Source organism: Drosophila sulfurigaster, chromosome 3 (genome assembly GCF_023558435.1).
Source record: "Drosophila sulfurigaster albostrigata strain 15112-1811.04 chromosome 3, ASM2355843v2, whole genome shotgun sequence".
In the NCBI taxonomy this organism is placed as follows: Eukaryota; Metazoa; Arthropoda; class Insecta; order Diptera; family Drosophilidae; genus Drosophila; species Drosophila sulfurigaster.
The window spans coordinates 54,915,833-55,060,011 of record NC_084883.1 but is presented as its reverse complement, the minus strand read 5'-3'; the positions used below and the strand labels follow the sequence as shown (position 1 = coordinate 55,060,011).

Here is a 144,179-nt window from a genome sequence, read left to right as displayed (position 1 = left end):
AATGTCGTCGACGATTGTCAATTGAACGCAACCAGTTGCATAAACATGGCAAAGAAATTGTCATGATCAAAATGTGATATTAAACGTGGCGATCCAAAGTAGGGGAACCCGTTGTTGCCCCCCCGCCCCGCCCCTGCTCCGTGCCACACCGCATTTGTATTTGTGTATTTGATTTTATTTGCCTAGAAGTTATCGTTGACTGTCGGTCGGTTTGCTTTGGGGAATTGTCTCTCTCTCTCTCTCGTCTGTCAGTCTGTCCTTCAGTCTCTCTTTGGTCGCTGTTGCTGGCTGTCGCATAAATAGCAATTTTCTGGCATTTCATTTGACATTTAATTGAGATCGTAAAACTTTGTAAAGCTCTTTGTTGGACATTAACTGTCCCATGGCCTAATGTAAGATATTTTGCTCCTTATCAATGCACTCGACGGCGACAACGACAACAGCCACGGCAATGGCAACAGCAACAGCAACTATAACAAATTTGTTTGCCTCGTTGTCGAGACCGGTCTTTCAGCCCCTAGCTGAGGGACGCCCTTGTTCATCAGTTGGCCATATTGAAAAGACTGACTGTAAGTGGCTCACAGTAGCAACCACGCATCTGCGTGGACATGCACGACAACAACAGCAGCAGCAGAAAGAAACGACAGCAGCAATCTGTTAATGTTGCTGATGTTGATGTGGTGTTCAGTGTTCACTGTTCACTGTTCCAGCAGTTGCCTCGGCCCACACATCCGTCCAAGAGAGCGCCACAAGGCATAAACGTTTTGTTGTTTTTAATAGAGCCAAGCGATTACAGGCAGCAGCAGCAGCAACAGCAACAGCAGCAACAATTGCCTTTTGCCTATGCCTGGAACGCGACGAGCGCGCGTAATCAATAAATCTAAAAATAATTCTACCAATACATGTCAAAGCCGTAATAGGGAAACCATAAATTCTTTGTTGTGTCCAGCTAAAAATGTCCAAGGCACGACGGTAGCTGCTGCCTGTTGCATGTTGTTGTTGTTGTTGCTTGTGTTGCTTGTGTTGCTGTTGCCGCTGCTCGACTGAAACTATTAACAATTGTTGTTGCTGGCAACATGCTACGTATTGGCAATAAGTAACGCTGATTTGGCAGTTAAATGCCGCCGTTGTTTCTGCTGTTGCTGTTGCTGCTGCTGCTGTCGTTGTGGGCAGCCGGATATGCAACGGCAACATGTTGCTGGCAGCCAAAACTGTTAAATGTGACACTAATATCCGGCTGGGTCAGCCATTAGAAACAGCTAACTGCAAAGAGGCCACTCATAATGAGCAACTGTTGCTGCGGGTGCAACAACAGCTGCTAACAACAGCAGCAACATGAAAGCTTGTCTACTTGGCTGCTGTGACCGGATAATTAAAATCTATAGAAAAATCTGTTGTTGCCGCACTGCGTAAGCTAGTGCAACATGTGGCATACTACGACTAAGACTTTAGATAGCCTTAAGCTCAGCTGCCACTGCTGCTGCTGCTGCTGTGTGGTTGCTGTTGCTGCAACAATATCTGGTCAGTTATCTACACGGACATGCCACATGTTGCCCGTAAGCAGCAATCATTTGTCCCTTTGTTTGTCCTTAACAACTGCTCCACATAGTTGCCGCCGTTGCTGCTGCTGTCGCTGCTGCATGGCAGTTGCAATTGCAACACAATGACATTATTGGCAACTCCTACAGCAACGACTTCAACTTGGTCTTGGACTTCGAATGTTCGGCTGGTCAGTATGCTACATGCAAAGCGCCACACGGCGCTTGTTTTTCATGCCACGGCTGCCACTCCAGCAAACAACAGGCAACAACAACAACGCAGCATCAACAACAACAACAGCGTGCAGCGTGCAACGAGCAACATGCACATCCGAGTCTAGAGCTTGCTTTTGCTGCTTCGTTGTTGATCTTGATACTGTGTCATGATTTATTTTTAATAGTTTGCGCTTAATATGCGCCAGCATCCGCCAGCAACCAGCAACGGCAACGGCAACAGAGAAGGAGACTGAGAGAGGGAGCTCGAGATATAGACGGCGTCTACCTATGGAAGTCGTCGTCTAGTTGTAAACAGCGGCAGCAACATGCTTTTTTTTGTGTTGTTGTGTTACTGTTGTCTTCATCTGTGAGGGAGCAGAGCAGCAAAGAAGGCAACAACCAGGCAGCGAGGCAGCCAAGCCAGCCAGCCGTGTGCAAAGTAATTGTTGGTAACACCTGCTTCTTCGCGTCGGCGTTGGTGGCTAGGCTGAGGCTGAGGCTGAAGCTGCAAATGCAACTGCAACTGCCACAGTCGGAGGCAGATTCGTAGTCGCAGCCGGCAGCAACCTTGGCACAGACAGGATGCATGTTTAATGCGCCGACTATATTTTGTTTTTGCTCGATTCTCCACACAGCGTGGTAGTTACATTGATTCGTTGTCAGCATTGCATTGTTTTTTCGTATTTCTTCTTTTTTTTATGAAAGGTTGCATTTGCCCCAACTGCAACTGCAACTGCAACTAGCTCTAGCTTTAGTTGTGGCTGTTGTTGTGTGTAATTCGTTGCAATCATTTTGAAACGTCAAAGCTGCAAACGTGTTGCTGCCAGTCTGCAATCAGCGTCATCAATAGCTTTAAGAGATCTGAAAACTCACAGACAGAGAAGCTATGCCATTATTTTGCCATTATATTGACATCAATTTCTGTTGCTGCTGCTGCTGTTGCTGCTGTTGCTCTTGCTATTGCTGTTGCAGCTAGTGCATTTCGTTAATTGTTTCATAGACGTTAAGTTATGTTTAGTAGCTAAAGAACTGACGCTGTTACTCTAACTGCAACTGCTGCTGCTGCTGCTTCGGCTGCTATGGCTGCTGCGGGTAATTTCAATAATAAAACTACAAAACGAAAAGCAGACAACCAACAACAATCACAACTGCAACACACAGAGCACAGCAACGACAATTGCCTTGCATGGAGTGAAAGGCTTCAATCAAAGCGACCAACACAATCAGAAACAGAGACAGAGACGTAGACGGAGCGATTGCTGTTGCCGTTGCTGTTGCTGCTGTCTCTGATATTGCTGTTGTTGTTGGTGTTGCTGCTTTGCTGGTGCTATTGCTTTGGCGCTGCTGCTGCTGCTGAAAGCGGACGAAGCTGTGCCGTTTTTTTATACATTTATTTTTCTGCTGCTTTTTTCGGCAGACAATGGCAATCAGCAATAGCAACTAGAACGGCCAGCAACAACAGCAACAGCAACAGCCACAGCAAACGGGGCAATTGCACATAATAATGCCCAAGCGAGCAACAACAACAACAACAGAAACAGCAACAACAAAGTCGCGTCATGTCATAGTCACGTCAACTGCGTTGTTGTTGCCTGGCCAAAGCCAAAATCAAAATCCAAAAGCTGAGGCCGCATTTTGAGGCTGTGCATGAATCACTCGCACAGCGCGAGCCCAAAAACAAAATCACACACAACAGAAAAGAAAAAAAAGCGAGGGAAAAAATAAAATAAAATAAATATAAAACCAAAATAATCACACGATACTCGCGTACGGGAGTGTGCACAACAAAACAACAACAACATCAACATCAACAACAACAACAACAACCCAAAAGAGGGCGAACCAAGCTTTGATGACTGACTGACTGGCGGACTCTCAATGTTGAGGGGCGGCAACTTGCGGCGGGGGGCGGCTGCAGTCGACTTTTGGTTTTGCGCGGTTTTTGCTTTCGATTCTTTTTTTAATTTATTTTTATTTTTTTTTTTTGGCGCGCGCCGAGTGCAAAAGTCAGGCGCATGTCACGCGTATTTAAATCAATTCTTGGTTCCTTCTTTTCCCCTCTCTCGAACCCCGCTTGCAATGTCAAAGCTACGCCAAGAACATGTTAAAATTGTAGGAGTATGTTCACACACACACACACACATACGTACAAGTTACGGCATAAGATTAGAATGGAAAAATACATTTTTATTAAGAATGGATATTCAATCATAAATATTCAATAATGTGAGCGCTTTTTAACTAGAATGGAATATGAATGGAAGTATGAATTTTATTAAAACAAAACACTCTCAAAACAAATTTGAATTTATTTTGTAAACAAAAGAGATGTTTAATTTTAAAGCGGATGGGTAAGAATTAATGTGAATTAATCTAATAATAAAATATACATACATAATAATATTTTCTGACAAACACTCAACCACTTAAATAAAATACGTTAATTTGTACAGATTGTGGATAGATATATGTATATTATATAAAAGCTCTCTTATTACTTGAAGTTGAAGGGTCTCTTCTGTTAGAGTAATATTTTGTTAACTTAAATCCAAATAAATGAAAATACAATAATAAAATATCAAATATATTTTGAGGTATAGACCAGTGCAAGCATTTTGCAGCCTGTCAAAAATATCTTAAAATTATTTATGCAGTCTATAGGAAATAAATGTACTTGTATAATAAATATTATACATCAACTTCTGCCTCCATGCCATATTTGTAGGAATTCAAGTGTGTAGGTGCTTGTCAATTTGTGAGGAAAAAGCAACAAAGTTGCAAAATGAATATATTGCTGATGTTATTGTTGTTGTTGTGGTTGTTGTATTTATTGTGGCTATCCGAGAGTCTTAATTTCGTTGTACCTTTGATTTTTATTTTTTTTTTTACGCTTGCCCCGTGGGTGTTTTTCTTGCATTAATCAACTTTATGCGATTTTAAATGTTTGCTGCTTTTTCATCGATATCAACAGCGAAAGGAACAGCCAGCAGCCAAAAGCAACAGCAACAGCAACAACGGTGTTGGGCTTTTTGTTCGAAAGTGTTTGCTGTTGTTGTTGTTATTGCTGGCAAAATTAAAACAGCAATTAAATGGCCAAAAGCCAAACCCAGTCAACGCCTCCAACCTCAACCCCAGCGGCAGCAGCAGCAGCAGCAGCAACCTCGACGACGACGTCGACGTTCGACGTCGAAGTCAACGTCGAGCTGTGCATGGCAAATGAGTTGCAACTGAAATTCAATTAGCTAACAAAATTCCATTTCGGACCGCAACATGGACACAGCCGCAGCAGCCACAACAGCAGCAACAGCAACAGAAGCAGTAGCAGCAGCAGCAGCAATAACAACATTGGCTAAAAACTTATAAACACTTTGGTCTAAAGCAGCAACCGCCAGCAACCCCTTCAGGCCAACAACAGCAACATCAGCAGCAGCAGCATCAACGCAGTTCGGTCAACAGAATTTTGGGTTTTGAAAATTGAATTAGATGCAGCAGACCGTGTGGCAGACAGACAAACAGACCGACAGACAGACGAGGAGATGCCATTCAGGCATTCAGGCATTTCATCAACCTTGTCAAAGTTGCTCCCACACACAAATAAACCCAAGTCCGCCCACTGTCCACCTGCTCTGCTCTGCGATCTGACGTCAATATTAACTGCATTATTGAGCATTGCGGCCTGCCACAAACATGTAATTGAATTGCACCCTTCCGTTCTCTGTTTTTACCCCTTCGCACCGCACCGCTCTCGCCTCGTGTCCAATTGTCCGTTAGTCAGTCATCGCCTCTGTTATCCACATTGTTGTTGTTGCCATTTGGGGTTAACCCTTGGAGAGAGGCTGAGTTGCTGTGGCTGCCTGCTTGATTTCTGCTGTTGCTGTTGCGTTTTTCGACTGCTTTCCTCTCACTCTCTCTCTCTCTCTCTCTCTCTCATCAATCCACGCGGTGGCAGCGGCAACGCAAAATTTAATTGCTCATCTCAAAATTGTGCGGTTATAACGCTAAATTTAGAATTATTTTTGTGGAAACTGCACAAGTCAGCACAAATTTGAGGTTCATATTTTGACGTGCGAATTGCGGTTGACCAACCTAAAGTGTAATCAGTTTTCCCAACATGGTCAGAGAAAACTCTCAGGGAGCCATTTAATGAACCTGAAATAATATAATAGAGATATCTTTATAAGTTTGCAATTGTTACAATGAAATTGAATATTATTTTGCTTCTAATTATAGTTTAACATTGAAAAATAAGCAGGAGGACTTTGCAGCCAAGTCTTTTTTTATAATTTAGTGTTAATTTTAACTAAATCTATTTTTTTTTAATAAATAAATAGCATTGAAAAATATTAAAATAAATATCTACAATCAGAACTGTATGAAAAAATAAATTCAATAAGAATAAATTCCATTAAAAACTCTTTAAAAAGTATAGCAAAATATTCTGTTTAAAGTTTTAATTAAAGTTATCTCTAAATTCAATATTGAAATCATTTGTTACAAATGAGCTAATAAAGATTCTAATATTGCTATGACAATTAAAATAAATTGAATTTTCAATTATCCTATTGTTAAGAATGATCTGATAAGAATTTGTATTAAAATTATCTTTAAATTTAATTATAAAATCATTGGGTAATTTTTTTTTTATAAAAACTCCAATATTTTCCTTCTTTTAATTAAAAATTATTATCAATAATTAGTCAGAAATTATAGAATATCAGAAATGTAGAATGTTTATTCATCTTTTTGAAATTAGAAAAAAAAAAATTGATTAATGCCAGTGATATTTAAAATAGTCAGTTAAACTATTTCAATTAATAACATTTGTTTATCCAACTATATTAAATGAAATTTACGAGTTTTGTGAACTGGTTCGAAAACTGTCTTTTGCAGCACTGTGTATGCTTTCGGCCATAAATATTCTATTCACGAGTGCACCACTCTGAGTGTGTGTGTGTGTGTGTGTGTGAGTACTCTGTTGCTGCCACAAAATATCATATCGCATATGACGCAAAATTAAGCCAATTGCATTTGATGCATTTACCGAAAACAAATTTCATTGTTGATTTATTGTTGACTTGTTTGTTTATTTGGTTATGTTTTGTTTCGTTTCATTTCGTTTGGTTTTGTTGTTGTTGTTGTTGTTGTTGCATTGCGTTGAGTTTGTGTGTTTGGCTTTTTGTGTGTTTGGTTTTATGGCCCCTAAGTGGGAGCTGCTTACCATGTGCTTTCCATTTTAGCCAATGAAAATGTTTGCGCTATTCAATTATTGCCATTGCCATTGTTGTTGCTGTACTCATTGTCATTGTGGTTGTTGTTGTGTTGTTGTTGTTGTTGCCTCAATTACAAAATGCGCTTATCAGAGAGTGTGAGACTATGGAACGAAGCAGGCGACTCCCTGCTGTCGTTTTGCTATATTCTGCTTGTTATTGCTATAATTCCTCATTGTTAGTTGTGCTTAATGATTGGAATTGTGACAACAATGAAATCATTTCAGTTTCGCCATTAAGTCATCAATTTAAATAAATAGAAATTAAAACGAATAAATATTGTATATTATGTCCTCTTTCTGTCGCTCTCTCGCTCTGTGGACAATTCACAAATGTGTCACGAACAATGCGAACCGCAACACACTTGCTATTGATAAGCACGTGTTGCGAGTTCAAATTCTCGGGTCAACGAGGAAGCGAATGACAGCTCACAAACCAACCAATCGACCACACCCCAAATCAACACAGTTCTATTGTTTAAAATGACAGCTGCAAGTCGACAGAGATCATTGCAAATGATTGCACAGATAAGAGTTGTAACTAATACGTAATATTAATGCCCATTGTCATTAAAGTCAATCCTTATAAGCAGAAATCTCAATTGTTATAAAGCCCCACTAATTACAAAATGTCTAAAAGAAGAAATACTAATCTATGTTAACGCTATGCTTCTTGAGAATTTGATTGCAATCGGATATTGTGAAAGGTTTTTCAGAAATACTTATTTATGGCAAATTACTTCTACTGCAAACGAGTCTTAGTATCTGAGAATGTGGTATATTGTGCATTGTATGGTATATTTTGAATGTGTAGTATGTCAATATACCAAATATGTACATCCCTTGGTATATTTTGAGTATTTTTCGACATATTCATTTGGTATATTTTCAATATACCGAATGCATCCATTGGTATATTTTAGTATTTTGCGAGTTATTTTAGAAATACTTATTTGTGTCAAATTACTTCTACTGCAAACGAGTCTTAGTATCTGAGAATCTGGTATATTGTGCATTGTATGGTATATTTTGAATGTGTAGTATGTCAATATACCAAATAGATCCATTGGTATATTCTGAGTATTTTCCTGTATACTATTTTGGTATATTTTGAATATACCGAATGCATCCCTCGGTATATTTTTGTATTTTGAGGTATATTATTATTTCTATTATTTAAAATGGGTAGCGGGTAAATCACAGTTTATACAATATAGAATAATAATGCTTCTAAAAATTTACATATCTATGATAAAACATATATATATTTACACTTCCATAAACACTTCTTACATCCCTCATTTCAGGTACATAAACTATTAACTTTATTTTGAAATGTTCATTCCTTTCTTGTCATAGATCACTTGGTGCACTAGCGTAAAGACGCACAAATTCCGGCTGACAGTTCTATGAAAGTGCATAAATAGTAAGAAGATAAAGTATACATTAATATTATATTAATATCTTTATTATATTCTTTATATACATTACGCATTGGCAGCTTTGCCAGCACTCCAATCATACCCTTTCCCAAATTCTCCCAACGTTTTGGCTCCCTCGTCCAGCTTCTCAGTTCGGTCGAACAATAGTTGGTCATCATTTCGTAACGTACGCGAAATATCCACATTTTTCAATTTATCGATAATAATACTGTAGAAATTATATCTACTAGATGTATTTATGTTTTTTTTGTTGGTCGTTTATATATTGTTTTGTATGAAAAACGAAGAGTATTAATTTTACAAATATGTTTAATATTTGAAAAAAAGTGTAAGACCAGAACTGGAATATAATACTGAATAAAGAATGTGTTCTAAATTCAAAATAATTTAACGAAATTCAATGCTAAGCCAGCTCAGTCAGGCATAAAGTTAGATTGAAGCAAACTAAATGACTTAATTTTAATCAAATAATCAATTTGCAAACTTTGTTTGTGCAAAGTCTGACGCTTGATGACACGTTGATGTCCACTGTCCCCAATGCTGATGATGATGATGACAGTGCCTGCCTGGCAGATGTGTCCAGGAAAATAAAACAGTCAGTGGAGAAAAAAAAGAAATTACTGAACAAATGTTACTCAAGTAAAATGTTTGCTTTTGCATTCATTCTAAGTGCAGAGCAACAGTCACAATTACCAGAGTGAGTGTGTGAGTGTGCAAGTGTGAGTGTGAGTGCGAGTATACTCACAGTCATGGGCAACTGTACCCAACTGATAGCGTAGGCTCATCGATAACAGCAATCGCCCATTGGACCATTGGGGGCCATTGGACTGCGACAGTAACTGCAAGAGAGAGAAGAGGAGAGGGAAGAGCAGGGGAGAGGGAGTGGAGTGGAGAGTGGGGCATGGGCTGTGGCACAAGCCGTTGTCGCTCCACTGATAACATTTGGCAAACGCAAATGCAAACGCGTATTAAAAATGCCCAAAGAGACATCATCGAATGGCGATGTCGATGTGGATGTCGATGTCGATGGCCGGGTGCAATGCCCCTCGGCCGTTGACTGACCAGCAGCTGAAGCAGCAACAGCAACAGCAACGACAACAGCAGCAGCAACAGCATTGACTGTGGCAATAGTCGTTGCCTCTTCGTTCTCGGCCATTCATTTGGCCCGGCAAACATTTGCATTGGCCATTCTCGGTCAATATAGACAGATTTCCATGCAAATTTAATACGCAAACATTCGGAGCGGCCCTAGCCAAATTGAAAATCTCATCTGTGCAAAGTGGCCGATGTCAGCGATAGATAGAAAGAGAGAGAGCAAAGAGTGAGAGAGAGAGTGAGAGAGAGTCACCTGCTGGCGGCTTGCGCATTTTGAGCAGCTGGCTAACGGTTAAGGCAATCAATTATTGGCCCGTGAGCGCGATTCGTGGACCTCTCACACTCCACCTCAACTCAACTCAACTCCACTGCACGCTCAGCTCGACACATTCGATTCGAGCAACGATATCCGCATGTGCATCTCAGTGGCGGATGTGCTAAGCGCGCGCTGCCAATTTAAAATACAAACAACATGGACCAGAGAGAGACGCGTCAACTTCTCGACTGACTGCATCCGTTTCCGCCAAAGACTCTCCCTCTCTCCCACTCGCTTTTGTGTCTCCTTATATCGATTGTGGGCGGCAGCTCAACTCTCGACACGGTGGCAGCAAGGGGCAAGCCAAGTGATTGGCATTGCCCTTGGGCTAATGTAACATTAAACAAATCCAAGGCCTAAGGCAACCCATTCGCTGCTTATTGCAAATTTACCGAGGGGTTAGAGGGGTACCCAGAAGAGGGAGTGGGGGGGAAGGGAAAGCACTCTTAACAGAGCTGTTGAAACAGCAACTGAAATGAGCTCGTAATTGCCAGACAAATGGGAGTCCATGATAAACAAATGGCTTTTGCCATGCAAACAGATTGAAATAATATTAGTTTTACTTAGCAATTGAATGCCAAGCAAATGACAGTGGCTGTAATTTGCAATTACTGCAGGAGATTAATCAGGAAATGGCCAAACAAAAACAAATTGCAATTGAAATATAACATTTTATCTTCATTTCTTGAATAAGTTTCGTAATTGCTCTAGTTATAAAACGATTCAGCCTTAAGCTATTTAATAAAATATTAAGAGCAATCCAACTATCTTCTTGTTAATTTTTTTAATTTATACTTTTACGACTTTAAGCACAGCTTATTAATTTTTTATTTGCATTATTGACACACTCTAAAAACTTAAAGAAAATTATAATATCTTCATAAATTGAAAGATATACAACATTTTATATACATTGCAATTGATTCAGTAATACTGCAAAAGTTATATAATAATCTACTGAGTTTTAATCAATTTTTGATGAAGGAAAAATTATCGTCTAGATGAACACATCAAATTTGTTAATTAACAATTTATACTTTCAGCATTTCAGCACAGAAAAGAAAACTTTCATTCCAACCCAAGTCAAAGAGAAATCTTAAAATTTCAATATATATATAACACTCGCTTTTTATCTATTAACTGCTACAGGACAAATTTAATGAACTTTAATTCAATTTCGAAGAGGACAAATTCAGCTTTAAGAGTACCTCTTAAAATTTGTTATTTTCAATTACCACTTTCAATAGTGCCTACTAAACACTTTATGAAAAGAAAAGTCCCCATCCATTCCATGTCAAGCAATAAGATCTAAATACTTAAATAGATATAAAACATATAACAAATGTTATTCATCTTTTAAAAGCAATTTGCAATTGTTCCAATAATAAATTTTTCAAAGAGCTTTTATTCATTTTCGAAAAAGGAAAAGTCTCCTTCTTTTGTATAATTCATCCAATTTGTTAATTTATAAATACCGCATTCAGCATTTCAGTACAGAAAAAAAACTTTCATTCCATCCCAAATCAAGGCATATTTTAAGGCAAATACTTAAATAGAAACAAAACGTATAATATATGTTCTTCATCCTTTGAAGACTCTGAAATTGCTCCAATAAAAAGTTAAATAAACTACCATGTCTCCTTCATTTGAATAACTCATCAACTTTGTTAATTTATAATTGCTGCTTTCAGCACAGTTCATTGAATTGTTATTTGCATAATTTGGGGAAATAAAAACTCAATGAAAAGAAAACTTTCATTCGATTGCAAGTCGAGCAATAAGATCTTGTTATTATGGCTTTTATGCAACTGACATTTTGAGTAGCCTTTTTTTTATCCACCGTTGAAAGCCAATTACATTAAGCCAAATGACAACAGCCCTGGGCCAGGTTTCAACGCTATTAGCCAACTGTTTGAACATTTGTCCCGAATGCACATTCCTCATTCCCAAAAAAAATACAACAACCAAAAAAAAAAAACAGAAAACATAAAAATCAATTAACGCATTTCAATTCCGATACCTTAACTCGTTGCCCCTCTCCTTATGTCTCCCGATGCCAACGCTGAGTTGCTGCCTACTCAAGCGCTATGCATTTAAATATGGTTCGTGTGAACAGCAAAACGGTTACAGGACAGCCCCTACTTGACACCAGACGCGGACGCGGACGCAGACGTGGATGCAGACGCGGACCGCACTCGACAGCAGCAATGGCAACGAGCAATGAGGACGAGGACAACGGCAACTTCCGGACTTCCTCTCCGCATGTCTTTAGTGTGTTTGGCGTACTCTGAAAATTAAATGCAATGACAAATGCACTCCGTCAAATTGAAAAGGGATTTCTCTTATTAATTATGACGCCGCCGCAGCGAGGACACCAGGAATATATATACAATAAAAAAAAGGGTTGATGACGATGACAACATGTCGTATGAGGGACCAGGACAACGACAACGACAACGTCAGCGACTGCGACTGGGAATACGAGCTGCCAACTGTCGATTTTTTCAAACCGAGAGGCATCTGTGTGTTAATTTCTATATGTGTGTGTGTGTGTAATGCACATTTAAATAATAACTCTGCGGTTGGCCGCAGCATGGCCGCCTTTTGTTTTTTCTGCCTTTTATGCACTTTTTTCCATTTTATATATTTCGTTTTTTTTTTTGTACAATAAATGTCATCAGCTGTAAGCGCCTGCGCAAATTGCTTGGCCAGACTTAATCCTTTATGGGCATCGGGCATCCTCTTGAATTCAATTATTTCAAACGAATTGCCAGAGAGTGGAGAGCGGAGAGCGGAAAGCGAGCGCACTTTAGCATACGAGTACAATTCAAATTGAATGAATTTAATTCACATTGACATTCATCGCCCAAGGGCCGCAGCTGGGCAAATGGGGCAACGCCTTCAAATCATTCAACATCGAGTCCATAATTCAGCATTGCTAGGGAGGAAGAGCCAAAGATTGATTGTTCCGCAATAATTCAGAGTTTTCGCTTTTCTTTTGAGCAATGCATTCGAATGCCACTTGAAAACATTGCCACATAATTTTCAGTTGCCAGCTCGCCACTCAGTCAACCTGTCATGTTGCATGTAATTAAGCGATTAAAAGTATATTCGAATTTATTTCTTCGTTTTTCCAAAAACATTGTTCAACTGTCCGCTGTTGTCCAGAGTGAAAGATGAAAGTCTTTTTAAGGCCCCAGTGACAGCATAATTAAGCCCGATGTTGCTGTCGCCTGCTACATTTTCTATTTAAAGCGATGAAAATGCTTTTAACAAATTTCTTCACCAAATTATGCAGATGAGTAAAAGTTGTCGATTGGTCGCAACCGAAAACGAAACCGAAACCGAAACCAAAACCGAAACTAAACAGATGCATCTTCCGAAAGCAACTCTTTCCTACTCTCGAGGTGAGATCTGAAATGTACATGATCCATCATTCTAATTAGTTGCTTTTGTTCCCCTCTCTCTTTCTCTCCGCATTGAATGTGATAAGCGACGCCTTTCAGTGCGTTTAATTTATTACACTCGCACTCACACTCACAGTACTCAACTCAGTATAACAGAAATATATTATATAAAAGTATATCCGCAGCATCCGCAAAAGTAGGTTACGAGTATATACCATATGTACATATATTTATTTGATAAGCCAAATAGTTATGCATATAATATATATTCAAGGTCTCAGAATCTGAAGAAATTCAAATAAATTTTGAGCGCAAATTGACAAAATGAACGCCCATAAAAATTATATACATAGATACAAATTGAAATGACGGAAAACGTGTGAATATAAAAACGAATAGCTGACCATTAAAACTAAAATATATTTCGGTGAAATGCCAATGGCACATTTAATTTAAGTATCAAAGCCATAAATGCAATGCAAGAGTCATCGAATATTGAACTTTTCTGAGTCATTGCCATTGAGGTGTCTCTGGGAATTAAAGATAAATTGGGTGGACGCTTTTAATTAATAACATAAAGTCCATGATACTTTCATTTATGAATTTCAAATAATAAGTAGTCAATAAAAATATACTAATGGTTTATTTTTAATAAATTTGCAAGTGCTTTAGAGATTGTGAGTGATAAAAATTCGATTTTTTGTGTACTAAATTTTATAATAGGAATATAAAAAAATATATTTATGCTTCTTTTAGTAAATGAAAATCAAACCATTTTAATTACTAGCATATTTTATATATTAATATTATATTAATATACATATGCAAGTAAGTTATATTGGATATTATTTTTTCAACTTATTAACAAAAAATTAATTAAAAATATATAATAAAAATAATGAAATTCTTAAGTATTTACTACCGAAGCTTCGCTGCTTATTTATAACAAGTAGGAAAGCTCCAGTCGTGTGCTTGACTGTCAAATACCAGCAACCTAAAATATACTATATAATATACTATATTAATATACCGCAAAAATACTAAATAGTTGGAGTGTTGATATAGTATATTTGGTATATTGATATAGTACTACAATCAAAGTATAACATAGAGTACAAAAGATACCAGATTGTCAGCGAGTATAAAATTCCTAAAAATCTTTAGTAACATTCATTTTTTCATTAACAAATTTTGTCATTAAATTACTTGCATATTATGAGCTCAATTAGCATTGCTTATCATGAAGATGTACTGTTTGTTATAAATGAAATTTTATAAAAAAAAGAACGAGTCTCATTATTAATTTTAAATTGAATCATAAGTCTTTGTTAACACGAAACTGTCTCTTCGTGAAATTCTGTGAATAATAGCTAAATTATCAGTGACCATTAATGCGCTGCTCCCCTTTGCGACTTCCTCTGCTGCAACTTCTCCCCTCTTTGACTACTTTGCAACATTTGCCTAATCCCCTCTTTTGTCCCCACTCTACAAATTGGCATTGTTATTGTTGCCTTTCTGTTGTTCTATAGGCCGACAGCTTTGTTGTTGGCCCGATGTCGTGATCAAACAGCCAGCGAGCGAGTCATTTACGAGCCATGAGTGTACTCATAGTCATTCACTCAGTCGAGCAACGGTACGAGCGACACAATGTTTGGGTGTCAAATTGATAATCGCGTGAGTTGTTATCACAACAACGTCCACACACACATACAGACTGAGGCACACACAGAGACAATCAGGTGTTGTGCATGTTGTATAAAATGCATTAGCTTGGCCGTCGCCACATTTTAATGCAATTTACAAGTCGAAGGGGTTAGTAACTCGTTCCTCGTTCGTTGGCTTTTGTTGTAACCCAAATATTGCATTATTGTAAAATATATACATATGCATACGTATGTATAGTAAAGAAAATGTACCGTTTGTTCGCATAATTTGCTATCGCTGCCCGTAAATCGCACTGGACATGGCCAAAAGCCCATTGAAGCGCGAGTTGAGTACAAAAAAAAATAAAGTAAAAGACAAACTTCAATGCAACTCACTTTTGGGTAGAATGTAAAGTGTGTGTGTGTTCAGAGTGCTGCCTGTACTGTGGTCACTGCTGCCAAGGGGTTGGCCCAACGGTTGACTAAGGGCTAAGAGCGAAGGGCTAAGGGCGCTAAGCGCGTTTGTTTGCTCACATGTCCGGATGAAAGGTGCAGATAAAACGCAATTACATGCGATTATCACGAAATATGTAGCGAAAATTATGAAATGTATAATTTACAGTTACAAAGACCTCTCTCTTTCTCTCTGTCTGTCTGTTGTCCTCTCTTTTTGCATGTCTGTCCGTCAGTTTGTCAGTTTGTCAGTGTTGCAGTCGCCTGCCTATGCACTTTTCAAATATTGACGACTTGCAGCTTAGGGTGTGTGCCAAACCATAAAAATGTTGTTAAACACAAGGCAGGCACACACATACATTTACACACACTAATACACACGCAAAGTGGCTGTGCGTTGTGTGCATAAAAAGTAAACAAAATTGATTTGAAAATTGCGCGAACAGTGAACTTAAACCGCAAGAGCGAACAATGCACACATTATGATGACGACAGCAGCAGCAGCAGCAGAGGAAACAACAGCAGCAAACACTGCACTACACCATGCAACACTACACAACACACAACACACAACACAGAAAACACAACAACAACTCTGCAAACACAAAAATACAAATACAAACATTAAAATACAAGCACTAAAAATATGAAACATGCGCGAAAATATGACTTTGTTTGGCAAATTTCTTCACTTCACCTCTCACTCTCTCTCTCTTTCTATTACCATTACCATCTGCCGTCTCTTTCTTTAGTTTCTATTCCAATTCCACCCATTTCTGTATCCGTGTCGTTTGCTTTTTATGACGCTCAACATGTTTATTTTGGCTTAAATGTTTTGGGTGTTGTTAAAAACGGAAAAGTAATGTGCAAATAGCATTCTTCCATGACCCTTCTCCCTTCCCCTCTTCCATATCCATGTCCGTGTCCATGTTCGTGCCCTCAGCACAGCAATCTATCAAGTGTTAATAAGCGGGCTTCAACTCCACGCAGCCGTAGTTCTTTTTGTCCAACAACAACCAGACTAGTTGCTGGTAATATGCACTTGCTAATGCCGCCAATTGCAGCCAGACATATCGACAACAAGTTCAAGGAAATCCGATTGGAAACTGAGCACTCTTATTATTGGAACCTAATCTAGATTCGTCGTTGTATTCGATCTTGATTTAAGAATAAACCTTCTTGGCTCAATTTTGACACACAAACAATCTTGATTTAAGATTTAATTATTGATTTGAACGTTTTTTCTTTCTGTGTGTTAAACTATCATTAAATAGTTTATATTATTTCTACTAAATTATCATTAAATATTTTATAAGAACATTAACAACAAATATATAATTCTTTTTAATAATTAATTTTATTTAGTTTAGTATATAATACATTTAATATATAAATAAGGCAAAGAAAACTTAACTGCTAGCTTAAAAACAGATTTAAAAGTAAACAGAACTTGATCGCCTATTTAAGTAAAATTAGTTATTGCTAAATTCATAATAATATTTATAAAATATCTAATAATAAAACAGGCTAAAATGTTTTGCATTTAAATAATTCTAAATAGATAATTCGAAATAATTCAGTGTTCAGTGTCATTCTAGTTATTTATCGCGGCTCATAGAATGGTTACTCATTGTAAAGTTTGTGTAAATAATGTCACAATACAATTTGTTTAATCTAGTTGCAGTTATCTATAAATGTTTTCCTAGAAATGTAAATTATTTGAACAATGTGTACATAAAATAATAGCCAAGTTAATTTTGCAGCAAATGAGTGAAGATAACTGCAAATTCATTCCCAGAAAAATTGAAGTATTACAACAATGATTAAGATAACAACTCATATGGTATTCCTGGAAGTAGAGTCTATAAATCAAATGGCTATTGAACAGCTTTAATACAAACATTCTTTTACAATTAGGAAACATATTGACTACAATTAAATCTCCAACTCTTTCGCTGCTATAAATTTATGATACTACACGTAGCCGATATGAATTTATGATTCTATCAATAACATTTCCCCAGCTGTTCCTTTGCCTCAATGTCGTTGACTTTTATAGCCGCGAAAAGTATTATACAATCGGAAAGAAGGAAACTTCTCCATTGATAAGCGAGCTCTTACCACTTGTTGGCCTACACACACACACTTACACTCTGTCCCTTGACTCTTGGCTATCGGCATCTGCCGTAGGCTTCGAATGGTTCATTAATCTGCCTCGCCTGACCGCAATTAAATGCTATTTGCAACAATGTTGCAGTTCTATTTCCAGAGTGAACCCCCCTCCTCTGTCCCTTCCCCTTACCTCACACATTGTTGAGTTCGAGTTTTATTTACAGCTCTGTCTCTCTGTGCTCAGTTTATTGATATTTGATAACATTGTCATGAAAAGTGGTTGAGTCGCTGTCATTGAACCACACACACTTGGCAAGGGCTATTTGCATTCTATATCGAGTATTCGATTCTGTGTTCTGTGTTCCGTATTCGATTCGCGCTTGTTCCCGCTAATCAGCTTAGGGCCTTCTCCAAGTGTGTGTGCTCTCTCAGCCGGCTGCTAAATGGATTTGGCCATTTTAATTAGCAAGAAAATGCGGCAAATGCAAACTCATGTCCCCACACTGTCATCTCTGACTCTGACTCTGCCCTAAAGGCAATTGCCTCGACAGCGTTAACAGCTACCAATAATAATAGAGACTATAGAGACACCATCGATATTGCAGCAGCTACGTTGACAGCGTTTTGCAATTTTTGGCAACAACTTTTAACGGATTTCACGAATAGGTTTTTCTGTTTGCTTTTGCATTCCGAGTTGTGCCAACCAGAGTCGTCGTCGTCTCGTATAAATCAACTTTTTGTCATGCAAATTCGCTAAATAAAATACGGCAAAAGAGAATTTCGAAACATTTATGAACGCCACAGCAATGACCCGAGTCTCATAAATCAAATTGATTATTATTTAAGTAAAGCCAAATAAAATGAAAAATTTAGTTACGCTTTGACTCCATCTTGTCCTCCCCCCTCTCTCGCACTCTCTCTCTTTCTCTTTCTTTCTTTTTGGCTGTGCTTATCAGCTAGCGGCAGCGGCAGCTGTAGAAGCTTTTTAATTTCTTTATGAATTCCATTTGGCAAAATACAATATTATAAATATCATAAATACATGTGAACAGATACCAAACAGCTGCAGCTGAAGTGGAAAACACATTCTTCTGTATGAGAAATTATCACGAGCTTTTGACCACACGACATGTTCAATAAAGAGCATCATAAAAAATTACTCGAGCTTATTAAAATGCGGCGATTTCCAAGAGTTATTAGACACTAGAGAGATGCCATGGCCAATGCCCCAATGACGGCGCGCATGGGGAAAACAATTTTCCGGAAAGATATTGCCGACACAAGTTTCCGAGAAAAACAATGTCGGAATTGGAATTGGAATCTTGCGTCTATTTCCGCATGTTGTAGATGAGTTATGAGATTTCTGTTGTTAAGACGAAACAGCAAAGCAAAAAGACTCACATCAATAGTTACTTTTTTTTTTTTATTTGTATTAATCATTTTTGCATGTTTTTGAATTTGAATATATGAACTTGACCTTCATCATTTCAGCATCTCATTTGTCGCCAGTTTGTAAAAATGGTCTATTAAATATACATTATAAAGCTATAGACGCTGTGTACTCATTGTGCTGCGAGGTTCGCGACAAGAGTTTGCCAAACTTGCTAGAGAAGCCAAGGCGAATGCCTTGAACACGCCACCAAAAAAATAATAAAAATAATGAAGAAAGCATGAGACGAGTGTGCTTGACTGTGAGATACCCGCTACCCATTTTAAATAAAAGCCACAATGCGGTATTATTTCCGAAATATACTAAATTTTTATACAGAAAAGTTAAATACCGAATACTATGTTTGGTATATAGATATAATATTAAATTCAAAATATACTAGGGGAAATAAAGTATACTATCCCTAAAATATACCGAATTTATGTACTGAAAAAATACCGAATACTAAAAAACTGAAAAAACATAACTGAAAAAACATGACGAAACCCATATTTGGTATACTAAAGTATATTTTGTAATGTAATAGTATATCTATTTATTGAATATTAGGTATTTTTCAGTATAATGATTTGGTTATTTTGTGGACAATAGGGAATCAAGTATGCCAGATTGTCAAGACCCGATTAAAATAATTCTTACTATTCGATGTTTTCATTTTAGGGGGCCTGCAAAAGTTACATGTTCTCTCGTAAAATGAATAAACAAAGTTAAAATACCCTCCTACCATATGGGTAACGGGTATAAAAAAAGACTCTGGCAAAATGACTAATTTTTTTATGATTGATGTCTACATTTTTTCGCCTTTCTGCTGCTTGCTTAGTTGTGTGTTGATTAAGTGTGGTTAGTCCACAATCAGCAAACACACACAAATACAAGCGAATATTAATTTGTGAGTTGGTCAGTTTAAAGAAAGCGAATTAAGGCAAACTTATAGAGGCTATATAGAGTCCTATACTCTGACTGACATGACTCTCTCTCACACACTTCCATAAATCATGAACGAATGAATCTTAAACACTTGTCAGTCAGCTGGCAGCGTCATAATTTATAATCAGTTTGCTTTTCAAGCTGATTCTCTTTTTTTACAAAACAACAATAACAATTCAGCTTGTCAGCTTGTCCGTTGCATACACATATGTGTGTGAATAATTCTTTTATTTCATTTTTTTCAAATTTCTTGTTCTTTATTTTATTTTATATAATTCTAACATATTTTTTCCGCAGTTTTTATAGACGTTTAAATGAATAATGTTTTCGTTTGTTTCGCTGTCGTTTTTTATAATATAAATTTTTGGATTTTTTGGTTTGCTGTGTTTAATTTTTGCTTTATTTCTTGCTTGCTTAATTTTGTTGAAGTGTTCATTTTGTTGTCATGTTGTTTCCATGCGCCGTGCTGAGGTGATTTAGTGCGTTCTGATGCCAAATCTTCCGCCTGCTATAACACCAACAAAAATGAGTAACAAAAAAAAAAGTAGAAATAGAAAAGAAGAAAAGCAAAAGATAAGAAACAACTAAAGAAGACCTGCTAATTGAGATTGTACGATGTGTGTTCTTGGGACGCCCTCAAGCAAGGTCTTCAAATAAATAAATATTTAAATGCTAAAACTAACCTAAACCGATAATATATAACTGGACAATAACCTTTTCGAGTTTTCAATCGGCTGCTTTAACTAGTCACCTTTTCAAAAATTCTCAATCTCGCTCGCTGCTATATCTTTAATCTCTTGAAATTTATGGCTGAAATCTTTTCACATTCAAAATCAAGATTCAATAGCAGCTTCCTTCCACCATGGGCTGTGTGTGTGTGTTTTTTTTTGTTGGTGTGTTGTTCCCATGCCAGGCAACAGCAAACGGATCACCAAATTAGCCAACTCATTTTGTTTAGCACAACGCCAGCCATAAATAAAATTAATTAACAAACACAGTCAAAAAAAAAAAAAGAATACAAAAAAGAAAACAACGAATCATGCTTGCAGTTTTTTCTTTCGTTTTAAATTTATTTTATTTAACTATCAATTTTTAAATGTCTTCATAGTAAAATGTTATCTGATTGAACAATTAATTAGTATGGCTTTTGTGTGTATATATATTTATATGACTCTGATCAGTTTGCATTTGCAGCTCAAACATTTAACATTTAACAAAAGAAAGATATTTACTTATTTTATTGTGGCCAAAAGAAATCTGCATAGATTGCGATCAAAATTAATTAAACATTAACAGACATCGTTGAAGCTGGACGGTCGGCACTTCATCATATCAAACATTGGGGTATCAATTCCCATGGATAGCACTTGGAAAACTCTCTGAGTTTCTCAGTGCCTCGACGAATCGACGACACGTGCAGAAAGAAGAAAAAACTGGAACCATTAAGAACCGAAACACACTTAATAAACACAACAAAAAGAATAAGCCAACGATTCGATTTGGTTAAACAAAACAAACCTCGCTAGAGAGAGAGAGAGAGAGTGAGAGAGGGAGAGAAATCTAAGTGGTTCAGCAAGTTGACAATTTTATATGAAATTCAATAAAATCAAATTAAATACGCGACAAAAATGCTAATTACATTGCGGTCCCCAACATTCGTGCGCCTATCTGCCACATAAATTGTCGAAGAGCTTGAAAAACTAACTAGCAATATGTGTAAAAAAAGGCAAAGTAAAGAAAAAACAAGTAAGAAAGCTACAGTCGAGGGTGCTCGACTCTGAGATACCCATTATCATTAAAATCATATTCTTAAAATATAACAAATTAAATTGATGACAAAATTTAGAAATATGCCTAATGCCATATTTTGTGTATTAATTAATAATTAAAAATATACCAGATATACTAAATATACAAAACTATACCAAGTGTCATATGTGGTATAGCACTTCATTCACTATATAGCACTTCATTCTAAATATACCACAGACTACAAAATATACCGGTTACACTGAAATATACCGAGAGCCATATTTGGTATATCACTTGCTATATCGTACTACATTCAAAATATATCATGGAGGACAAAATACCTTATCTACTAAATTAATATACCAAAAATACTGAAATATACCGAAGACCATATTTGGTCTTTCATTACTGTATACAAATACAAATACAAAATACTTCATAGTGCAAAATATACTGGATATACCAAAATATAATACCAAAATATACCGAAGTCCATATTTGGTATATCACTTGCTATATCGTACTACATTCAAAATGTATCATGGAGTAAAAATACCATATATACTAAATTAATATAACAAAAATACTGAAATATGCCGAAGACCATATTTGGTATTCGATTACTGTGTCGTACTACATATAAAATAGTCCATAGACTACAAAATATACTGGATATACCAAATTATAATACAAAATATACCTATATTTGGTATATCGAGTACTATATAGTATTACATTTACATTTTCCATAGAGTACAAAATATACCAGATAAACTAAATTATTATACCAGAATATACCGAAAATCATATTTTGTTTAATGAATAAAGTAAAAAACATACCAGATTGTCATACAAAATACATTTTCTGCAGCTCAAAACTATGATACCTTTGTATTCTAAGGAGAGCGGGTATAAATATAAAATAAAATAAAAAATTAAAATAAACGACAAACTTGGTAGTAGGCGCAAAAAGCAACTTGATGAAAATACTATACAGGAAAAAAAGCACAAAATTGTAGTTAGGTGTGGCATTTCAAATGGTTCGACGCCTCTGAATGTTGTTGTTGCCCGCAGAGAGTAAGAGAGACAGAGACAGAGCGAGAGAGAGAGAGAGAGAGAGAGACTTCAAGTTAAGGAAAGAGTTGGATTATGAACGACTGAAATATGCAAATTTATCTACAAGTCTCTCACATATGAACTTATAAATACATATGAATATACTTATGTCCATGTCTGTGTGCACACTTCACATACTCCGAGTGTGTGTATAAATTTATACAGCTTCGTGTTGTTGCTGTTACTGTTGCTGTTGCTGTTCTTGTGTATATTTTTCACTCGTATTTTTTCTAAATTGCTTGAAAGACGCATTTGCATAAAAAGGGTTGAGTAACTGAAGATTAACTGGCAGCAACAAACGGAAAGAGAAGCAGCCACAATCGGGTGGGGCCACCAAATAACGCCTCAAGTATTCCATAAATTCAACTAATAAATAAATAATTCTTTATTATAGTTTGTGTATTTATCAACAATGACAAGAACTGCTCACATTATTTGCAGCTTAATAACAACAAAAATATTGTTGTTTGATTTACCGTCAAGGCGAAGAAAGATAGTCTCTTGGGATGATTCTGTAATGCCCATAAATATTTAATATTTACTTTAATATGCAGATAGGCAATCTCAATATTTATGGTGTAATTACACGCGTATCCACAAGATACAGAGAGAGAGAGAGAGAGTGCGCCACACAAGATACACACACACACACAGAAAGATGGCCATAAATTGTCATGCTAATGAAATAGTTGTAAAGTGCAAAAGTGCGTCTATTGATAAGCGCAGAAAACGATGCAAGAACAACACACACATACACAGATACAAAACTCAGCTAACAGGTAGCAAGGAGGACAGACACCTGTTGCTAGGAAGCTTCCTGGTTGCTAAGTTCATTGGCATTTGCCAGATGAATTGAGCGTTAATATATACTACAAGTATATATACATATACATATACATATACATATATAGCGAGTGGCAGTTGCATGTGTTGCACGTCCTGTGAATGTTGCTGTCATCTGTTGCCAGACAAAAGGACGTTTGCATTCCTTCTCCCAAAAGGTTGATGACACCGAAAGCCGCCGCGTTTTGCTTCTACGCTTTTTACAGTTGCTTGAACTAGTTCCCTTTTATTTTTCGTAGCTTTTGTTTTAAGGCCAGTCGCTGTTCGATGTTCGATGTTAGAGCCCAGAGCGGCACGTGGCCAAAAAGGGGCGCAAACTTTTCGTTAGCTGATTGCATAAGACTGGCAGCTGGCCAGCTAGCAAAAATACAGAAAAAAGGTTAGCTGTAGTTTTTCGTGCTGGCTATGGCGATGTTTGTTGGTGTTGCTGCTGTTGTTGTTGTTGTTGTCCGCCTTGGCAAATCATAAAAATATTTATGTAAATTAATCATTTAACCCAAATGGGCCGACAACTATTCGAAGCCTGCTTGGAAATGCGCAACACGCGCTCTGCCAGAAAAAAAATTTACTTTAGCGACAACAACAACATTGAAAAAATCTCTTCGGCCTGCCCGCAGTACAACAAAACAAATTATGGCGCACGGATTAGCATAAATTGTGAGCCGGGCCTATGCCCAGAAACCAAGAAACCAAGACACCAAGACACCCAAAGAGACCCAAAGCTAAAGCTGAGGCTAAAACCAAGCTTGGCGTTTGGCGTTTGGCTTGTGGTTTTATTTTCTGACCTGCCAAATGGTCGTCACTTTTTCGATGGCAATCGATCGATCGATCGATCGTCGGTTCGATCGCAAGGCGATGTCGATGGCTTATTTGGAACTCGCGGCCTGATAAGCTCTCTATGCTCTGTGCTCAGAGCCAAAGCCAAACTGGGCACTGAATACCGAATTCCAACTCATATTTATGTCAAAATCCATCAAAGCTTATGTCGCCGACCGTTAGACATACGAGTATACTACATATATGTACGAGTATGTAGATACTCGTTAGCTCGAGTCCCTCAGAGATACTCTTTGTAATATAGTTCTCGTATCTAGCTTGAAATCGGCTTACAAACAATGCGCGGCTTTCGCAGCTTTTGGCCCAAAATCCGACAGTGAAATAGTATGAAATGCTTTTGTACAATCACATGTGGAGGAGAGCCCCAAAAGATACAAATGTATCTGTATCTATTTGGCTGTCTTGTTGCCAGCTACAATGTTGCCAGCTTTCAGTATTAATTCATTTTAATGAATTACAAATGAGTTAAATGATTTGTTTGGTCCACACGTAGGCGAAATACATTCTACCAATTTTGTTGCGAATTATATTTGCTACAATCTAAACGCTGTGCGAGAGGGTGGCAAGAGGGAACGGAGGGAGGGAGAGGGAAGTTGGAGGTTCTGTTTAGCCATTTATTTTGCTGACTCAACTTCCGACGTGACAACCGGCAAGTTGGCCCCCAGGGTCTCCGTTCGCATTCGCATTCGCATTCTCATTCGTTTCGTATTCATTTAATAAGTGAGTGTATTCGTAAGTAACTTGTTACTGCGCCTGGCAAAAACTTAATCGATGGAAAATTGATTCTTGTAGTATATAATTGCCGTTGTGTCTGACGTCAGCGTTAATTACATAAAAACGATCACAGCGAAAAAACGAAAAACGAATAGCGAAATACAAATCTCTGGCTATGGCACGACTTCAACTTGAATTCAAAAAACTGAATCACTCAATTGCACGTGGCTGATTTATAACGCAACTATGAGTCTAATTTATATACTTGGTAGTTCCACAAAATATATTCACAATCTCAGTTTCGAGTCTAAATCTGAGTCTCAATCTGAGTAACTCTTTGGTGTTTGTGTTTTTGTCGGCTTTGGCTTTGGCTTTGTAAAAACCTTTTCTTGTCTGCTCTTTTTTTTATTATTGTTTTGCCCAATAGCCTTGACCGTCGACATTGTTTGTCTCTCAGTCGCTGGAGTCGATTCGAAACTAACCCAACTAACCCAACTGGAGCCCCATTGGTACCAGTAATTAGCATATTTTGTGCTGATATGGGTCAGCATTTGTGCTGAAAACTGGGCTGGGCTCAACTGAACTCAACTCAACTCAACTCAACTAGGGAAGGAGACTGGGAAACGGGTATTGAAGTCAACTGCAAACTAAACTTGGCCCACAGACATTATACAAATGAAATGGAAAAACTTGCCATGTGGGTATGTGGGATGCTCTTTATTAGATTGTGTTTACACACTTTATATTTTTGAGGCCATGACAAATGACTTTTGGAGGCAGTGAAATGGAAACTTACAAGTTGCATGTGTAAACTATTTTGAAAAAAACTAGACAACTTTTTTACAATAATATATAAAGAAATTTCACAAGTCAACATGTTTTACATAAGATGAAAAAGAGAAGATTCATTTAAATAACAACCACGCAAGAGTTTTTATATAGTATTGATAGGTATGGAATTTTAGAAAATTATATTTCTTTACAATTTAAGTCAAAAGATTATTCATTTATAAAATTTTGCATTTTATTTTATCATGCTCTTCAGTTTAATTTAAAGAACAGCCATACATAGACATAATGAAGGTGTTTTATAAAGGTGTAGAATTTTGCATGCTTATATTTCTAAATAATTTAAATGTAAGTTAAAAGTCAATTCATTTATGGAATTTTGCATTTTATTTTATTATGCTTTTCAGTTTAATTTAAAGAGCAGCAAGACAATTATCATGATGTAGTTTTTTAAAACAGTATTTGAAGGTATAGAATTTTAAAAGATAATATTTCTAAATAACTTAAATGTAAGTTAAAAGTACATTTAATTATGGAATTTTGCATTTTATTTTATCACGCTCTTCAGTTTAATTTAAAGAACAACCATACATAGACATAATGAAGGTGTTTTATAAAGCATTTTTTAAAGGTGTAGAATTTTGCATGCTTATATTTCTGAATAATTTAAATGTAATTTAAAAGAATATCCATTAATGGAATTTTGCATTTTATTTTATCATGCACTTTAGTTTAATTTAAAGAACATCCATACATAGACCTAATGAAGGTGTTTTATACAGCTTTTTTTTAAGGTGTAGAATTTTGCATGCTTATATTTCGAAATAATTTGAATGTAAGTTAAAAGAATATTCATTAATGGAATTTTGCATTTTAGTTTATCCCACCCCTTGCTTGTTTTAAACAACATTTACAGGGTATTTGGAATTGCCGCCTGTCAGCAAGTTGCGTCTACAAACTGAGTTATAAGTACGTCTACTTATTTGCCTTAGGTTTGTTTGCTTTATAGAAGTTTTGCCGACGGCCATCGCCTCCATCTCCATCTCCATCGACATCGACTACGACATCGACATCAACATGGGCATCGTCATCCACTGTCACTGTCGCTGTCGCTGTCCACTTACGAGAAGTGGAAGTGGAAGTGGACTTAGTCAGCATTTTGGTCGTGTCAACGATTAACATTTAACGACTTTGCAAGCTACGAGTTTTAGCTTAACTTTTGTTTAAGTTTGAGTTTAAGTTCCCATTCTCATTCACATTCGCATTCGCATTCCCATTTTCCATATCCATTTCCATTGCTCGTTGTTCGTTGCTCATTCCTCAAATGTGACTGCCAGCGCCCCATTGGACATTGTAGGGTTAACATTTTGGCATCAGAACACACCCAGCAAATATATGAATGTGTGTGTGTGTGTGTGTGTTAGTACCAGCTATCTATCCAGTAGTTGTCATTTAGTTTACTATTTACTGTCACGCTCTCAAGTGCGCTTCAAGCTGACGATGTCGACGTCGATGTCGATGGGCATAAATAGCTGGGCTGGGCTGGGCCAACATGTGGATGTGGATGTCGATGTCGATGTGGACTGGGCTGGGCTGGGCCAGGGACTCAGATCAATTGCTCTGTTGCTGTTACTATGCAATTAGTTATATGAAACACACATAGAGAGAGAGAGAGTAATAGACAGAGAGAGAGAGAGGAAAGCAAAGTCAGTCGCCTCTTCTATTCATTTCAATGCTGGAAAAGTAATTGCTCCAAACTCGCATTTCAGCCAAAATCATTTGAATTCCCTTTTGGCACTCGCTGCTCATCAAATTTGTATAATATATTAAGTGTGCAAACTTTGGATTTATCGCAATAAATACACATTTTCGTTCATTTATTCGTTTATACAGATTTTTCTATTAATAAACACAGCTTGATAAATGTTTTGTAAGCATTTAAATTATATTAGCTTTGACCACAAATATATAATATATAGTATGTATATTTTCTGTTTCAAATGTTCGTATTTATCACAAAAGGTTTATTTATTCATTTAATTTTATTTTCTACATAATGAACTAGTCCATTTGCTCGATTTGATTAATGTTTCTCGTTCTACTAAAATATATATATTTTTGTTGACAGTAAAATACTAAAATAAAAGAATGGTATTTATATTATTTTAATTTTCTTTGCTTTTAATAAACACAATATGATAAATGTTTGCTTGCTGTTCAATTTGATAGTTAAAATGTATTTTGTAGTGTGTTTTTCAAAATGAAATTTTGTATTTATAATAAAATATATTTGTTTCATAATCTTCTTTTTATATAATAAACTTGTCCATTTACTTAATGTGTTGAATGTTTGGATTGATCATAAATTTGACAGTAAAAATGTAATTTGTTTCAGTGTTTCTTAAATATAAATATGGTATTTATTTTATACTAAAAGAATTTAATATGTTTAGCTATTTATATGATATTATAAATGCTTGCTTGCTGTTAAATTTGATAGATTGCGCAGTGTTCTAATAAGGAAATATAAAAATTGAATTTAATTTTAATAATTTTCTTTTTTCTTGTCCATTTTCTTAATGTGATAAATGTTTGGTTTCATCTTAAATTTGATAGTAAAAACGTTATTTAGTGTTTTTGAAATATACAAATTAAAATCAAATGTTGAAAATAAATTAAATGTTATATTAAAATAATTTGTTATTTTGTATATTTTTTTAAAATTTTTTTTTCATTTACAATTTAATTATATTCATTTTCATTTCATTTTGTTAATAAAACTCTGATAGAAATATTATAATTTAATTGTGGTATTTATGAAATTGCTTAATAATATTTCAAATTATATTTTTTGCTGTTGTGTAGTTATTTATTAACGTACTGCTTGTTAATAGCTAATATATTTAATGAATATTCTACTGACTCTAGGCAATTTAATATAATTGTTCACATGACTAAATAATTTAAATGCTTATTTAGTTATTATTTACGTTGATAATTCTAATTGTTTTATTTAAAAATAGACTCAACAAATTATTTACATTTTATTGTTGTCCGCCTGTTGAACAAAGTTTGTTAATTAATTTGAACAAAACTTTTCCATTTTAACGAAATAATTATTGATAGTCTGTTGCTCTTAGTTATTCCATTAAACTGTTAGAGACTTTCGTTTTTTCGGTCAAAACTTTTGGCGAACAGCTTAATTTCGGTCTCTTTTGTATCCACAGTTTGTGGCCAAAAAGCAGCTGCCTGCAATTTGTTTGTGTGTGTGTGTGTGTCTTTCCCTGTTGACCAAGTTAAGACAGTTTGTTGTTGTTGTGGTTGTTGTTGGCATTGTTTGTCAAACGTCAAGCGGCTGTAAAGTTGACTAACTTAACAGCTCCAGCCCCCAGTCGAAGTTCAGCAACAGTTCCGGCTGCCTCTCCATCCTTTCCCCCTTCTCCCCCTCTCCCCTCTCCACCCTACTCTTGTATAAAGACAAGTAAGAAAGCTAGTACTCGACTGTGAGATACCCGCTATCTATTTTGAATAAAATCAATATATTATTCTCAAAATATACTGCAAAAATACTAAAAATATATACCAAATGGTATATATAAACATAACAAATGCTGTCGAAAAAAAATTATAGCTCTATCTCTAATAGTCTCTGAGATCTAGGTGTTCATACGGACGGACGGACAGACAGACGGACGGACATGTCTAGATCGTCTCGGCTGTTGACGCTGATCAAGAATATATATACTTTAAAGGCGCGGAGATGCCTTCTTCTACCTGTTACATACATTTCCTGCCGGCACAAAGTTATAATACCCTTCTACCCTAAGGGTAGCGGGTATAAAAATATGTGACCGAAAAATTGCCTCTCTCTCTGTCTCTGGTTGAGGCTGGCGACAAAAACGCCGCGTCAAAAGCAAACATTTTGCGCGGCACAGTTTTGATTTATGAGCTGAAATTAAATTAACTGCTGCAGCAACAACAACAACTCCAGCAGCAACAGCAACAGCCCAGCAACGACAACCGCAAGAATTTAAAGCGTTGAAATGGACAACAAAATGCAATGCCCCAAGTCCAAGTTGGTTGTCGTTGTCCAGTTTCCCACTGACAGCATTCGAAATAAAAATAAATACGAAAAACGAAAAGAAACCAACAGAAATTGTTATTATTTTTGCTCAGTTTTGTCGCTGTTGTTGTCGTTGTTGTTGTTGTTATTGTTGTTGCTGTTGCAGTTGCTGACGAGGCTGCGAAAATTGCAAGCGGCAACATTTTCAGAGTCACAAGGAAACCAATTGCAATTGCAATTGCCATTCGCTGTTGCTGCTGTCGTTGTTGTTGTTGTTGTTGTTGTTGCTGTTGTTGTTGATGTTGTTGCTGTCGCATTCCCTTTTCCTTTTCCTTGCTCATTGCCTCATGCGATAAAGCGAAAATATACATAGTTAATACTTTTTTTCTTGCCTCTTTTTTTTTTTGGTTTTCGTTTGATAAAGGTGTAAGGCGAGTGGCTGCGATAGTGTGTGGAGTGTGTGTGTGTGTGTGTGTGCGTGTGCAGTATCTGTGTATATATATTTTATTCCTCTTATCGGGGCATAGCGTACAAATAAAGTTGTATGCATTTTGCTTGTGCTTGCTGCTATCAGTTCAACAGCAACCACCACAGCAACAACAACAACAACAACAGCTGTTGCTGTTGCTGCTGCTGTGGCGACTGCTTCAGCTCGAGGCGTATCTATAAAATGCATATCTTTTGCTTATGTTTCTGGTTCGCTTTTTTCCTTTTTTTTTTATTTCGACTGGTCGCACATGTGCCTCACAGACGATGACGACGACGACGACGACAGCCAAAAGCTGAAGCTGAAAAGCTGCAAAAAATGTGCGTGTGCAATTGCTGGGGACTGTCTGGATGATGATGATGATGATGACGAACGAACAATGATGATGATGTTGCTGCTGTGCCCTGTGGTTGCCTCCAGTTTTGCAGTTTTATTGCTGGGCCATTAACTCGAACTGCGCTTTTCGATGGTTGTTGCTTTTGGCTTTGGCTTTGGCGCGTTGTTGCACTTTTTGAAAGTTGAGTCGAATCTCGGAACACAGCCACAGCAATTTTTGCTGCATTTTTCTCTTGTACTCTCGTATGCTACAATTTATTTTTCTTCTCATTTTGTCAAGCTGCCTTTCTGCCTGCCTGTCGTCTGACAACGTTTTGCCGAAAGGTTTTTGACATTGCAACAACATTCGAAGGTCTTTGCAACAACGCTGAGATTGCACTCAACTGCTGGGGAATTGGGGAATTGTTTTAAATTATCGAAATATCTCAAATACTTTCGATCTAAAACTCATTGTGGGAAACTCTTTATTACAGCTAATGTATCTGGCGACTAGGGAAATGTTTTGCCAGCCTCGTAGCCTCGTAACACACAATTTACATTAAGTTCTATCTCCATCTCACTCTCTGCATCTAGTTTGGAATGTGACCGACGAGTGTAATTACACAATTTTCTTGTTAATCAACATTTTCCATTAACTGCTTGTTGTTGTTGTCGTTGCTTAATGTACTCAAACTGTTAGCCAAGAAATTGTTGTCTATTAATCTAAATGTGAATGTGAATATGAATATGAATATCCATTTGGGTGAATTTATTTCTAAAATATTTCCATTCTAATTAACAAACATTTTTCGAAATTTCCTCTCTAATTTTTAGTCTTTAGTCTATTTTCTACAGTTCTTAAGTATCTTTAGTATTTTTTCTTTGCTATCTCTTTTATATGTCATATGTAATGTTATGAAAACTATATTTTCTTTATTCTGTCTTAAAAATCACTTTTGTAATGCATGAATATAAATATGAATGTCATTTAGAGTGAATTTTAATAAATTTGTAAAATGCTTTATTAACAGATTGTGCTAATTTTATAGAAACAACATTTTTTCTATTTTTTCTTTAACTTTTCTATTTTCCTTTATCATTTCTGCAAATTCCAAAAATTTCATAGTTCTCTTCTCTAATATAATACAATATATGTACATGAATATGAATATCCATTGGAGTCAATTTTAATTATTTTATTAAAATACTTCACAGTTTATTCAAATTTTATAGTAACGATCATTTGAATAATTTCCTCTTTTCTACTTTTCTGATATTCTTTCTTGAATCTATTTACCATTTCATAGGGTTTCTCTCTTTAAACACACATCCCTAATACATAAATATGAATATGAATATCTATTGGAGTGAATTTTATAAAATACTTTACAGTTTATTCAATTTTTATAGTAACGAACATTTTAATAATTTCCTCTTTTCTACTTTTCTGATATTCTTTCTCGAATCTATTTACCATTTCTTAGGGTTTCTCTCTTTAAACTCACATCTCTAATGCTGATATCGATGGATGTGTCATCGCTGAGCATGTCCTTAGCTTTTCAAAAACACTCAACGGTTGCTGTTGCAATCTGCAATTCGTGTTGCATGTGGCATGTTGAGGACATTTCAGGCTTTTTTTGTTGTGTGTTATTTCGTTTCTCTTATGCTTTATGGTCATTTAGCACTTGTTTTGTAAGCTTCAAACGACACGTAACAGTTTTCAGATTTTAGTTTTCAGATTTGCTTTTTTTTTTAGCACGTTTCACTGCATGCAAAAGTCGCTAGCGTTTTTTGTGCGGTTTAAATCGCGTTCTTTTTTCTTTAGCTTCTTGTTGTGGTTTTTGCTTACGTTTTTCTTGCTGTTGTTGTTGTTGTTGTATGTATTACTTTGTAGTTTGTTTTTGTTGTTTTTTGGTCTTCCAAGAGCACGGTATGAAGTTCCTACGAGTATTTAAATTGAACGTAGGAACTCTATACCTCGCTGATGGCAAAAACCAGGTAGCATTTTTTTCAGATTCTTCTTTTTCCATCTCTCCTCTCATCTCTTCTCTTCTCTTCACTTGGATTCAGAAGATTCCAACATATTTTTTTTGCTTCTCTTTTTGCTTTGCAACTTTCTTGTGTTTTTTCTTGAAAAGTTCTTTGCACTTTGTATTTTTTCGGAATTCTTTTTCTGTTTTCAGTTTGTAAGTTTTTAAAATAAATTGTTAAATTACTAAATTAGTTGACGTCAAAAGCGTTTTACAAGATTAATTGTTATTGCCAAAAAAGGCTCAAGTTTTTATTGGTGTTTTTTTACGACTTGATGCAAAATTGTTAATCGATTGATTTTGAATTTTGATAGCGTATTTTTTATGGCAAGTTTATGGCAATTTATTTTTAGGTTCGATTGAAATATTGTGGCTTTTTCTTTTATTTATGATTTTTGTTTCGTTTTCGTTTTTTATTCGTTTGACTTTAGTTTTGTGTCGTTTCATTTTAATTAATTCGATATTTTTCTTATTGCAACACATTGTTAATTTAAAAGAAAATCTTTTTAAACACAAAGAGATTTTATTTTATCAGTTTTCAACGGGTTTCAAATTGAATTTAGCTTGTTTAATTTTTATTTTATTTTTGCCAACTTGTATTTTTTTTATTGTACGAAATATTATGGAGAAAACGAAACGCGCAACGAAAATTTCGCATCGCGACGGCAGCAAAAAACACGGAGCAATTTGTTAACGTTTAGTGGCAGCTCCAAAAGTGAACTGAGACAAACGCAACAGAGTCGCGCAGAAAATAACTCGAAAGCGGGCGGCGTCGACTGCGGCTGCGCGGCGGCGTCGCTGTCGCGGGATCGTCGAATGTCCGTGTGTGTGTGTGCGAGAGGGTATGTGTGTTGCTGTTGCTGTCGCTGCTGCTGCAGCCGAGACGTTCGCTTATCTGCTGCTGCTGCGACTGCTGCTCTTGCTATCAATCGATAATCGTCAGATTAGAAAACGTTGACGTTCACTTGGGCACGTAAGCAGCAGCAGCAGCAGCGACCGTCGCAGTCGCCGTCGCAGTCATCAGCAGCAGCAGCGCTACAAGTGCAACTCGCATACACACACACACGAACACACGAATACGAATTCGAAACGAGCGATCAAGAATTTCCAGTTCAACAGCAGCAGTAACAGCAACAGCAACAACAACCACGACCAGGCAGGAGCAAGCATGCGTTTTACCGTTAACACAACTGAACGCGTTCGCCGTCAACCAGCGACTGACGCGCTACAAAGCGACAAAAAAGCCGAAGCCGAACTCGCTTGTCGGCTTGTCGCTGCCGCTGCTGGTTGGCTGCTGCCACTGCGCTGCCTCTGCCGCTGCTGTCGCTATCGCTGTCAATGCTCTGCTGCTGCTGCTGCTAATGTTTTGGTGGTGGTTTGTTGCCCTCTGTGTTGTGTTGTGTTTTGCTGTGTTGAATTGCTGCTGCAGCGACGGCAGCAGCAACATGCCGATGCAGCAGCGACTTCGTGTAGCTTTGTCGCGCACGCAAATCGAATATGACGCAAGCGAAGGCAAACGGTGAAAGCTGTTTTTTGCTTGTCGCTTTGAAGTTGTTGCTGCTGCAATCGTTTGTTGCTGTTGTTTTGCGTGGGCGCCGCACGCGTTGCCAACTCAATTAATATTTAAAGGAAAGAAAAAAAAACAGCTTTTAATTAATGAAAATTAAATAGTGACCAAAAATACAAAAAGCGCACACACTTCAAGGCCAACAGCAGCAGGAACAATAACAATAACAACAAAAACAACTCACACGCTTTTGCAAAAGGGAGTTCGATGATCTGTTTACGATTGTTTTGCGCCTTGTTGTTGCTGTTGTTGTTGTTGGTCGTTGCCATCACGAACTTACTCATAGGCCTATACGAGACGCTGTTGGCTGCGCAGCCAACGTTGCGTATGTACAGTAGCACGCCTCAAGTGTATTTTCACACACACTCACGCGCAAGCACACACTCTCGCATATGTTTGTGTGCTTTTGTAGTCAGCGATATTTATCTAGATACGCGCGCGCGTATGTCAGTCTTACACACACACACACCAACACACAAGAGCACGCACTTACTCACTCGCAAGAGAAAAGCGACAGCAACAACAACAACAACAGCAATACAAGCACGCACACGACTTTTGAAGTGGGAAAGAGCAGAAGAAACAACGTCCATTTATGATTAGAATTTGGCTGCGCGAGTCTAACAAATTTTTGGCGCCTTTTTTTCAACGTCTGATTAACACCTCAAAGCCGTTGCTTTTTTTTGCCTATTCATTAGCGAATTCGGCACGTGTTCGCTGCAGTTATATTGATGAGTGTGTGTGTCTCTCTTCCATCACATATCATATCATATTATATCGTGCAATATTTTTTACGACCCTCTTCTATATGAATTGTACATTCGTAATAAAAAGAATATAAAACATAATGGCATTATCAAAATAAATAAAAAATAGTTTTAGTACTTAAAAGCTTTTTGTGCCTCGTTTCTACCATCAACAAAACTTAATTTTCTGATTGTCTCAAGCGAATTTGATTGACTTCAGTTGCTGTAAGTGTATTTGCACTTCGGCACGTGAAAGATATCTTTTTTTCCGCTTCTTACAGAGATAAAAAAAATCGTTTGTTGTGGATGACATCAGAGACATTGCACAATTTTTTTTGTAGATTATTTGAAAATAATCGTTGGCCACATTCAAAATTTATTTCAAATTGAAGTGCAATCAAATTCAGTTGTTGTCATTTATTTATTTCTTTTATTTTTTGCCATTCTATATTTGAATTACTTTTGCTGCGCCAATTTCAGTTTCTTTGTTTGCTGACTGACTGACTGACTCTCTGTGTGTGTGCGTGCGTGTGTGTGTGTGTGATGACTCTTTGCGTGTGTGCGAAAGTTTGCGTAGCTCTCAACTCAACTTTTTGGCTCTTAAAAAAAGCATAATGAAATAAATGTTAACAATAACACAAAAACAAAAAAAAAAAAAAGAAACACTCACACAGACAACAACAACAACCTGTTTCCAAGCGAAACACCATCTATGTATACGACACACACACACACACACTCAGGCGTAAGCGTATGCAGATGTGTGTGTGTGTATTTGGGTTTGATTTTCGCTTGGTTGAGTCGCTTTGTTGTTTTTGTAATTGTTGTTTGATTTCTGTGCGTTTTTGAAGGTCAACTTTTATTTTATGTATTTCTGTTTTGTTTTTGCTTTTTTTCAATTTTTTTTTTGTATTTTCGTTTTTTGTCTGGGAGTTTAATGAGCCGTTTGCGTGGATAGGTGGGCTGATTGTGTGAGAATTGGGCTCTTTGATGACTTGGCTTGTTAATGCTTATGCAACGGGAACTGTTGGCAGTCGAATGAAAGCGAAAAATAAACAAAAACTTAACTGAAAATGTCATTAGCAACAACATTAGCAGTCAACTTGGTTTTAGCGAAACACAAAGCACATTAAAGTTGCAAAGATCGCATAATTGTTCGTATGTTGCATGTATTGAAAGCACATTCAAAAGATCTCGAAAGCTTTCAACTTACAAAAAGTACTTTATAGTTGTGAGTCAAGCACATTAAACACGACAAGCACATTCTTAAGTTCTTAAAAAGTTTGTTAGCCTCAAAAAGCTCATTAAAGAGATTTGAGGATTTAAAGAAAGCACATTAAAGTTGCAAAGATCGCATAATTGTTCGTATGTTAAATGTATTGAAAGCACATTTAAAAGATCTCGAAAGCTTTCAACTTACAATAAGTACTTTATAGTTGCGAGTCAAGCACATTAAACACGACAAGCACATTTCTATGTTCTTAAAAAGCTTGTCAGCCTCAAAAAGCTCATTAAAGAGTTTAACCAATTACATTCAATTGAGTTCCAAGCAATATTTGAGAGAAATAGATTGTCAAAAAGCAATTTATAGTTGAGAGTTAAGCACATTAAAATATTCTAGAAGAGCTTTTAGTGGCCTCAGCTTATTAAAGAGACTAACCTCTTAGATTCAAAAGATTTCCAGGCCACATCTCAGATATTTGTGGATTAAAAGAAAGTTTTTATAGTTGACAGCCAAGCTCATTAAAATTGCGATGTCAATTGCAATGATAAATTGAAAACACTTTTTTATGTTCTCGAAAAGCACATATAAAGGATTAAAAGTATATTGTGGCTTACCAACAGCCTAAAGCTCTTCGTATTAAGAGTTTGCTCAATAAAAAAGCACATTAAAATTTGTAAAATTTCGAAAGCACATTAAAATTGCCAGCAAGTCTTGCTCGATCTTGCTAGGTTTATTTGTCAGGCATTTTGCCCCTAGATAAAGACAAATGACAGCGATTAGCGTCAATTTCGTCAATTTCACAAGACAACTTGTAGAATCAGTGAATAGGGGAAAGAAAGAACCAGTGCGGGTTGAGGAAATTAACGCCATAAGCGGGCCAATGTGTCAGACGAAATGACGCAACTGTCGTGGCAGCATTTAATTGAAATTATACGATTTTATGGCTAACTAAAGTCTCTTCTTCTCGACCCCACTCGACTTTGCCATATAGCGAGCATTTTCTTTGTGCTCTTGGCTCTGTGCTTTGACTTTGGCCGAAAAGATGAACATAAATTTCAAATTTATGGCTGACACTTCAGCGCACACCTTGACGGGGCCCAATAGATTTATGATTATGCTTATACAAACGCATCGCATACATTTCATACATCAACAGTTCCTTTCATAATCTATGGACAGGTTTCTATTTATTATTATTAATAAATATTATTTTTCTGCTTGTTTCTTTTCCATTTTACACATTTAATATGCCTGTGTTGTTGTCAAATGTTGTCGAAACTCCCAAATAAAAAAACATCAAGCGAGAAATATATAAATTATAATTTGTTTTATATGCTAAAGCATAGGGCGTTATTATGTCTAAGTGTGTGTATGTATGTGTGTATCTAGTCTGTTGTTTCCCCCATATATATAAATCTTAAGCGACGCGACGCGTAGGTGCAGCCAAAAGCAGAGGCAAAAGCCAAAAAAAAAAAAAAAAAAAAATGAGAAACCAAAGCCACAACGGCCACACATTTTCATTGCTCGTAGCACGCCCCGTTTCTTAAGGTCTGCATACCCAGTAAACTTTTACAGAGAGGGTATATCGACAGGAAAGTAATGCCTCATCTCGAGATGCGGCAGGTGCACGTTATTCAGCATATATTTAATCTCCCAGCAAGATTTTATATCCCATTGGAATTTCATTCTTGGCAATCTAATCAACGCTGAAATCTCTAAATTGAATTGAAATCATTTATCGCTAATCTCTTAATCGATTCTACGTTTATCGCTCAATTTTCCTTTAATCTTTAGTGCTGAATCATAAGTTCCTGGCGTTGAATATCAATTTTGTTACTTGGGTTTATCAATGTCCTTACTTCAATTGTAGATTAAGTAACGAAATATAAAAAAGTACATATCTTGGCTAAAATGATGTATTTAATCTCTTCAAAAGATTACTTTTAACATATAATCGCAATTATTGATAATCTTCTAATCTTCAATTGTAGATAAAGTAACAAAATTTAAAAAAGGAAATATTTTGCCAATAATGATGTATTTAATCTCTTGAAAAGATTATAATTTCTCGTATAATCGTAATTATTTCTAATCTTCTAAACAATTCTCTGTTCATCGTTCAATTTTCCTTTAATCTTTAGTTCTGAACTTTGCGTATACAATTTTATACTTGATTTTATAAATTTCCTGACTTCTATCGTAGATAAAGTAACAAAATTTAATAAAGTACATGTATTGCCTATAATGAAAAGATTACAATTTCTCATATAATCGCAATTATTTTAAATCTACAAATTCAATGCTTCTTGGTAAAATTTCTTATAATCTCAAATCATCACAACTAAACTATGAAAGCATACTTTTCCCATTCTGATATTTTCTTTTTAAATATGTTTTTCCACTAATTAAAACATTTATGTTTATATAATTGTAATCTTATTGTCTGTGCAATAGTTCTTGAAATTTGAACAACTTTATTGCTCTATCTCAAAGTTGAATTTCTTTACAGCGTATCTGTGCGTTGGGCAGACTCTTCCCCACTTTGCTGACTATGTTTCTATTTCTTTAATTTATTTATTTACTAATTAAAATATTCAAAGTGTAATCTCATTGTCTGTGCAATAGTTGTTGAAATTTGAACAAATTTATTGCTCTATCTCAAAGTTTAATTTCTTTACAGCATATCTGTGCGTTGAGCAGACTCTTCCCCACTTTGCTGACTTTGTTTCTCCACTCATTTTCGAAAATTCGTTTTAGAAATATGTGTGTGCGTTTTTCGGTGTGTGTTGGCTATTATGTTTTCAGTTTGAATATAATTCTTGTTGATCACTCATGAATTTCAATGGAACTTACGACATAAATCAGCTGTTGAGGAATCCTACGCACCAGCTAATGACTTGCAGATAACTCTGAGTTTCTCTGTGGCTCTGTGGCTCGCTTATCAGTTATCAGTGGGGGGGGAAAAATACATAATACATAACGCATACAACATCGGTTTAGTATCAGTCGTTGCCGTCTGTGGTCTGACATCATTTAAATTTCGCAACGGTTGCTTATTGCTTTCCAATTGCTCATCGAGACGACGTGTCGAAGCCCCGAAGTGAGTGAATGTGTGAGTGTGAATACGAGTGAATGTGCGAATGCGAATGCGAGTACTCGTCTGGTGGGCTGATAAGATTGACGCGCTCTCTGAACCGCGTCTCTGTCGACAACTCTAAAAATAAACACATCCAACGATAAACCATAACCGTCTATATATAACTGTTCAGTTTGCCACAACTTTTACACCCATTTACAGCAAGTGTGTGTGTGTGTGTGAGTGTGCGAGTGTGTGTGTGTGTGCCAGTTGCCAAGTTCTTTGCCAAGTTTTTGGCACAGTTTTGAAAAAAGAGAGCGCGGGGTCTGCGGGTGCAAGAGCGAGACATCAACACTCGACATGTGAGTGTTCGAGTGTGTGTGTGTGTGTGTGTGTGTGTGTGCTAACACAAATATGGCAGTCCTGCGTCCTTAGCTCTGGGCCAAGAAACCACCACGAGCAGAAAAGTCACAAAAGTTATGAACTACCCAGAAAAGAACTCGCATTCGCACTCACATTCGAGTCCTGTGGGGGTGGCTAAAACACACACATCACACACACGCACACACACACATCATACACATCACACATGCTACACACACTTACACGCATGCTTAAGTGGCACATTGACTTCCTCTCTGTATGTTGTATTCTTTTTTTTTGCCTCCTCTGTCTGACAGTTGGCTCCGAGTTTTTCCCAACTTCCCCATTGCCTCGTGTTGTACTTGTTCTTATTCCTGTTTTCTCCTATTGATTATTGTTTTCCATTTGCTTGTCATTTTCCACGCAAAGAGTGCGAGCAGTGCAGCCTGCCTTGACCTTTATCGTTATCCTTTTCTAGCTGCGTTCAAATTATGGATTTTCACAGCAAAATGTTTTTCCTTCACCTATTCGATAGCTGCGTTTTCCTTGTTGCCGCGTTGCGTGACTATTTAATATTCAGTTAACGTTGTTGTTGCTGCTGCCCGTTAAGGGAAATGTCTCATAAAAATGATTTATGCCTAATTGCGTGTCTTGAAAAACTCCGTTGGCAAACTATTGCTGCATTGCTGCTGCCCCAATGACACCAGCTGCAAGCATAACCAGGAGCAACTTGCAACCTCAACTTGAAGCTGACTTGATCTCAGAGCAATACAAAATTTAATCCTGATTGTGGTGGGCACAAAACTATAAGTTTAATTCCAAATATTTATAGAATGAAATTAAATCACAAGATAGTTTTCTACGGCTTTGTCAATTTCTTATTGTAAAAGTTAAGTTCAATATTATGTTTGCCTGATATTAAATATATATAAAATATATAGTATATCATAATGAGGAGGAACTTTTAAATTAAAGTGGAAGCTAACTTTATCATAAAGCACTACACCATTAATCCTGAATATGAAGGGCAGACTAATTCGTGTCTTACTCTAAATATTTATGGAACAAAATAAAATCCTTGAAACATCTTAGACAACTCTGAAATTTTTTGCTAAATAACCTAAATTTACTTGTGATTTTGATATATAATTAATATATATGTATCCTGTTGAAAGCTTTCCCTAACAAGTCTTGTCTTTAATTGACTAAAAATATCCACTAATAAAATCGAATTACGAATGGCGAATACTAATCTAATATCCCTTTTTTTTAGCTTTCTTTTATATACTAAGATTTCTTTCTTTGCCAAACCTTTGCCAAACCTTTGCAGCAAACTCTTAAATACAACAAATATTAACTACAAAAATAATACATTTGGAAATCTACATCAAAATTGATCATTAACTTCACAAGATTTAATACCCACAAAAGCTTCTTCTAGCCTTTTTGAAATCAAGAGCATTTTTTGTTATAGAGTTTTTGCAGTTTGCTGAAAGGTTTCCAGCTAAATTGCACTCTTCGCTCATAAGCCGCATTTGGGGCGCATTAAGACAAAAGGCCAAAACACACCTTGAGCCAACTTTCCCATTGAGATAAATAAAAGTGTGCACACTTCAGAGCCAAAAGCATAATTTTATAACGCTGCCAAGTGCAATATTAACAAATTTTGGCTGGCAAAACAAAACAGAAAAAGCAAAAAAAAAAACTGCTAAGCAAACACTTGGCAGCAAAGCTTCCACTTCCACTCCCAGGCGATCAATTGATCGGGAAACATGAGTATGTCAATCAGATATTCTATATATACTATAGACGAGCTCATATCTCACATTGTGAGCACTTGGAAATCAACATATCGACAACAATGCGAAAACATTTTAAATAAATTCAGCTGCGTTTTTTTATACGATTTGCTTTCGTATTGTTTGTTTTGCAATTGAAAGTCAATTGAGCAATGTTTGAGAAGAGGAGGGGAGAGAAGAGGAGAGGAGAAGGAACGAGGTTGCATTGAAGTTCTTGGCGAGTTTTCGGGCTTGAGTTTGAGTTTGACTCCGAGTTTGTAATGTAAATGCAAATTCACGCAGCGCTCGCGGCCAAAATGCCTTTTGAACTCCCGGAGAAAGGTAAAGAATGAGAGAGTTTTTTTTTTTGGTTGTTGTTGTGTGTGGAAGGGGCAGCTGTTGTTGCTACTGCTGTGGCTGCTGCTGCTGTCATGCGTTTTAGCAATTTGCAAATTTACAAGTTCTACATACGAGGCGCATGTTTAATATCAAATTATGAAACGGGGCAGCTGCTGTTGCATCGTCTGTTGCATGCCCCCCGCTGCCAAAGCGTTTTACTCGTGGTCTCTTTTCCTTTCCAGTGATTGCGAATGCATTTTCAAGTGCCACACGGCAACATTTGTATGCAAATTGCTGGGGCGAGTTGCACGAGTGTGTGCAACATGTTGCCGAGAAGTTCCTCTCGTTGTTGTTGTTGTTGTTGTTGACTCTTTGCTTCGGTCGCCTGCAAATAAAGAACGCATTGAGTTTTTATTAGTTTTTGATGATGCTCATAAAACGACGCGACGGCAGCGATGATAAAAATCTGTTTGCTTAAGTAAAGTGAGGCATTTAGAGAGAAGACCAAGTCTCGCCAGTCGCCAATTGAATCGAATGTACTGTGGCGAGAAGGGATCAGAGGGGGGGAAATCACTTTGATTGTAAAATGTAACTAACCGTTGCTAAATGTCATAAAACGAGGCAAGTGTTGAGTTCTTTTTGAGTGCTTGACTTTTACAGCCATCGCCAGTGATTGTTGTCAGTCTGTTCTCTCTGTCTTTCTGTCTATATCTCTGGATATATCCCTCGATCTGTGCGTGGGTTGTCAAAGAGTTAGACGCACGCTAATTTGGTGTAAACAAGTGCAAAGTAATCAAATTTGATGCCTACATTATGCATTAGACATGAAACGCAAAGAATCTTGCATGCACATAAAAAAGGTGTTGAAAGTGTGAAACTTATTATTCGAATCATGATCATGATGATGAAGTAATGTCAAAGCACACCAGATATTGACTACATTCAAAATATACCAAAGAATGCGAAATATACTGGATATTGAGCCAAAACAGTCTAGAATTACTTTTATATATATATATATACAAAATTAATATACCGAAATATACTGAAAACATATTAACAGCGGTATATGGTATATTGACACATTTTGTATATTGACTATAATCAAAATATACCATAGAGTTAAAAATATACCAAAATATACTAACAGTATTGACTATATTCAAAATATACCAAAATATACTAACAGCTGTATATGGTATATTGCCACATTTTGTGCCATATATTGACTATATTCAAAATATACCATAGAGTTAAAAATATACCAAAGTATACTAACAGTTGTATATGGTATATTGACACATTTTGTATATTGACTATATTCAAAATATACCATAGAGTTAAAAATATACCAATTGTCTGTCAAAGCAACTAAGACCCGTAGTAAATAGGCGTTTTTGCCTATACAAAAGTATTCCTAAATACATTTTCTATCTGATCGCAACCAAAATTTCAGCTACTGACCCTGATGAAGAACATATATACTTTCTAGGACTCTTAGAGCTTCCTTTGTTCCCTCTGTCGGTAAGTACTATAGTATTTTATACTACATACTAAAAATACTATATAAAATGCACACTCTTCAAATCACATCTAAAGGTTTTAACTTCTTCCCCAGCTGCATTAAAAATCAGTTATTAATACGCACTGTTGTTCATAATGATGATGACTGTCCTGTTGGTGTTGCATGTCACACATCATGTCAATTACACAGAAAAAAGATATAGAGGTATAGAGACAGAGAGAGGGAATGCAGGCTTATGCCGGCTTAGAGACAATTACGTTAATAGTGGCAGCTCTCTGGCATGTGCTCGTCATAAGAACTATAATATTAAATGGACTTTTAGCTAAATTAACAAAACATACTCAACTCAAGAGAGAGCGACGAAGAGGCAGAGGGAGAGGGAGAAGAGATAGCGGGAGGGAATGCGGCTAATCGCGGGGCGATGACGACCTCAGTCGGACGCGCCCCTTTGCATTGTCGAATGTGTATCTGTATCTCTGAGTACGTGTATCTCTATCTCACTCGCACTCTGCTGCCCGTCGACTAATGACACAACATTTCATTAAAAATAATTTCACTAAACATTTGACGTATTACGTTCAATTGGCATTTCTAATGACAAACTCACACACACAAACACACAGAGCCAGAGAAATAAAAACACATAATGGGACTAATCGTCAAATATGTTTGTATTTAGTTTTGTTCTCGCGCTTGTTACACATTTGTTGTTGTTGCTGTTGTTGTTGCTGTTGTTGTCGATGTCATTGCTGTTGTTTTTTCTTTTGTTATACATTTTTCTTGAGGTTTCTCGTTTGCTTGTGTGTTGGCTTTGGTCCGAGGCCTTATCAGTTTGTATCGCTGTTAAAACGTTTTTAATTTCCTATCGCTGACCAACGATCATTTAATTATAGTGCTTGAAATGTATTTAGTTAGCTGCTACTCCACACAGGCGTAGATTGTAGAGAGGAGAGCGATTGACTCACCATTCGTGAGAGAAGACAAGAAACGTGACTCAATTCGAATTCAAAACTTTATCAGGTGATTACGTGGCCCCCTTTTGGAAGCGACGCCTCTGAGTGGCGATTGGATTGCATTGGTGCAACAAAACTGTGTTGACAGTGTGATCCAAAATTGATTTGATCGCCAACTGATTGTGTGAGCTCATGTTTTGCCACTGATTAAAATGGGTCGTTGCAGTTGCAGCTGCAGCACGAAAATTATTGGGCACCATTAGCCCATTAGCTACAACAACGAAGCGAAGACTTTATGAAATGTCATCTTGATGCAAAGATACAGATACAAACACACACAGAGAGAAGAGAGGGAGAGACGAGTGTAGATACTGAAATTATACTATTTGCTGTCAATCAATGTCAGTGCAAAAGCCGAGCCATAAACAATATCGGATTTCTGGCCACAGAATACTAATTAAATTACGCAAAAAAGGCAAAAGGCAGCAGCAGCAACAACGGCGGCAACAACGGCAACGGCAGCAGCCAACGGCTAAATGTGAAATGAAAAGCAAATGCGAGATTTCCAATGTGCAGATAAGCGCACACAGAAAGGAAACGCTCTGCGAGTGTATCTGTCAGATACAGATACAACTGCACTTGTTATTGTTGTTGTTGTTGCTCATGTTGCTAATAATAATAATAATGATGTTGCTGCTGTTGCTGTTGCTGCTGCTGCTGCAGTTGCTAATTTTAAATGGCAACAACAAGTTTTTGGGCTGAAGTTTCACTTGTTGTTGCTGCTGCTTGTAATATATTTTAATTTATGCTCCGTTGGCAATACTTTTGGCCAGCAACGCCACATTTCAGGCACGCTGTAAAATTGCGCGTAAATAAACATTAATTTTAATTTAATGAATTAAACACACACACACACACACGCTGACCAGAGTGGACATACGTGTATACGTGAAGTATAAGTATAAAGACATCAGCAGCAGTGGAATTTTTGCCCCTCTTCAACAACAACATCAACATTCGATGCTGAGTCATTTCGTGTGGCTCGTCGCCTTGGCACAATAAATATGTAAGAGTTTCGTTTGTTTTTTACTTGGTCGATTATGCGCATAGTGCAAGTGTTTGCCATACATTGCTGAGCCACAGAGATAGAGAGAGAAACACGAGTATCTCATAGATACATATGTATCTATTTGTGCCTGCCTGCCTGCGTGTGGGATTTGTCATTCATAGAATCATGCGAGCAAGCAAACGCATTGAGGAATGCACAAAGCGATTGGCAAGTCAATCGAGTGATACAATTCCGCATAATAAATACAATATATAGATTGAGTAATAAACTCATAAACTAAGCTGAGTTTTTGTAGAGGAAAAAGTTGCTTATAAATGCCAAACAATTCCCAATAGATTGAAGAGTGACTAAGAAATATATTGCAACTAAGTTGTTGTTAATTACAATTCAAATCGAAGACTTAGCACAATCGATTTATGCCTAGAATGTGTATCTTAAAAATACATTTCCATTCAAATTCAAACCGAACTTACTTGAATTACTATATCTGTTAAATAAAATATACAAAAATATCAAGTAATAGAATCATAAAGAAAAGGGTGTTTTTTTATAGGATAAAGTTGGTTTTAAATTATAAAAAATTCTCAATTGATTGAAGAGTGACTAAAAGAGATATTAGAACTAAGTTTTTGTTGATTCAAATTTAGATGGAAGACTTAGTAATATACCTTCTTAATACAACTCTTGATAAACTAGTGAGGCTTGGAGAGTTTCATACTTAAAGATATATTCAAAATTGAAATTCAAAAAGAAGTTCCTTAAATTGAATTATCTGCTACTCATAAACTAATGAATGTTAGATATATTATATTGTAGATGCTTCCCATTCAATTGCAGGGAAGCTAAACAACATACATTTGATAATTAAAATGCAAATTGAAGACACATGATAATTAGTATCTGCTAAATACAAAATGTAGTTCTTTATTCAAAACAATTCCCAAAGAATTGAAATGCAAATTGAAGACGCAGCACAATTGTTTATTATATAGAAGTTACTTGAGTTTAAGTATATGTTTTAAAACAATACATAGATCAAGTAGTTAGTTAGTTCGTTAGTTATCATATATTCAAAATGATTCCCATCGTATAGCTAGACTTTTAAACTTTTGTTAAAATTAAAGAGCAAATTGAAGACGCATCATAATTAGTACCTGATAGATACAAATTATAGTTCTTTATTTAAAACAATGCAAATGCAAATTGAAGACGCATCATAATTAGTATCTGTTAAATGTAAAGCATAGTTCTTTATTCAAAACAATTCACAAAGAATTCAAATGCAAATTGAAGACGCCACAAAATTGATTGTTAGCTTGAAGTTACTTGAATTAAAGTATCTGTTGAGTGTGTAGATCAAACACAAGCCAGAGGCTATGATTACAATAATTGTTATAATCGAATGCGAATGGCAATTTGAAGAAAAAAGAACTCCATTTGGTTGGCCAACTAAATATAGACTTTGCGTTAGATACTCGATGCCGATGACTGTGCTTAAATAATAGCTCAATCTAGATAATATCTGAGACTGAGACTGACTTTGGGGTTGTGCAAACAAGCTTGAAAGTACAGTCATCGTGCAACAGGCTGTTTTATTAGCCATGGCCATAATATGCACCCCAGCAGCAGCAGCAACCGAGCTGACAGCAACCTCAGCTAGTTGCAAGTGAAACATAATTAAATATGCAACCAAAAACTATGTACAATTAAATTAGCCAGCTTCGGAGTTGTGTAGATGGAGTTGCAACTAGATAGAGTTGCAGTTGCAGTTCACATTGTTGGCTTGCGGCTTTATCTTTATCAGCCATGCATCGCCAGTTGCCAGTTGCCAGTTGCCAGTTGGCTGTTGGCAGTCGGTTGCTCGCAGCTATTTCCTGTCAGATTTTGCATAAATAATTTTTGATAATCAGAGCTGTGCTGCGACGGGCCCATAAATTTAATTAGCAGCATATGCTGCATTTAATTAGCAGTAAGCTCATGACTCTCAGTGCGTCTAACTGTTGCTGTTGCTGTTGCTGTTGCAGTCGATGTTGCAAGCAGCTACTGTTGCCGCTAGTTTAATTGAAATTCACACGATGCGAATGTTGGCGCTCATTTCGTAGGCCAACTGCGTGATTCGCTGTTTGTATTTTTCATTATTTTGTTGATGCATTATTATTATAATTCCTTTCTATTTTTTTCTATTTTTCTCTGTTTTTTGCATCGCATTGCATTTCTAATGGGGAGCGAAAGAGAGGGAGAGCGAGAGAGAGAGAGCGCTTGGCTGCCTCCGCATATGTGGCATGCATAATTAGCAGCCAGCCTAGAGTTCGAGTCTCAGTCGAGTGGCGAGATATAAAGAATTTTCATTTTCATTTTTTATTCATATTACCAACAATAAATTTGTAATCAAAACACAGATACTCTGTGTGTCTATGTCTGTGTGTGTGTTTGTGTGTGCCCCACTTGCTGCCTCTTCTTCTTTAGTGTTTTTCTCTGTTGTTTTTTTTTTATTTTAATGAGCCATTAAGCTTTAGATTTCTGTGTTTAGATACGCCCGAAGTTTTGTCTATCTGAGCAACTGAGAAGGAAAATGCTTGCCCATGATACTCTCTCAATGCATTTCCACGAATACGAAACGAAACGCAACGCAACGCAACGAATTAAGTTATTAGACACGCTTGAGCTGGAAAAGTGTATGGCAGCCTCTCATAGAATCAATTTGTGAGACTTGTTAGATGATCTTGCAACATGTTGCACATTCCCAACTCCCCCACTAACGACAACAACAACAAGAACGGAGCAGGTGAGAAGCCTGTCAGCTGAGTGACAGTTGAAAACTTCATTAAAATTGTGCCCACAATTAGTGTGGCGATGATAACAGAAAAAGAAAAAAGAAACGAACAAATTCAATGTTGATTTGCAACTGTCAAAGTTTGTTTATTTATATTTACCAACTTTGCGCTCTCTCACATGTTGGTTTACGCTAATTTTAGTTGTGGAAAGAGAACAGCATTGCATGTGGAAATTTGTTCAAACAATGATACAAATATTAATAAAAAATAATCAACAGTGCAAATATTGTGCGATGTACGAACGAACGAACGAACGAACGAATCGTATTACAAAAGCAGTTAGGCAAATAAACAAACAGCAGATAATAGAGCGAGAGCGAGGCAGACGGACTGACGACAACTGACGCTCAATTCTGGAGTCATGCGAACTAACTGACAACGAGCAGACAGAGAGACAGTTGGATAGATAGATAGATGGATGGATGGATGGACTGACAGAACAACCATCGAGGCGAAGGGAAAGCTGAAGCCGAAGCCGAAGCCGCAGTCGAAGCCAAAACATACGCCAGACAAACAAATAATAATAAAATAATAATTGTTTGTCAACATTCGTTTAGCATGTGCGTCGCATACATACATACATACATACGAGTATCTATGTATCTGTGAGATACATTCGCAGTCAAGTGCTTTTTTTTCTGTCGCTAAAAGGGGTGTTTGAAACGTTCTGTGGCTGCCACAAATTGACAATTGTCTACATTTTGGCATGAAATGTAACAGTTACAAGTACACACAAATATATAATATATATTTAGATACATTTGTATCTATACTATAGCGAGAGCACATTTAAACTGCGTTTTGCGGTTGCCCCACGGCTGAGGTGAATGCCACACGGCAACGCGCAAAGAGAAGAAGAACAACAAAAACGTATTTCAACTGGCATTCAGCACGTCATTTGCTTATTCAATTTCATGACACGATGTCGCACACACACACTAACACACACACACTCTCACTCTGTCATATTCATAGCGATATTCTCGCGTGCGTCACATAGGACAGGCATTTCTCAAGCCAAGCGCTGCGATAATTGATGATAAATGTTGTATAATTTGACAAAAAACCAGCTGAAGAACAAACGAACCTCAACTCAAAGACAAATAGTACACACAGAACGCGAGAGAAAAGAAAAAAAAACAAGTAAGAAAGCTACAGTCGAGTGTACTCGACTGTGAGATACCCGCTACCCATTTTGAATAAAAGAAATATAATATGCGGTATTTTCTCAAAATATACCGAATATACTGCAAAAATACTAAAAATATACCAAATGGTATATTTGGTATATAGACATAGTACCGCATTCAAAATATACCATAGACGGCACAATATACCAGATTGTCAGCCAAAGCAACTAAGACCCCTAGTAAGTAGGCGTTTTTGCCCATACAAAAATATTTCTTTTATAACTTCGACAATTTTTATCTGATCGCAACCAAATTTTCAGAAATCATAACTACTATAGTAGTTATTATATATACCAAAATTCGGAACTCTAGCTTTAAAATTACGCTTGTTATTCGATTTTTTTGTTTTGCGGGGGCGGAAGTGGGCGTGGCAAAAATTTGAAACAAACTTGATCTGCGTGCAAACATAACAAATGTTGTCGAAAAAAAATTATAGCTCTATCTCTTATAGTCTCTGAGATCTAGGTGTTCATACGGACGGACGGACAGACACACAGACACACAGACGGACAGACGGACAGACGGACATGGCTATATCGTCTCGGCTGTTGACGCTGATCAAGAATATATATACTTTATAGGGTCGGAGATGCCTCCTTCTACCTGTTACATACATTTCCTGCCGGCACAAAGTTATAATACCCTTCTACCCTATGGGTAGCGGGTATAAAAAACAGAAAATATATAAAATGTGGCACCCGCAATTATCGCTAGAAAGCATTTCCAAATAATTACAACACATTTCCACAAAATGTAGAAAAAAGAAATGGAACTGCAACTGCCACACGTCACATGAATAGTTGATAGTCGACGATAGTCGTGGTGTATTACTCTTAAAAATATATTTAGTGGGGCGTGTCTGCGTAATTATGTAGCCAGTAATGGGCATATGAATACCCTATGATTGCAAAGAGTCCAAAGAAACGGGGATAATAAGCTGACAGTTTGCCCAATTCATTAATTATTCAACACAGAATAAGAATGGGGCATAAAGAGAGCATGAATTCGCATGGGCATTGAAATTGCGTATACGTCATGTGTAATCAACAAACAACAGAATTCTTGGCCAAATTCTATTTAAATGCACAACTAATAAAATAACAACACACACACAGTGTGTCGATGAGTAATTGCCTCATAAAAATTATGTGGAAATTAATTTTCACTGTTTTCCCTGCAGCAGTAGCAGAGAAGAAGAAGAAGAAGACTAAAGCAGCGTTGGCTATTTATAAATATGGAAAACAACAAATAAAAGCAAACGAGCAACAAAATATTGAAATATGAATGCAGTTGGGGCCCGCTTTTGGGGCACTTGTCGTTGCTTCCACCTGCCAACAAATTCGAAAATACACGCGCTGCGTCGTCGCTTGACACTTTTGCCACAGCAGCAGCAACAGCATGCCACAAAAAAACAGAAATAAATAAATAAAGAATCTTCTACCTTCCTCTTTACACATGTTGGCTTTCTTTCTTGTTCATTTCACTTGACATCTATTTTTGGCTTGGATGCGCCTTCAAAGCCCGCGTCTTACATATTAAAATTAGTATGCAATATTTTTGTTCCCAACCCAAAATACAACAAAAACAAACACAAATTCATGTTGCGCTTTTTTTTTGTGTTGTTTTTTTTTACTCTCATGTTTATTTCTGAAGCGTTGAAAATAAACCGTAAATAATCGCGTTGGACGGGGCCGGGCGGCTTTACAATCAATTCACTTGCACACTCACATCGATGTGTGTATGTGTGTGTGTATATATAAATATATACATATATATATATATGTCGATCTGTGGTTATATTTATAACGAGTTGAATGCTTGCACTCGTCGCAACAAATTTCAAAATTATTGGTAATAAAAATCCACCTTCTCTCTCTCTTTCTGTTTCTCTTTCTCCGCTCGCATTATGCATCATAAAATCTTGATATTTAATATATAGTACGAGCATGGTTTGCCACTGCTGTTGATGGGAGATTTTTAAATATTTAAAAATGAATTATATAAATATGCATAAGTTTAAGTTTAAGTGGGCAACACACAGCTGACATTTAGCTGCCTGTTCTTTATTATTTTTATTATTATTACTCTGACTTTGTTTTTTCATTCCCATTCCCATTCCCATGATGCGTACGGAAACGCACAGCGAGAGGTCGTCGCCATATGGAAAGACCACACACACAAAGTTGACCAAAGATGGCTTTTATATTCATGTAATTAGGCTTTCATTAAGCTACTCAAGTGTTGCGGCTATTAAATCAAGAAGAGAAGAGGTTAGAGATTACAACAAATTTTGGTAGATAAAGAAACGGATTGTTTATATGCAGTTCTTAAATTTTCTCGCTCGTAAAAACTCAAAATTAGTAATCTCTGGCATTTACTTTTCTCTCTCTCTTTCACTTTATCTGTTTTTTTATTATTAATTTAAAATAATATGGCAGAACGTCAGAATACATTTTGCTATGATATCTTGTTCGCTGCTGTTGTTCTTTTTGATGACAAATTGTCACGAGTGCATTGATGCAAAAAACTTAAATGAAGCGACATGCTGTTGAAATGTCTGCAACGCCTTAATTCAAAATGCCGCCCCCTCCCTCATCCCTTTGTCAGCCCTTTTGTGTGTTAGCCTTTGCACAGTTCGTTGCATGTATCTAGAAGATACAAAACGTACTCATACATTGCGTGCACTTGCAGATACTTGAGCGTCAACGTCCATTGTCAATTTTGTTGTGTTTGGGCTCGTCTTTTGCCAGTTGCCAGTTGTCCGTAGTTGTCCGTAGTTGTTGTTGTTCTTTCGGTCTTTCGTGTTCGTTGGCTCATCAGAGTGAACAACAATGCGAATGCGAATGCGAGAGACTTGAAAACTAATATGCCGGGCCATGAAAGGAGCAAGAGCAGCAAACCAAATGACTAAGCCCGCACTTTTCTGCCCCAAAAACAATGTTTGCTTTGCTTACTTGGCTACCTCTTTAAATTGTTGCCGTTGTTGTCGTTGTTTTCGTTGCTGCTGCTGTTCGAGTTGCTCTCGGATTACATGCCAAAAAAAAAAACACAAAAAAGAGGGAAAGAAAATAAGCAGGAGGCACAACATATGAGCCTCGTAGTTGCAATTGAAAACTGAGCTTGACATTCTTGTTGCTGTTGCTGTTGTTGTTGTTGTTGCTGGGTTGGTTTATGGATTGCCCAAAAAATTGAACTTCGACTGGTTTGAGCAGGCTTTAGCTGGTTACCGTTAGAAGTCGGCATATATCCCAAAAACTTAGAGTACACTCGCATTCTCTCTTTCTCTCTCTCTCTGACTCTCTAAGTCTGCGAGTCTCTTTTTCGGTTTTGGCATTTTTAAGTCTTCCTGGAAACGTAAGCAATATGTCGCTGCGGGTGCGGGATTCGTTAGGTTCTAAATTTCAGTTTTGGGAGTGAGAGAGCAAAGTTCCAATTAAACGAGCAACAACAACCAAGAAGAGGGGAAAATGAGTGAACGAAACGAAACGAAATGAAATGAAAGCAAACGAGGCGAGTGCATGGCAGCAATAATTCAATTAGCACTGTTTCGTTTCATAAAAGTATTAGTTGATTTTTTTTAATTAATGTGCAGTTATCATGCAATCCGATTAACAGTCGACTCCACTTCGACTTCGACTTCGACTTTGGCTCAAGTCGAGTTGCTGTTGCTGTTGATGTTGCTGTTGTACTCGTAATTGCAACGTGTTTGTTATTTGTAGTCCAAGCGAGCAACGAGCAACGAGCAACGCTCGCTGTTTTTTTTGTTGTTGTTATCTGCCAAGAATGCTAATTATAAGATTAGTGCAGAGTACAAACTATGCGCCGCGAAGTCGCAAGTCGCAAGTTGCGAGTATCTCAACATTCATCTCAGTCTCGGTCTCAGCTTGGCTGATAGCGCTCACGCAACGGGACAAAGGCGGCAACAACTGTTGACAACAATGTCGAGTGCGAGTTGGCAGGCCAAACACACAGAAACAGAAACAGATACAGATACATTTGCTTGCTTGCAGATACATTTACATCTACAGATACATCTTGCCATATTTATTTGGTTTTCGATTTCGCATTTCGAGTTTAGATCGCGTTTTGCGATTGTGATTTTGATTTCGATTGCCGATTCGAATCGCAATCGCATTCGCTTTTTATACTTGAAAATGCGAATGCAAACTGTGGAAATGCAATGTTTATTTAACAAATATTATGTGTGCCGAGCAATGTGTTAGATAATATGTACGTATGTTTGGTAACACGCTTAATATGTATCGCGTAACCGCTGTTGGTTGCCACAACCAGCCAACAAATGATTTATAGCATATATCTAATACTATACATTTTATAGAGTTTTTCCAACTCTCTGTGACTCAATAGAACTTGCCGACAACGCTTGAAATATGAAAGCTTTTACCTTGTAATTGCATTCCAAAATTATAGTTAATTTCTTGAATTACATGTCAAACTGATTCAACCTGTTTTCAAAGAATTTTCGAGTTTACTTTATTTTTAAAAGCTGTTCAAAAAAAATGTGGCGAAAATGCTCTTAAAACCCTTTTAGATATATTCTGCCTTAGAAAATATATTTTGAGTTCTCTTCTTTCTTTCTTTTCATGATCAACAGCCGAGACGATATGGCCATGTCCGTAAACCTTTACTTGCTACGAATCTTAGTTGCATTGCCTGAAAATCTGGTTTATTTTGCAGTCTATGGCATATTTTGCGTGACAATGTGGTATATTTTTCACTCTATGGTATATTTTGCGGCCCAATGTCGTATATTTTTCACTCTATGGTATATTTTGCGTGCCAATGTGGTATATTTTTCACTCAATGGTATATTTTTCACGTTGTACTATCTCACAGATAGCATTCGGCATATTTATACCCGCTACCCATAGGGTAGAAGGGTATTATAACTTTGTGCCGGCAGGAAATGTATGTAACAGGCAGAAGGAGGCATCTCCGACCCTATAAAGTATATATATTCTTGATCAGCGTCAACAGCCGAGACGATCTAGCCATGTCCGTCTGTCCGTCTGTGTGTCTGTCCGTCTGTCCGTCTGTGTGTCCGTCCGTCTGTCCGTATGAACACCTAGATCTCAGAGACTATAAGAGATAGAGCTATAATTTTTTTTCGACAGTATTTGCTATGTTTGCACGCAGATCAAGTTTGTTTCAAATTTTTGCCACGCCCACTTCCGCCCCCGCAAACCAAAAAAATCGAAAAACAAGCGTAAATTTAAAGCTAGAGCTGTGAATTTTGGTATATAGTATAATTACTATAGTAGTTATGATTCCTGAAAATTTGGTTGCGATCAGATAAAAATTGTGGAAGTTATTAAAGAAATACTTTTGTATGGGCAAAAACGCCCACTTACTAGGGCTCTTAGTTGCTTTGGCCGACAATCTGGTACATTGTGCCGTCTATGGTATATTTTGAATGGTGTGCTGTATCGGTATACCAAACATACCATTTGGTATATTTTTAGTATTTTTTAGTATTTTCGGTATATTTTGAAAATAATACCACAATATTTTGCCCTTATTAAAAATGGGTAGCGGGTATCTCACAGTCGAGCACACTCGACTGTAACTTTCTTACTTGTTTTATTATTTTTGCGGTATATTAATTTGGTATATTTGGTATATTTTCTTACTTGTTTCATTTCAGATTGGTCTATTTCACATTTAATTTTATTTCAGTTCTTTCTCACTTGAATTATAGTTATTTTTGCAAGTTTTTTTTATATTTAGGTATATTACAATAAACCTCTTAAAATCCTTTTATATGTTTCACTTAAAAAAATTATTGATTGAGTGTATATTATATAAATGCATAATGCATAAATTCATTATACCACATTTCATATATGCTTTAGTTTATATTTTGTTTTCATAAAATTTTTGATTTTATTTTTGTATGTCGCTAATACAACTGCTGCTAGTAATTTTAATCACCTTTCTACACAAAAATCTCTTAAAACCCTTTTAGATATTTTCTGCTTGTTTTGTTTCCTGTTGAATCCGAAAATATTGTGCTTTAATTTTGTATTTCTTTTTATCAAATTTGCTGCAAACACTCTTTTGTCTTTGCACTTTCTCGCTTTAAATTATATTTTTTTTGCTGTTTTGTTTTTCTTTATTATTTTTCCCAGAGACTGCAATTCAAGTTGAAATATTTGTATGAATTTGTTTTGTTTTTATACCCGCTACCCATAGGGTAGAAGGGTATTATAACTTTGTGCCGGCAGGAAATGTATGTAACAGGTAGAAGGAGGCATCTCCGACCCTATAAAGTATATATATTCTTGATCAGCGTCAACAGCCGAGACGATCTAGCCATGTCCGTCTGTCCGTCTGTGTGTCTGTCCGTCTGTCCGTCTGTGTGTCCGTCTGTCTGTCCGTATGAACACCTAGATCTCAGAGACTATAAGAGATAGAGCAATAATTTTTTTTCGACACCATGTGTTATGTTTGCACGCAGATCAAGTTTGTTTCAAATTTTTGCCACGCCCACTTCCGCCCCCGCAAATCAAAAAAATCGAATAACAAGCGTAATTTTAAAGCTAGAGTTGCGAATTTTGGTATATACAATAATTACAACAGTAGTTATAATTCCTGAGAAATTCGTTGCGATCAGATAAAAATTGTTTAAGTTATTAAAGAAATAGTTTTATATGGGCAAAAACGCCTTCTATGTGTGTGTTGTATGTATGCGTATACGTATATACATGTTCGCCTCTATATTTGTATCTGTATGCATAGAGCAATGCGATAGCTCTGTTGGTAGAGTGCAAGCCCAATGTGATGTGGTACTCGAGGTACTCGGGGAACTCGGGTTCGAGCCCGCTCGGAGTACAAACTTTTTTTTTTATCGTATTTTCAACAATTATATATAATAATTATAAATAATAATTATAAATAATAATTATAAATAAATAATTATAAATAATAATTATAAATAAATAATTATAAACAATAATTATAAAGAAATACTTTTGTATGGGCAAAAACGCCTGCTATGTATGTATTCTATGTATGCGTATACGTATATACATGTTTGCCTATATTAATGTCGGTATGCATAGAGGATTTACAAGCAATGCGATAGCTCAGGTGGTAGAGTGCAAGCCGGGCATGTTGTGGTTCTCGGGTTCGAACTCGAACCCGCTCAGGGTACAAACTTTTTTTTTTTTATTTTTAAAGAAATACTTTTGTATGGGCAAAAACGCCTGCTATGCTTTCGTTTGTATGTATGTATGCGTTTATATATCTACATGCTCGACTATATTGGTGCTGGTAGTGTACAAGCCCAACATTTGGTGGTGCGCCGGTTCGAGTCCCGGTCGGGACTCATAATTTTTTTTTTTAATGCTATATACAATAATTCAGATCAAGTTGGTTTACCACGCCCACTTCCACCCCTGTTAAAGTTATTATGGCGACAAACGGCTGCTGCAGCATGCCTCATTTGGTTGACCAACTAGACCAACTAAATATTCTTAACAGTTCTTGATTGTGATCGGAAAATAATCTTATTAGATATTCGAGAAGCAATTTTAATAAATGGTAATAATTATTAGCCGCTTTAATGCAACAATAACGCGTATTTACACACATAGTTACATGTGTGTGTATTTATGTATGCATGTGAATGCACGCGTACGTATACATGTACATATACATATATTTGCATTTGTCCGTTATGTTCAAAAATGTAACGGTTTTTTAGCGGTAAAAGTCAAAACGAAAAGAACGCAATTTTCAGTGCAAATGTTTGATTTGAACGGTATTTCGATTTTGGGCATTGCGAGGGGATATTCAGATAAGTGAACATAATGACATTTCAACTTTGTGCTGGTGCAGAGTATTAGCTTTTTATTCTGTGTCGCCAATGTCTACGCAATAATGCTGCTGAAAGTATCGATAGATCGTGCACCGATATATCGATTTTTGTAGGTATATTTTACGATGGTCTTATCGATATCGATTTTACGCGATATATCGATGCTTGATAATAAATCAGTCGCATAATTTTACAATATTGCAATATTGTATGTGTATTTAGTATTATATTTGTGTTAAATTACACAGATTGTATTGGAGTGTCAAACCAAGAATATATATCGGATATGGAAATAAATAATTATCTCTTTGTTTGAAAATATAGTAACTAGAAACGTTTTATTCCATTTTTTTAAATTTATTACAATTTATTACAAAACTCAATGATGCACCCAGCATTGATTTTTTGGGCGACATTTTCTAATAATCTTATTGACACCGATGCTAAGGAATGCATCGATGTTTTATTTTGCAAATACCGATATACATAAAAATCGATATTTTTAGGGAAATAATCGTTCATTGTGTATCGTGTATCGATGCTATCTCTTTTGCATCGTGCCCTCCCTAGGAGAAACACCGTATGTAAAAATTCATAATTAATAATTTGTAAAATTTTTCAATTTTCTTCTAATTTGATTTAATTAATATATATAATTAGCATATAAAAATTACTAATAGTTATTAATTATAATATTTAAGTGCAGATATTTTGTAGAAATGCCACGCGTTAGTAGACAGTCTGCATCACAAAGAGCACGCTCTAGGCAGTTAAGAAATAGAAGAAATAGGGAAAATAACGATTATGTTGTAGAAGAGAGGGAAAATAATGCAAGTTCGCAGAGGATTCGTAGAGCTGATCAGGAATATAGGGAAAGCGAACAGATTATGAATAGTCAGCGACGTTTAGTAAGGAGACGATCAGCACGAATTAGGCAGAATGAGCAAACGACAGATACAGACCATAGAAGATTGAGACGCACAGACGCCGACTATCGACAAATCGAACAATCGGACGATACAGAAAATAGAAGACAACGACGGACGAATGCAGTGTATCGGCAGACAGAACAGCAGGCTAATACTTTAAGAAGATCGACACGTAGGCAAAACGTAGAGTACAGAACAGCAGAACGGATTCAGAACTCTGAATCTATGAGAGAGCGACGGGCGGACGTAGCATTTAGAGAGCCTGAACAGCAGGCTGATACTGTACGTAGATCGACACGTAGACGTAACGTACAGTACAGGACAGTAGAGCAGATTCACAACTCTGAATTTAGGAGGGAACGACGGGCAGACGTAACTTTTAGAGAGCCTGAGCAGCAGGCTGACACTTTACGAAGATCGAGACGTAGGCAGAACGTACAATACAGGACAGTAGAACGGATTCAGAACTCTGAATCTAGAAGAGAGCGACGGGTGGACGTAACTTTTAGAGAGCCTGAACAACAGGCTGACACTTTAAGAAGATCGAGACGTAGGCAGAACGTAGAGTACAGGACAGTAGAACGGATTCAGAACTCTGAATCTATGAGAGAGCGACGGGCGGACGTAGCATTTAGAGAGTCTGAACAGCAGGCTGACACTTTAAGAAGACATATACGTAGACGGGATACAATGTACAGGACCAACGAACAAAGACGAAACTCGGCATTAAGGGCAGCGAGACGGACAGATCTTGAATGGCGTCTATTAGAGAGGGAACTAGATAGGGTTAATAGGTCACAGGCTAGAAATAATCTTACTAGGAGGATTATTGAACAGGTGCGCAACACCGGTGCGCGTCGAAGTGCCCGGTTATTAGCGCGACAAGCAGCATTTGACGCCTCAAGACGACTTAGCCAAAGAGTTAGCCAATATAGGGAAAATATTGAAAATAGATTAGCAGAAAACCGTCGAAATGCTGCCCATAATAGAGAGGAACGTGCGAATAGTCTTCAGGAAGAGAATTCACCCAGACCCACTAGAATAGAAGCTCTGATTGAGAATTTTAATAGAGTTGTCAAGTTGGGCCCCAACAAAATTTGCCTTTCTTGTAAAGGTCTCTGGTTTCCTCATCAAGTAAGTAGGATACCTAGAACCATAATTGAAGACAATTATGAGTTTTCTGCGGAGATTTTCGATGTTGAGCGTCAGTTTCCTTCATCTGACGGTTGCTTAACTTTTTGCAAAACATGTTGCCGCAAAATTAGATCTGGTGTTAAACCAAAAACTTCCATTTCAAATGGACTAGATTTCCCCCAATTACCTGATTGCCTTAAAGGCCTCACTCCATTAGAGGAACGCCTCATTTCTCCTCGTCTTCCATTTATGATTATAAAGTCTTTAGGTCATGAGCGTCAGAGTGCAATTAAAGGAGCTGTAGTTAATGTTCCAATACCCATAAGTAACATCGTAACATCCCTCCCACGGGCTTTTCATGAAGCCGAGGTCGTACAGCTCCACCTCAAGCGTAGAATGGAATATAGCCATGATTTCATGGCCGAAACCATAAGACCCTTAAGAATAGCTGACGCAATTAGGTATTTAGCGAATACAGAACTTTACAGAAAACATAGTGTAGTTTTAAATGAACAGTGGTTGTCTACTTATACAACTGAAACTGTTCCCTTCATAGCATCTCAAGCAGACGCAGAATTTGTGGAGGACTTGAGCGAAGAATTGAAAATCCAGCACATCAGGATGATGCTGAGATAGAGGAGCTCAATCCTGGGGGTCAAGAAACACTGCTTGAGAATAATCAGATAGACACCGCTGCCATGCAGAGAATCACCCTGGCTCCAGGCGAAGGCCAACGACCCCTAGATATGATTCTCGATGCTGACTCGGAAGAGTTGGCATTTCCTACAATTTATGCTGGCATAAAAAGAACTTGTCCCCTTAGCTTTTCCGCAATTATAAAATCTGAGCTTCGAAATGTAGATAGGAGAGGTTGTCGTATTGACAAATTATTATTCAATTATAAGAAGTTAGAGCTGATCCAAATTCGTAGTAATATTACAATTTGCTTAAGAAAACAAAGCGCCTCACGTGCCATTACAGCCTCTAACGCTCTCAACGATGAGCATATAGATAGTATTATTCGCCACGATGAAGGCTATAGGGTCCTGAAGGGTGTTCGCACGTCTCCTGCTCACTGGGAAGCAGAAAAGAAAAAGGTAATGGCGATGATTCGACAATTCGGTCTACCAACCTTTTCATCACTCTGTCAGCTGCTGAGACACGGTGGGCGGAATTATTAGTTTTATTGAAGGGAATATAGATAGGCAGCAAGTTACAGAAGAAGAAGCTTCGAATTTTAGTTTTAGTGAAAAGGCTCGTTTGATTAGGTCAGATCCTGTAACTTGTGCAAGGTATTTTGATTATAGATATCGTCAGGTTTTAACAATTATGAAGAGGGAGGGGGGCGTTTTCGAAAATCATCCCGTTGTCAAGTATTATTGGCGTGTTGAATTCCAACAGCGAGGTTCGCCTCATATTCATGGCATGTTTTGGCTGAAAGATGCTCCCTCTGTGGACTTTGAAAATGAATTGTCTATAGCCTCAGTCATTTCATTTATTGACCAATTCATTACCACAGATGTAACTGATACTGAGTTAGCTCAGTATATTGAATATCAGAAGCACAATCACGGGCATTCTTGTATGCGTGAAGTGAGGGGTAACTCTATTTGTCGCTTCGGTATTCCATATTTTCCCATGCCACAAACAGAAATTCTTCAGCCATTGGCTGAAGACTCTGAAAACATTTCTCTTCATCAAGAAAATTTGAAAAAAGTTCAATCTCTATTAAATTTCCCATTTGATTCTGACTCAATAAGTCAATTAAGCATATTTGAGAATTTCCTATCTCATCAACAATTAAACCTCAGCTACGAGGACTATAAATATGCATTGAGATCTGGTTTGAAAAAGCCCCAAATATTTCTGAAGAGAACATTTGCAGCCATTAAAGTTAACGCTTACAATAAACATATTCTCTCAATGCAAAGGGCCAATATGGATATTCAGTTCATATTGGATCTCTATGCCTGTTGCAGTTATATAATTAATTATATCAACAAATCCCAAAGAGGAATCTCCAAATTAATGCGTGAAGCAGTGAACGAGATTCACAGAGGCAACTTCAGCATTAAACAAAAGCTGCAACATATTGGCCACAAATTTATCTCCGGCACTGAGATTTCTGCTCAGGAAGCCGCCTACTGTTGTCTAGGAATGCGTTTGTCTGAGACTAGCAACGCAGAAGTTTATATAAATACGTCACGACCAGAGCACAGAGTTCGAATGCTCAAATCTAGACAACAGCTCCAAAATATGAATGAAGATTCCACCGATATTTATGTTTTGGGAATGCTGGATCATTATATTCAGCGGCCAGATAGTCTCGAAGGCCTGTGTTGAGCCGATTTTGCTGCAAATTATAATTTTGCGAAATCCTGTCGGTCAGCGCGTCAAGATGCAGATGACGGTGGTGATGGAGAAAACGAGGTCCTAGGAAATTCAATTCAGGCTCTTCGTGATGGTAGTGGCTTCATTAGGGAACGGACCAAACCAGCAATTATTAGGTTTAGGAAGTTTAATCTGAATGCTGACAGAGAGAACTATTTTAGGGAACTTTTAATGTTATTTTTTCCGTGGAGGGATGAAGAGGTAGATTTGCTTAGTATTAATTGTGAAAGCGTGTATGCAGCAAACTTAGAATCTATTGGATTTAGGTATAGGAAATATAATGTTTTAGAGGATTTAGAAGACGTGCTTAGAAGGGCCATAGAAGCTGAGGGAAATTTTGAAGAACGGGATCAGTCAGATAGTTTAGATAATCATTTTAGGGCTTTGGCGATCCCTGAAATAAATTCTCAAGTAAATGTTTTGGACTTAAATGCCGTTAATGTTTCAGAAGATTCGGACAATGTCATCCGACTTATTAAGCTCCCGCCAATTATGTCACGTGATGACTTAGCAAGCATAGTTAAATCTTTGAATCTTAAGCAAAAAACTTATTTCACGCATGTAATGCATAATGCTAAAGAAAACAAAATATTTTATGAGTTTGTAGGAGGCGGAGCAGGTGTTGGCAAGAGTAGATTAATTTCAGCTATTTTCCATTCCCTTTCGCAACTATATAATAGTAGGCCAGGTTGTGACCCCACCTCTGCTAAAATACTTTTGTGTGCTCCCACGGGTAAAGCAGCTTTTGGAATTGGAGGTTCAACCCTGCATTCCATGTTCTCACTTCCAGTGAATCAGTCCGGGTCCTCCTTTAAAGATTTAGGTGCAGATTTACTGAATACACTTCGCTCAAGGTTTATAGATCTTAAGCTTTTAATTATTGATGAAATCTCAATGGTCGGTGCCAAAATGTTATCTCACTTAGATGCTCGTCTTAAGCAAATTTTTGCTAACAGGGAAACCTCATTTGGAGGAATTTCAGTAATTGTTTTGGCGATCTCAGACAACTACGTCCCGTAGGAGATCGATGGATTTTCCAATCCACTACATCGTCGCATGATCCATACAGTGCTATATTTGGGTCTGCTTTGTGGGATATTTTTAAGTTTTTTGAGCTCACAGAGATTATGCGACAACGAGACGATCAAGCATTTGCGCTAGCGCTTAATAACATGGCATCCGGTCAAATGACAATAAATGACATTAATTTACTTAGAGCTAGAGTTTCGGTCTTAGACCAATTTCCTAATGATGCCATTCATTTGTTTTGCGTAATGAGGATACAAATATTTTTAACACTGCTAAGTTAAACTCGATACCTACGGAGCAGTTCATTTCCACTGCTCTTGACTCAATTAAAGCTGCACATCTTAACTCAGAAGCTAAGTCCAGATGCTTGGAATCCGTAAAGGATTTCAAAACATCTCAAACTCAAGGGCTTTGCACAACCCTTATTTTGAAAACCACTGCTAAATACATGATGACGGTCAATATAGATACTGCAGATGGTCTTGTTAATGGAGCTTCAGGTATTCTTATGGAAATAGGTTTTAACACATCCAACTCCCCGCATGTTCTTTGGATTAAATTCTTAGATGAAAGTGTTGGAACTAATGCTCGATCTAGGTGCACTCATCGTGCTGAACCCTCTTGGACCCTGTTCAGAAAACTGTGAAAAGTTTTCAATACCATTCAAATGAGCAAGTTTCTATTGACCGCAAACAATTTCCAGTTGTACCTGCAGAAGGTATAACTATTCATAAAAGTCAGGGTGCTACATATACCAACGTGGTGGTCCACACAACTCCTGGTATGCAAAGGGAAGCTTTGTATGTAGCTTGTAGTAGAGCCACAAGTGCGGCTGGCCTCTTTATTGTTGGGCAATTTGTGCCCCCGAAAGCTGACCGTAAGTCAGTGGTAGAGCAAGAGCTTGCCAGTTTAAGATCCACAAAATTGTTAAATTCCCATTTCAGCTGTCTCTTTGACAATTCTAAAATCAATGCTGTATTCCATAATACACAAAGTTTACATTGCCACATTACTGATATTTGCTCCGATCAGTTAATGCTCCAGTCTCAATTTCTATTCTTCGTTGAGGCTTCAACATATTCCAATGAATCGTATGATATTCCTGGCTACCGTTGTGCTATTCGTCTTGATTGCCAGTCGACTTCTAGTGGATCTCGTCCAAAGAGAGGCATTCTTATATTCGCTAAAAACCAAGTTTTTGAGAATGTTAGTCTCTGCTCAAGCGGACGATTTTATTCTGACCCCAATAATTTAGCTTCCGCAGTGTTCGAGTATGCAGTGTTTAAATATAAGTCTTTAGGATTCCTCATTATATATAGAAGTCCAACATATCCTCCGGATAAGTTCGAAACTGAGTTTGAAAATTTATTTCAGGGATTTCCATTTTTGGATAGCAGTAGTGTAGTGCTAGGAGATTTTAATTTTTGTTTACGGGAGCTATCTAGTAATTGTAGAAGGGTTTTCGATTTTTTGGCAGCTAATAGTTTTAGATTTTTGTTAGATTTGAACACGTCCACAACCAATTATGATACACATATTGATTGGGCGTGCTCAAATATTAGGGATAACAGAGCCACAGCACGCACATATGAGACAATTTATAGCTATCATAGTGGTGTTTTAGTTAGCATTGATGATCAGGTTTAGATTTTTTTGTATTCCTAAAAGTATTTGCACTTAATTTAATTTAATTTAATTTAATTTAATTTAATTTAAATATTTTAATTTTAGTCCTTGAAATCAAAATTTTTTGTTCATTATTATTATAAATTTAATTTATATTAATTATGATTTTATATATACAACAATTTTTTGGGGAATAATGGTGTTGTTTATACACAGCACAAGTCGACTCGTAGGTCTGCCGAAATTAGATTTCGAAAAAGACCCCATTATATTTAATGGCCTCCTCGTGGTGTTCCCTGGGTCTTGCTTTAATAAATTAAAAGTATTTTATTGAAGCAGGAGCTGATTCGAGCGGCGACATATTTCAAAAACCAATTTTGTATTCAATAACATTAATATTGTATCATAAAATTAGTATACTTATAATACGCAAGAATAAAATAGACTTTAATTTACAGTATCAATTTTGGGCCCATTTTCCAGATTTCTTTTTTTTACTATGGGTAGCGGGTATCTCACAGTCGAGCTCACTCGACTGTAGCTTTCTTACTTGTTTTTATTTTGCTGTTGCCACCACAACTGCAACAGCAACAGCAACAGCAACAACAATGGGGAGCTCAGCACATCAGCAGCAACATCAGCAGCATCATCATCAGCCGCCAAAAGCCGCAGCAGCAGCCGCAACAACAACTTGTAGTACGTCACCCATTGCAGCAGCTGCGAGTGTGTGTGTGTCTGCCCCTTCCGCCACGCCTCTATATGGCATCATATATGAGTATATACTTTTCAGCTTATGCTGCTCCCTCTCGTTCCCCTTTCGCTCCTCTCTTAGTAGCTGTCTCGTTTCGTTTTGTATGTTTCTCTCTCTCAATCCCTCTCTCTCTCTCTTCCTCTCTCTTTCTAGCTTGGTATCTGTCGTGTGCATCTCTTGAACTATCAATTTAAATGTCAGTTTAAATTGTAGAATTTTTCATTTCGTGGACTTCGTGCATGAAAACTATAAAATCGTTTTATTGTTTTATGTTTCGTTGCTGTTGTTTTTTCTCCTTTTCTTCTGCTTTTTTGTTTTCGTTTTGGTTTTGCTTTTTGTTTTGGTTTCATTTTTGAAAAGTTTGCTTAGAGAGTTAAAGAAGGCTATAAGAATGTTGTGTATTCGTATAGAGATGTTCTCCGATATGCGAGTGTGGAGAGACAGAGAGAGAGAGAGAGAGAGAGACAGAGGCGGGAGGCCACAAACTTTGGGGGCACTTTGGGCCATGGCCATGACTGACTCTATGCCTGACTCTTGGCCAAGTCTGTAGCTGTAGCTGTGGCTGACTTGTTTTAGATATTTCTGTATGGTTGTTCTCTCGCTTCTACATATATATGGGGCTGGGGCCTGGCTTGCTTTCAACATTTGACAGCAGCTGTCAAAAAAACTTGAAAGAGTTTCGCCGAGACGTCGACCAGGTCCAAGACTCGACTCGAAGCCCCCAAAGAGTACTCTCCCCCCTCTTAGAACTGCCCACTCTTCACTCCCTCTTCACTAAACTAAAAGTTGGCAATGTTTGTTCTCTTTGTTATTGCCACTTTGGGGCGTTTTGCCCTTTTTTTTCTGTGTTGTGTTGTGTTCTGTTGTGTTGTAGTTTTGCTTACCTTCGAAAGAGGAGTTTCTGCCAGTTTTGTGTGCTGAAAACGAAAGATTCTCATTAGAAATTATTACACATGAAGTCTGTAAAGCAAAAAAAAACTTATACTATACATCAAATAATCTGATCATGTTTCGATTGCGAGTCTTACAACAAGTAACATACATATCTGTGTATCTCTATGGCTCTGTCTATCTATCATGACTTCAAGTAATCTGCCAGCAACAACGAAAAAAATCAACTATGAAATGTTAGACAAATCGATTTCATTTGCCAACAAGACGTGGGCTATTAATTTGTCTGTTGTGTTAGAGTTTCGGAACCACTTTAACAGCGTCCCGAAAGTGAAGTCTCAATACGAGTATCAAACTTAAAGTCATACAAGTTGTCAGTGCAATTGAGAATGTTTCAATATCTCGACATTTTTTCCGCATTGTGAAATAATTATCAACGATTTATGGCTTCTCGCATTTTGGGGCTTAAGTTGCGTCCGGTTTTGTTGGTCTTATGCAGCTCCACAAAACTTGACTTGATTCAATCTCAAAGTCAACTCATCTCTCGATTCGTTTCGATTCGTATTGCTTTTTAAATGCATTTTTAATAATTTCTATATATCTTTTGTATGGCAATTAAATGCCTGACACTAATTGCTGCCACCGTGCAGACAACAACAACAACACACACAACACTTTTGGCGACCGTCAACAAGTTATCGAATTTGGCATTGATTGGAATTGCTTTTGACTGGCGGACCTAAAACACAAACACACACACATACAGAGAGAGGGACAATGAATTTAATTAACTTGTTGTTGTGTGCAATTAAAACGTCATTAAGTTATTATCGACTGGCATTATGAGAGGTTTGTTGTGATCGCTTATTGTTGTTTGCCAAAATGCAATGCGCCCTTGACATAACCCGATATTGTTTTTCTTTTTTTTTGTTGTTTTCCTTTTTCGCACACGTTCGAGGGGTAAAAGGCAAAGGCAAAGTCAAAGAGTCAGAAAAGCAACCCCGGGTATAAAACACACACACACGACACAAACGTCGCGCCTTTGTCTGTTGTCTCTGTTGTTGCCATTTCAAATTGCCAATTATCGATGAATTTGCAAAAATGCAAACAGACAACGACAACGACAACGAGATACAACAAAAAAGGGGGCGCGGCTGTTGGCAGCTTAAGCTGTTCACTCATCGAGTGAATCGAGTTGCCCAGGTCCTGCCCAGAACTTCTCTCTCTCTCTCTCTCTCTCTCGCACCACTCTGTCTCTTTTTGGGATGGGCACACAGGAGAAGGGTTAGGCACAAACCTCGTCCTTGTCATCGTCCTGCGTTTTGTGTGCTGACTGCTAGAATTATGCAAATCAAATGGCACATATCGATGTCAGTTGCAATATTATTGCTGCAATTCAGCATTTTGCAGCAATTCGAAGCAATTGCAGTTGGCAGGAGCTGCTAACAGGACTTGGGCGTTGCCTGGCTCCAGGATAATCCCTTCAAAGGCCACACACACGAAACTAAATTGATTCCCTCAACTCAACTCAACTGAACTGAACTGCACAGTAGGCGAAACCTTAGAAATTGCGCAATTTCACTTATTTTAAAGGCTTTTAGTAAATAATCTCAATTCAACTTTGCGAGTTACAATTCAACTTTCAACTGAATTCATAATTTAAGCATTTCAATTGTAAATTCTAGCTGACTAAGAACAAATGATAAAGCAGTTATTATTAAATAAAACTGCTGCATTTATGTAGTTGCTTTAGTTAGAAATGACTTTTTCAATTATTTTAATTGAATTGAATTAACTATTATCTAATAGTTAATTCGAATTATGCTTACTAAGTAGCTTAATTGATTCCGTTAACTTATAGTAAGCTTCTGGTAAACTCTTTCGCATTCTGACAAATTATATATTAAGTTTAGCAACTTGAAAGATATCATAACAAAATTAAATGATTCGATTAAAGTTTAATAGTTAAATCGACATATATTCATCAATTGAGTATCTGAATGATACTCATACAGTTACTATGGCTTCTGATTAACTTCTGGGGAATTCTTGTTTATTCTCACACAGTATTTGTTAGTCAGAAATGTATATATTTAAAAGACATCCACATAAATGAAATGAATCCATGATAGTTTAATAGTTTTATTGAATTATATTTATCTATTAAATGAATCATTCTCAATTAGTTATTATGACTTCTGGCAAAGTTCGTGTCATCTCATGAACATTCTTCCTGGAGATATTATGACTTGTGTTAAACTTTTAGCACACTCCTTTGCATTCTGACAAAATACTTATTAGTCAGAAATGCAACTAAAATATATCTACAAAACTGAAATGACTTCATAATAATCTAATAGTTAATTACAAAGATATATTTATCAATTGAGTAGCTTAATGACTCTCCTAGATTTTTTGTGACCGTTACATTCATTGGAAATTATTAATTGAAATCCGAGCTAAAAGGCAGCTGCGAGTTGTGTTTTGCTTCTAGAGTCTTGAGTCTTGAGTCTTGAGTCTTTGCGCCCTTTCGATATGGCCACACCCTTTTTATTTTTGAGACGCGACTCGCCTTCATTTGGGCTTCTCAAGCATATATTTACATATGACTGCGCCTGTCAGAAACTTTTAAGAAAACACCGAAAAACGAATGGACAAAAAATATAAGCGATATATAAAAAAAGGTTTTGCTTTTTAATAGAGAAACCTAAGCAAACACGTGAGAGGGATAGAGATGGCAAGTAGAAAAAAAGAGTTGTTGGATGACTGCGATTTCCTTTAGAAATCGATGCACAGAAAATGGGAAAAAGAAATGAAAATAAATGTTCGAAATTAATTCAGCAGTAAATACAATTTACAAGCAGGCAGGCAACTTTTACTGCTCCTGCCGCGACGTCTATTTAAAATTCAAATTACAAATCCTTTTTCCCTTCCTTTCATTTCTTTTTTTTTTCGTTGGTCTGCTTTTAATTTTCGAACCCCTTCTAAGCCTCGTTGACTTCATGCGCTCGATCTGAACCCCGACACGATGAAGACGATGACGATGATGATGATGATGATGATGATGATGCTGTGGATGATGTTGATGTCATTGTCCTGTAGAGCGACTGGCGTATCTGATAGATACAACACAAAAAAAGAAGAAGAGAGTTTTGTGCGTGAGAAAATTGTCAGCATATTGATTCGATGATTATCAACAGTTATGCGCATATTTAATTGCTGAGCTGCTGCTCTCAAACATTTATTTCCATTTGCATTAAGTTGAAGTGCAAATATGCTAACGGCCGCAGAATGCTGACAAATATTTGCACAGCACCCGAAAACTGATTGACAATCGGAATAGGAATCGGAGATGGAAACATTCGAGACTATTTTAGCTGCAACTTTGTTACTCTCGCTTCACTTACAGCTGCCTCATTTACATGCCACAACAGCAGCAGCAACGACAACGGCAGCTGACCCTTGTCCTCTAAGGGGATGGGGTCGGGGTCGGGGTCAATGCTGCTGATTAGCCCAAAATAGAGGCGTAATTAGGCGACAGAGAAAGAGAGAAAAAGGTCGACAACAGGCGGTGCGGTGCGGTGCGTCGCACAAAAGGATCAAATGGTTTTTATAGCCGCGTTCTCCGCTATCTAATTTTACCTTGCCGCCTTTTATATGCCGTTTTCCTCTATTCTCGACGACCCGCTGTGCATTTGGCAGCGTTCGGAGTCTTGTTTTGCATGTGGAGGGCATTTGTTGACGCCATCGTTGAACGTTGAATGTTGTGCGTTGTGCGTTGTACGTTGTACGTTGATGAATGCCACGCCACGTATGCTAACTACAACGCACTTGCTCCCAAAAGTCAAAAGCTAGAAACACAGAAACAGAAACAGAAACCGAAAACCGAGAAAACCAAAAGCAAAGCAAACAAAAACCCTAGCTAAAATTCCACCAGCCAAAAGTTGGTGTTGCATGTGGCATGTTGGCTCTTTGGCTGCGGCATTAATCAGTTGACGGACCTGGCATGGGACTCTCCTTGTTGTCTGGCGGCTGCCAAACTATGCGCCATGCCACATGAGCAGAGCTCTATGCCAGCCAGCCAGTCAGCCAGCCATCTATCTCTCTGTCGTTGCTGCCTTATTATTCCACTGTAATTAATAAAGATTAAGCGTTGTGACACAGCCAGCAACAGCAACAGCAGCAGACGAGTGCAAGCCGCAAGGCAACCAAAAACCAAAAAAGGGGAGCACAGAACACATTCGAGTCTAAGCAGTAACAGACAAGGAGCAGTCAAGTTTTTCGCCTTTTGCTGCTTCTGCTGCAGTTCGGGTTAAATGTTTGAAACATTTTTAGTTGCCCTGTAATTTTAGTTGTTGTTGTTCTTGTCTTTGTCTTTGGCTGAGGCAGATGATTATGCACTTGACAGTTTCAATATTTAAAGCGTAACAAGCAGCACGAAACAAGAGAAAAGCCAAAAGATTAATGAAGCAATGTTCCTAGAACACAACACAACAGAACAGACAACAAAAGATGCACACTAACACCTTCTATATCTATCTATATATGTAAATCTTGTATATATTTTTATCTTGGCGCATTTTCAAGTTTACAATTTTGTTGAAAACTTTATCTGGCAACTGCATGATTAATAAGTGCTGCAAAGATACAAAAAGTATCTTCTTCTCTTAAGTCTAATTTATACTCACGTTAAACAGCAAATTTGTAACTTAAATTCTTCGCAGATCTATAAAATTTCATATGTATATTGAATATATAACATAGTTTTGCGTATAGTTTTTATTTTCAAAAGACTGTGATAATGTTTTCTTGCAACAGCTTGACAAAAAGGAACTTTCCTTCTAACTAAAGCATTCTTTAATCTTCAAATCTTTAACTTCGTACATCTATAAAATTTGATACGCATATATATTAGAGTATATACTTTTGTGAATACATTTTTATCTATTTTCTTGACAAAAGGTATCTTTTTGTTCGTCTAAGTTGAACTTTCTTTTAACTGCAGCTGTAAATCATTTCAAGGGGCAAATCTTTAACTTAATATCTATGCTCAGCTCTATAAAACGACGTTATATAGCTGGCATAAATCGTGCATATGCCTAATTCCTGTTATAATAACATAAGCGATCGTATTGCAACGTTTTGCATAAAACTCGATACTCAAAAGCACAGAGCACAACTCAGAGACAACTCACGCGCCCATAACATATGATCGTAAACATAAACAAAGATTAATGCATTCATATATCACTCAATATGAGACGAAATGAACCATTAAAAAAGGAAAAAAAAACACAAGAACGAAGACGCAAACTCTGCGAGAACTTTAACGAGTGCGATCTAAAAACAAATATAAAATTTTGCCTTAATAACTGCGAGAAAGAAACTTGTGAAAAATTCAAATTGGGTCACAAAGTGCAGCAAACTGCGAGTGTGTGTGTGTGTGTATCTATGAGATGAAATTGAGGCGTCGTCTTCTGCTTTGTCGCCTTGGGGTCGCCGCTGCGTCCCTCGCTCGAATGTTGGTGTACTTATAGTTAATTGCACTGGTAATTAATAATGTTATTTATTAGACACAACACACATAGAGAATGGAGAGGGAGACGTCGAGATACAAATGCTTTTATAGAACCACGATGACCTCACCCAAATGTGCGCGACTCGTGCCCATCTTTGAGATACATTCTGTTGTTGTTGCTGTGCTCTGTTATGTGTGTCATTAAGTAAATTAAGTAAATAAACATATGCCAGCCAGCCAGGCAGCCAGTCAGCCACTGAGCTGAAGCTATGACCATAATTAATTGCCAGTCAGCCGGTGGCACAACAGTCGAGTTACCCCCAGCAAAGCTGCCACTGCAACCAGACGGCAGCTGCCCCGCTCCTCTCCTCTCCACACACCACTCTCCTCTCTGCACTGCTCTGTGTTCGTCGCCTTCTCATCTGCAGGCAAAGCGCGTTAGTTTTTGCGCCCTTTAAGCAGGCGCAAAATGGCCCAGAACTGAAGCCACAAAGCGAGTTCCTTTGCTGTTGGCTTGGCCATGCGCATTTCAACGCCTTCATTTGCATGCGTTTTATGGCTTAATAGCAACACGGACGCAAAACCAGCCGAAAGGGAGCAACACGAAATAAGAGAAAGGCCGCTGCTTATCTGGCCAACATTTTTGGCCAATAGATTTCTGATAAGCAGCCAAAAACAACGAGGAGAAGAAGCAGGCTAAGCATTTGCATTTCATTGACGCCCCAGCAAAAGATAAAAAGCCAAAAAGGGTCTCAAACTTGTTGTTGTTATTGTATTTTATTTTTTCTTTTTTTTGGTTAGCCCTTGAGCCGACAAAATGTAGAAAGTTTTTTTTTTTCTTCTTTGTTCGTTGTTTTTCTTCTTCAGCTTCTTTTTTTTCTTTTGGTTTTTGGCAGCTTCCATGTAATTGTGTGAAGAGCTCAAGTTGATGTTGACGTTGTTGCGGCTGCCTCCTTTGGGCCACGTTTGGGCACTTAACTTACGCATATTGCGGCACCTCATCACAGATCTGGCCACTGGCAATGAACGTGAATATTTCAACTGGCAACTGACAATGGGCAACTCACAACTGGCAACTGGAACTGACCGGTCCGGCAAATTGAGACACAACTCGACAGAAGCGCGGCAACCAAAAGCGTTTAATTTACTTTTATTGTACTAGCACGATTTATTGAAATTGTTTATCGATTGTGTTGTTGCTGCTGCTGTTGTCGCTTTTGTCGGGCTCTGAAGTGCGAGTCATACACTTGATAAAATATGGATACCCTCGAATACGTGTATAGAAAAGTTGAATGTGCCGATAATGGTGATATGCATGATAAAAATATAGAATACACTAAATGCGTTTATTAGTTCTATATGAAGTCTAAAAAGTAAAAAGGCTACAGCCAAGTGTGCTCGACTTTGAAATACTCGCTTCACATTTTAAGTAAAAGCAAAACAGTAAATATACCAAATACCATACAATAAAAATACTAAAATATACCGAAGTCCATATTTGGTATATCGTTGAAGCGCTACACATTCTTAAAATATACCGAATAATATACCGCAGAAATACTAAAATATACCAAATATTGTACAATAAAATACTAAAATATACCAAAGACCATGAAGTACTACACATTTTGAATTCTTAAAATATACCGAATAATATACCGCATAAATACTAAAATATACCGAATGTCATTCTTAGTATATCGAAATATGCAATAAAGCTCAAAATATACTAGATTGTCATCTAAAACAACTTCCTTCTGCCTGTTAGATACATTTCCTGCTGTCATATAGTCATATTAATGAGTATCTTTTAGTCTCAACCGTCTATGCACGTCAACTTTATGACTGTGTTGTCTACAGTCGAGGCTTTCAATTTTGTCATTTCGCCGGAAAGTGCGCGTATTTCGATTTTGAAATGGCATAAGACAGCTCTCAAGTTGAGTCTTCGACAAAAAACAAAAGATACAAAAAACATCACCGAGAATGAATGGAGGAGATCTTGGGCGATGAGTATGGGATGGGATATGTCGATAATAATACTTATTTATGATTATATATTGTGGCAATTTATTGGCATATTTATAGTTCGAATCGCTGTAAAAATTAATGTATTTTGAATACGATTTTTATGTGCTCGTTATATATTTTCGGGGGAATATTGTTTTGTGTGTGCTTGTGATTTGTTAACCTGATTTCGAGTGAACCTGATTTTTGATTTCAAATATTTAGATTTAAGATTTCCGTTGTGATATCCTCATTGAGAGTGTGTGCGTTAAGCTGCAAAGTGTGCGCTTCTGTGTGTATGTGTGTGTGTTGCATTCGAATTATATTAATCGATTCCATTATCATTCTGAATATGCTAACCTTTAGTTTGTGATTTTTATGGCTGCGGTGGCATTTGAGCAACTCACTTCCAATTATGCAAATGCATGCCAATTGATGATACGTTTTCTCGATTTCAAGCATTATATATGTTAGTAGTATATACTATATATGGCGCCCCCTCTCTGGCACTTGCCAAGTGTCTGGCAAGTGTTGCGGTGCATTGCCATTTAGTCAAACACGTCAGCGCATTTGTCAGCCAAATGTCGACGCTCGGTGCTCGGCGCTCGTGCCGCATGAAAACTGCATTCGTATCAATAACAGAAATATTACCAATAGATACAAAATGTATCTGCAAGATCTCGATACTCAAAAGATACTATTGCATTCTCTCTTGGTAATCTGAACTATTTAGCCAAACATATTTGCATATTTATAACTATCGATTCAGTCTCTCTGTCCGGTTTATGTTAATTGCATCGAGCTATGAAATTAATACTTTTTATCGCTTGCTCAATCGCCGCGAACTTGTAGCTCACATGTTAGCTGTAAATTAAGTTGACAACTTGGCGCTGCCGCTGACACGACGGTCCAAAGCCAGTTGGCCTAAAGCCGTTAGCCGCTAGCCGTTAGCCGATAGTCGTTAAAGCCGTTGAGCCATTCGTTTAGCTGCTCAGCTACACAATTGAAATTAGATTGTTGCACTGATAAATCAGTTAGTCAACTCAACTCGGCTCAACTCAAATCGAGCGATAGCCATTAGCATAACAGTCTGATCTATCTCTCTCTCTGTCTCTTTGTTTAACTTGACCCCAACGAAATGAAAAGTTTGTGAAGTAAAAACATAAAACTCTTAAAAGCTCAAGTACTTGGCCATATCGACAGTGGCTTCTGTCTGTCTTTTGACAGCCAGTCAAAACTGTGTGTGTGTGTGTGAGTGTGTGTGTTGTCTGCCTGTCGCTTGGGTCTTGGGTACACTTTGCTACGCAAATAGTAGCCGCTATTTAAACGGGCCAAAAGCAACTGCCATTAGCCATCAGGCATCAGCCATCAGCCATCAGCCATCAGCCATGGGCCATGTTTGCCTACGCTTCACTAGCCTCTTGCCACTGGTTCGACTCCGATTGCTGTCTTCACTATTATTTAGCAAATATTTAGAATATTTAAGCAGCAATCGTTGGCCCTTCCCTTGGCCAACTTGCCAACTGGCAACTGGCAACTGGCAACTGCCAACTTTACCAACTGCTAACTACCAACTTTAAGCAAGTTGGCCACTTGACTCCACTTGGCTACCGCGCACGCGGTTGTGCAAACAAATCATGTGAATGCGGAGAATCGAACTGAAGAACTACACATCGCACTTCTCCCATTCTCTGCGACTCTTTAAATTATTGTTTAAATATTTAAGAGTGCGCGCTTTTGTTCAAATTGACTGCCAACTGCAGGTGTGCAGGCCTCTTGGCCATAAAACTTTCTATAAATATGCCGGACAAGCCTGTAAGCCACCTGCTGTTGCCATTTCGCAGCTACTCCACTGCAACAGCCATGGCCTTTAACCTCACATTGAGAGACTCTGAGACTGAGACTCTGAGACTGCAAGTTTTTTGGTATCTGCATCTGCATATTGGCCAGACGACGTTGTTAACAAGCTTGTTAATAAATTACCAACAAAATGGCCATAAAAAGTGCCAGGCATAAATCAATTCCGCCTCCTTCTTCAACTCGCTCTGCCACCTACGTCTCCATCCTGTCTCTCTCTCTCTCTTTTTCTCTCTTATTTGACTCAGCTGGCAACAGTCTTCAGTCTTCAGTCTGGGCTATGCATAAATAAATAAATAATAGCAAGTGTGGACACAAAACAGACAACGGACAAACACAGATGAAACTTATAATGTGCCATCATCATTGAAATTGATAGAGCAAAAAACGAAAATTATGCTATGGCAACAAATATCGAAACTAAATAAATTCAAATTAATCAAATCGTTGAAGTGACCGAAGCAGCGGGAAAATACTTCATTAAAATGCGCGACATGCATAAATCAATTCAATTAGTTGGCATTATGGTAGTCTTTATCTGCGTCGTTATCTTTATACTCTTTTTTTTCTCTCGATTGCTGTTGTTTTTGCCTTCTTCTTTCAATTTGGCAAGGTTTAAAGTTGAACAGAAGCAAAACTTGCCACAGCTTAACAACAGTGGCGCACAACAGCGCAATCATCAATCAAATGATAACAGTCTTAAAGGTCAATCAATGTGAGCTAAGGTCAAATGCTTAAAAATAAACCATCGAATATAATTGTAGTTGCGCTAATCGTTGCAAATTCAACACCAGCCATAATTGTAGTATCTGCATTGATTGATTGCAAATCTCTCAAAAATAACCATATAATTGTGGGATTACTTTTAAATAATTTTGTTTTATGAATGTAATTGGATTTTATTTGGCAGCGCTAAAGATATTTATGGGAAATTAAATGAAGTCATAAATTGCGAATCGGTGAATGAAACTCTATATGTTCAAGAGAGATATCTTGTATTTTTAAAAGAATTGTTAATATTGAAAAGAGTCCTCAACAAATAAAAATCTTTAGTTTGAATTTGAAAATGTGAAATACTTTTTGAATAAAAGCAAAATAGTGCAGTATTGATTTAAAAATACACTAAATTAATATACAGCAAAAGTACTAGAAATTATATGAAATAAATATACCGCAAAATACTGAAAATATATCGAGGACTCTTTGAGGTATATAGATACATTACTAAAATACCATAGTGTATGCCACTGTACTGTGAAAATATACCATAATTAGTCTTTTGGTATATTTTTAGTATGTTTGCTGATTTTATTTGAGTACTTTTGATACAACTATTTTGAAATGCTGATTTACGCCTCACTGTGTAAATAATACTGAAATTAATATACCGTAAAATACTGAAAATATATCGAAGACTATTTGAGGTATATTGATACATTACTAATATACCATAGTGTATGCCACTGTATTGTGAAAATATACCATAAATAGTCTTTCGGTATATTTTTAGTATGTTTGCGGTTCTTATTTGAGTACTTTTTATTGAAATGCTGATTTATGCCTCATTGTGTAAATAATACTGGGCATATTGTATTATATATGGTTTTGTGTTTTATTTAACAACATCAAAAGAGTCACAGTTTGTGGAAAGTGGAGTGCAGTTCAGTGTCCGTTGATGTTTGTTGTTGATGTGGAATATTGTTTGCTTTGGGTTGGGTTTGGGTTGAGTTGAGTTGAGTTGAGTTGAGTTTGGCTGCTGCATACGAAATGCAAATGCCATTTGCAGAATTTAACAAGCCGCAAGGCAGGCACATCGTTATATTGCTCACTCGGCTCAATTTTATGGCCCTGCTCATTTCGTGTCATAAAAAAACATTTTCAACACATTTTTTTCTTTAACGACAAGTGACTATAAAAGTGCTCGGAAAGAGCAACAACATTGAAGGCAACAATAATGAAAACTTACCCAGCATTTGCAGCTTGTGGCCCAAAGGCGTTGGCGTTGTTTTTTTTTCGTGTATGCGCTGGCGACTGCAATAAACGAGAAGAAAGAGAGAGAGAGAGAGGTGAAGTGAGTAAATGAGATAGAGAAAGGCGCACAATGTACAAATTATAATAATGATACATGTGAGCAGAGTATGTGTGTGAGTATATGTCAAAGCCATTTGTATAGTATTTTAGTTTGCTGTTTTAAATTAGCCAAAATTACGTTAAATTTATAAAGTCGAAAGCAAACACATACACACATAAATGAATAGAGTAAAAAACAGACGCCATGTCATGTCAGATCATTAAGAAAATATGGTCAAAAATGTTTCAATTAAAAAACCAAACTAGACGAAGGCATTAAAAACACAAACACACACACATACTCGCCAACAAACACACACAAACACTCACATTTATTCGTGAATGAAAACTGATTGTAGGCGGACAAGTTTGCCATAAATTGTGTAGGCTACTTTACTGTCAAGTCATTAACAGCAACAACAACATCAACAATATCAACGGCAAGTGAATCATTAACAACAAAAGGCAAAGCCAAGAAAAAAAAGCGAAAAAGATTTTGTTTTTCTTTGCCTAGTGTTTGCATAGTTAAAGTGTTTAAATATAAAATTGCCAGCGTTGCCTTCTAATTCTAATCATTTCCATTTTCTAAAACATTTTTGTGGATAAGAATTAGATTATCTATGTTATCTTGAATTTAATAACACTTTTTACTAAAACCTTTCTGAATGTCAAATTACATTTTGAATATTGTTTTACTATGTGTTAACATATTTTAATTCTTTTCCACACTTTTCTGAAACAAATATTAGTTGAGTTTTTTCATATGTTTCAAATGATTTCTCTGTCTTAATTTACACCTTTTCTTAACAACAAAATGTGCTGTGAATTTGCTTAATTTGTATAACTACATTTAGAATATTGTTGTACATTCAAATCTTTTTCTGTTGCCATATAAATTTATAATCCACTCGCATTTGAAGTTCCCATTTAAATCTATGTTTCAGTTGCAGTTTTGTACTTTTTGTGCTTTTTGTGAGTGACACGTGCCTTGACAACAGTTTATGCAAATCATTTGATGGTCTATAACATTTTGTAGCGCATTTGAATTAAAAAGTGGTTTTTATAACTTTTAGCTTAGTCATAAAATAAAAATGGCAAACAAAAACGACAGAAAAAGAGAAAAAAGAGAACAACAATAACGGCTTAGTTTGTGCGCGCCTTTTGGGTGGCTTCCTTTTTTATGGCCCACTGCAATAAACTGCTTGCGGATTTGTCTGATGTGGGCTAGTCAATATGTCAGCCAGTCAGTTTGGTCTTCAATCTGTCAAACGACTTTGGTGTTGGACAATTTTATGCATTGGCCACAGGCCGCAACAAAACGCGTTGGCCCAGCCAATGATTTGGGTAGTAAAAATGCGAAATTTGAATACGGCATTCGCTGTGGTTAAAAACGCCTTCGAAACGCGCAACTAACGTGGCTAATTGCAGCAGTATTCGTATACAAAATGAAAACTAATATAGCTATTTCGTTTTATTTTGAACACAAAGTGCAGGCAAGGAAAAAAAATGTCAATTGATTTACGTGCTGCTTTGTGAAATGCGTGAAAAACGCGTCGAATCGTTGGATGTTTGCTCAACGAGCTAATTAGTTGGTTAGATTTCAAAAGAATTCCGCTTAGTGCCGACTATTTAGTTGTTCTATTTTTAAAATGTTTATGGATTAAAACTAGCATTTAAATACAGTTTTTTTTTTCTGTAGTGCTTTCTTCTCACGCGTCTTAGACAAAAGTCTCAGAATTCAGTTTCTACAAATCATCTTCGATGGCAAGCTAAATGTGGCTATTGTATTTAGTGTTGTTCTTCTAAGTGTTGCTGTTGTTATTGTTTTGTGCACGTCATGGCCCAATGGCTTGTGTCAAGGCACAGACACCCACAATGATGTCGATGTGGATGTCGAAGTCGATGTCGGCACACTATAATGGAAAAATAAATCTTCAGCATGCAGCAACAACAATAACACTAACACTAACACTACCAGCAACAACAACAACAACGAAACAAAAAGTTAAAAGCCATGTAGCTAACAAAGTTTTGAAAAGGCGTTAGATTCGTTGCGGACTCGCGAGTCGCGCGTCTCGCGCGCGTTTTTCAGTTGCGCACATCAAAGCGTCAAAAGCCGCTAAACAAAATGCCCACACTTGGCAACACACACACACACACACACATGTATGTGTGTGTACACACAACAAATGCCTAATTGTCTTGGCGGCACTCGTAAAACCTACAAAATTATTACGGCTGCAAAGAAAGACGAAAAAAATAACACACACAAAATAACAAAAAAAAAGACAGACGAAAAAAAAAAACGCGCCACTTCACATGTTTGAGATCGTTTGGATCGGGTTCGCAACACCAGCTGAGGAGAGGTGGTGAGAAGGGGCAAGGGGAACGGGAGCGGGGCGACAAAAGTGCCAAAGGGTAAACTAATGACAGTTTAATTTACTCCCATTGCGATGAAGTGTAACGACTCTCAAAACTCAATTAGAGGCCTCGGCCAAAAACGCGGCCTTTTGTTCAGTTTCTGTTTCAGTTTCAGGTAGCTGCTTTTGACTTTTGCGTTGGCCAAACGCGACTCTAATGTATCCGAATGTGTGCTGCAGGTGCAACATGTGTCTACAGAATGCATAATTTCAAGGCTTTATGAGCCGTGTACTCCAAAATGCTGGTCGAGCGGAGCCTTTTCGCTAGCCATCTCAATTAATTCGCCTAGTTTATGTTTATTGGTCATATTTACTGTGCCATAAGTTGGGATAAAGTCGCGACCAACCAGCGCTTACACTGCGTACTACATAATGAACTTGAGCGCAGTGCGTATCTCATAGATACAAAACTGCATTTGGTTGCCTCCTCCTCCTCCTCCTCCTCCTACATCGACATCGTCGTCGTCGTATCTCGTCGCTGGTTGGGAATTTATGTTATTAGCCTCGTAATTTTGAACAATATTATTGCATTTATGTTTTCGTAGGCGATGCGCCTAATGAGTTTTTCAGTTCGTCTCCTTTGTGGCAACGAAATTTATGCATTGCCATTGTTTATAAGCTCTGTCTTATAGGTGGGCGGTGTTGCCCCTTTTAGCATTTAGCAGTTAGCTGCTTGTGGCCATTAAATGTGTTTAGGGTTTTCAACATTTTTATAGCCCAAAACAAAAACATGTTGTTATTGCCATTGTTATTGTCGTTGCAACAACAACAACAACAACTACGACAGCAACTTGCAACGCCCAAGCGTCTTCCCACAGAGATCTGAACTGTGTGGGCGTACTTGGCTGGTAAAAGGATCCGCAAACTGAGACATCAGCTAATTGGCCAACTTGTTTAGAGTTTGTTTTGCACTTGCAACTTTAAGAGCTGCTCTCTGACCTTTGGCAACTAGATCAGCTCTCACCTCTCTCTTTCTACCTGCCTCTCAGTGTGGCACTTTCAACGCGAGTCAACCACAATGCAACACCTATCCATCAACTCTGCTGTCATGCTCCAATTTTGAATGCTTTTCAGTGGCTGCTTAGCTGCCTGGCTGGTGTTGCACTTCCTTTCACATTGCACGCCACGTCACAAGACAATGCGACGCTCTGTCGTGGCAAGTAAATTCAATTAGAGAGAAGAAAAAAAAAGCAGAAGAAGAGAAACACGGAGTCAGACAGACAGCGAGACAAAAGGCATTCTAACTAAATAGCATTCACCTGTCCAGCAGAATAACTTGGCAGTGACTGGAAAGAGAGAGAGAGGCAGCTATAGAGAGAGAGAGGGAGACGGACGCTTACAGCTGTCAATTTGTTGGCGCCAAACGAGAATATTTTCGAGTCAAAGATCCATGGCCATCCATTAAATGCCTACCGTCAAATCATAATTCATTTTTTCTCTCGTTTTTTGTTGTTGTTGTTGTTGTACATATTTGGTTGGTATTCTTGCTTTGCTCACTGCTGCTTTATCTTCGTGCTTCGTCTGTGTACTCATCTGCTATTAGGCACGGCCACTCCTAGGCACGCAGACCCATAAACCAGACGGACGGACAGACGGACGGACGGATGGATAGACAGCCTGGCAGTGAGATAGGCAGATGTGGGCACAGCTAGGGCTCAGTTCAAGTCTCAGTCTCAGGTCCAATCTATGCAGCCAGTTTGCACCTTGCGCAACGACCAGCAACAACAACAACAACGACAAACGATCCTCACTTATTCGGTTGCATCGCCCGCGGCGCAAGGAAGGTTCATTGATACTTTGTTGCAACGGCAACGGCAACGGCAGCAACAGCAGCTCAGGTGCTCAATCAAAGGCAATTAATGGGTAATCGGAATTTTATAAAGAGCCTCAGGCAGCTACAAAGTTGAACTAAAAGATGCAGATGCGGCCCTTTGCTCTTTTTTGTTGTTGTCCAGTCAGCGGAAGTATCCACGAGGCTCCTTTCTAGCTGCTGGCTTCTCCTATTGAAATGTCAGCATTTCATATGTGTGTGATTGCCTTGGCTAATTTGCTAGTTGGCCATTTGGCATACCGCAGAGACACGGCTATAACTGGCCAGATGCAGTCAAAGATACTTTGCATGTATCTATAGCCATGCATTAGGCAAGTTTGTCGTCGTCGTCGTCGTCATCGTCGTTGCTGTCCCCAAATAGCCAAAAACATATAGATACTCGCATGTGTATATCGCGAAATGCCAAAAAGCCAAATCAAAAGCAAAAAGGCGACACGAAACTTTATTAGCCCGTTGACGCAAATTAACGGTGACCGCTTCCATTTCGCATTTCAAAGCGTCAAAAAGCGCGCAACGCGGTCCGCATTCAACATTCAGCGTTCAACATGCTGCCCAAAGCTGCTGCCAATGGGTTTCATTTCATTTGCCGCTGCTGCTGCTGTGTTGCAGGCACCCCACGGCTGCTGCCAGCAAAATAATTTGTAAATGTCAGTGCATTTTGACAGTTTGCGGTGATGTTTTTCAAATTACAATTTACAACAACGATGGCAGCGCGAAAAACTGAAACAATTTTCGCAAAAGCAGCGCAACACACAAATACACAAATACAAAAAAAAAGGAAACAAAAAAACAAAATGGAAATAGCAAAAATGAAAAGGAAAACACAAATTTTAATTTCAGTTTTTCAGTTTTTATTAATACTTGTATTTGCCCATGTTGCCATGTTATTTTTGGCTCACTCGAGAGTTGAGGTTTCTCTGATTAAAAAAATATGTGTTCAGCATTTACATTGTAAATGGAATTGAGAGATTCGAATTGACGTGTGACAAGATTACTTAACGCTGACGAGAGCGAACATGTTAATAACAAACACTCTTTTATAGCGATGTTTAATGCAGTCATGGTTAGTTTTAAGAGCAAACTTAAGAACTTGATATCTTATAAAAGTTGTATAACAATTTCTATACCTTTAGACATAAGAAATGCTGGCTAATAAAAATTATAATAATAGTAATATGCATGAGACTCAACATACGAAAGATATTATTGAGTTGCAGCTTTTATGGCACTTTTTTATGTTTCCTATTACTATTTGCATTTAATTTTTGAATGTTATTTCGACCATAAAATTTGAGCATAAATTGTTTATACATGTATTATTTATTTTTTATTTTTATTTATTTTCCACAGTCTTTCACAATAAAACTAAATTCTCTATCGAACTGGTGGTTTTTATGACCGCGAACACTTTTTTTTGTGTGTTTGTGAAAGGTCTCAGCTGGAGTGGATGCCACTTTCACCTGGCCAAAGAGCAACTGCAGCCTGTTTGTTTTTGGCTTAATTTAATTAGGTAACGATAAAACACAAAAAAACAGAGCACACTAAAATGTGTGAATAAACTAGAGATTTGGGTGTGGTTGCAGCTGCAATTGGAGGAGAACAAGCGAATGGCTCTGGAAAATGAAGTTGAAGTTATTTGAGAGCAGATTACAAGCGAGCAAGGAAGAAGATAGATAGATCGAGAGAAAGAGAGAGAGAGAGGTTTAGTTCGACGGGATGGTGAAGTGGCCAAATGCCAAACAAATGCGATAATAGTTGGCAAAGTCAATGGCTAGACAGCAATACAATAACAACAACAACAATGGCAGCAGCAGCAGTAACGAAATTGAAGAAAATTACACTAAATTGGCTTCAATTATTGTATTAATTTGGGTTCCGTGTTGCTTTCCGGCTTATCCCTTTTTTTCTCCCCCATTTGTTGTTGTCGTTGTTTGCGTCTCGTTGGTTAGTTTAGTTAGCTGCTTTTTTACTTTGTTTTGTTTTGTTTGGCGTGGCTTTAGCTTTGGCTGTGGCTCAATAAGACGACCGCCTGGCAACTGGGCAACTGGGCAACTGTTAACTTTGTTGTTGGACTGCGACTGCGACTGCGACTGCAATCATTGTGTTTGTGTTTTCTAACATGCTTTTGGCATTTCGATGGGCCACTTGGCCCAAAGACTTTGTCTTCATCTCCACTCGAGTAGTGGCTGCTTAGTTGAGTTATTTCAAAATTATATTAGACAGCCCCGAACAGAGACAGAGATAGAGATGCCAACTGCAATGCTCTAGCATTATTTATTATTGTTGTTGTTGCTGTTCTCGTTGTTGTTGTTGTTTGTGTTGTCGTGCAGGAAGCAGCGCCATGGCGCTGACCAAAAGGAAGCTGACGATTATGGCTCTCGTAGCCAACAACATGCGAGTATCTGTATGTTGTGTATTCTGTGTCTGCATTGTGATTACTCGTTTCAAGGTATTAGTGTCGAGGTCTGGGTTGAGCTCGGGGTCTTTTCGCTGCGCATGTGTGCTACAAAGACGAAGACGAAGACTCAGTCTGAGGCTGAGACTGGGAATTTAGACTTGGAAGTCGACCACAGCCGGAAGAAGAAGTTGGCTTGGCCGCTTGACATTTATCTTGAAACTGATTGTTAGACAGCTGCTAAGCAGTCAACAGAATTTCGTAGTTGCTGATGATATGTGGTTTCTTAAGCTTAAGCTGTCTCCGTCTCCATCTCTGTGTGTCTGGCAAACACTTCGAAAACTAAACGAGCTCTGACAGCCAATTGAATATTAATAGAATAATTAAACGATTTTTCTTTTATGCTTTGCAAACAAATAAATCGCACACAAAACAACAAACAACGCTTTACGCATTGTTTGTGAAAATTTATAAATTTAAGCTTGTCAATTCGATTTTAAAATGCTTGTTATGACATTTGAAACTAAAACTTTTTAGCTGGAATTTGTCTCCCAATTTATGGCAACTTGCATGAATTTGCACAACAAATTTGTTTCATATTAAATACACATTTTATTTGAATATATTTATAGGATAGAACCAGACACTAAAGTAATAAATAAATCGACGTTTTTTTTAGAAAATATGACAAGCAAATTTATGGTTTGCATTGTACACAGATGAATAAACTATTGATAAATGCTGACTAAGAGTTTTTTTTTATTAAATACTAAACTAAATAAATAACCAAAATATTTGTATTCATAAATGTCTCGATGACGTTGAATTGCCATATTTATTTATTTTTTATATAAATATAATTTTCCATAAATAAAATCTACACTTTGTCGATATAATATTTGATATAAATGGCGCTAAAATATAATTCGATAAAAAAATCTACACTGCAAATATAAAATTGTATATAATTGGCGCTAAAATATGATTCGACTTCTGCTTAGAAATTTATAAGAATATCATTTCCATATAAACATAAATTTATAAAAATAATGTTTCCATATAAAGTAATTTTAATTAAGTTATATTCAGAATTAATATTGTTTCACAGTTGCTTTTCGATTTTAAGTTAAAACTCACCAATTTTGTTTTGAATATTTAACAAGTCGACTCACAAAATGTTCACAGAGTCAAAATTATGAACTTGACTCTTTCTTCGCACACAAAATTTGAGAAATGTTAAATGCAAAATGCAAAATGCGATGTGCAAAAGTGGAAAATGCAAAGTGCAAAATGCAATTTCCTCTCGAAATGTTTCCGCCAAAAAAAGGTCACAAAACTTTTGCCGTCGCCAATTGGCAAACGGCACGATTATGGAACAACAATTCAGTTTTCTGTTTTCAGTTTTTAGTTTAGTTTTAGTTTTGTTTCAGTTTTCAGTTCAGTTTCTCACACACACAGAAAACACACGCTATAATTTGTTGGGTTGAGTTCCCGCTAGGATACTTAAACTTCGTATTCGATTGAATCACACGCGTGCAAAAAAGTTCTGTAGAGAATTCTCTTGGGCTTTTAGTTTGCTTTTTTTTTTGGCTGCCGCGCGGCACGAAAGCCGAAATGCGAATGCGGCAAACAGCAACTGGGTTGCTAAAAAAGCGACTCTCGGTCTCCGTCTCTGTTTCGTTGTCGGTGTCGGTGTCGGACTCGCAATCGCAATCGGAATCGACAGCGAACAGCAACGTCAGCTTTGGACTTGTAGGCCGGGCGGCACAATTTTTGCAGTCGCTGCCGCTGCTGTCGTTGTCGTTGCTGCTGCTGTTGCTGCTTCGGTCGCAGTTGCTGTTGCTGTTGCTGCTGGCGTCGAGAGCTTGTGAAATTGCAATTTAGCAAGCAGCTGCGACTGCAGTTGCAGTTGCTGCTTGTCGCTGCTGCAACTGCAACTGCAACATGTTGCCCGACTTTTGTTGCCTTGCAGCTTTGTAGCCAGCTGAACTCACCACAGTTGCTGCTGCCACAGTTGCTGCCACAGTTGCTGCCACAGTTGCAGTTGCTGTTGCACGTGTTTTGCTGACTCTGGATTAGCCCTAGAACAACTGTTGTGTTGTGGCAGCAGTTTGTGGGCTTGTCGCCTGACTGACATTTCCTTTTGACTTGGATGCGCCTACTCTTGTTTCTTGTTGCAACAACAGCAACTGCAACATGGGGCGGGCTGGTTTCACTCAGCTGCCGATCGAAGGTGACATTTGCGCCAGGCGCTCAAAGCTCATGGAAATTTGCCACAGAACAGCGACGAGCAAAACACAAAACACAACTCGATTTGCGCATGACAGCGCACAATGCACATCGAAAAGGGGAAAACGTTGAGTGAGTGAGTGAATATTCACTATTGGAGTGAATTGTGAGTGAATCTCATTGTTCACATCATCATCACACCAATTGGCAATTGCATTGTTTCTCTCTCTCTGCGACACCCACTTGCTGCTGCTGCCTGCTGCAACAGCTGCAATTATAATTTGTGGGTGTTGCTGCCATTTAGTGTTGCTGCTATTTGCATGCAATAATAATAAGTGAAGAATTCTGATACAAGATTGATGTGAGAGACGGGATCGCGAGCAGCGTTGGCCGTCAATTAAATGCCAAAGTGCACTGCAAAAATAGTTGGGGATAGAATGTGCTTTGGATGTTAAGAAAAGTACTTCAAAAGCAGCATTAAATATATAGAAAAGAAGGCTAAGGAATAAGCCATTAAAATATAATCAAAGTTATAAAAGATTTTACATTTTTAATTGCTAAAATGGTAATGAGCTTTACTTGAAAACAGCTTTAGATAAATAATGTTCATCATGGTTTGATATTGTAAACTTATATTTAAATTTATTTTGTAGTGAACACCTTCTTATATTAATATTATGCAACTAGAACTAAAAGCTTTGAAATATATTAATTAAGTATTTAAAAAGTTGTATGAAAATAAATCATGTTGTTATGTACATTTGTATTTTAATTTATTTTGTAATAAACATCTTATTATATGATTATTATGCAATATTGAATGCCAATTCAATGAAGTATACCCAAAAAGCAAATGTAGCTTGAAAGTAGCTTCAAGTGATGCACCAAATTAATCATGTTGGGTAAACAAAAGTGATGCTCACTTCAAGCATAAACAGCGCAGTTCAATAAATAACACCTGGCATTCATCTTGGAGTCAATACTTTGAATTTTGATTCAATTAACAATTCGAATTGGATTTTTGAGCTGAATGCACAACGCACAGCGCCAAGAGAAGACAAGACAAGAGAAGAGTCATCAATCAAGTTGCGGCAAGTCAATCACGACCACAACAAAAACAAAACAGAAACAACTCTTGGCATTTGTCAGCTGCACATCTGCTAAAGCCAATGACTGAATACTCAGACAGACAACGCGGCGTATACGCTATTCCGCCCCACACAAAAAAATAAACGTAAAAAGAAACTTTGTTGTGCTGCTTGTCACAATTTGTGTGGTAATTTGTTTGCACTTTTTTGTGGAGGAGGGGAAGTTGTTGCAGTGTGATAGCAATACCAACAATTTTGTGGTCTACTTTTGCAGCACACAAAAACCGACAAAAACAGGCAAAACTTTGGCAGTTGCTGAAAACCATTAGAATTCATGGCAGACACTGATTTCACACACAAGACTGAAAAGTGAAAAGGGTCTCGAATTGCTGAATGAAATTGAAACTCACACGCCCAGAAAAACAGAATGCCACTTGCCTTTGCCTCATGGCTAATTACAGAGTCAAGGAGTCTGTTTCAGTTCCTTTAGTTCTCTGCTTATCTTTATTACATAATCTCTGAGAGATATGACCACAAAATAGACAAGAATTTATTTGCTCACTAATCAACAGATTTTCAACGAGTATTTATGGCACTTCCCTTCTTCGACGAGTCGTCGACGTCGTTGAGTGTTTTTGCGGCAAAGAACACATGTTCCCATTTTCACATGCTGCACAAAAGGGTCGCCGCATATATTTATTACATCATCAGGGCAGGCAAAAAGGAAGCTGAACACACACACACAGACAGACACAAAAGAGACAATAGCAATAACAATACAATCACAGACATTGTCGGTGCTAAACCCACGCAGCGTGTATTTGTTGTTCTTCTTGTTTTGTGAATGCGGCTGAAAACCGAAAGTGCCACGGTAGCCTATAGACCTACTTACAGATCAACAGACAACAGACAACAGACATAAGACAGAAAGACAGTTGGCTTAAGAACAGGGGCTTGTTTCTCTCTCTCAGTCGAATCGCAGCACATCGCATCGCATCGCATCCATTGTTTTGGCTTCGTTGCCTTGCCAGCGGAAAGGGGGGCAGCGACAATAAATCAAAGGCATAAAGTTGAATGCACCAAACGGATGCAAAAGTCGTCGTCGTCGTCTTCGAAGTCGTCGTCGTCGTCGTCGTCGTTGTCGCTTGGGAACCTGAAGCCTCAATGTTAACCCTTGCCTACCTCAATGCCGTCTGGCGAAGTCCGAATCTTAAGAGGCAAATCTGAGTCGCAGTAGGAAATACAAAAAAAAAAAGGAAGAACTGAAAAAAGTGGCAGACAAAACAGCCATGTGACGCAGTCGTCGTCGTTGAGAAACGTCAGCTGAGCGATGGCCAGAGAAGGGTTTTTGCTTTGCTTTCGTGAGTGAGTCGAAGTGCGGAGTCGGGGCAACAAGATGAAATGATGATAATCCCCCTTTAATTTGTATGTCTGTTCTGTATTCAGTATTTTTCTGCTGTGGCAAGGACGAAAGGGTCTTAGCCGCAGTTGCGATGCTACTTTGCATTTACAGCAGATAAATTCGTCTTATGACGAGAGGCGAAGCGCAACGAATTTCCACCCGAAAAGAGGGAAACCAAAGGGTTTCCGAACACCAACACCAAAAAAAAAAATGCCATAATTTGCTTAAGAAAACTTTTCCAATTTATAAATGACAAACAAAACGACAGAGCCAAAACGCCCGAAAAGAACAACAACAAGATGAAGGAGAAAAAATCATCAGCATAATGAGCAAAAGTTGGAAGACAAAACTTGCAACGGCGAGTTGCCAAATTAACGGCATTTTTCTTGCTCCCCTTACAGCAAATGGAGTTCTTTGCTCCTTTTTATTTCTAATTAAAGTGCTGGCGATTTGCATAAAACTCTCGAGAACGGTCAGCAAAAAACACTTAGAGAAAGAGAGAGAGAGAGATAGATAGAGAAGCATTAATCAAAAAATCAGCTGAAAATTAAAAGCAAAGCGAGCACAAAGCAAAAGGTACAGCGGAAGAAGAAGTGGTTGAACAAAGAGGCAAAAGAAAAGGCAAAAAGGATTATTGACTGAAAAGAGTGAATGCCACTAAAAGGAATAAATTTCCGAGAGACTTAAAGAGGAGGACTAGGTGGGGGGCGGAGCGGCAATTGATTCATAAAGCTATCAGACTGCAGATGAAATGAAATTAAATGCAAAAGAAGTTGGCCGTCAAAGTGTTTGCTTGATGAGAGAAAAGTTTGAATGGAAAGTTTTACTAATGAATGCCAAACATGCAGATGAATGTTGATAAGGTTCTCAAAAAAGGGAATTTAATTGAAGAAATGAGAAAATGAATCTCTGCTGCAGTTCTTATTAATTTATCGCTGCAGTTTCCCCAGCAATCATTTCTCATCTCTCAACCACAAAGAGCATTTCAGGGCGGCTTCATTAAATTTTAAATGGGTCACCGTCACCTGATGCAAGCAATAAATTAATACACACACACACACACAGACACAGACACAGCCACAGACTGAAACACACGCCTTTATTTACGCAGTAAACACACACGGAGAACTTCATCATGATGATGATCATAAATACATATGAGAACGCATTTCACTTGTTCTTCTTGTTTATACACAAAATGAACATATTTTTCTTTGCTTTTTTTTTTTTTTTGCTTGCACTCTTTCTCTCCTCGTGTGTATTTTTTAATGACGAAACATTTCATTACCAAGCTGCAAAATCCCCCGAGAGTCGAAAGTCCAGTTCTGAAATGCACCACCCAAAAAAAGTAAACTCTGAACAGATTGGACTCGACTCGATTCGACTCGAAGAGGTGGAGGAGGAGTAAAGGGAAGCTGAGGCGGCTTTTAAGTGGTCCTTGATAAGCGGCTGGACATCGTAATGCGAATGGCGTAATGCGCTTTACCAAAGTACACAACGAACTCTTTTCTCTCTCTCTCTGTGATTATTCTCTTTTTACCTTTAACTGATGAAATATCAATATTGAACAGGTTGAAAAATCAAGCCAGCAATTTAATTCGATAGTGAGATTGTTCGAAGTTGTTTTCCTCTCCTTCAGCAAATAAGCAATTTCCATTAAGAAATCAGAGAGAAACAGGTGCAAACAAGTTGACATTCACTTTGAACTCCCAAAGGGACTTAACTTAATAACAAAATGATAAAAGCAAAGGCAAATGTCATGTGTATTAAATGAAATTGATTTAAATATATAAATAATCAATTGAACAACAAACTGGTTAGCAAATAACCAAACAATATAACGCAGGAATTATTTAAAAACCAAAAGCAGAAAATCCGTTTTAAAAATAGCCAATGAATACAAGTGCAAATTTGTTATAAATTAATCATAATAATAACAGAGAGAAGCAAACATAAATATATAATTTGCTGAGCTTTAATAGCGCATCATTTAAATGACATAAATATATAATGATTATACAAACATATTGATGTTATTAATATGTATTAAAATATAAATTCAATTATCAAATATTTGCGAGAGAAGCAAACACAAATATAAAATTCGCATCATTTAAATGTCGTAAATATACAATGATGCAACCAATTAATGTTATTAATATGTATTAAAATATAAATTCAATTATCACAAGAGTCACGCTTCAAATATGCAGTTATTAGGACTTACTTGTTGACCATTCTGAGTGTGTGTGATTTCGTTGTTGTTGTTGTCGCAGCGAAAGTTGTCACTTAGATCAGTTGTTTATTTGTTTTTGGGAATTTATGATTTTATTCGCAACTCGCGCGCCATTAAAATTTATAACGATTTGCTGTACAAAGTTGCACTCAGTTATTTGATTTGATTTCCTCCCTCCGCTTTTTGTGTTGTCCCTACTCAGTCAACAACAACACGCGCACAATTCACCAACACATACGCACTTTTTTACAGTTTCAGTTAGTTCAGCTAACAAGTTGAATCTGAGACCAGACACCAGCCAAACCAACACAGCCAAACACACACACATTTCCAGTCCCGAACCAGACAATAAAATTTGCGCCATAAATCAATTTCAAGTTGCAAAGTCGTCGTCGTTGTCTCGTTGTCTCGTCGTCTCGATGTGGCTGCTGCTCTGGCTGCTGCAAGTGTCAGTTGGCCGTCTGGTTTACTGGGGGTTTACTGTGGCACTGACTGTTTGGATGACTGGCTAACTGGACAGCCTGCTGCTGACTATGACTAAGATTTATTTGTCGCGCTCTTGCGGCAACTAACTGCAAACTGCCAACTGCCAACTGGCAACTGGCAACAGCGGCTGCTGTTGTCATACTGCACAAGGCCATACGGCAGGATAAACCACGGAGCCTGGGCACGAACTTGTAGCCGGCGCACGATCCATGCAGAGCAAGGCAAAGCGACGTCGACAGCGTCCAACTCAGAGCAACAACAACAACCAGAAGAAGAACGGAAAGGGGGTGGCATTGGCCATGGCCCTGGTCGTTGGCTTGTGTTGTGTTGGTGGTTGCGCAAACCGCCAAAAAAAAAAGAATCAAACACACACACATACACTGGTGCATATATGCAAATTAATGGCAGTTTGTTGGTGTTGAAAATAAAAATGGAGCAGCCGCAGCGGCTGCGACGTTAACCGCAGGACAACGTCAGCGTCGACGTCGACTGCGACCAGCGCTGCGCAGCTGGCAATTTTTTCTAATGAAGCAAACGAGCGAATTTGTTGTTGAGTTGCGCTCAACGCTCAACGTAAAAAAAAGAAAAGTGGGGAAAATCAGAAGTGCAAAAACAGACTGAGCGTAGCAAAGTGAGCCAAAAGACACACAGATATAGAGAGAGTGAGAGAGAGAGAGTGAGAGAGAGAGCGGCATCTAAGCAGCAAGTAAATCAAAGCCACAAATGAAGGCGTCACGCGAATAAAAATACGTATACTTAATATTGCAGAGTGTTAGTGTTTGTAAAGCTCACCTAGCAACAGCAAGCAACACGAACACTTTTAAACACACACACACTTACACACACACACTCACACACACTTACACACACCAATACCAACAGCAGGCATCAATACACGTGCCGCACACTATGTACAAAATTTATGTGCAAACGCCATGAATACAAAAAAAAAGCAACAACAACGAGATGGGTGAAGGGGAAGGAGCGATTTAAGGGAAAAAATGCGCTGCCACCCTGCCACAAAATGAGGGTGACTCGCCTCGCGCACCACCCACAGAAGCCACCGGCATTTGAGTCACAAAAAAAAACACACTGAAAAGAAGGCGCAAAAAATAAACAGAAAACAAGAACAAAATGTACTAAAAATCCAATATGGCTACAATTTGCCAAAGCGCCTGAGAGCAAAGGCGACGCCGCGAGAGCGCACGTAGCGAGGGGGAGGGGTGGTACAGAGGGGGGAGGTTGAGCTGAAAAAAAAAAATTGTACATGAAACTTTTATTTGCCCTGGCAACGGCAGCGACAGAAGGCAGCGGCAGAAGGGCGGCTGTGATAGCGACTGTGACTGCGGCTGCGGCTGCGACTGAGGTTGAAGGTGGCAGAGAGTGGGCAGAGGGGGGACGGGGGTGACAGCAGGCGGAGGGCTGTTTGGTGGGTGGACGTCAAGTGGCGCGCAGAGTTGATATCTAAAAAAGAAATGGAAAAAAAAACTCCGCCCCCTTTTCAAGACAAGCGTCTGCGCGAAGGTAGCAACGCTGGCGCAGCGCCAGCAGCAACAGCAACGACAACAGCAACAACACGAGCAACAACAACAGCAACAACAACAACAACAACAAGAGCAGCAACAGCAACAACAGCAGCGACTGAGGTAAACGGAGGAGAGTGTCATCGTCATATCGTTAAGCTCTTGCCTGATGATGTGTTTCGCATTCGCATTCGCTCTCTCTTACTCTTTCGCTCTCTCTCTGTAGTATTGTGCACTCCCTCGCACCTTCTCGCTCTGGCGCTTTACACTCACTCGCTCGCTCGCACGCTCTGAGTAATTAAATGCTTATTAACGGTTCGCTGAGTCGCTGTGCGCCATCTAAAAACTCGTTAGCCTCGATATAATTAAACTCAGTTTGTGCTTCGCTCTCTCTGCAGAATGCGAGAGTGCAGCAAGAGAGCAACCCCTGTAACTCATACTACCCCCTGATGAACCTCCCTCTCAATATGCGAGCAAATGCAAGTAGTTTGCTGCTTGCTGTTGTTGTTGTTGTCGTCTTTCTTTTTGCGGCTTCTGCAATTCCTCTATTTCACATCGCTTTTTTTTTGTTGGCTTGTGTATTGCACTTTTGACGCCATTTTGAAAATGTAATTGTGTGCATTTTAGCAAGTGATTGCCGCTCACATGGCGTATGAGTGATAAAGTTGGAGCGTGGGAGTTGAGGAGACGCGTCTCACATGTCAGACTCTGTTTCCTTAGCTCCTGATTAATTAACTTGAATGTTGTAAGTGATTTTATTAGCAAGACTCGAACTCTTTCTCTTCTCAGTCTCCCTCCCATTTTTGGTTGTGGTTGCGATCATTAATCTCGCACTCACAGCTCACGTTTAATAGCCGTTTTAATCTGGTTTCGCTTTATTTGGTGGGGGGGCTATAAACTATTGTGTCTCTCCTCGGCCATTCACAAAATGTAATAATCATCCGCTTGACAAAGTCCAAATTGTTTTTTTTTTGTTGCCTCGTCGAAGGCAATTAAAATAAACTAATATCGAATGATGAATTTACAACAATAGCAATTTGTATAGCAAAAACAGCAACAAAATACACGCATGCATATTTTTAATTAAATTAATAAATTTTCAGTCCAAATCGGTGCTCATTTTGCGGCTCATTAAAATGTCATTAAAAGCGACAATCGGTTTTAGTTTTTGCCGTTCATTTGTTGTTGTTGTTGTTTTTGTTTCTGTTTCAGACTCTGTCTTTTGTCTCTCGTTGTGTGTGAAGTTTTAAAAGCTTTGCTGTTTTATTTTTAGATAGTTTAATTCGAATTTATAATAGTTGTTAAGTCCGATAACTTCATTATGCTAAATGTATTGAAAGTCAATTCTTATTGCTTAATTGCGCGTTCAAGATTCTTTCATTTACCATTTGAGTTCGTGATGTCCTTCAGCCTGTGTCCAAATGACTCACTTCCATTGTCCTTCAACTCGTTGAATTCGGATTTGATTTTTATTGGATTTTTCTCCCTTTTGATTTTCCGCTTAATAAATTTACGCACTTTTATTAAACACTCACACTCACACACACACATCCACATGCTTAACCCTTTAAGGTATATCGGGGCTATCGTTATCGTTATCGGAGCTGTTGCCGAACTCTTTTGGGGTTTCTCTGTTCAACGCGAGCGACGCCGGCAAACTGTTTGTGTTTGTGTCGAAAGTTGTTGCCGCCGTCGCCGTCGCGGAAAAACGCATCAATTTGACCGGCACTTGAGAAAAGAAGACAAAAGCAAAAGCTGCATGCCCATTGTTGTTGTTGTGGCACGCTCAAAACTTGTTCGATTTTTGGGCACACACACGGAAAGGGTTGAGCGCGTTATGCTACGCAGTTAGGCACGAGTTTTAGGGGTTGCGGGAGGATGGCGAGGTGAGTTCCAAAGGCTTAAACAGAACACAACACAACGCAACACAAACAAACGACGCACGCACTAAAAACAACTCAGCCAACTGAATATGGAAAAAGGGAAATGGAAATGGTGCTCTATCGCTTTTCCTGCCATTCGCTTCGCTTCACGTCGCCGTCGCTGTCGCTTCACATCGCTGTCTCTCCCGCTCTCTGCGGCATGTGGATGGAATGTGTGGTCAGCACAAAAGTGTCAACGTTTAAGGGTTAGCCAAAGGGTTGGGTTCTCTATTCTATTCTATTCCATATTCCAATCCCCTTTTTTTTTTGTTTTGTTCGCTGTCCACTGCGCTGCGATTGAGGGAGGGTTTCCCTTAGCTGGCTCAAAGCCAAACCAACAGAAAACCACTCAAAAAACTCACTCAGCAAACACGCTCGTCGCAGGGGCAAAACATGTGGCTGGCATTTCACTCGTCGGCGATGTTTATGCGATGTTTTCTGTCGCCAGCTGTCGCTGCTGTCGCTGCTGCTGCTGCTGAGCTGCTCACTCGCGTGTGACGAGTGCGCTCCGCCTACTTTTTGTATTGTGTTTGTATTGTGTCGTGTTTCTCTCGCTTTGAGTGCGATTCGTGCGCATTGAGTGAAAACACTTCGCAGGGGAAATGCTATGATATTGAGCGATGTTCTTCTATTCGCCTCGCTGCGGAACTGTTCCCAGGTCCTTAGAAAACATCGCAGTGAAACCTTGCTAGGGAAATGCAGTGATTTACAGGTTTGTGTCTTCGCTAAACTCGCCTTTGAGTGGAGTTTAAAGTGAGTGGGAATCGTGTGATATATGATGTCGCATGCGAATTGAAAATTGATTAAATTTCATGTTAAACCTAGCCATAATATCATTTATCTTTATTATGGTAGAGAGCAGCATTCCATTTCATTAGCCGCGCCACAAAACTGTCAAACGATGTCTTAAAATATCGAATCTGAGCGCATAGTTTAATTTCAACAGAAAAGTGCTTGTAATTGCTGCGACAAATTAACATAATTGATGCGCCAGCCAGACAGCTAGGCAGCCAGACGACGCTGGCGGAGATTAGTGTCACAGACGCGCAACAAGAGACGCCTTTTGGGATGGGGGGGAGCACAAAGGCGCAGCAGGTGTCCGACGACTGAAACAGCGGCAGCCCCATCGATTTCCATTTCCCATTTCATTTGAACGTCTACGCAAAAACGGCTGTCAAAGCTCAGGTTGCCCCTCTTCATGTTCATCCTGTTTTGCCTTCATCCTCTCTATTTGTTTTGCTTGGCATTTGGCAAATCCAATAAATGCTGGCGATTTTCATTACAACAAAGCTAACGCTACAAATTTGCAACATCATTGCAAGTTAATTGATTTTTATGTGCAACGTTGTCTGAAATTGACTGCGAGCAGATTGTGTGTGAAGTGTGTGGCATGAGTGTGTGGCACCACGAACTGAGCTCAGCTCAGCTCAGTTGAGTTGAGTGAGCGCTGCACCCAAAACAAAAACCAAAAAAAAAGTGAAAAGTGTTTTGCATTGCAACCCCGCGGCGATAAATTTTGTATTTAACGCGCCATCTGCTGCCATCTATTGCCGGAAAAGCGTACTACCTTTTATGTCCTAGCGCTTGTAACGGCCAAACTGCGCACTTTTCGAATGTGAATGTGAATTTGAATTTAAATTTGAAGCGTGTTAGAAATTGTGGTGTGAAACTTATCTAAGTCTAATTGGGAATTGCAATTACTGTGCGAAAGAGAGAGGAGAGTACATTGATGCTTACTGTTCAGTGTTTTTCACAATTTATGATAGCGTGCTGCATAGTTGGTTAGTTTGTGGCATTGTTTTTATTGCCACAGAAGACTTCCCGTCGTTACAGTTTTATTTTAATTGCACAAGCTGCACATGCTTTAGGCCAAAAATACTAAAATTATAACGACTCTATTTTTATTGTCGTCTGTTCCAGATTATCTAACTAAAGTGTTTATCGAAAATGCTTTCGCTTAAAGTTAAAGTTAACAACTCGCAACGATTTCGTTTGGTTTCCTTTGATTTTACAAACCGTTTATTTTGATCAATAAAATATTATTTGCTAATAATAACAGTTAAGTGGAGAAAACTTGCTTTAAAAACTATATTACATTTTTAAACATTTTTCAGTTTAATAACAAGAAATAATCGATGCTTAATAATAAAAAATAAATAACAAAAATAATAACAAAAAATACATTAAATGGCTTTCCAATTATTTCAATTATTTTTAATTATTTCAATTAGAAATGCTAAACTTTTTAAATTCGTTATTTATTCGTTAATCTCTTCATGAACATTACAATAATGCAATCGTTGTATATTACATTTTAAAGTAAAAATAATATTAAAAGAGAATCTTCAGAATTTACAAACATTTTAAAATTTTTATTAACTTACAACTTATTGAAAGTTTTCACAAGTAATAATCTTAAAGAAAAATAAATTATCAAGACATAACAAATTTGTTGTCAATATTTATGCTATTCATATCTTTTGTTGAAATTTATTGTTAAAAATAAATTAGTTTACACTTCAAACAATTAGTATATTTGTTTTATTTTCGTTCCTTAAATCTTGTAAAATACGAAATTTAATTTGTATACGTTTGACATAGTAAAATCATACTTTTTGCTAGATAGGCGAAAATCATCTTGATATTTAGGAATAATTCATCAATTGCACATTCTTCGGGGTCATCTTTCAATCCTGTATGGCTTCCCCTTCACCGCACCTTTTTGCATATTCATAACTTAACGCTTCGTTGCAGCAAAACTCATCAAAATCGAACGGGACATTCGGTTTGCTGTCTGATGGCAGAGTAAATACCTGAGGTGAACCCTGAGCGGGTTTACTTTGCTGTTTGCCGTTAATCAACTAGATACGCAGGGCAAATCCGCAAATGTCGGCCAAATGAACCGTTATCAATTACGTAACGGGTGCGTGAAACGCATCCTTCGTTCGCATCTACGTTGAATTCGCAATTAAACGTTGTAATGCAAATGCCTTGCCCACAGATAAAGTGCAAGCGATAGGCAGCTCGATGCGGAAAAGGGCTGAAGGGGTTGCAAGTTGCATATTGTATGTGGCAAGCATAGAGTTGCCCCTAAGCTAAGGGTTCTATGCGCCTCTCTAAGACAAGGGGCAACGCGGGCAAAAGGTTGATGAACTCCCAAGAAACTTGCACATCAATTTGTCTTCTCTTTGTTTGCAGTCTGACCCACAGGATACACGCAGGATACTCGCATCGAAAGGCATCGAATGGGCAACCCTACTCAATGTCGGGACCTCAACATTTGATATATGATGTGCCGAAAAAGATGCCGTCTTAGAATTGTTATTGTCTAAAGAAAGGGTTTCGATATTTCCATACCGAAACAAAAGAAATTTGACGAGATGTGAGTGAGTTTTATTGACACTATCAAATTGCAACTCATAATTTAGAATAATTTATGAAGGTCATAAAAAATTTGAATTTATTACAAATACTATTTGTTTAAGATTTGGTTTTATAATACCTATCATTTTATTGATACCTATAATAGTATAGCACTAAAAATTTGAAAGACTAAATTTTAAATTTTTACAATGTAGTTTTCATTGAGATTTGGCATTACAATAAAGACTTCATTTACGAGACATCAAAATTGGGTAAAGTACAACACAAAGTAAAGGCCATAAAACTGTCAACGACTCATGACAATACAAAATCTGTAGATCACATTCATATTCTTTAGCATTCAAGCTTATATGGAATATGCAAATGTATCTAATCAAATCTTAATACTTTGGTCCAAAGTTAATCTCCAGTTATCCAATTTAATCTGCAAGGCAAGAAGTGTCAAATATAATTTTTATTAGTCGTTATCGCAAATCGTTGAATATTACAATTATTGTTAATAACAAGTAAGAAAGCTACTGTCGAGTATAGTCGACTGTGAAATACCCGCTACCCATTTTGTATAATAACAATATATTTTGCGGCATTATTCTCAAAATATACCAAATATGTTGCAAAAATACTAAAAATATACAAATTAATATATGTGGTATATCGTATACGGCACAATATAGCAGATTGTCAGCCAAAGCAACTAAGACCCCAAGTAAGTAGGCGTTTTTGCCCATACAAAAGTATTTCTTTAATAACTTCGAAAATTTTTCTTTGATCGCGATGAGGAATGCTAACTACTATAGTTATTATTGTATATACAAAAATTCGCAACTCTAGCTATAAAATTACGCTTGTTATTCGATTTTTTTGATTTGCGGGGGCGGAAGTGGGCGTGGCAAAAATTTGAAACAAACTTGATCTGCGTGCAATTATAACAAATGCTGTCGAAAAATTATAGCTCTATCTCTTATAGTCTCTGAGATCCAGTGTTTCATACGGACGGACGGACGGACGGACGGACGGACGGACGGACAGACGGACATGGCTAGATCGTCTCTGCTGTTGATGCTGATCAAGAATATATATACTTTATAGTGTCGAAGATGCCTCCTTCTACCTGTTACATACATTTCCTGCCGGCACAAAGTTATAATACCCTTCTACCCTATGGGTAGCGGGTATAAAAATCAGAAATTTTTATTTATTATGCCCGCTATCCATGAATTAGAAGGGTATTATAAACTTGTGTTTGCAGGAAATGTATGTAAATTATATGTATTCTTGAAGAGCGTCAAAACAATACAGCCATGCCCGTCTGGCATTAAGTCTATATGGTGCAAAGTTAATCTCAAGTTATCCACTTTAATCTATAAGGAAAGTAGTGTGAAGTATTATATTTATTATTAATCGTTATCACAAATATGTAGAACATAACAATTGCTGATAGTCAGTAAAAATAAGCAAATTTTTAACTTATTTAAATATTTTTTCAATAGCCCTTTTAACGTATTTATTCGTATTTCTTATACACTTAATCACTTGTTAGTTAGTTGATCACTTTTCTAGATTTTCGTATTTGCTGGTCGACAGCCCTCCAAGAGCACGGTATTAAGTTCCTACGACTATTGCAAAGCGCACGTAGGAACTCTATACCTCGCTGATGGTAAAGAGGCTTCGATATTTTATTTTTTCTATTTATGTATTTTTGATTTTTGCTGTGACGAATTCGTTTCACTTTTGCACAATGCAAGTCACATGTCAACTTACCCAATGGCAATCCGTAAGCTTCTCCCACTTGTTCCGCAGTGTTTGAGTTGTCAATTTTGTTGAATTTTAAGCTGCAATTAAAGCCATAAACGGATTATAGACAACATTCTTTCAATTCTTACTTGTGCTTGTGCTTTTTGCCAGCTTAATAACGAAATTGATTCAACAGTCGCCCGTCTGTCTGGGCACTCCACCAAAAGGAAAAAAAGAGCTTATAGATACATGCGAGTACGCGAAGATAGAGATAGATAGATATTTTTTGGGTATGCTCTTAAAATTTTATATCTCCACATTAGCCGTCGCCGGTTGGAGTCGAAGCAAAAACGACGGGGATCGAGATACACTTATGCCTGCTGCACATTAGCCATAAAAAGATGGAAAGTAGCAGATACGCTCGCTTCTTAAGCTGCCAGCAAAAAGTTAAGAACAGAGACTGAGACTGAGACTGAGAGTGTAGTGAGCTCTTTGCTGGCTGCAGTTGTGACTAACCGCAATTCACTTGGCAAATTTTATATATTGGCAATCGGCATCGGCGATTCGCAATTCACAATTGGCAATTGGCAATTGGCGATTGCAAACAATCCACACATGAAATTAAAACAATTCCGATTTGCCGACTTCTAACCTTGAATTATCTCTATAATTTTCCACCCGCCTCGCTAAGGAGATACAAAAGATACAGCTGTGAATGTGTCTGTTTGTCTATCTGTCTTTTATAGAGCAAAGTCACACCCGACAGACACTTGAGACTGGAGACTCGAGTCGAGTTGAGTCGAGAGCTGAGTCGGGCCTCGCTAATTACCTGCTGCAACACAAAAAACTAATCAACTTGATTGATTTATCTGACAGAACTGCACAAGTTGACATTTTGAAAAGGCAACAACAGCCATAGCCGCAGCTACAACGACTCTTTAACGCCCACAGCAACAACAACAGCAACAACAACAACAACAACATCGAAATGGTATTAGTAAGAACAACAACAACAAAACACTTGGCTGCACACTGAAATTATCATTTCAATTATATGCAAAATAAATGCATTTGATTGCCAAGTTACTTTGCCTTCGTTGTGCCCTGGCTACAAATCTTTAGTATCTGTTAGATACATTCGCCTCAAAGTGTTAACCACATCGCAGCGTGATTTGCATTTAATGTTTGCTGCCTTTTGGGCTTATTTTGTTGTTTTTTTGTCGTTGCTTGCCTGCTTGCTTGCTATTTGCCTTGTCGCTCTCTTGTCTGGCCGAGACGTAAATCAATTTTGTTTGATATTTTCCACTTTGATTCGGTAGCTTAATAAAACGGCCGCCCGCTGTGTCAAAGGAGACTTTTCAATTGCCAATTGCTGACATGTGTGTTGGGTTGCTGAGTGTGTGTGTGTGTGACATGTCACGAGACTCGAGAGTCAGAGTTGGAGCTGCAGTTGCTTCTGCCTTGCAGCTGCTCAGTGCTTTAATGGCGCCATAACTTGTGGCAGGCAACCAAAAGTCCACGGCGAGTACATAAACTGGCGGACAGTACGCTGATTAGCATCAGGAAGGCAGTCAGGCAATGGACGCGACGTCGACGACTGCCTTTGATTGACAGTTTGCATACAAAGCGCCAACAAAGCACAGTCAATGCAACTGAGCCACAGAATTCGCACATAAATCGACTGAATGCACGTTGCGATATATCTGCGAGATACATTCGCATTCGCATTCCCATTGACTGACGACTGACGACGACTGACGAACTGCCATTTGGCTAGAAAGAGCTGTGCCCACTTTGTTTTTATCGCCGAGCCGACTGCAAAGTGTTGACGTTTCGACCAGCCTAATGGGCAAACTGATTAGGCTGGCTTGTTTATGGCCCAAGCTCACGTTAGGGTCAACACAGCTTGCCACCTGGTGCAAGAAATTTGTGGCTGCCACAATTGAGCTTGACGAAAAGTCAATTTCGAATGTGCAGCTCAAACATCAACATCAACATCAACAGCATCCCAACAGCTGACAAGCGACCCATTTCACAAAGAGACAGAGAGACAGACAGAGAGACAGAGAGAAAGACAGACAGAGAGACAGACAGATAGGCGGACAGGCTCTCTTTCACTTAGAAAGAATTAATTAAAACGCCAAATTGCTAAGCACAGAATTGGCAACAGAAAAAAAGGCAACTGGAAACTGCGCTGAAGAAATTAATTAAGCCGAGTAAATTAAAATGTATCAAGTTGGTTACGCTACGTCTGATGCACAGTCAGCCACGCCCAGTCAGCGGCAAATGTGCAACGCCTCCAAACGGTAAAACGTGCTGTGAAATTTTGATGAAGTTTCTTTCCGCTGAAGCTTCTCCCTGGGAATAAGAAAAAGAAACAGAGAGAGAGAGAGAGAGAGAGAGAGAAGATTATATGGTAGCTGCATAATATAATGTTTATATTATTTAATTAATATTTGCTTTTGTTTTTTTTGTATTGTCGCTCGTTGCGTTGCAAGTTGCTCTTCTGATGCGCTCCAGTTGATGGAAGACTTAATCGAAAACATGAAAAAACTCTAATAGGAAAAGCGATTGCTGGCAGTGAGTGTTATTCGTTATTCAGACTCATATTCATATTCGTTTTCGCATTCGTGTGTTGAATGGCAGGCGCCAGACGCTTGTCATTTATGTTGTGTGTTGTGTGTTGTGTTGTGTGTTGTGCATGCGAGCTAAAAGTGAAGGTCTGCTCTGACCATGGGGCGAGTGGGCAGCTCACCTGCTGTGCACCTCGCTTCATACTATATACTATATATAGTATATTGTGGAGTATTAGTGTAAACGTGCAGCTTTATGTTATGGCAAATTGCCGTTGACAGCCTGTGAGATACATTTGCAATCTGTAACTGTGAAGTACAGCATGAGATACATTTGGGAGACGGCATTAAATTAGTTTATAAGATACTCGAGTTTCTTCTCTCTCTTCTAGAAAGTAAGTAAACTTATCATTCTTTTAACGCACTCACAAATTCAACCCTTTATATCAGCTCTAAACACATTTCCTTTTATTATCTGTATCTGAATCTATGGATATATTTTCATTACTCTTTATACTATATACTATTATGCTTTATACTATAGTATATTGTTGAGTAAACGTGCAGTTTTATGCTATGGCATACATTTGCAATCTGTAACTGTGAAGTACAGCATGAGATACATTTCAGAGACTGCATTTAATTAGTTAACACACACATTTATAATCCAAAAGATACTCGAGTTTCTTCTCTCTCTTCTAGAAAGTAAGTAAACTTATCATTCTTTTAACGAACTCACAAATTCAACACTTTATATCAGCTCTATGCATCTCTACTTTTGTATCTTTATCTGTATCTATAAATATATTTTCATTATTCTTTATACTATATACTATTATGCTTTATACTATATCTATATATAGTATATTGTTGCAATCTGTAACTGTGAAGTACAGCATGAGATACAATTTGGAGACTGCATTAGTTAACACACACATTTATAATCGAAGAGTTACTAGAAAGTAAGTGCAATTACCTTTCATTTAACGCACTCACAAATTCAACACTTTATGCCAGCTGCAAGCGCATCTCTACTTTTGTATCTGCATCTGTATCTGTATCTATGGACGTTTTTTCATTATGTGGTCATTATTCGTTATTATTATTATGTTGAATTTTATTGCTTTATAAGCGCATTTTAATTTTTGCCTTTCACAGACTGCGGCTGCATCTGCGGCCACTGAGTTATCCCAAGGCTCGTAAAAAATGCACAGCACATACGCTGATGATCAACGGGCTGCCAACAGTCGGACATTGGACATCAGATGCAATGACGTGGATACAAGACAGAGAGAGAGAGAGAGGAGGAGACTGAGACTGAGACGTGACGACAAAAGCTGTTTCAGTTTTCCATGTTCGCCGTTGTCAACAACAAAGTTGAGCCTCTCTTTTGTGAAAGGCCAAAACGAAACGCGAAATTACGAGCAGCAAGCAGTTGTGTGGCACTTGCCACAAAGAATACAGTTTTGGTCAGTTTGTGTAGCGCCTGCAATTTGTTGGAAAGAAAGGATTGGATCGTCGTTGGCATTATAAAGTCATAGATTCGTAATTATTTTGCCACCGACAATTTAGTGGCGGCTCTTTGCCTTTGACGCTGATTGATTGCGCTTGTAACTAATCTGTACATTTATTGAGTTATCTGCCTGGCATTTATAATGTGCGCACAGAGACTGGCTGGTTGGTTGGTTGGTTGGTTGGTCATTTCGATGGTTTCCACTGACTGTGAGTGCCGCCAGTTGTGACCAATTAAAAGCAAACGGTTTTTGCAACGCAATTAAACGGCATTTAACGGCAAGCCAAAAGCGGCGCATGCAAAAATCGCTTCCTCATTGGCAGGCAACACACATTAAAATTCCATCAGACCAACATAAATTTTCGCACTGATTTCATGCGCCAGTGTGTGTGTGTGTGTGTGTGTGACCAGTTCCAGAACATGTTGTGCCAGCATTTGGACATTGAACATGGCCACGCAGCACGCAGCTTATCAATCGTGCCACTGCATTCAGATGTGGCTGAAGTTGCTTAGAAATCCCTGGCAACAGGTTACAAGCTGCCAGCTACAAGTTTGCTATTAATTTGCCCACGCCCCCTTCTGCTTCTTTCTGCCCATATGTGGCTTTAGTTCCCTATGTGTGCGTTGCATTTCAGCAGCGGCCTTGTTGAGTTGTCAGCTGGCTTCAACGGCCTGACTTGAACTGCGACTGCGACTTCGATTGCGGTTGCGACTGCGGTTGCGACTGCGGCGCGTGGTTATTAATGAAGTCAATCAACAGTTTTGACAGAAATTTATCTATAAGCGTCGGCATTCTGCCAGGCAACATGTTGCACACTCACATTCGAAGAGTGTCCGCTACAAGTTGCTAATTTTGCGCGGCGTTGAAACATGTTTACAGGCAACTTGGCAACCTGGGAAACGTGGCAAACGTGGCAAGCTGACAGCAGCCTGGCACTCAGTTCCGAAGTTGATCAGAGAAAGAGAGCGAGAAAGAGAGCTAAGCGAAGCGCTTTTATTTATTTAATTTTATTTTATGTTAATTCGAAACCTGTTTAATTACCAAGTTGCTTTCGTAGTAAATACGAATTGCCTTCTTTTTCTCGTATTTTCAATTACATTGTAGAGCAGCCTTGCTTTCAACTCGAGTGCGCTACAAATCTGCCCTGGACTAGAGGATATCACCTCGCTGCATGTGCCATGAAAATTAACTGCAATGCGAATTCACATTGACAGCAAATTAACCTACAATTGAGAATATTAGTTTTGTGGAGCTGCCTGAAAGAGTTGCTAACATTTGAAAGATATTTAATTTAAATATGAATATGAATTGCAAAGTCTTGTCGAAATAAGTGAAATTATGAATAATAAATAAACAAAAAAATAAAATAATAATATAATTATTAATCTTAAACGAATATATAAATATATTAAAAATAATGATAGTATATTTAAGACCTTTTTTATATTTTATTATTATTTAAAAGGTTACTTATAATTAAAATTAATACTAACTCTATTGGCAGCGAAGTCCTTTGGCTTTTTTTATATTTTATTTTATACGATTTCAACAAATATAAATATATAAAGAATTTAAACAAAATTTTAAGTAAATTGCAAAATTCACATTAAAATTCTCAAACGAATTTTTGTTAATTTAACTCTATTAATATATAACAAGGAAATATATTATTGTTCTTGTTGCATTCTATTGAAGATATGTTCTATTGAAGATATGTTCAACTGTCGTTCTATTTAATTACTCAGAAAAATAAAATGTTGAAAAGCTACTAAGACGTATCTAATAACTATTTAATACAAATTTGTAAAATTCTATTGTTCACTCTTGACTTTTTTTTACCAATTCAAAGTTAAACTTTTCGTTTGAACACGAAAAAATAAATAATTATAAAAAATTATAGAAATGATTATAAAGTAATAAAATATAATTCATATTTCTTTATTTTAATTACCAATTTAATGTTGCGATTTCTTAGTCCAGAGTCTAGTTGCAGATCATTGATAATGCGCTCTGGCCGTGTCCTTGTTTATCAGTCATAATTGCAACTGACTGGCCATAAATTGAGGTCCAGTTAAACTTTTGGTTGTTTTACGAGCAATTTGATTGTTTTTTGTTTGTATTCCATATTTGTTTTGTAAGCTGCTGCATTTTATTGAGTTTGTCTTGCTGAGCTAACACATAACGGTTTATTTAATTATCGTCATTTGTTAATTTGCAAATGTTTGCCATTTTGCCATTTGCAGTTTGCCATTTGCAGTTTGCAGTTGACTCCTGCCCCGCCTTCGAGTTGATGCTGTTTAATTGCCTTAATCAATTTACGTTTTATGTTGACCAAATTAATACTGATACGAGTTTTTGGAGCGCCAAAGCAAAAAGTGAAGCGATCCTGTTTGACGTAGTTACAGACTTGTTGTCTGAGCCAATTAGCTGCAAGTAGGCGCAAAGAAGAAGAAGAAACTGAAAAAAAGAAAAACAACGAAGGTAAATACACAATTAATTGATGAAGCTCAAAATGCAGAGAGCAGAAAGAAGATCACTTGATTAATGAGTTGAAAATCATAAACTAGTTTCACTCGCACACAATATTAATAACTATGCGCAGAAGTTTCTTAACTTGTAATTAATCAGAGAGTTGAGTGGCTGCTAGCTTGTAACTAGCTGCCACTCAGTTGAGGTTGCTTGCAACAGGTTGTTGTTGTTTACGAGCATCATTTGCCTCATTTTCCAGTTTATATTCCGCACTTTGTTTTGCTCATCTTCTTCGCCTTTGCCGAGTTCCATTCATTTGCTTACCTAATTTGCCAGCAATTTTCCTTTTCCCTTTTCCTCCCTTTTGCCTCTGCCGCATTTTAATTTCACTTTTCGCGGCAAATTTTTCTTCTACGTTTTTCTCCACGCTTTTCTTTTATTTTACTCAACGACGACGACGAGGAAGAAGCCGGCAAACTTTTTAATGTCGCGCGGCTGCTGCAGCTAATTTAGCCTGCGGGTGGATGAGGGTGGTTTGGTGGTTGCTCTGAGGGTGAATGGGGAGGTGGGGAGGCTCGACTTGGCGCACAGACTTTGCCAGGCAGTGTCTTTTGGTTTTGGCTTCATTTGCGCGCCAGGCAAAGAAAGAAGAAGGCGAAGAAAAAGTCGAAGTCGAAGGCGAAGGCGAAGGCGAAGGCATCTTGGCTTGCGTTCGTCCTTGTCGCTGTTTGTTCATTTTGCTTGCAATGAAATTAAAAACAGCAAGGAGTCGTTGCACACACACACACACACACAGTGAGGCAATGACACCAGGCATAGGGAAGTGCTGTGGTAGCCTCTGCAAGCTTGGCAACTTTTCGCAGGACTAAATGAAAATGAGTAAAGTTTGCGTTTTTCTTCGCACCCACAGCAAAGATGAAAGCGGAGGCAGCTGCCTTCTTGATTATGCACTTCACCCGGCAACGTCATCATGAACATCATCAACATCATGAACATCATCATCATCGTTGCCGTCGTCATCAGCAACGTCATGAGCATCGTCATTGTCCTCGTTTGCTTATTAACCCAGTTTCAGTCTTTCGTCTCTTGACTCACAGCTGCCGGCTGTCTGTCTTCTTCTCTCCTTCTCTCCTCTCTCTCTCTCTCAGTCTCTCTTTCTCTTTCTGTGTGTGGGTTGTGGTGTTTATTTTTTGTGTCCTTGTTTTAATTTTAATTTTTGTTTGGTCTACGTTTCGCTTTTTTGCCGTTGCCATTGCCGTCTTGGGCTTTTCTTGCCTGCAATTTGGTGACGTCGTCTTCGTCTTCCTTGTTGTTGTGCTTTGTTGTTTCTGCTTTGTGTCGTCATCGAGTGACTGACTGCCTGCCTGCCTGCCTCTTTGTTTCTAGGTCAAGAACTTTTGCCGGCTTTTTGACTTTGTTTAGTTGGCAACACGTTGACATTGAAATTGGCGACAAACTAAGAGATGCCCCGCAATTAGTGGTCTCCTCTGCGTATACTTTATATTTATAAGCAAGTTAAAAGTTGGGTAAGTTGTAGCCAATTCAAGTTTATAGAAGCAGTTAAATATGTTGGTTGATTATAAGAAGCATTCTTTTAGTATTCTACTCTGCGTATACGTAATATTTGTAAGCAAGTTAAACTCTAAGGAATTCCTTAGTGAATAACAAATTTTATAAGCAGTCAAATCAGTTAGCTGAATATTAGATGAATGCCAGTAGTATTTTACGCTGCGTATACGTAATATTTGTAAGCAATTTAAGGCGAAATTGTCTTCAATAAGCAGTTAAATAGATGAATGGTTCTCTAGATGCTTTCTGTCTCCGGTGGCATTGTCGCTTTTGATAGGCAACTGTCAGGCAAATGACATCACGCACTATAGTCATCAATTTTGGGATGCTCTTGGCTGTAGCCAAATCCCCCGCAAAAATCTCCAACCGAAAAAAGTAAAGGAAAAAAGGAATAAGCAGAATAAAAATGAAAACCTCCCACTTAAAGCTTAAGCAGAAGACTTTGACATCGTGTGTTTGAGTTTGAAATATTCGCAATTGCGAATCCTCTCGTATTTGTCACAGGATACACACACACATACAGTTATATATATGTATATAAATATATGTATATGTGTGTGTGTATATAGCATAGATGTATTCGTATTTAGATTGTAGACTTTGCCACGCAAGACATTATTATGATGGAATCCTATTTGTTACAAGCAAATGGCAAAGCGAACATTTGCTGCCAGTGCCAATGACAGGCGACGAGCGTCGAGACGTGTCTAAAGCGAGGGGAGGAAGGGGGGGCATGTGTCATGGTAAATGGCAGGATTGTGATGAATGGAGAAGGAGATGAGCAGCTTCCCAAGTTGCGATGCGATGCGCAGCAGAGTAAATTATGCTAATGTCTAAATAATGCATATTCGATGAAGAGATGTGTGGAAAGAGACTTGATTCTGTCTATATACTCTACTATGTATCTGTATATACATATGTATGTGTGTGTGGAATGTGGGCGAAAAGTTTTGAGAGTCGGATTGATTTTTGGTGCGTTTTGCAGTTGATATTAGATGTTGGATGTTGCCTGGACAGCAGCCACAAAAGGCTCTATAAATCACATTTATGTTCGGCTTCAAGTGCCGCAACTAATGATGGAAATAAATTCACGGTTGCCGACAAAACAGGACGACAGCACGACAATGCTGACTTTCAGCTGCCAACTGCCAACTGCCAGAAGAAAAAACAGAACAGAACATAAAAGAACAAAGAGAGAAAATTGTAAGCAACTTGTAGTTTGGTCATGGGGATGAGCAGCAAAATGGGAGCTGAAAAGATTCCATTCCAAGAGAGGGAGACTCACTCGACTGTGCCGCGCAATTTTTGGCTGCTTTTGACGCCAGGCCAATATGCAGTAAATCTGCCAGAATGTGCCTCTAGATTTGGCAACGCAGCAGCAGCAGCAGCTCTTCGAAATGGGTTACATATTTTATGCTTAATATTTTGCATTTTATTTCGCTGATGCGCGAATGCGAAACTGCGAATGGAGAAGGCAACGGGGAATGGCAAAGGCAAAGGCTAACGGCCTTTTATGGCAGCAGCCAGCGAAGGAAAAGTCTTAACTGCCAACTGTACTTGAATGTGTGTTGAGGGGAAAATTGAAAATTCTTCTTCTACTCGTACAAGACAAGAGCCAAGGCAACAGCAACTGTTTGTTACATTTAGTTTGGCAGCCAAATAAAATCAAATTTGCTGAAATGAGTTTGGGGTCAAGCCCAAGCTTGTAATAACGTACAAATTGAAATGCAAACAGATTGCAAAGTGAATCTAAGTCTGTCTCAATTGTTGTGTTCATAGTGTTAATCGCACATATTTGCACTTTCTGTGTGCTGTGTGTGTGTGTGTGTGTGTGTGTGCTCAGCAACCTCAAAAATAAAATCGATAATAACAAATTTTTGCAAACACACAATTTGCTTATCAAGCACTCTGGCTGCCAACTGCAACCCTCATCCCTCAACCCTGTGTATTTGAGATATATAATATACACAAGTATGTTATATATAAGAAGCAAATAGATAAAGAGTGGTAGAGAGGGGTGCGGTTGATATGTCGTGCATTCGTTTTGCTGCCTTTCAATAAAACGCAAAACGCAACTTGAAGTTAATTTGCATATTTGCCAACACTCTGAACACGCACAGAATCGACGTCGTCGTTGAGTTTCTTGCTGTTGCAAAACTAATAAAAAATTTGTAGTTAGGTGACAGTTGCAGCCCAGGAACGGGGAGGAGGGCAGCGAAAGGGTGTGTGCGAAATGTATGCAAATTTTTTGCATTGCGATCGAACTCGATCGAACTCTAGAAATGCAACTACAAGTAAATCCCTGTTAATTTGCATAATCGCTTCCCTGCCTCGATACCTCGATGCCTTGTTAAAGGATTTGCGAAAAATAAAACTTTCGTTTCTTGTGCTGTTCGTTTCCCTTTTCATAATAAGCAAATTGATTGCATTGTTGACTTACCTCGCTGCATGTTTGACTGAGTGTGTGTGTGAGTCTGTTTGTACATTCGGTTAGGCAAATATTTTGCCAATGAGTAGCCTGACAGCAACTGACAGACGGAGATGGAGATGGGACGAGTGAATACCTAAGTGAAAATATTTGAAAATTGGTTTTGGCGGCGCACCTGACAAAGGAAAACAGCAACGAGCAGAGAGCAGAGAGCAAAGCGAACTGCTGCTGGCAAATACAAATAGAGAAAGTCCGACTGCAGCCAAGTCGAATATTGAATACACTTTTAACTAGAGTTTGACTTTCAGCAAGGACACTAGATGAAGAGAGACAGAGCGCACAATTCATGTATGCACAGTTATAAATTCAATTCAGTTCAAGATGCGCGACAGCAAGACGACAGCTTTGAAGAGGGGAGTGAGGGGGGAGACTTGGCAATCCTGTCAGACATTTTCTACATTTTGATATGTACTCGTATTTTTCGTTTGCCTGCTAAAAAGGATTACGCTAACACAAAGCAGTCGCGCAGACAGAGAAGGCAAACAAAATCCAAAGAAGCAACAGAAAGAGAGAAAGAGTGAGTGAGAAAGAGAGAGGGGGAGGGGAGGAGAAAGGCGGTTATAGAGACAGACAGCGCGACGACGCTTTGCATATAGAATATTTGGATTTTTGCACATGCCAATATGAAATGCAGACCCACCCAGTTAGAAGCACACACCACACACCACACACACACACACACACACACACACACACTACACACACCCCAAAGCACACTTCCCCCCCTCTCTCTCTTCATTGCCAGTCAAACACAGTCTCGGATTTTCATGTGTGTCCCACGCTTTTGTCGCATTTTCCTCCTCTTTTTTTTTGTGTCGCTGTCGTTGTCGCTTTTTGCTTTGTTCGCCAAAGCAATCACCCCCGCCATGTGTGTGTGTATATCTATCTCTGTGTGTGTGTGGTTGTTGTTTGTATTTGTACAGCAACCATCAAACATTTGCTTATGTGTCTTGTACAAGAAAAACGCTAAAACGTGCGTGTATCTGCTTCTCTCTTTTTATATGTATGTGAGGGCAACAAATTTGCAAAAGCCAAAAGAAAATGGTTGGCTGTAAATTGCTGCCATAGAATGAGAGTTGAAGTTCGAGTTCGAGTTAGAGTTTGTGGGTGGCAATTTCCACTTGATGTTAGTTAGCGGGTTGAAAAACGCTTTAGATTGAACTATGGCTGTCATAAATGGCTTTGCATCGCATATCTAAAACGGCTTAAGTGCAGATTGATGGCAGCACACACAAAGCAGCAAAGCGAGGCAGTTAAGTATAAAGCAGGCAGCCAGATTTTAGATTTGCAGCCATAAGAATAAAACTAGAAACGGCCGCAAATATCGATTTTAACTTGTCTATTCTATATAAAATTATTTAAGTATATATTTTAAGTAATGATGTGTGCTACTATAAATCTACTTCTAACGTATAATAAAAGTCCGTAAACTTGAAATAGTAAAAGACTTTCTTTTAAAATACTTTCTTGTCAATAAATCGGGATTTCTATAATTCTAGTATTCATCTTAACAATTTTCTATCAAATTATGCTGAAGTAAATTTACTTTCAATACATTATAGAAATCTATAAACTTGAAATCGTAATAGAGTTTCTTTTAAAATACTTTATTAACAAAATATAGTTATTTCTATAATTTAACTATACTATATACTATAACAATTTTCTATTGCTAAAAAGTTTTGATTTCTATGCAACTATTCAATAAATCTACTTTTAATGCATATCGAAATAAAATAGTTATATTTTCTTGACAATAAATCGATATTTAATAATAATATTTAATAACTCTAATATTCTTCTTCTTAATTTGCTATATTAATAACAAATTTTGATTTATATCAAGTCATTCTTTTTATACGTTTTGCTGTTGAAGCGAAACTTTAATAGATATAAAGTTGAAGATAATTTTACTTTTGAAGCCAATCTTTTATAGGTGCGGGGTTAAAAATACATTTTTAATTTTGAACTTTTATAAAAATATTTGTAGTAAACATTTTCTTTTTTCTTAAATATGTTGTAAATCATATTTAAGAATATTTGAGCAAATTTCTCTATGCCTAATACTAATTCACAAATGGAACTCCACCTCGTAGAACTTGTTAGTAAAACTCTTTCTATGCTAAGCCTATAATTGGCAGCGAATATTCGTTTCCCGCTTGCATATCCTGCAACTCGACAATCACTCAAGCACTCTTACACTGCGAACACAATGCCAATCAATAATTGACAGCGGAGTCGCATGCAGAACATGATTTGCAAATAATGCACTTGAATTTGCATAAGGTTGCAAAAATCTGCAAAACAATTTATGTAAATTAGCAGCAAGGATCTGCAATTAAATCTCGTCGAGACAGCTGACAGCCAAAGGGCAAAAAAACAATAAGAGAATAGTAGTAAAAAAAAACCAGACCCAGGTAGACAAAAAAAGCTCATTTGCATAAAAACGGAAATAGAACCGAAAAAAATAAAAACGAGAGTGCGTAGCGAAAAGTGAAAGGGGTAGCAAAAGTCTAGGGGTAAACTCGTAACCCTGACGAATCCTGACCCAGCAGCTCATTAGCATAAAATTAAACAAAAAAGAGTCGGAAAACTGGCAAATTCTGATGCTGTGCAGAGGCAGCCAGTCAGCCAGCCAGGCAGCTGTGTCCTCGACTCGCATCCTTGTTGTTGAGGTTCAACGAACTGCGCCAAGTCTTGTCTCACTAACCCAAATTAAAATTATGTTAATGAACGTCGAAAGAGAGAGAGAGAGAGAGAGAACGTAAGAGAAGAGAAGAGAGAGCGAGAGCCGGCAGTCAAATCACGGCCAAGGACAACGATGACGACGACGGCAACGTTTTCGTCCTGTGCTTTTCATTTTGCCTAATGAGCACGCGACTGCGACTGCGACGTCGATGGCCGTGATGCTGCAACTGGTCCTGCTTCTGCTTCTGATTCTGCTTCTGCTTCTGCTGCTCCTGTTACACACAGCCGAGGACGACGTCGCTCATTAATTTTGCCGTCGCTTTTTCGCATATATTGTTGTTGCTTTGCCTTCCATTTCCGCCACGCACACACATTTCTCCTCCTTTTTTCTGCCTTTTTAATTTTCGTGTTTCATTTTTCATTTTGTACCGCGCTCATTTGGTGACGTCACAACGTCACACTGCTTGCCATTCCTTTCTACCATTCTATCTCTCTCCCGCTCTATCAGAGGCTCGACTTCTGTCTCAGTCGCTGCCGCTGCCTCTGCTTCGGCTTCAGCTTCTGTCTCTGCTGCCGGCAGAGCGAGTGCCTTCGCATAATTAAGATTTTAATTTATGCAATTATTTTGCCGGCTGTGCGAGTCCTTTTTGGCCTCATCAAATGTAGGCCACTCGAAGGATTCCATCCTCGTTTTTTGCCGGCATGTGCTGTTATTTTTGTGCGTTGGCTCGTTGGGTGCGGTTGTGTTTTGTGCTTGGCTCTCATAACTGATTTTTATGGCGAAACTAATAAAAAACTAAAATAACGCAAATACTTAAACGGTAAAATGGAAACTTGTCGCGAGAGCAAGTTTTAAGTGAGTGAAGCTTACTCCGCGTTTTATGTGATCATTAAAAAAGTTTAACACTTCCACATCGAATACGCCGTCGATTCAACAATGTTTCAAGAAATATCACTAAACTTATTGGTATTATTGTGCTATGCCAACTCTGTTAACAAATCGTTTCTAACATAATAGTTTTTGAAACATGAAAATACATTTCACAACAATTTCACAACACTATGAAAACTCAATTTTATGATATACTACAATATTTAAAGAATTCATTACAAATATGAAATTGGACTTTACATTTACATTAGATTAACAAAGAAATTTACTAAAGTGATTTTGAAATATTATGTTCTGATTTATTCACAAAATCACTTTCTTGAAAAGTATTTCTAATAATTTGAATAAAATGTTCGGAGAGTGTAAAATATATTTGGAAAGCATTTTTAGTTTTCCAAACATTTTTTTTCAAATTATTTAAAATTCTCAAATAAATTTATAAATTCAAGATTTGTAAAATGCATTTTAGTTGCTCAAATTATTATGAATTTTTAAATGTTATTATATATATCCATGACTTGTAAAATTTATTTGTAATGTATTAACAATTTTCTATTTAATTCACATTCATGAACACACAAAGAACTTTTGTTTAAATTTGAAATTTCAAAACTTACCTGAATTGTAATTTTTGTCCATTTAATGTAACTTTTAATTTGGTTTGTGTTTTTTTTTTTTTTAAATTCAGCTTATGCATTTATTTTAAAATTTGAGACATATTTTAAACCGAAAATGTTAAAGTCGTGAAATTACACAAGTTCACTGAAAATCCCAGAGTAGTTTATTGAAGTTTATGCTTGTATAGTATGTTGTATTATCCTTGGCACAAGTGAGTTTAGATTTTAGAGGGCAACGCACACAACCGAACCGAGACGCGTCGCGTTAAGGAATGATTTCGACTTTGACTCCAACAAAAATACTTTGGCGCTCACTGTTGGATTCAGAATGCAGAATGGCGTCTCGCGATTCGGTTTCTGTTTCGGTTTCGGTTTCTTATCAACACGCACACGACTTGGAATTGGAGTAATCCCGCAAAGATGAAGGCGTCGTCGTCGACGTCGCTGCTGCTGCTACTGCTGCCTCTGCTATCGAAAGATGAGCGAAGTCGCAAGTCGCAGACACAAAGCCGCCAAACGTAAAGCCGGGAAGTTTCTTAGTCCAGTACAGAATAGAACAGAACAGAACAGGACAAGACTGAACAGGACAAGACAGAACGCACCAGCCGGGAGCAAAGCCCAACTGCTACTGCCCACAATATTGCTGGCTGGCGTTTGTTTTCGACGTAGACGTGGACACGGCCACTGGAAGTCGCTTTTGCCACCCCCGAATGGCCGTCAAGTGCTGCGCTGCTTTGCGCTGCGTCGACAGCGACGCGTCCGCCATGAAGTTCAAGTTATGCGCAGGCGCACTTGACGCCTCTGCTTTCGTTCGCTCTCTGCGGCAGAGTTCACCCCTCAGGTGGAGAAGCAGAGAAAAAAAAGTGCAGCATGCTTCCAGGCGTCGACGTTGGGTGGGAAACGCATTGCGTGCTCTGAGTTTCCCCTCTCGACTTGTCGCTGTTTGAATATCCACCACAGTTTTGAAATCAAGTTGAGCCGCTGAAGTTGCGCAGACGATGCTGCTCCTTAAAGCAGCAGCAGCTTCAGTCTGGCCATCAATAGTTAGAAGTGCTGGCTGGCGTCTTATCAGCCAGCTGCCAGGCCACGCATTTTGTCATTTTTTGGTTTTGCGCACGCAACAAAGGCAAACAGAGGCGCCACCGAAGAGGCCAAAATGGGGCATCGAGGGGGGAAACGAAACGAAGAAAGAGAGAGAGAGAGAGAGAGGGGGATGAGGCGACGCTAAACTGAGCAGCTGAAGTAGAAATGCTTATACGCTGGGGATTTGAGCTTTACAAGCGTAACAAAATATGTAAAAAGAAATAAAGTAAAGCCCTGGCATGAGAGCACACACACACACATACAGTTACACAGATATCCTGCTGTGTATGTGTGTGTGTGTGTGGGTTGCTCGCGTATCTATGAAGTTCCTTCCGTTTGCCGCAGACATTTGCGCCAAGTGTTCTGCTGCCGTTGATGAATGATAGATGGATTATGATTTTGTTTGGCGTAAATTGAATTTTGCATATTTTTTTACGCTTTACAAGCAACCCCGTTGCCTCCCTTCCCTCGCTATTGCTACCTCAATATTTAGACAGCTTAAATATGTATATAGTAAATTCAATATTCAATTCAACAAAAACCAACTTTAAGTCGAGTCACGAATGTGTTGAGGCCTTTCAGTCGCTGTTCAAGCTGTCAACTTTTTCGATGGCTGCATTCGTTTCGTTTGGCAGCGGAAATCAAGTTAACGAAGTACAAATTCTGAATGCAACTGCCAACTTGCAACTCGCAGCAAGAGCAAGAGCAACAACAAAGTCGAGTAGTTGCAGCCAACCCGGCTGCAGCCTCAGCCTCAAATCAATGTTGCAAGACCGAAAATCCACAGCGAAAATGGAAAATCAAAGAGTTGAAGGCTTTAATAAAATGATTGCTTAAGTTAAATATTTAACATGGTATTTTGAAGAAATAACATTAAGCTCAAAATGCCAAGCATATTCTTGACTTTAATAAACTTCCATTGATGCTGCTCTCAAATTTAATTTATGTAAGTTTTCCCAACACTTTACAAATATTCAGTCAACATTAAAATTAGCAAAAGTTTAAAATACATGAATTTAGTGGCTAATCTATTGAAGTATTATATTAAAAAATATGAAAAATACTGTCAAGTACACTCGACTGTGAGATATCCGCCACCCATTTTGAATGCGGTGGTGCGGTATTACTTTTAAAATATACCAAATTATTATACCAAAAATTATTTAAAAAATATACCAACGGCTATTTAGGTATATTGATATAGTACTGCAATCAAAATATAGCATTGAGATAAATGTAAGTCTATATTAATATACCAACAACATACTCTTTAGTATATTTGCGGTATATTAATTTGGTATATTTAAGGAATAATACCGCACTCTTTTACTTTTATACAAAATAGATAGCGGGTGTCTAGTACAATAGTACGGTATTAATTTTAAAATATACAATATTAATATACCACAAAAATACTAAAAATATACCAATGTCTATTTTAGCTATATTGCACAACAATACAGTACTACATTCAAAATATACCATCGAGTTGAAGATAAAACCAATACCGAAAACATAGCCTTTGGTATATTTCACTATAATTCCGGTATATGATTTTGGTATATTTTAGAAATGTTTTGCTCAAAATAGGTAGTGGGTATTTTGCAGTAGAGCACACTCGACTGATCTTTGGTACTTGTTTTAATAAGCTTTTTAATTTGACTAACAAGAGGAATACTCCATTTTTATTGATATTCAGCGCATTTAATTTCAGTTTAAATGTGTGCGATATATACCATAAATCCATGCCGAGTAATTTGGCAACAAATATCCAATTTTCCATTACTAAAAATAACATTGAAACAGATTTCGCTTAAAGTTGCATTGACCTTAATTTCTGGCTTCAATTTGAACCCTTTTGAATATAATTCGCAATGGCAAAAGAGAGTAATTTATTCGCTTGGCTTTGCAGCAACAATTTTTGGATTGTCAAATACTTGACAATATCGTATAGTATTTCATATTTCATATTTCTTATTTTTAGTTGTTGTGCTCTGTGATTCGTTTGAGTTGCAGTCACTCGTTGGTTGGTTGGCTGCCACAATTTGCTGTACGGAACGTACGTTTTTATGAGGCACTCTGAGGCAAGGCAACTAGTAGTAAGTAGCAGCCACTCGAGCAATGCTTTTGTATGTTTATGTGTGTGTGTGTCTGTGTGTGTGTTGTGCAACATACTTTTATGGATCAGCTGCAACTTCAATGCAAAATACAAGAGGGGTTGCTTTAACTATGAGCATGAGAGTTTTGTGATTTGCTCGAAGAACGAACGTTCGCAAAGCCAAAGCTAAAGCTTTTGTTGTGCGCACACACAAATACTGAGATAGATATTTGTATGTGTGTGTATGTGTGTGTGTGTAGTTGAGTTTTATAAGCAGCAAATTTTTATTTCCATCTCATACTTTTTTGCATACAATTCGCATGCGTCATAACTCAATAAGCAGGCAGCAAAGGCAAAGGCAGTCATCAAAAGCTGCAACAGCAGTCGACAACTATAAGCTAACTGTAATCCTAATGAAACTACAACACATATAATGTAGAATACTTCTTCCATATTGCACAGAGGCGACTGCCTAGCAACATTTGCATGCAACAATTTGGCCAAATACAAAAAAAAAGTAGACAGAGACGAGAAGCAAGTAAAATGAATGAAAAGTATGTGGAAAAGTTGAGGCAACTCCTGGATTCTCATATGTCGAAGGTTCTCCACAACATCCACATCCTCATCCTCATCCTCATCGTCATCATCTTGTTGGCCATAGTGGAATTTATTATAAGATCTTTTTCTTCTCTTTTGTATGAATGCAGGAAACTTGTAGTTCTTGTTGCTGTTGCTGCTGTTGTTGCTGCTGCTGCATGAATATTTTCTACAACATTAAAAAGGCATTTCAAATTATTTGGCTTTCAAAATTTTTTATTATATTTTCGGTGAATGTGTGTGTGTGCAAGCGAATGTTTCCTCCCCTCGCTCTTCGTGGCCAAGTAGTTGGCGATTTTGTGAAGTCAACTTTGGCATCCAATAAGCAAAATTCCTGAGCAGCGACTAATGACCGTAAAGCCGCTGGCAAAAGCTAATCAGAAGTGGTTTGAGTGTATTCGCAAATTCACTGAGTATGTGTGCGAGTGTGTGTGTGTAGGCAAATTGCGTTTTTAGTATCATTAATCTGCCACACTCGGCGCAGACGTCAGCGTCAGGCATCGAACATGAAGAGACGATGAGCGCTGATGTTACGAGATGCTTTTGCTACCCAATCCCAATCCACAAAAGGGAACATTAATTTCCTCTGCCACTGAGACATTACCTAGGCAGCAGGCAGCAAGCAGCAGGCAGCAGCGATTTGCCAGATCCGATAGCTTTAGCTGATTGCACAAATGGAACTCAAACTGCACGAGCAGCTGCAGCCACGCCCCTTCCTCCCAGTTGTACGAAGTATTTTTGGGCCAAAAACGTTGAAAACGTTTACAGCAAATGCGTTGAATTACGATTATGAGAGGCACACATACTTAAAGAGCTGAAGAGTGTGTGGCAAGGGGAAAGAAGTAGCTACACATTACGCATACGCAGCGTATTACGTTATGGTTGTTTGATGTTGCTGTGTGTGTGTGTGGTGTGTGTGTATGTTGTTCTTTATGATGACATGCCAAACATTTATGCAAAATGCTAATTTAAAGCCAAGTCTTAGACATTATAATGCCTTCAACATGAGGAAGTTCCGCACAGTGGGGAAAAACACGATGCGCATCCAATCGCATTCAATGCATTGCCTAGCAACATGTGCGATATCTATGCCATTGTGCTGCTAGGTAAACGCCTTCTCATCAGCATAACTCGTCATGCATAACTCTGCCGCACACACTTGAGTGGCAAATGTCCCATAGGCTGCTCGACTGACTGACTGACTGACTAACTTAGTTGAGAGAGAAGAGGAGAGGAGAGATGAGAGCGTGGAGACACGCCTTTAATGCATGTCGCTGCCATTTTGCCGAGCGCTCAACTTGATTATGCGAAATATTGAAAATGGCTTAACAGGAAATTAAGCAAAAACAGCAGGGAGACTGACTGACGGACATTTGGCTGATCGCTATCTAAAGCTCAATGGATATCAAACTGCTGCGAATCTTGAAGGGAAATTGGCTGCGAAAATGCTCAACGAATGCTAAATCGAATGCGTATATTATAAGCTTCTACTCTGTTCCCCCTGCCCCTCCCCATCTCTTCGGCTGCTTATGTGTCATTGTTGTTGCGAAATGTTTATTGTAATTCGGCAAGTATTTGTGGAATATGAATTGCGAGTATTTGCATAAATGAAATGTGTATGTAAATGGCAACTCGTAATGCCAATCAATCACCCCAAAAGGAGCACACACACACACACACATGATGGCAGCTCCTCCCACAGCTCACACATACACATAAAACCAATAAACTAAATTCGCATGAAAAAATGTGTTGGAAAAAGAAAGGAGAGCAAACGAAACGTAGCAGAAATCGTCAACAACAACACAACAGAACAGAGCAGAAACCCATACATGATGAGAGGGAAATACATGCGTATATGTGTGTGTGTGTGTGTAGGGTGTATTGCAACCCTTATCCTTGGCAGGATATTACATGCTTCAACAATGTTGTAGCATTCCCAATAACAACAGCAACAACAACAACAACAGCAACGAGAGCAGCCCGAGCATTCCTGCCGAAAATGAAATTCTGTTTTGCATTTTATGTCGACGACTCCGAAGCCAAAAGCATAAAGAAGAACAAGATGTGGAGGACCAAGAACAGGACCAGGACCAGGACCAAGCCAAAACATGACGAGCGCGCAGGAGGCGACTCAACATAATGGAGACGAAGACGAAGAAGAAGAACTTGCAGAAAGGACCACCAAAAAAAAGAAGCAAAAAAAAAAATAAAATGAAATCTAAACAAAATGCGTTCGAGCGTGTGTGTTCAATTACAATGTGTGTGATTGCTGGAGCCGGCACGAGGAAGGGGAGGGAAGGGAGACGCCCACATACACACCCACACACACACACACTGACATAAAAATTTACAATGCGAAATAAGCGAGCGAAACGCTTTTTTGTTTGCTGCCGAAGCTGGTCCTTGCCCAGGATACACAACCCAACAACAAAAGCGGGAGTGAGTCCCGGACCGAAGCAGGCCATCCTTATGCAAATAACAGCGAGGGCACATAAAAATAAAATAATAACAATACAATATTTTTTGATGACAGCCGCCAACAAAACGACGTTGGCCAGCCCCCATTTGCAGAGCTTCCTCCTTCCTCCCAACTTGCCTCCTCAGTTTGCCAGTTTGCTTTTTGAGGCTCTCGCTCGCTCTTGACAAAGGCGCACTCGAAAAAGACAGCGCATAAAAGAAAGGTTTAATCGACGCGCATTTCACGAGCAGCCAAAGGACATAGAGAGAGAGGGGGAACAGGATGAGGCACAAGATGAAGCGTTGGGGTCACAAATAGCAAATGGTTTGGGGGGCTTCGCCTTCGCGTTCGCAACACTTTAAATGTGTTTTAGTGGAAATTGTGAAAATTTTCTTATGGCAGCACCATCATGATGCGTCATCAATTTGGATTTTATGTCGAAGCTGCACGAAATGTTCCAACGGGGCTCATAAACAGCTGCGGGACGTGTTTGCAACAGTTGCCCCAAAAGCAATGTCACAAATTCGACGCCGAAGCCGCCATCGCCGCATATAAATTTCTGTGCCGCAAAAAGCGATTTCTTTAAAACGATTTCATCTCAGCAAAGAATAGACTAAAATCGATGTGGTTGCTAAATATAAAATATATAAAATTGATAGGAAATACAACAAAAAATTTTTAATATTTTTCAACTATCGTCATAAATTAAATGTTTTCTTGGATTTGTTGTAGTCACAAAGCATCTCAAAACCATATTAAAAAAATATGTACTTTTTGGTTTCTAAATAAATACAAATATAAAATAGATAAAAAAAAACACCTAAAAGCATATTGGTATAAAGAAATATAAACTTTTATGTATTCCAAAAAAATTCTATGGTTGATTTTGTTTACGATGAAAGGCTCTTCAAATCTAACTTAAAATTTCAAGTAAGAAATTGAAGAAATTACTTTAAATGTATAAATTATTTAGTTTTGCAATTATAGAACATACGAGTATTCAAATTATTCTAATTTCGATATTCAAAGTGTTCGTTAATTAATTAATTTTTTATTAACAACAAATCAATTTTCAAGCTGAATATGTTGGAGACTATTTTAGAAATTCAAAGTGTTATCAGTAAATTAAAAAGAATTAATTTAAACTCAGTTAAATCAACACTTTAATAAATACAATAAAATACCAACTTCTTAAATATATTTATCAAATGAAATTCACTTGCTTTTTATTTGGTATTCGCATAATGTGATTTATTTGTTGTATTCCAAGGAAAATGCTAAACATTCTTTGAATTGATTTCTGAGCATAAATCGAAAGGTCAAAGGCTTTTGGATTGCTCGCCGCAGCAGCCGCCGCTGCTCCCTCGCCGCTCCGTTGGTTCCCTCGCTCTTTGATAACGCCTCAGTTAACACACATGCAACTCACACACGAAAAATCGGAATTCACAAATCAAATTCCTCACATGCCAAATGCAACAATCTAAATAATTATTTTTGCATACAAAATGTTAAGCAAACAACAAACATGCGAGCAATAGGAGCTCGGGTAAGCGGGTAAAGGATACGCTTGGCACAAGGACAATTCAACAACAACAGCAACAACAACGAAAAAAGAAGGTAAAGCAACAACTGAACACTGAAATCACATTTGAATAACAATCATGCCGCATGCAAGTTATTTCGATTGCAGAGGGGAACGGAAGCATTGAAGAGATATTGAAAATATGAAAAGAAATACAAGAAAAATAATACAAAAAAAAATATATATATATATATGTGTGTACGGTATATGTATAAGCGAAATCACAAAGAATTCATAATAAGCGTCATTGTCATGCGAGAAATGAATAAAAATCAAACGACAACAACGAGCGGAGCTTGTTGAAAGTAAAAAAAAAGGAAAGGAAGAAAAGGTAAAAGGGGTAGGGAGAGAGCGAGAAGCTCCGCATAGGGAATGTTGAATTGAATGTGTCGCACAGGATGCGTGTCTGTGTGTGTGAGTATTTCCAAGGATCGTCAACAAACATCATCTGCATATGCGAAAGGCGAAAGGAGCAAGGAGCAAGAAGCAAGCGGAGTTGCTTGCGTGGGCTGCATGAATTTTAAATGCCATGCCAACAAGGAGCAGCGAGAGCAGCTGAAGCTGATGCTGTGGCTATTGTGTGGCAGGCAGGAACGCGCCACTTGAGGCAACAGGATGTGAACTGCCTTGCCCCATAGTATGTGCCACATGAACCCTAAAATCCAGTCAACCAATCGATGTTGCGCGCTTGACAAATTGTTGAACGTCGCTACGTCGCTTGTGCCATTTAATTTTCATCAGACGTTGTTGCTGTCATAATTGATTTCATTAAATATGCCCCAGAGAGTGAAGCAGCGAGCGAGCGCGCGTCCTTGTGGCATCAACAAGTGGCAAGCCCGCAAAAACTTTCAGCTGAAAGTAAAAACAAATTAAGCTGCAAATAAATGAGCCGGCGACGACGCGACGCGACGTCAACGTCGACAGCAAAAATAATTGAGGGAATTCCCACGAACGCGCCAGACAGCGTAAAGAGGACGAAGAAGGCGCAGAAGGAGGCAAAGCTCCAGACACTTTGACATAATTTCCCAGCCAGCCAGCCAGACGATGAAGACGAAGACGAAGACGACGCCTTCACAAGGACACACGACCATAACCAGCCCCAACAAAGTTTTAATTAATTGCGCTCAACACACACACACACAGCTACACGCACACACACACACACCAACACTAAGACAGCAACAGCAACGAATGGCAAATGAAAATGAGCCAAAGCACAAAAAGTTAAGGGCAACATTTTCATTTTCATTTTCACGTACACAAAGCACTGAAAATTCGCCTGTGCACAGCTTGCTTCGTGAGTGGGTGGAAAATGTGGGTGAGCTGAGGGGATTTTTCTCAGAGACACCCACAGAGTGAAGTTGAGACGAAGGCAGCTTAATTTCATTTGCTTGTTGTTTCTTGTTTTTCTTACTTCATTATACAGATCTGCCAAGGAGGAAGACGATGTGCGATATGCTGAATTCCGATTGTGATAACTGAAGAATTGGGTTAAAGCACTTGTGTTTAATTAAGTGAGCCATCAATGAAGTTAAGTAGATAAGCAATAAATTCATTATTTATATCACTGTTGTTTGTTAATATTTAACGCTCTAATACCAAAAGGTTTCCTAAATATTATATTTGCCAGGTGGAATAAAATGAATATATGATAAAAACATTTCAATAATGTTTTTGCATTTTTTTATAAGAAAGAATTGCAATCAAAAAATCCTAACAACCTATTTAAAAACAAATTAAATTAAACAATTTATATTATACATAGAAAAGTCGCAGTCTTTCTCTTATTGTCACAGCTTCTTGTACAAAAAATTGAGAAAATGAATGAATGAAATTGAAAATGAATTGTTAGAAAACTTAGTTATATATTTTTACTATAACAATTAAAATTATCATATTATTTTTCTTTATTTATGCTGAACATTATGTTTATTTTATATTCTTATTGTTACAAATATGAAAATAGATTTATATGCTTCCAATATTTTTCGAATTGTAACTTTTATCTTGTAATTCTCATCTTATCATTAATATAAATTTAAAAAAAGGATTTTAATGCAGTTAATAATGTCGAAAACTTCAATTTTAGTTCAAAAACTTTATTGTTTCAAAGCGCCTTTCGGTTGCAAAGTTTTCACAAGTAAATAAAACAAAATAAAAGCAATTTCTTTGAAGCAATTTCGAAAATGTATTTGCCACAGTTCGATGGCAGCTCAAGCGGCATAAAGAAGCTGCATCAAATTATTAAAAATAAACCATGAAATCCTCAATCAAATTCATGATGCGTGAAGACAAAGACAACGCGTTGTTCAGGTAGCAAATACAACACAAAAAAAACAGAATATGAAGAGACGAAATGATACGAGTATGATAAGCATAGAAATAGGGGAATTTACATAGATAACTCAGAAGCAGAGATGAATTTTTCTCTCTTCTTCCTTTTGCCCACATCAGCAATTTGAGCATGAAATCTACATGGAAACTTTATCGTGTTTTGTGTCTGTTTATGAAACTCTAATTAAGTAGAACCACAGACACTCTCAAATCGAGTTCCAGTTCAATGTTTGTGCGTAGCGAGCGATGGAAAGTCAGGTACTCCACACAATCCGCAATCCACATAATCATAACCCCTTACAATATCTATATCTGTGTACATTGTTGAACCCTCTCTCCCTCTCTCGCTGGTAGTTTTTGCTTGACAGCAAAACCAACAAACACACAAAAGGATGCTCTCGAAACCCTTTTATTCAATCTATTGTCTGTTGTGCCATCCGAAGGCGATTTATTGCCGATTTGCGCCGAAAATCGAAAGTGGTTTGTGCGCATTTATCGATAGATATATGCTGGCTGAAGGGGGGAAGGGGTGCGGTTGTGCAAGGCATTATTATAAATTTGCCTTTTAATTTACGTTACGCCGATTTTAAACAATGCCGAATCAAACTATGAATATTCATAAGGCCCCCTTCTGCTAAAAAACGAAACAGAAAATCTGACAATTGTTAATGGGCGAGCATATGTTAAGCTCTCGATGTTGTTGCAGGGGACAGGAACAGGACTCGTAGTCCTTGCTATCTGCGATTGCTAAAATAAAAATCGGAAAATTGTTGATTTATGTGCGTTGCTTTGAATTTTATGCTGATTTCGCTTTATGTTCTGTGCGCATTTATCACAACATTTATATGCTGGCTTTTAGCTCGACTCTTTTTTTAATACTTTTTAAAGGGTTCAATGCAGATTAGCTGTAAAATATCGAGAGAGTATTGTATAAGGTGTGTTAATAGCAGAGTTTTAAGAGTTAAATGCAAAGAAACATTTTTGCGAACTCAACAGTAATTTTAAGCATTTAATGCAACAATCACTTTTGTGCAGTTTTTGAAAAGATATTAATGGAATGAGTTATTTTTATTTAGGTTAATGTAGAGATAAAGTATAATATCGAGAGTATTGTAGAAATTGTGTTAATATCTTAAACTTTAATTTTTTAAATCTTCAAACATTAGAGCTTGAAGCATTCAACATAAAAATAATCTTTTGCTTTTCTGTTCGATTTTTTTCTCAATTAGATGATAAAGGATTTAATCCAGATAAGCAGAATAATATAGAGAGTTTTGGAAAAAGAGTGTTAATAGCATGGTTTGAAGAGTTAAATGCAAAGAAACACTTTTGTGAGCTGAACTGAAACTTCAGCTGCAAACATTTAAGTTGATGGCTTAAATTTAAATGATTTAATGGAAATCACCATATATTGAAATGCTGTATTTTATTCAGGTGTGAAATCTAATGAATCATTTTTGTGAGCTCAACTAAAACTTAAAATAATTAAGACAACATTTTGGTGCAGGTATTTTTTAGTCGATTTTGTATCTAAAGATTGAGTTGTTTTATAGGATTTCATTTAAAGACAAAGTAAACTAGAGAGAGTATTGAATAAATTGTTGAAATAAATATTTGTTTCAATACAGCTGAAATTTTTGGAGTCTGATTTCTGAATTTTAATTCTGACTAGCAGAGAAATATAAAGAATGTATAAAGCGTGCTCTTAATATGTAAAAGGAATGAAAGCCAGAGAAATTTACTTGCACATCACGAACTTAAGCTTTTGGAGTCTTAAGTCTTAATAGTTTTAAGCACTTAACACATCATTTAATGCAAACTTCTTCCCTGATTTTATCTCGATGGGAAGATACCGTTTCAATGCAGATTTAAAGCAGATAAGAAGAGGATATTATAAAGTGTGTTAATAGCGTGTTGCAGGAGTAAAATATTTATTGCAAAGCATATCATTAGCTTGCCCATCACGAAAGTAAACAATTGGAATCTTGAGTTTTAATAGCTTTAAAATAAAAGTGCTGAAGAAACGCCTGGTCATCAATCAAATGTCAGGGACTTAGCCAAACGCGCGGAAATTTGTCAGCTGATAAGCCGAAGGATGTCAGGAGAGCAACAACAACAATGACAACAACAACAACATCGCTTGTAGGCCTACGAGCAGAACCTCCTGGAAATTCGCTATGCTACGATTGATGTGGGCATTACGTGACCTGCCAGAAGGGTTTACCTTTTTTATTTCTGTTTTGTATAGTGGCATAATTTATGCGCCTGCGTAAACGCCTCAAAAGGAAGCTGCGAATGAATGGTTTACCTGGTCAACCCCTTTTGCTGGCGATGAGCTCAGTTCGCAGCGGGTTTTAGCTGCATAAATTACAATTTATGACGATTTGCATGAGTGAAGCAGACATCGTTTCTGTTTCTACTCAACTCATTCCCAGCTGCATGCAAATCCTCGTCTCAGTTTGTGCGCGGAGTTTGGCGAGTCAAAGTCGTGTGTCGAGGTGCAAATAAATAAAAGCGAATCGCTAAATGCAATCGTAATGAAAACGTTAGCGAGGTCACGCATGCGTTAAGTTTACGGTCAAGTGCCACTGCAATTGGCACTTGGTCTCCTAAGAAGAAGTCCCCGAAGAAGTTCCCGATGAAGTAGCTTCGCCATAACTCTGTGGGCGGGCACTTGAAGAGCTGAATGATTCGTTGAATGGCGTCGTTTGGTTGTTCACCCATCATATGTGAGGCAACACACTCAACACTCGACTCAAGTCGAGTCGAGTCGAGTCAAGTTAATAATATGAAAGAAATCACTTTGCCGCTCTTTGTGCATTGTTAAAAGTTTTTAAGCCGCGCCTCAAACAGACTCTGTGAGGCAGCATATGAGGAAAAAAGCGAGGCAACTCGCATGAGGCAAACAAAGTTGTTTGTGCTAGCGCTTTTGTGGTGCCTCATCTCCCTCCCTCCCTTTCCAATTCTCTCTCTCTCTGCTTCCCTCTATCGTCTGGTCACACACAAGGTAGTCAATACGCGGTAGTCGTCGGTCGTCGGTCGTTGGGCGCCAGCAAACTTTGCTGTTTGCAAAGTTTTTTTGCGCCATTTCTTTGTTGAGGAGCACAAGGATGAAGCAGCCGCTGCGTAAAACTTTTCACTTTGACTCCACTTTATTGTATTTCTAATACTTTTGCCTTTCAGCCAAGTTAGTAGCAGTCGCTGGCAGCATGTGAACAATGTAAGCGGCCAACACGTTGCCTTCTCTCTCAAAACTGAAAACTGTGTAAGCAGCTATGAAAATGTGTTGGCCATCCATGAAGTTCATCGCAACGCTGCAAAAACTCTGCACACAAATTGTAGACAATTGAAAATTTTTACATTTTATGACGCTGCGCAATTTGTGGCTGAGGTTGCAGCAGCAGCTTCCCTCTTTTAGCCAACTTTTTTTTTTATTTTTTGTCCAAGGCGTCCACAAATTGTGTGCTGAGCTCAGCTATTGTTGTCAGCCAGAGCGTGGCCAGGTAGTTGGACCATGATGGAGCAACTATGATAAGCAGCGGGGAAGCTGAAGTCCGAGTCTAGAGTAGATCAATTAAACTGATACCAAATCATTTGCCGACAGCTGGAACAATGTGAGTTCGAGATTGAGATGTGAGATATGTTGATTGTTGATGGTGTTAACTTGTCCGGCAAATTGTAAAGTGCTTTTTGCTTTTTAGCTTACGAAATTGAATTGTTGATTTCGTGCAACACAAAATTAACTTCAATTAGAAAAGGAAAAACCATTAAAAACTGGCAACACATTGAGAACTCGAATTCGCATTCGCATTCGCTTTTCTCGTTTGGGGTTTCGCGTCGAGTCAAATGAAATGTGATGAATTGTGTAATTTGGACTGAGAAATGGCATTTGCATGCGAGGCATCCCAAAGTGAGTGAAATTTGTTTGGTCTGCACTAAAAGGCAGAGTACAAAAAATACCAAAAACGAGAAAAAAAAAGAGAAAAAGAAGTGAGCCCAAAACGTGGCAACTGACAGTTTGGCGCTGGCAAAAAGCTGCGGCACTCACATCTCATTAATTTGTGATTGATACGCTTCGCTCTCTCACTCTCTATCTTTCCTTCTCTCTCTCTCTATCTCTGGTGACTGTCTGTGTGTTTGTGCGTAAAGCGTCACAAATGAAATTGAAGTGTGTTTGTGATCCCATTACAAATAAGCGAACGCACTGAGCCAAGTTCTTAGCCCAGGACTCACGACTCGCATTTGATGGATTTGAACGCGTTGTGACACAAGTCACTAAAATATCTTATTACACACTCACACACTCACGGACGCACTCACACACACACATGTGGGTGCCTTGGCAGCCATTTTAATTTTAGCATACACGCGCAATAGGCCGGGCCGCATAAACAAACAGGACACCGAACCCCATGCAACATCCTCGCTTGTCTTCCATTTATTTTTCAACTTCGATTTTTGCTCGACATGTATTTCTCTTCTTTCTTTTTTTTTTTGCAAATTGACACCCTCACACACACTCGCACACTCGCACAGACTGAGCTTGTTAGTGTGTTGTTGTTGTGTCTATCGGGCTGTCAAGCTGCGGCCGGGACAAGCGGCAGCTTCATCAATGTTGCTCGCATGCCGGAAGCGTGAAAATCTACAGCGCAAAGGGAAAAAGTTCACAAATGGAAAATTACGGGTGCACACGTGCAATACACACACACACACACTCTTACACACACACACACACACCCCAACCCTTAGCGAATTTCCCACCCTCCTCCTCGCTGCTCGTTCGTTTGTCATTTCAGGTTGTTTTATTCAATTTCGAGGCAAGCGAAATTCGCAAAAAACTCTTTGAAAATACAACGCGCAAAATGTCATGTGATATGTCACACATGTAGCTGCCACGCCCCTGCCTCCCTTCCCCTCTTCCCTCTCTATACATGCCATGCCTTATCGGCTGCCATATTAATGTACTGGAAATTTGCCATTTTCTTTCGCAAAAAAAAAAAACAGAAACGAGGAAAACAGCAACAGCAACGAAGAAAAGAAGCAGCCGCTTTCGCTCTTTAATCTCATTTGCAATAAAGAGCATGCCAAATAAAAGCCATTAGGCATAAATATCAACGGAAATGTACGCACAATATAAATGCGTATATACCATATATATATATATATATCTGATACTATATCATGACATATCTGCTGCCTTAAGCCATTCAATTTCAGTGATGCGTGTCGCTTGATTCTAATCACAAGCATTGGCAAAAATCAACCAGGCAGCAAAAGGCGAAATGAAACTGTGACATTTCCTTTGCCTTTCCTCAGCCTTTTCCTATCCCCAAGTAACCCCCCTTCTACAAAGAAAAAAAAAGGTCAGTTCAGGTCCTGTCAATTGCTCTTTTCAGTTGCCTTTTTGCATTTTTTTCTTTTTTTTGGCTGCTTGCTCTGCGAATTGAAGCAGATTTTCTTTTGAATCTGCACTGAAATGACTTTTCTTTTCGGGCTCAACAAAAGAGTTGACCGAGGATGAGCTTGATGCTGGAATCTGATGTTGGATAAGAGGCGTAGAGATGGAAAGTTGCAGAGTTTTGTGGTTGTTGTCCTTGTTGGCAATTGGCTCTTCGTTTTTGTAAGGGGAAACAGCATTGTGTCTAGTTTATTCAGTGTCAATTCTGGGTAAAGGATACTCAAGTATCCTCTGATTGCAATTGAGTTAGTTAAGTAATTAAGTTTGACAACAGTTTGCTCAGTTGAAGTCTGCATAAGATAAATAGTTTACCAAGCATTAAGTGAAGTTTTCAATAGAGTGAATTTATTCCAAGAGATGTTTCATCAGATTATGACAACAGATTGCTTTGTAATTAGTTCAATAAATGTGGTTGACAGCTTTTAAATTAAATTAAGATTTTCAAGTGATACACATTCTTGGTTTTCTTATATCTTTTGAAAAATATCTTCTGTTGATTTTCGATAGCGATTGAATTCTTTAAAATATGGACTGATATATTTCATTTGTAATAAATTTTGCATTATTTATTCTGTAATCTTGATAAAATGTTTCACTCAATTGAAAATATGAATAAAGATTCAAAATGTGTAGAACTTTTTTTTTGATTTAGAATTTAATTTTTTATTAAAGCAAACAATCTTTTTTATAATTTACTTGGAATAAATATATTCGAGAAAAGTTAAATTGAATAAGAATTAAACTAAATCAAGTTCTTTTTAATATGCCGAACAATTTTCAATTACATAGTCTTAATATATATCAAATTCATTTGAGTTGTTCTGCTTGCATTGAGGAATATACTATTTCAAATAAATCGGTGGATTATATTCATTATCTAACATAGAGGAATGTTTCCCAAATCCTTTCCCAATGTGAACTTAAATTCGTCAGCCATTTTTTGACAACTGATTTAAGACTTTTAAATGAATTTGTGTTAGCTACAGAAAAAATCCCTCAAGTAGAGTTAGTTCTCTATATGCGCGAAGTCGAAATCTATTTCAATTTCCGCCTGTCCCCTGGGCTATTGACGAACGAGATGTGTATTGTAATATTTGTGAATGTGTGAATTGGAATACTTTGCATATGGCCACATTTGCACATTTACAATCAAACTCTCATTCATGGATTCACACATGCTCAGCTTTAGTTTCCGGCTGGTGCAGAACACAGTTTCCACACCCTCAGTCCTCAGTCCACAATCCAAAATCCACACACAAGTTTACATTCCACACTCTGCTCCACACGCTTTGGCCATTAATTTATTTTGCCATTTTAATTTCGCTTTCGTTTTCATTTTTCGACTGCAAGGCCAAATGCAGGCAGTTGGTAACGAGATCCGTGGTGGCAGAGGAGGGGGGAGGTAGAGTGGGGGCGGGGTGCCAAAATAAAAAAGAAAACTGTTGCATTAAAAACGGGAGCGCAACAGCTCGGCAACGTCATTGCCGCTGTTGTTGTTGCTGTGTGTGAAAATGAGCCAAGTTCGTAGTTAGTCAGTGGGAGCATCGGTCGACGTCGACTGCGACTGCGACTGAGGTGGAGACAGCGCCTCGCTGCTGCTGATGCTGTGCTCCGCTTGTTTCATTTCATTTATTTCAGACTGTTGGCGCCCTCTCCCTCTCCCTCACCACGTCTCGCCCACCTGCTCTCTAGCTGCGTTATAATTTTGTTCGCCCATTAAAAATTTACTTTGCTGCCGGTCGCAGTCGGGTTGCGTTCTCTTTTCTGTTTCTCCTTCTCCATCTCCCGCTCCTCCTTCTTCACCGTCACCGTCTCTGTCTCCTTCTTGTCCTCGTTAGTTTGTTTTGGCGCAAGCCACAAGAGAGCGCCACAGTTGCCGCCAAATGAATGGGAATGAATGAAACGAAAATGAATAAATGATAATGAGAGCATTCGCAGCTGATGACGGCGACTGCGCTGCCACAGCCACAGCCACAGTCGAGGACTGAGGGTGGCTGCCTCAGTCTCTGCTTCTGCTTCTGCCTCTGCTTTGGCTTCGCTCATTTTCATTTTCGTTGATGAGATAATGGCTGTGTCTCTGTGTTTTTTACTTTGCCGTTGCCTTCGCAGCCTCTGTTCGCTGCTGCTGCTGTTGCTGCTGATGATGATGATGAGGATGGTAATGAAGTTGTTGGCTGCGCTAACGAGTGAATTATTTTAAATGTGGGTTTCAAGGTCAAGGTGATGCCAACGCCGTCGTTATTGTTTTGCATTCTGCTTTCATTAAGCGTGCGCCAGCAGCGACGTCGGCGTCTCGTTGTAGACGCTTTTGTTGATTAAGCAGCGCGAAGGATAATGACACAAGGTGAATAACCTCTGACCTGTTGCTGTTATGTGTGTGTGTCTGTGTGTGTGGCAAGCGACGATTTCTAATTGATTTAAGCTACTACAAAAAAAGCGTTGCCTACTTCGGGGCGCATTCAATTGAGAGCTCTATGAAATGCGTAAAATGCGAAAATTGCACTGAGCAAAAGCAGCCAAACAGATTCAATGTAAAACTGTCAGTCTGTCATTCAGTCATTCACTCAGACAGTCATTCAGTCAGTCTGTCAGTTGCCTCGTCGAACGACAACGACGCACATCAAAATATGCAAATTGGAATTTCAAAAATACAGCAATATTGTTGAAGCGTTGCCTCCCCCCATCCCCCATCCCCCCTCCTCCCTTCACCCTCTTGCCTTGCCTACTCCACACGCATATACATACATATATATACACACACACTCATACACATAGTTAACCCGATTTTGGGCGCATGCAAATTTCGTCTACTCGTCTCTGTCGCTGTCGCTGTCTCTGTCGACGCAGCGCCCGAGGCGGCTACAACGGGACCAACAGGCAACAGACCGAGCCACCATTATTCGCCTTTAGCGCTGCACACGCTGCTTCGTCAGGGGAAACAAGGCGGCGGCAACAGCGACGCCGACGTCGACAGCGTCCAGTGCGCATGCGTCCTGCTGCTGTTGTTATATGCATGCTGCATCCCTCTCGCACGCAGAGAGAAGTCAATGTGCTGCTCTCGCTCGCGCTACGCTGGCAAAATGTGAGTGTGAGAACAGCCACCACCAAGAACAGCAGCTACGTTCTGTACGTTCCAATTCCGTTTCGTCTCTCGCATAATTGCTGTGGGGAATGCGCTGGCAAATGGCACGTGAAAATTAACACTACGCCCCGAACTCGCAGCCGAAGCGACCTGCAGCTCAGCACGTAATGAATGAAAATGAAAATGAGAAACAAAGACTTCCGAAAATTACCCAAAATGAAGTTTTCCAGCAGCCGGCAGCCAGCAGCCAGCAGCCAACAGCAGAGACGCGGCAGCAGAGAACGTAGAGGCAGCGCAGGAAACAAAAATTTAATGACGTAACGTGGCGTCGACGTCGCTGTCGCTGTCAGCAATTAAGCAACAGTTAAATTAAACGGGTTTCTAGTTCAAGGACACCAGTCAACAACAACAACAACAACAACATCGACAACGTGCCGACGCAGCTGAAGCCACAGCGATAGTCCTCTGCTATTGTGGGTGCTGACTGCTGGCTGCTGAGTTGTGGAATGGGTGGCAATGGATTATGGGACATGGGACGTGGGACGTGGGGTATTGGTATTTTTGTTGTTGCTTATTTTAATTGCGAGTCTGAGCGAGAGAGCAACACACAGACAGACAGATAGACAGATAGAGAGAGAATGGCATTGAGATGAATGAGAATTGGGAATTTGGGATGGGAGAGAATCGAATTTGTTTGAATTGACAAATATTGAAATCACAATTGTACATAAAATACTTGTCGTTGTAAAGCTGAAATATTTTAATATAATTATGATTAAATTTGTTTACTGTATAGAAATTAATCTATTAAAACAAAGTTGTACTGCAATACAATTAAATAGTAAAAACAAAACTTAACATTGTGAAATAATAAATGTAGATAAGTATATTAAATCACCTCACTACTTTATTTTTCAAATATGTAAGAATGAAATAAATTTTAAGCTAGTCATTAATTAATTAATTAATTTATAAATTGAAAAATAAAAAAATAAAATGAATGAATGAATAATTAATTATTATGTACAGCTGTGAACTTTGATTGACGGATAATAACGGATTTTTAGCATATTCATTTTTGTTAGTTGATCTACGGCACATTATTTTTGTAAAATGGAACATATAGATAAGAAACTACCAAAAACCCTGTTAGATTTGATCAGTTTTTCTGAAATTTTGATATTTTTACCCATTCATTGTTTGTTACAAATTTCGTTAGAATTATTACCTTATCTTAAATTTACAAAAAAGTGTAATATAAATCTCTTATTTATTAGTTTTCAATAAAACGGAAGAAGGGAATGATTATAGCTTAAAAATGCTAATTTTATGAACTTCAAATAAAACGAAAATATATTTATTAATATCAACAATGAATTTTTAGCACCCCTTTTAATATTGTTTTAATCGTTTCTGTGCCACCTTATTATAGGGTATTTGATATCGCATTGACGTATAATAAATCTGTTCGCATCCATCGCAATGTGAAAATTAATAAATCTAATTTTAAATCTACAAATACAAAAAATACAAGCCAAATTTTTGCTTTATTTGATGTTAATAAAACTAAAGAAGATATCTAACATTGCTTCAAGAAATAATAATTTTTAGGTTAAAGGGAGTTCTAAATAATAATAATCATAATTATCTCTTTGCCACCTTATTATAAGGTATTTGATATCACATCTACGTATAATAATTCAGTTCGCATCCATCGCAATTAGTCGCGTCCAGTTACTCCCATCTCTAAACTCTCGCAATCTCAGTGTCTCTCTGCATATTTCATGTTCTCACTCTCTTCGCAGTGTTTTGCAAGCCGGCAACACGTGCTTTAGCGCTCATTTTCATTTGCGCGCTTTTCATTTTCATTCATTTCGCCCACTCGATGCCGCGCCTCCCTCGTCCTCGTCCTTGTTCCTGTTCTCGCTCTCTCGTCCTTGCGATGCTTACTAATGACGACAGCAAAGGCAAAAGCAAAAGCAACAGCTGATGACGTCGACGTTCATTCATTTTCTTTTAATTTTTGTGCGATTTGTTTTGCGCGCTTTCTTTATTTTTATTTTTATTTTTATCGCCAGCTTCGTTTCGCCGTCGTCGTCAACACCAAACAGCTGTTCATTAAAGCAAACGCAAATTGAATAACGGCAAAAAGAAAAAGAGTTGAGCAAGCGCCTTAAAGTAGGCTATAAAAAGCAGTTGAAGAGTTAAGAGTTTGAGGTTAAGTCTGATTTAGGGCAGCTTGAAATCCTTACAATGTACATTGTGCTTAATTGTGCGCATAACAAAAATATCGATTGTAGCCCGAAAAACAAGAAAGCAGCTCCGAGGACACCCAAAGGACAACATAAAAGTATATATACATATACGTTATATATAGAGGAAGGAGTGTATATGTAAAAGTATTTGCTTGGAAGGCCTAGTCGAGTGCTGAGCTCTGAGCTCTAAGGATACTGTACTATACGTACATATATTTTTATGAGATAAAATAGAAAATTTTGTTATCAGGCGAAAGGATATAAAGCAGCACACACACACACAGACACACGTGTATGCTTTTGTATTCATATGTGTGTGTGTATGTGTGTGTGCGGCACTTGAAATGGCAATGGCAGCTACCCTCAGCATGCTTGGAAGCTTCTTTCACCGCACTACAAACGACCTCTTCATCAGCCCCTTCTTGGCTGTTGGCTGGCGTTGCCACTGCCAACGGAAGATGTCTTCGGGTTGAGTGCTTTTCCGGAGAAAATGTAATTTTCTCATGGCAGCCCAGCTCGTTCCACGTTCCACGTTCAATGCTCTTGTTCTTGTTGTCGTTGTTCTCGTCGAACGTCGCACGATTGAAGTGTCGGTCGGTTGCTTCAGCTTCAGCATGAGCTTCAGCTTGGGTACCTAGGCGAAAAGGAAACTTAAAGGATGCTGCTTTGCTCCTTGTGCTTCGCTTCGCCTCACCTCAGCTGCGCATCGTCAGTTTCCTGTTGCCCTTTTTCACCAGCGCCTTGCAAATTGCTCACGCTTGTCTCGTCGAAGGATGTGTGCGAGTGTGTGTGTGTGTGTGTGTGTGCGGCATTGTCGTGGCTGGCGCTGTCTTTGTCATTATCCTTTTGGGGGTATTGCGACGTGTCAAAGCAACAACGCCACGCTTGGCTGCTGTCTCCTGGCTGCTGCTGCTGCTGCTGCCTTCGTCCTGGCTCAGTGTGCAGTAGCATCCATCAATTTGATGGATAAATATATGCAAATTGTGTATTAGCTGTCCTTGTTGTTGTTATCCTTTAGCAAACAGACACACACACACTCTCACACACACAGATACATCAATAGTCGCCCACGATGGCTGGGAAATGAATTTGGCACACGTGTAGTTGAGCACTTCTTTTTATACCCGCTACCCATAGGGTAGAAGGGTATTATAACTTTGTGCCGGCAGGAAATGTATGTAACAGGTAGAAGGAGGCATCTCCGACCCTATAAAGTATATATATTCTTGATCAGCGTCAACAGCCGAGACGATCTAGCCATGTCCGTCTGTCCGTCTGTGTGTCTGTCCGTCTGTCCGTCTGTCCGTCTGTCCGTATGAAACACTGGATCTCAGAGACTATAAGAGATAGAGCTATAATTTTTTTTCGACAGCATTTGTTATGTTTGCACGCAGATCAAGTTTGTTTCAAATTTTTGCCACGCCCACTTCCGCCCCGCAAATCAAAAAAAATCGAATAACAAGCGTAATTGTAAAGCTAGAATTACGAATTTTGGTATATACAATAATAACTATAGCATTTATGATTGCTGAAAATTTGGTTGCGATCAGATAAAAATTGTAGAAGTTATTAAAGAAATAGTTTTGTATGGGCAAAAACGCTTTCTATGTATGTGTTGTATGTATGCGTATACGTATATACATGCTCGCCTCTATATTTGTATATGTATGCAAGAGGCACTGCGATAGCTCTATTGGTAGAGTGCAAGCTTATTACTGCTGTGGTAGTCGGGGGACTCGGGTTCGAGTCCGCTCGGGGTACAAAATTTTTTTTTTTTTTTTAATCGTATTTACAACAATTATAAATAAAAATTGTGGATTTTGTTAAAGAAATATTTTGTATGAGCAAAACCGCCTGCTATGTATGTATTGTATGTATGCGTATACGTATATACATGCTCGTCTATATTAGCATCTGTATGCATAAGTTTTCTTAAGCAATGCGATAGCTCAGGTGGTAGAGTGCAAGCCGCGCATGTTGTGGTGCCCGGGTTCGAACCCGCTCGAAGTACAAACTTTTTTTTTTTTAACCACCTGGTCGGTGGTGCTCGATTTCAAATTCCGATCGAAAATACATGCATATTTATTTTTAATATTTTGATATTATTACCGCAATATATTGCTTTTATTCAAAATGGGTAGCGGGTATTTCACAGTCGAGCACACTCGACTGTAGCTTTCTTACTTGTTTTTTGTTGTGAGGAGGGGGAAGGGAAGCGGACAGCAGGTGAATCGAGTGCTGGATTCGCCTTCCACATTCAATAAATCATGTTAACAGCCAGTCAGAAATGGAATGCATAAACAGAAGGATAATCGAAGGAAGAAGTTCGTTTCCATTTCTTTCTTTTCACTTTTCCCCTAAGTCAAAGAGCATTAATTGAATTACCTTGCGCAGTTCACACGACTCAAGGTTTATTTCCAATTTGCCACCCTTTCACTTTTCACAGCCCTTCGCATGCAAATTCCTTAACATCGCGGGGTTGCAATCCTTGCAATCCTTGCAGCTGGGAGGCAAAGAAAATACCAAATGATTTATATGCAAAACGCTGCGCAGAAGAAGAAAAAAAAGGTCACAGGACCTTCTGCGCGAGGATCGCAAAAAACGATCAAATGTCGCCGCTGTTGTTGTCATTGTTGCCTCATTTGCATTTGCATTTGAATGCCAGCACAGGATATACGAGTATATATAGTGAACAGGACATGTCACACTGTGAAAATTAATATTTTCGCTCGTTTTGGTTTTGCGCAAAATTTATGCAAATTTCTCATACAAAAGAAGTTGTAACAGTTTTTATTTCTATGCAAGGTGTGAAAGGGTTTTCTTTTGTTTAATTAGTGCACAAAAGAAGTAAGGGATGCTACACTGCGCGAAATCACAGCAACGATCTCAAATTCGCAACTTCAGAAGGTAAATGCTACAAAACTTTGCGAGCTATTAAAAGCTGACTGCTATAAATCATGGGAACATTAATTTCAATAGAATGACGACACGTTCAATTCAATTGAAATGGAAACTTGTTTGTCATTTTAGACAAGCGCATTTAAATGTCGCCGTTTTAATAGTTCAAGTCTCTTTTCAATTATGCTTAATGCCTATTTGATGTGGGGGCGTCAAAGCTGCTGGCTATAAAATTCGCAACAACTATTAACACTTTAATTAAATGCAATGCATGAACGGTTTGTGCACATGCAACATTAATAAACTGACAGCTAATAATTCATCTACAATTCAATTTGCTACCATTTCAGTCAAGAACAAATTGTGAGGTGGCGCCATCTATGACACAACCTTGGAAACCTGAAGGACACGCACGCTGTGCAAGCAGTTCAAACGATGCTGCAGCGAGCAAGCAGTGCACAGCTGAGATGTTTATTCAAAACATGCAAAATTAATATCGAATTTATTTGTCTTCTTTAATTGTTTTATTTATGAATGCAGCTGTTAAGGGAGATGAAATTGCAGCAATAAATAATTAACAAAAGTATGTAAAACTTGATAATGCCAAAATTAATTTCAATAATTTACGAACAAGATGCCAGCGCACAGAATGGTAAATGGAAAATGGTAAATGATAAATGTTAAATGGTACATGATGCATTATTGTAGATTGTAGATGGTAAATTGTTAAGCAGACTGAAATTATTAAAAAGCAATTAATAAACGGACGATGGGCAACAAGTTGCCCAAATGCCTATTCATAATTATGGGGCAGGCAACCAAGAGCAACTCGTTGAATGAATTATGTTGTAAATGCCGCGCATACTAAGCGACTTTTCAGTCTTGAGTCTTCAGTCTTCAGTCTCGAGTCTCGAGTCTGTGGTCTGCAGTCTTCTCTGACTTGGTTGGTCAGCTGGCTGGTTGGTCGTTGTAATTTCAATGGTTAATGAGAATACCGCAAGTTGCAAGTTGCAAGTTGATGCCGTTGCACTGATGCAGCTGCTACCGCGTTTGAGCTGCGCATTAATTTCAAAATAAACGCTGTCAATGAGAACGGAGAATGAAGAGAGCGGAAGGGAATCGAGCGGCTTCGATTTGATGATTGCTCGTTAATTTGCGTTAACGATCGAACCACGAAAGGAAAGCAAAAACAACAACAACAACAAGAACGAGGAGAAAACAAACAAGATGTGCTTAAGCCGTTAAGCAACGAAGCTCGCAGGATCGGTGTTCAATCGATCAGTTTTGGCCAGCAAATTATCTCCTCTTTTTATGGCTGTTCCGCAGTGCAACAAACACAAACTCATGGGGGGATAATCGCCTGTGTAAACATGCAGCACTTTGCGTGCCGATGCCACAAGACATGAAACCCTTCAATCAGCCAAGAGCCAAGAGAATAGGACTTGGTCAACTGTTCAGACTGTTCAGACTGTTGCCGGCCGGCGTTAGGATTCGCACTGTTAAGCAAACAAAGCGACTGCCTCTTGGCAGAGGTGCTTGCCTCATTTTGTGGCAGAAGGGAAAACAGGCAATTCACAAAAATGCTGTTGGACGCATTCTGCAGCGCGCTTCACATTCATTCGCTTCAAATTAAATATAATTATTGCTGCTTCGTCCAAAATGCAATACATCCATCAAGAGCAAAGCCTTCGACTTCGGTTGCCCTAAAAAACACATGAGAACATCAAAGAGCCCATTACAGTTGTTCCAGGCTTCACCTTTTTGCTGTTGGCGCTTCATCTTCATTTGGGGCACTAAAAAGTAAAAGTTACCAGTCACCAAACTGGTTATTTGCTCTCGATGTTTGCCCTGTTGAGATTCTAGTAACGGCAACAAATTTGGGAGCTGTATTTATATGCCGTTAACAAAGGGTCTCAAAGAGAGAAAGAAAAATAAAACTATATCAGAGATTTAATAACAATACTTTGCAATATATGAACTAGTCTGATTTACATAATATTATATCATTTTACATAAGAAAGCACCAAATACCAAGTATATTAACCCATTCATGACTACAGGGACAGTATGATCCACTAAAATATTTAACATATTGTAATTATTTTGTGAACGAGAATAAGCAAGAACTTTCGGCACATTATTTTGGCATTTAATATAAAAGGCGACGCAGCTACCTTAGATAAAAGTCTATTGTTTTCAAAATGGTATTTAATATATATCATGTATAAAATATACCCGTAGGGTTGAAGCGTATAGTTAATTTATGCCTGCAGAAAATGCTTGGGAGATGCAGAAGGAGGAATTTTTGGCTTTGGCTGACAATCTGGTATATTTTGTACTCCATGGTATATTTTGAATTTAGTCTTCGACTTAGTCTAGTATTTTTGTGGTATTAATTTGGTATATTATATTGGGTGACACTTTGGTATATTTAGAATTTGATGGTATATTTTGAATACCACATAAAATCTTTGGTATATTAATTGGTATATTAGTCTAGTACTTTTGTGGTATTAATTTGGTATATTATATTGGGTGACAATTTGGTATATTTTGAATTTTATGGTATATTTAGAATACCATATAACGTCTTTGGTATATTAATTGGTATATTAGAATATATATAAGAATAATACCGCACTGCTTTGCCTTTATTCAAAATTGTATGCGGGTATCTCGCCGTCGAGCACACTCGACTGTAGCTCACTTGCTTGTTCAATCTAATTTCCAGAATTTTAACATATTTATTACGTAAACTAAAAATACGTATTTCTACCAACTTTGAGTAAGATAGCTTCAAAATTGAGAGCCTGGCTAACATACCAACTGGCAGACAGACAGCCAGACGGATAAAATATTCATATTTATATTCATACCAAGTAATTATCCCCTCAGCTTTTGCTAGACGCTTTCTTGTCTCGCTTTCCAGTTTAGCTGCATCGACACCTTCGCATATTGGCCAAGTTCGTTTGGAGTTTGGAGCCAACGAAGTTTCATGTCAAGAACAAATTACAAGAAGCGCCAAAAATTAACATGAAAAGCGCATAATTCAATTTTGCCATATACTTAATAGCCCCGCCATTGGTGTTGCGCATTCAAATTATAATGTTTTGGGGCTCGCTTACACGCAATCATGAAGCTCCAATGATGGAGCTGGGACTGAGACTGAGACTGTCGAACTGGAGCCATTTGTGGACAAGCTTCATTGGCTGCCTGAGTCGTTATGTCTTCATAAAGATGGCAATCAGGCTAAAAGCTGCAACCGTCGCGTCGCGTCGCGTTGAGTCTTGTAAACTGGGCCAAAAACACAAGTCCCATTAACTACTAATAATAATAGGCTAGACACAGCTTGAAGCTGAAGAGAGTTTGTAATAATGCATGTTATTATAATTATTTTTAAATATATCGCACACTTTGTATGATTTTCTGCGCGAATGCTTGATTAAGTCGGCAGAGAAATGGGGAAAGGGGAAAAGGGTCACAGGAGACGCATTTCAATGGCACTCGACACTCGAGAGTGCACAGACGACAACGATCTGTTAATAAACACCTTCCTACCTATATGTGCTGCTCTCTCTCTCTCTCTCTCGCTTGTTATCTCCTCGATGCTGCTGTCTTTGTCTGCTTGTGCAACAACGCATCCTGCAACCCCGACTCTCTGCCCACATACTTCACATGTGTATGCATTATTTTAATGACAGAGTCGCGCACGCTGCTTGTGACGCACGCCTCAGACATTAAGTACGACAACGAGGACAACAACGACACATCTCAGACTCCAACTCTGAGTCTGTCTCTGTCTTTGACACTGACTCCATCTATTGCTTCTTTTCTGAGCATGCGAAGGACAACAAGACGAAAGGCAGTTCTGGGAACTGGGAACGGGAAAAGCGACGTTGTCGACGTCGCTGGGCACTTGTGTTAATTGCAAGGCGACATTCACCGCCAAAGTGGGATGGGTTGGATAACGGCAACCAGCAACCAGCAAGCAGCAACAAACAACTTGCAACGTGCAACTGGCTACTTGCAACTCGTAAACAGCAACTGCAAAATTACAAATTGCGCTTACACAACACAACGACGCTGACACTTGCCACAGCAAGTTGCAAGTTGTGTCACTGATCGAAAGCTGCAACCCAAGTCTTAAGTCTTATTATGGGTCACTCGATCGACTGCGACTGAGAATGCCACGAAGAAAAAGTGGCAGGGGCATGCAAATTATAATGCGCAGCTTCTGCCCAGTTGCAGTTGTTTATTTTGCATTAATGAGTTTGTAGTTGAGCGTAATGATGGGGCAGAAACACGCATCAGTCGTTGGCCTATATACTCGTAACATACGTGAAGTCGCTGCTCCCGAATTATCGAAAGGTATTGCGAGTGAGAGGCGTTGCCTACAGTTTGACAGCCACTGACACTGCTGAAGACTGCCGCTCTCCGCCAGGCGGCGCTGCTGTGCCGCCGTCTACTTCAGCTATCGATTTAGGGGTTGCTCTCAGTTGATTGGGAGATGGAAGATCAATAGAGTTATTGGAAATACGATGTTGGAGTGAGACAGAGCTGAGAGCGAATAAGAAGAAGGTAGAAGGTAGAAGAAGAAAAAGCAATAGTCAATAATATTAATCAATGAGTGTGATCAGTGAGATTTAGTATAAGACTTCAAGCTAAGAACTATTAAATTATTACAAGTTCTTTATTTGAACTAGTAATCTAAAATAAGAAAAAATATTAAATTTTTGCTATAAACTTATCAGATACTTAAAACTAATAATTTTTATTGGCTATATGAGATTAATATTAAATTGTAATTTGAGTTATTTATACCTTGTTCACTTGTTGGCTGCTCTTTTTGATCATATAATTTCCTCAATAGGTAGATTGAGAGGTAGATAGGACCGGGATGGAGCATAGATCAGTAGAGGTCAGTAACTGTACTGTATAGTTAATAAGAAAAATTGAGAAAAACAATTAAATTTTAAAAATCATAAGAAATTATAAACGTGTGCGTAATCAACAAGAGTACAGATGGTTTCAAATGGAAGATTATTAATTGTTATTTGTGTAATTATTCATCGTGTTATTTATTGTTGTTGCTATTCTCGCAATTGATACCAAATTTTTAAAAAAGCAACACTATATGGTTAAGAATACTTTAATATACAAAATACAAAATGTTATATATAATATCTTCGAAATAGTATGTCATATTGTATTTAATATTAATAAATACTAAAATATACATTAATTTATTTTATTATTACTATTAAACCAAAAATTGAAATACATATTCAATATTAGATAAGTTGACAATTGACACGATTTGATGCATGTTAAATCAGCTCATAGTTTTTTGCTCTA

General features: G+C 38.1%; 1 protein-coding gene and 3 long non-coding RNA genes across 10 annotated transcripts; 1 reads left to right on the top strand and 3 right to left on the bottom strand.

The window, feature by feature from the left end:
- Window positions 1-8,257: 8,257 nt before the first annotated feature.
- On the bottom strand, window positions 8,258-9,094 carry LOC133845168 (uncharacterized). The gene is made up of 2 exons (XR_009894707.1): window positions 8,507-9,094; window positions 8,258-8,427 (listed from the first exon to the last, which is right to left on the bottom strand). It is a non-coding gene; the product is annotated as an uncharacterized LOC133845168 (long non-coding RNA).
- Window positions 9,095-32,465: 23,371 nt separating this feature from the next.
- On the bottom strand, window positions 32,466-38,734 carry LOC133842975 (uncharacterized). Its single transcript, XR_009894461.1, has 2 exons — window positions 38,520-38,734; window positions 32,466-38,160 (listed from the first exon to the last, which is right to left on the bottom strand). It is a non-coding gene; the product is annotated as an uncharacterized LOC133842975 (long non-coding RNA).
- Window positions 38,735-41,105: 2,371 nt separating this feature from the next.
- Window positions 41,106-95,607, bottom strand: LOC133843220 (uncharacterized). 7 transcript variants are annotated; one of them, XR_009894485.1, is made up of 5 exons: window positions 95,411-95,605; window positions 94,512-95,334; window positions 77,413-77,477; window positions 66,061-66,093; window positions 41,106-42,290 (listed from the first exon to the last, which is right to left on the bottom strand). XR_009894485.1 is itself a non-coding variant. In XM_062276660.1 (4 exons), exons 1-4 carry the CDS (start codon window positions 94,681-94,683, stop codon window positions 42,165-42,167), a joined length of 396 nt encoding a protein of 131 aa, XP_062132644.1. In that variant the 5' UTR covers window positions 94,684-95,607; the 3' UTR covers window positions 41,106-42,164. The 7 variants fall into 7 exon arrangements, 4 of the variants coding, with proteins under 4 accessions (XP_062132644.1, XP_062132646.1, XP_062132647.1 ...); XR_009894483.1 differs by having other exon boundaries at window positions 94,512-95,339; window positions 95,411-95,604; XR_009894484.1 differs by lacking the exons at window positions 94,512-95,334; window positions 95,411-95,605 and adding an exon at window positions 85,300-86,097.
- A 1,999-nt stretch (window positions 95,608-97,606) lies between these two features.
- On the top strand, window positions 97,607-98,488 carry LOC133843996 (uncharacterized). Its single transcript, XR_009894560.1, has 3 exons — window positions 97,607-97,743; window positions 97,803-97,971; window positions 98,050-98,488. It is a non-coding gene; the product is annotated as an uncharacterized LOC133843996 (long non-coding RNA).
- Window positions 98,489-144,179: the final 45,691 nt, after the last annotated feature.

Excerpts from the sequence above, each read along its gene's own strand:
- LOC133843220 (XM_062276660.1), bottom strand. The coding sequence starts at position 94,683 with ATGTGGATGTGTGTGTGTGAGTGTGAGTGTTTAATAAAAGTGCGTAAA. Across the intron at positions 77,478-94,511 it reads GGACATCACGAACTCAAATG|TCGCCAGCGCATACACGAAA; the intron begins GTAAATGAAAGA and ends CGTTTATTGCAG. Across the intron at positions 42,291-66,060 it reads CAGAAACTCCTCTTTCGAAG|GCGACCGAAGCAAAGAGTCA; the intron begins GTAAGCAAAACT and ends CTTTATTTGCAG.